This window comes from Trichosurus vulpecula, chromosome 9 (genome assembly GCF_011100635.1).
Source record: "Trichosurus vulpecula isolate mTriVul1 chromosome 9, mTriVul1.pri, whole genome shotgun sequence".
NCBI classification, from domain to species: Eukaryota; Metazoa; Chordata; class Mammalia; order Diprotodontia; family Phalangeridae; genus Trichosurus; species Trichosurus vulpecula.
In genome coordinates this window covers 122,774,600-122,916,312 of record NC_050581.1, presented here as the reverse complement: position 1 = coordinate 122,916,312, position 141,713 = coordinate 122,774,600, and the positions used below count along the sequence as shown (strand labels likewise).

The following is a 141,713-nucleotide window of genomic DNA, read 5'->3' as shown; positions in this document are numbered from 1 at the left end:
ATGGATTGGAGAGAATAAGAGAGGAAATAGAAGCAGGGAGATGAATAATTAGGAATTTGAAGCAATTGCTGTACAGGTCATCTGGGTCCCCTTGTAATGAGAACAGCTTCTCTTTAAAGAAAAGAATTGTTTTTTAAAGGTCTATACCCAGGATAAAATCATATACTTTTCCTTAGTGTGGGTGGGAAGCAGTATGATGTCATCTGCTTCTTCTAGGAAGATCCCAAACTATTGTACTACTTTTTTGTAGGGTTCACAGATAAACCATCCTGCTGCCTTATTTCTGTAACCGAAATGATTCACCATCATCCCACGTCTTTTTTTCTCTTAGTTCAAGCACTTCAGCTTTGCAAAGTAAAATAAATGACTCATTTCCATTGCTTATGGCTTTAAGCAATTATGACTTTCTTGGCCTTAATAGTGAAATTTTAATAGCTAAAGGGAAAGTTAAGCATATCCAACAAACATTTATCTATTAAGTGTCCAATAGATGCAAGATGATTGCACGTTTTACCTCAATAATTTTCAAACCAGGAATTTCAGTTATTTCTCTCTCATCAGTTCTTAACTTTGTTTCTTAGTGTTCAGCTTTCCCTCTTTCCCTTTTGAAACAGACCTTTAAAATATATCCTTTATATTACACTCAGTAAGATAAAGGTACCAGAATTATTACGAACCTCTCCTGGTTCTCCTCTTTTCTCTTTGGCTACTCCTCTATTTCCTTCACTGGTTCACTGTCCTCCTCCAACCTACTAAGTGTGGGTATTCACCGAGACTTCAATTAAAGCCCTCTTTATTATTAATTATTATCTCTATGCAGATAACTCTTAAATATATGCTTTTAGCCATAAGCTCTTATAGCCCTGGTCTTGTAGATCTAATTGCCCAAAGGACATTTCCACCTGAACCTTAAATTCAAAAAGTCCCAAACTGAAATCAACCTTCCTCCCTAAACCTATTCATTTTCCAAGCTTCCCTATTTCTCTTAATGGTGCCACTATCCTGCTATTCACCCAGACTCAAAACATTGAATTAATCTTCAACCCTTCCTTCCCCCTTGGCTCCCACATCCAGTCACCAGTCTATCAATTCTACCCCTGCAGTACTTCTTTTATCCAGACCCTTTCTCTTAATTTCCATTGCCACTTAGGTTGATAATCTTGGAGTCATCTCTACTCTGTACTCTCATACCTCATCTCTAATCAGTTCCCAAATCTCATTCATTCTTCCTTTTACATCCATCCTTTCCTGTCCACTCACATGAACAACACCCTAATACAGATCCTCATCACCTCTCATTTGGATTTTGCAATAGCTTTATACATGATTTCCCTGTCTCCAATCCCTCCCCCTCTCCAATGTGTCCTCCACGGAGGAATTTATTCCCAAATTTTTATTCTTAAAGTACAGGTCTGACCATACTGAAGAGATTAAGGAAAAAATAATGATTATGGTAGGGAACCATATGTTTCTAGGGGTGCTGGAGACCCCAAAATACCTACATGCCAGGTCCTGCCGAAAGAATTCAACTCAAGCCTTCTCAGCCAAGGAAAAAGGCAAAGTTTATTAGGGATTCACCATAATGGCTTGTCTTAAGAAATCCCACCCTTTGTGATGCTTGTTTTCACAAGCAGGCCAGATTCAATCTTCTGAGCTAGATTGAATCCGAGCACCTTCATGGTGGCAAGATGTAACTTATATACACAAAGATTGTGGGAGGGATTGAGGGGTGGTCTGGGGTGACTAGAGGAGGGGTTTAAGGAGGGTCTTGAGGAGGAGTCTGATGGGACCAGGATGAGGTCAGTCTCCAGGGACTAGGATGAGGTCAGACTCCAGGAACCAAGAGAATGGGATTAAGGGTGGGAAGTAGCTGAAGGCATGGATATTGATAGTATCAAGGGTAGGAAGTAGCTGGACAATAAAGGGCAAGGCCAGATCAAGTGGGAAGATTCAAGAAGAGTTCAATGGGGTTCCCAGACACTGTACTCCAGGTTCAAGGGGGTTCCCAGAGATTGTGCCCTCATCAACACCATTCCCTTACTCAGGAAGCTTTTGGTTGGCTCTCTATTGCCTCTAGGATAAAATATACACTCCTCTTTCTGGCATTTAAAATCCCTTAGAGAATGGCTGGATTCAAAGGGTAGTCATTAATGGTTTGATATCAATGTGGAAGGAAGTCTCCAGGAGAGCACTTGTGTTGGTAAGCAAAAATGGGCTCCTTGGCACTTAGTTCAACAAGTGCCCTTGAATAGTTTGGCTTTTGTTCCCTTTGAGTAATTCATTGAGCCTTACTAGGTGCTAAGCCCTAGGCCCAAACCCCTATTAGGTGTAAAACCTTAGTGGGTGTGGATTGGCAACTAAGGTGGGGCCCAAGGTGGGGCTAACTCCAGGGAGGGCCTAGTTTACATGTCTGGGAGAGCAGAGGCTTTTAGACCACGTGGGTTTCAGTCCGCCTCTTTGTGATGATTCTAGGTCACGCGGGTGAGTCGCATGTGTGACTCACCCCTGACGCTGAAAAAGATATAAAAACCAGGGATTGGCTGTCTGATCTTTGGAGCTCTTTGCTGAAGCAGTGGTGGTGCACGACTCTGGGCCAGTCCTTGTTCTGAGCTCCTGGGCTGAACCTAGATATTGGTAACTATGAATTGTATTGGGTCTGTCTGTTGATATTTGTAATTTATTTGTATTTTGTTTCAAAGTTCAGGGTGCTGGTTTTTTCCCCTGAACTAAGTGAATGTTGTCTGTATGCTGGATTAAAGTAAACTTGTCAACCCCTTCACCTTCCTTTCCTTAGTTAAGCAGATCAAAAGAACCTGTGCTGTTGGCAGCTTTCCGGGTGCTGGCTGTGGATGGATCTTACACTCCCACAGAAGCTGCTAGCCAGATTGATGAAACAGCACTCCAGGGATTTGTGTTTGATTTTGGGTCATTTAACATTTAGAGCATAACTTGAATTAAGGCATAAATGATATGCTTATCAAACTTGCACATGGACACAAAATTGACCAAACAGAAAAAAACTCTCATCCTTTTTCCATATGAAAGTGCTTCAAATACTTGAAGACAGGTATTACCCTACCATACCCCCAGTCTTCTCTTCTCCAGGTTAGACAATCCCTTCAACCAAAATTTCTATGGCATGCTCTCCTGTTCCTTCATCATCTGGATTGCCCTCCTCTGAAAGAGTTTCAGCTTGTCAGTGTCTCTCCTAAAATGTCATGCCCACAACTGAAGAGTGTAATCCAGCAGTCCAGATTTGGTTAGATAGGAAGAATAAGTGGGACTATTATTAACCCCCTCTCTCTGAAAGCTGTATCTCTCTTAATGCAGCCTAGCATAGCATTAACTATTAACTATAGGACTGAGATTGAATTCCAGTTCTGCCAACTACTACACAGGTGACCTTGGATAAATCCCTATGCCTCAGTTTCCTCATCTGTAAAATAAGGGAACTGGGCTATATTACTTCGAATATCCCTTCCAGCTTTAAGCTACAATCCTATGAAAATGAACTTTGTACTTGTCCTTGTTAAATTCAATTTTTATCTGTTTGGTCCATTGTTGTAAACAGTTGAGATCACTCTGGATATCTATTATGTCATTGAATGATAGGTTTGAATCATTCGGCAAGTCTTATCTTTGAATTGATAACAATGTTAAACAGAATAGGACCAAGGACTAGTCTCTGCTGGCACACTACTATAAATCTTCCTCCAGGGTGACCTTGACCTATTAATGATTCAATGTGTGAGTCTTTGTCAAATGCTTTGCTGAAGTTGAAGTAAAGAGCACAGGACTTCTATAGGTAAGAGATTTAGTCTTAATCAACAAGAGATAGAGGAAATTACAAAAGATAAGACAGATAACTGATTACTTGAAACTGAAAAGCTTCTGAAAAAACAACATTAATGCATGGAGGATAAAGAAGGGAAGTGGTCCAATGGGGGAGAAAAATCTTTGTACCAAATTTCTCTGATAAGGGTTTGGTATCGAAGATATCTAAGCAATTAATAAATATACATTAGACTACAAGCTATTTCCCAATAGATAAATAGTCATAGGATATGAACAAACAGTTCTCAAAAGAACTGCAAAATATTTACAACCACATGAAAATGTTTCAAATCACTGAATAATAAGAGAAATGCATATCAAAACAACCCTGAGGTTTCACCTCCCACTCTACAAATAGGCAAAAATGATAGAAAAGCCGTGGGATGTCAGGCACACTAACACATTGTTGGCAGAGCTGTGAAATGGAACAAGCATTTTGGAAAGCAATTTGGAATTATGCAAATTAAGTGACTAAAATATCCATGCCCTTTGAGCCAGAAACTCCATTACTGAGATTATACTCCAAGGGCACCATCAACCATCAATAAGAAAAAAAGCCCCCATGTACTCCAAAGTATTTATAATAGTGCTTTTTGTGATAGTTAAGAATTGGAAACAAAGTAGATGACCATCAATTAGAGAATGGCTTGAAAAAAACTGGTGTATGAATGCAATAGAATATTACTGTACTGTAAGAAAATTTGAGTGCAATGAATATAGAGAAGCACGAAATGATCTATACAAACTGAAGCAGAATGGAGCCAAGAAAACAATATACAGAGTAACTACAATAATATAAATGAAAAGATTACTACATCAAAAAATAAAAAATAAATGTAACAGAATTATAAAGAGCAAGTGGGACATATGAGAAGACACCTCCAACCTACCCCTTGATGGAGGTGGGAGATCCACAGGTGTTACTATTGTACCAGAAGCGAGTGAGACACACCACAGAGTATAAGTTTTAAGTGGAGAATTTATTAGCCGGCAGCCATTGGGGTACGGTACCACAAATCAATGGCAAATGTGTTGGGGTGATGGCTTGGCTTATATAGGATATGTGTGGGGTACAGAATGGAGGGGACAGGAACAAAGGTCCTGGCTGATCAAAAGATTCAGTCAGGTTATCGTACTAGTGGGATAATCTCATTTACATTCCTTGGTGGAGTCACGGAGTCCCAGGGATATCTCCCAGGAAGGGTCTGTCAAGTTATCTCTCAGTGGGATGGTCCTATCTATTGACATTCCAAGGAGGAGCCACGGAGTCCCAGGGGGTTTGCTAAATACCAAAGATATCTGAGTCCATTCTTTCTGGGGGTGCTTGTCAGTAGCTAGGGGTTACTCAGGGGTTCCTAATTTTCCTTGTATTACATTACATGCTACACTTTTTTTTTAGACTTTTTCAATGTATTGATCAGTTGTGCTGACTTTCTCCACCCACCCACCCCCACCATGTTAAAAATACTATTTGTCATATGGGATGGCTCTTTGGGAGGGGAAAAGGTATGGGGTATTATGGTGATGTAAGAAAGAGAAAATATCAATAAAAACTTCATAACTCAACAAATAAAATCTGTTCTGCTTCTATTGAAATGTTTAAAAAAAGACTTAACGAGCTAGAGGACCTGGATTCAAATGTGAATTCTGTCACTTACTACTTAAGTGAACTGGCTTCCTTCTGTTGTGAAGAGAATAAGAGCGAGCCCCGAGACCTGGGTTCAAGGTAAATTTAGGTGTGGATTTATTGATTAAGCTTGAGACTACCTGGAGTATACACTCAAAGCAGGCAGTCCCTAATCGAGATACTTACAAGGCTTATAAAGGCAAAAACCACGAAACCACAGTTAGGGAAGGTGGCTAGCAGAAGCAATGGTGCACAGAAGCAAAGAACAGCCATCGGTCAGATCCATAGCTCAGAGCTAATTTGGGAATATGGCGCAAGGGGGTCCCTCCCAGGTCGTGGTCAGCTTCCCAGAACAGGGTGGAGGGCACAGGGTGGAGGGACATGAGGCAAAGGGCAGTGGAATTCCCCAGAACAGGCTGGGGTCATGTGCTGGGTGAAGGGTGGGGGACCTCTGTACCCCTTGCTTGGTCAGCTATGTTCTGGGTGGAGGGTCCTAGCTTGGTCAGCAGAACAGTTTCACCATAACCCAGGGTGTGGGGACCCTATTTGGTAACAGGGTGGTCTCTCCTTAAGATGAATTTGTACCTTTACCCTGGGACTGATCCTTGTACATAATGCTGATGTAAAGGAGAATATACTGAATGCCGATTCAGGAGAAAGGGGGGTCAATCTACCCAGAACTACGCATTAAGCTGTTTCAAGCCATTACAGGGTGTAGGACAGAGACAAAGACAAAAATATAAAGGGGATTAATGGTGGGCTTCAAATTTGGGCACAACATTTCAAATCTAGCTAAAAATCCCACTTTCTATAAGAAGCTTTTCCAGATCGCCCTTAAATCTAATGCCTTCCTTCCATTGATTATCTCCAGTTTATCCTGTATTTTGTTTGTATATGATTGTCTTCAATTTCCACCCCTTTCCTCCATTAGACTGTAAGATCCTTGAGGGCAGGGACTGTCACGCAGCTGGTGCTTAATACTCAGCCAACTAACCTTGGTCAAGTCACTTCACAGTCTAGACTTCAGCTCCCTTATCTCTAAGATGTGTGGGTGGGTCTTAATGTACAGAAGAATTATCCAGGTCCTCCCTGTTTTCTTGCTTAATGGAGGTCTTTACCCCTACCAGTTTAGGGCATCAGCCGGCATAGCCACCAAAGGGCACCATAGTGGGTCAACAAGCACTCAGAGCTAAAGTATTCTTTTGCGCCGGATGGAGGGAATGACAGATACATGAAAGCAGTGCAAAGTTAGGAGGTGAACAGGGGCAGTATCAAGTTGGATCCAGGTTGTGGTTGGAGAGACGTAACACATTAACGGGACAATTTGTTCCACAAGCGGAGGAGCAGGTGCTTTTTTCATTGTTCTGCTAGGAGAAGGCAATTTCCCATAGTTCTCCAGGGCAGCAATAAATAACCCTCCCAGGGCCCTTTGCAGGAATGCCAAGCTCTAGATCTGGATAGGAAATCCTAGAAAACTGATTTCACAGATGTCCAAGGGGCCCTTTATAGAGCGGGGGGAGGGGCAGGTGGCCTGAGCTGGAACTTGGCCTCGGGCTCTCCCTGGGGAGGCTCAGACCAGCTGGCGGAGGAAGCTCAGCCCCACACCGCCCGGGCCCCATCCCTTCACTAGGCACCCAGGGCTGGGAAGAGGAGTCCCGATAAGAGCATCTCCTCCCCTTCTCTCCCCTCCCCCGCGGCGCTAGGGGGCAGGCCTACTGGAGACAAGCCCCACGGAAGTCTCCTCCCGGGGTGGTGACGTCACCACCCCGCCCCCGCCTTTCGACGATCCCATCAGGCGCCGCGGTGCATCGGTTCCCACCTTTTCCCACCGCCGCCCCCCGCGCCCCCTCCCCCCGCCCGCGCAAGCCCCCCCCCCTTCCTGATTCCTTTCCCACAGTGCACTACGCTGGCGGCGGTGGTTCCGCGCCCCCGCGCCCCCTGCTTCTGCCTCTCGCCCCAAAATGGCGGACACAATGAGCCGGAGCCGCGCCGGCTTTCCCTGAGGAGCTCGTGAGAAGAAGCCTCGCGGCCCAGGCCGAGGGACGACGACGACGACGAGGAAGGAGAAGAGGAGGGGGACAGCGAGCCAGCCGCCTCGACTCTCCTCGGACGTCGCCTCGCCTCCTCCGGGGGCCCCGCCCCGGCCTCCCCCAGCCCTCGCGGCCACCCTCCCTCCTTCCCGCCGCCGCCGCCGCCGCTTCCTCCGGCTCCCCGCCCCCGCCCCCTCCGCGGCCTCCTCGTCGCCCGGCTCGGCCCCGGCGCCATGAAGCTGACGGACATCGTGCTGCGGAGCTTCCGCGTGGCCAAGGTGTTCCGGGAGAACTCGGACAAGATCAACTGCTTCGACTTCAGCCCCAATGGCGAGACGGTCATCTCGAGCAGCGACGACGACTCCATCGTCCTGTACGACTGTCAGGAGGGCAAGTGAGTGAGCCGCCCCCGCGCGCCCCCGGCCCTCCCCGCCGGCCCCGAAGCCGCGTGGCAGCGGGCGTTGATCCCCCGGGACGCTTCCGGGAAACTGAGGCTCGGAGCGGGCCGCGGCGCGACCCGAGCCCCCACCGTGCCCGGCCTTTCCCCCCCGCGCCTCCCCTTCCCACCTTCCAGTAACAGCAGCCCGACGCGTGTGGTGCATCCACGCGTGTCTCGTCCCGTCCGCGCCGGGCTTCCCGGGGATTGCCCCTTTCAGGAATAAGCGGCCCTTTGGCGTGTCGGAGACCCCTTCCCGCAGTAACATCTTTAAGCGCATCAAATAAAACGCCTGCGATTACAAAAGAAGCCGGTTATACCGAAATAAGCACGAGTTTCCCCTTCCACGCGAGTCCCGCCCGGGGGGAGTGACTCGTCCAAGGTCACACGTCGCATGCCCAAAGCTTCGCCCTTCGCACTCCATCCGAGGAAGAAGCAGCTTTTCGCTTTCTTCTCGGATCGGAATCCGACCTTACTGACCACCACCCTGGACGCGGACTCGGAGCTTTCCCCCCTTGTGCCCCGTGAAACGTTGGCCCCTTCCCGGCGCTTTCAAACTGTTATCCTTTAGGTGCCTTTTCCCACACACTCCACCTGGGCATCCTAAACGCCCTGGTCACTTTTTAGCGGTCACCGAGCAAATGGTCTTTTTTGCATTTTGGTTGCTGTTAAAAAAAAAAAAAAAGGTTTAGCGAGCTGTGGCACGAAGATTGGAAAAACATGTTGATTTTCTTTAAACAATGTAAGCTTTTGGTCACATCCCGAGTGACCTCAGTTCAACTTCTGGCAGTGTTTTATAACCTCGGCCCACTCAACTTCCTCACTCAGTTCTTACCGAATCAGCACATTCTTAATAATTCCAGTTTATAATGAAGGGTATTATTTTTTCGGATCTTTCGTGAAGTATAATAGTGTCGTTTATGGAGAACTCTTTATACCACTTTAAACTTGTCCTTTAATGTTTGGTATTTTGTTTTCTGGGTGTGCTGGTATGAATGGTTTGGGGGTTCTTTTGTTTTTGGGCTGCTTACACAAGGGACTTGACTGCTCAGTCTTAATTTTTAATATAAATGCCTCGTTTCTTAGACTTAATACTCCTACCAGGCTTCCACAACTCTAGTGCCAGGTACTGTGATAATGAACTTTATTGCTTCCTCCATGTACAACCCTGGTGAGATGCATTCGTGTCTTTCCTAAATCTTTTGACCAGGACTGGTAATACTCTTACTTGTTTTCATCCTGGGTCCAAACTTTCCCCTGTTTACTTTTAAATCTTTGATAGATTTTTTTCCTCTGTGTTTCTTCCAGACTTTTATTTATGTTCAGTTTCTGTTGTTTCAAACTGTATGTTTTTAGGAACAAGACCTTTTTGTGATTTTTGTAGACAGCTTTTGGATAGTCTGGTATGTATTTAATTTATATGGGGTGTATTTTTTCCCCTACTCCAGACTTCAGTTTTTTAGCACTTTGTTTACAGCTCTTTTAGAAAAGACTTTGGCAATAAGTTTGAAGAGTGTACTAATGGGCTAGTAATGTCAAATGGTGTGGAGAAACACATTAAATTTGTTGTATGGAGGAGCCTTTGATAGTAGGCTCTTTAGAGGGAATGGGTAGACCAGATTTTTAATGACTGATCAAAAGTTAATGGAGGGACTACTAGTAGGCAACCCTTTGCCCTTGTCTGTGTCCTTGAATGAACTTTGGGTCAGTGAAGCTGCTTGAGATATGCAGACAAGTTTGAATGAAGGGATTTAGTAGGTTTTCTGTGCTTGGATTGTCTTTCTCCGTTGCAAGTAGAACAAAAAGGTCACCTTTTGGGCTGTTGGAAGTCATCAAATAGACTTTATAATGGTCTTTTGAATGCTTGTCATTGAGTGGCTCAGCAGCTGATGTGCCGTGAATTTCTTTACCTGTTAATTCTTTCCTTTTTCCCCTTAATCACTTGTGACTTTGGGAAAGTATGGGATTGAAAAGAGCTGCACTCTTATGTCTGCTCTGCTGCCTATTTGTAACCTTGCGCAGAAGCTACTTAAACTTCCTGGGTCTAGGTCTCTGACCTAAAATCAGAAAACTGGAATAGACCATCTTGAAAACGTCTCTTCTAAATCTTAGTATGAGCCCAAGTTGCTAAAGCTTGAGAAAGATTAGTTTTTCCCCATGTATATCAGGAGGATAAAAAGTTTCTTCTAACATCCATATACTTTACCATTCCTCTAAGCTGTCAGGACTTAATTTAGGAATAGAAAAATGATTGGAAGTACCAGTTGCTAAGCATTTACCTGTTTATCATGAACTTAAATTTTCCTCATGGATTTTTCATCTTTTAGCAGTTGTGTTTTATTAGGGCACTTATTTTTTGGAAAGCGGGAGTTCGGAACCTTTTTCGTGTCAGTTTTGGCAGTATCTGATGAAGAAGCCTGTGGACTCCTCAGAATCATGTTTTTAAATGCATAAAGTAAAACACCAAGGACTACAGAGGAAACAATTGTATTGAAATATAGTTATCAAGATAGATTAAAAAAGTTCACAGAATCCAAGTTGAGAAACTCTAGTGTAGAGCACTGTGCTATCCTCTGGTGACTTGAAGTTTAGATAAGAGACAATCTCTTCTCTCTTCATGTTTTGTCTAACGAGGAAACAAAATACATTCGAAATTCTTCAGAGAGATTTAAAAACAGTATCTAAGTCACCGAATGATTTCACCTTCAAAGAACTTTTGTTCTTGTGGGTGATGCTCATTGTTGATGCAGAATCACCTTATATTAATTAGAGTAGGGGAAACCTTAAAGGTCATTTAGTCCAGTCCTCTCATTTTATAGATTGAGGAAAATGAGTCCCAGAGAGGTTAAACAATTCTGCTCCACTGTTTTCTTGGAGCTCTCACATCTCCCTTCCAACTTAACACTTCCTATATATTTTAACAAGAAGATATAATTAAATGCATACCTAACCTTCTCCTCTCCAAACCTTATTATTACAATATTTTCTTAATTCATAATTTGAAAATATTATAAAGTCTGTATTGTGGCATTCCAAAGTGAGTATCATAAATACCACCTACAACTGATGTAACTAGAAACCAGTCTTGTAGGGGTACTGTCACAGGGTGCTGCATAGAATGTCAAAAGAGTTGCTTATAATTATAGTTAGACATTTAGTTATAAGGGAAGGTAGGTTGGGATATATGTGGAAAAATGACTGGTGTGTAAAAACAATCAATAAAACTTTTAAAGAAAAAACTAATCTTTTCTTTAGACTAGGTATATATAGCATATTAAATCTGGAAATGTTTCTTTGCCCTGCCATCTCTACCCTCCACCCTCAACAAGGACAGGAATGTAAAATGTGTATATAAATGTAAATAACCTATTTTCAGCTGTTGCTTCATTTCCCTAGTAGCTTTCTTGGTAAACATGAGAAAGTCTACTATGTCTGGGCATGGAAACTGAAAGTTTTAGTTACATAATTCCATTTCACATAGATGTTAAACTGCTTATATTCTCACTACTATATAGACTAAGTGAAGATAAAGCTGCCCATTGCTTAAGCCATAACTAAGTTTGCCTGCTATTCCTAAGATGAATTTTTGTCTTCTTCCCCCAAAAAGCTTTGTGGTTCAGTTGAGTTCAACTCTTTGTGACCTCATTTGTGGTTGTCTTGGCAAATATACTGGAGTGATTTGCCATTTCCTTCTCCAATTCATTTTACAGATGAACTGTTGCAAACAGGGTTAAGTGACTTGCCCAGAGTCACACAGCTAGTAAGTGCCTGAGAGCACTGGGCCACCTAGCTGCCCTCCAAAAAGCTACTTGCTCCCTGAATAAGGGCCAACTTAATCAGATTGATAAGTAGTTAACAACTCATTCATATTTTATATGATTTGGAGTATATTTTGGGTACCCAGTGAGCATCTGTATTGGTGATGTCACATTTGAAGACTGTGGCAAAAATTGTCCTGCTTTTTGCTATATAGCATCATATTACTAGCATACTTTACTCATTTCTGTGGTCTTTTAAGTGTTTCATAAAGTTGGGTGTCTTGGCCTTATGCTAATCTGTCAGCTCAACCTCCAGACATTTTTATAAATGAGAAAAATATTGCCATCTTCCTCCTCCCCTCTTTCTTGCTCAGTAGGATCATAAATTTAGAGATGGAGGAGAATTTAGAGGTCATCTAGTCCAACCTCTTCATTTTGCAGATGAGGAAAGAGGCCCAGAGAGTTACATGGCTTGCAATGTCAAATGATGACAGAACTAAGATTTTAACCTAGGTCATTCCGTTCCAAATCCAGTGTTCTAGCTATACTAATATAGGACTCGCCTGCAAACTGAAGCTAAAACATTTCCATTCATTCAACGGACTTTTTTTTTTAATTAAACTGTTTTTATGTGCAAGATAACAGGTTATAGGACCAGTTTTCAGACAGCTTATGATCTTGATCTTGTAGGGGAGTGCTAGATGGATAAAAATGAATAATACAAGTTCAGAGGTGATCCAGTTCTTTCAGCTGTTGGAGAGGGGTAGAGGCAGATAGGAAAAGGTATGGAGAAAAATTTAGTGTAGATACAGTTTTGTGTGGGGTGACTTACTCTGGTGGGGTTGGAGGGTTGTGAAAGGAGTAGAACAGTTAATTCATCTATAGGGTCCATAGAAGGATAGTGCAGAATTTCTTGTCTCATTGAAACTTGGATAACAAAATCTTATCAGACTGTAGTGTCATATATTCTTTAGCCTCTAACTTTAGAAGTGTTTTTTAGAGTGCTTTTCAGTGAAATGAGATTGTTACCAAATTCAGCTATAGCCTGGTCTGCAGAAGCTATATGGGAAGTTTAATAACCAACTTCAGCAGTCGATTGTACCTTTCTACTATGTTAAAGGGACATTATTCTTACATTGTGTAGTTGGAAAATCAAGTAAAAAGTGACTTTAAACTGCTACAGAAATCAGTTTTTGGAGAGCCTAAAAAAAGGCTGATTTAAAAAAAAAAAACAACTATATTGTAAGTGTAGGACAGCTACATAGTTCACTATTAAAGGCAGATTCCATCAGGAAATGCTAACAATGGTTACAAACAAAGCTCTGCTTCTAATTCCAGTTTTTAAAGACCCCTGCCCTGCTCTTGACAGGAAAGTGCCTCTTGATTCCTGTGTATCTGAACCAGGGCATTATTTTTTAATCTCTTTTTTCCCCCCACTAAAAAAAGGTAGTTTTAAGAAATAACTGGGAATCTTTCAATTCTATTCACTTCCTCAGTGTTTAGGGAAATTCTTTGTATCTGGTTGTTGTTTTTTTTCCTTTGTCCCGAACCGGTCAAATTCTTAAAGCAACTTTGGGTTTTTTTTCTTCCCAGGAATTAAAGATAGAATCCATCAAATTATTTTTTAATTAACCTGTCACTTGACACATTAAACTGTGATGAAAGGCTTGTTTTTGAACCCAGTGGAGGGTATATTTCCCTTTTTTTCCCAACTTATATAAGGTTGTAACTTATCTATTCCACAAAGAACCAGCTAAATGCATGGTGCTGCTCTATAATGTTGTGAGTTGGTTTGTTTAGTGATAGAACTTGTATAATGTTCCCTTTCTGGGATTTCTTTATTTTTATTTTCCCAGACCAAAGAGAACACTGTACAGTAAGAAGTATGGAGTGGACCTAATCAGATACACACATGCAGCAAACACTGTAGTGTATAGTTCTAACAAAATAGATGGTAAGTAAACTTTCCCTTTTTTTTTTTTTTTAAAGAGATGTTTATGAGCACTGCCTACTTCTCCCCCACCCCCCACTGCATCCCTTGTAAAACAATGCCTAGAATTTACATTTTCATAAGAATATGTTGAAAATTTTACTTGTATAAAAATCCCTCGGACTAAATACATTCTGATAGAACTTGTTACTCCAGCCACGTAAACTGTAAGGAAACTAGAAACAGGTGGCAGCTTTTACTTCAGAAATTCCTTGAACACAAAGGTTGATAAATATGTCGTAACTTGAAATGGGGATGGGTTAGAGAAACCAGGAGGAATAGCCTCAAGAGATAGAAGTTATTTTTAAATCGTAGGGTTAGCATACAGATAAGGAACTACTTTACATACAGTACAGGAAGAAAATGATTCAAGAAGGATTTAGTTGATTTACATTGATAATGGCATTTTGGTGTGTTTGTAACTATATCCTTAACATTTTGAAATTGCTCTCATGAAGAGTACTGATCCTTTCTCGACACTGTTTCATTCTTCTTAGGTGAACTTAAATTTTACCTGAATTTAATTCTTTTTGATAAGCTACAGGCTGTAGTCATCTAGGATTGGATAGGTTGTCTTAACTGATAACCAAACTTCTGAGTTTTTTTCCTGTAATAGGCAGGCTGGGTCTCAGTTAAACTTTCTCACTTAGTGTAGGTTTTCCCTATTAGAAGGAGTGACTAGTATTTGGTTGTCATAGGTATTTCTGCCTTCCTAGCTGGTCTACTTGTTAGCTTAGGCAATGTGCTTCAGTGCATCACTGAATAAGTTGTTTAAATTGTTATCTTAGTTATACCTATAAATCTGCTTTATTTTGAGGGAAGGTGGGTGGGAGTGTCATTTTTAGGAGACTTTCCCGTATATAAATAGATTTAGTGAGTATCTTTGTTTCTAAGCTTGCCGACTTCTATTTATAGGTAGTCTTCTAAGTAAATAGTGTGGCCAGTGCAGTTGAGCTAAGAAGGAACAATTAGGATTCACTTCGCAGGAAATATGTTTAATTGCAAACTAAAAGAATTGGAAGTTTTTCCTCTTGGGCTTTTTTTTTTTTCCTGATTTGAAAATCCTCCTTATATGCAATGAGGAGACATGTATATAAAACTATTTATCTAGGCTCCAAGTTAAAGAAGATACCTTGCTGGTTTTGTACTTTAAGGATGCTGCCTTTCTTGTAACCCTAATTCCCCCTTGTTCTTCATGAAGAGCTCCGGCCTCGACCCCGTTTCCTTCTGCCTGATTCCAGGCTGAGGTAGTAGTTTGTACAGTTTGAGGGTCTATGATACCACCCGGTACAGGAGATAACTGTACAGGCCACTGCCTTGCCAGGGACAGAGCGCTGCCACCAACAATGGTTTGTAGCAGAGCATGGGGACGGTCTTCCTGCCTTCCTCTGTGAAACCAGGTAACTCTTTTTCTAACAGAAAAAGGATCTAATGATTCTTTGTGGGTAGGTAAAAGTACTGAAAGTATTACTAGTTCTTAAATTCATTGCACTTAGTAAACCAAGATTATGATATAGATCCTAGGCCTAGCTGTTTGTCGTATAAGCGATAAGTAGATAGCATGATCAAGCAGTTGTTGAAATATTTAGAAACATAAGGACATTATAATGAAAAAATTCTTTAAAGATGTCACTTTTCACTCATAGTTGGTCAAGAGATTAAAATGATCTTACGTTCCATTACACTGGGTACCTTTTTCTAGCATCTTTCCTCTTGTTTGTATCTTTTCCAGACTGTCTTTTCCTATAGACTTTTTTACCAGTTGTCTCTCATTACTGCTGTTTACCTAAATGACTCTTATGACTCATCAATCTTCTTTCCAGTGGTTTACTCCTTGTTTGTTTTTCAAACGAAGGGTTATTGTTATATCAAAGGATATGCTTATTTTCCCACAAACGTTTTTAGGTGTTTGGTGTTTGTCACAGCCTGATAATTGCTGAAATGTTTAATATTTAGTTCCCTTTGAGAAAGTAAGAACAGTCTGGAGTTGGTCAACAGGCATTCAAGTCATTTTTGTATTGGGAAGCTTACATAGTCTTAAAACCTAGTAGAGGTGAAAATTTGTACTTTGTTAGATTTACTTTTGAGGAAGCATAGTTTTAATTTATGCGTCTTAAAAAGACAGAGTCACTCACGCGAGCTTAGCTTTAACAGCCTGTCTGGGAACAAATTAAGAAAAACTATAAGTCGGTCTACTTATTAGGTGGCATTGGAGAAAGACTACTGAGAGCCTGATTGGTTCTAATTCCAATTCTGCCACAGACTTGGGTAGGTGACTTTGAGTCTTTTTCTATCGTTTTAATCTAAGAAAGTTCAGCTTAACTTTCCAGAAGCAAAGACTGGGAAATAAATTATTTTTTTGAACTCTATACCAAATGCTATCAACAGTTTTATTTGCCAAGGATTTTTTAAATGAGAAATTTGGTCAAGCTGCTTTTCTTGCCCACCATAACCTAGCATTTCAGAGGTTTTACTTGACGTTTTCATGTTCTTAAGAGTCTTCTGATCAAGATGGGCAAATGTTGCTCCCTCACTTTTTTGCACCTGTGGGTGCAGACCATGCATTTGTGGTCAGTCTGGGTGGATATTTTGGCTAGTTTGGCTGGCCTAATTTTCTCCCGTTTTATACTAAAAGGGGCAACCTTTTGGGGGAGGTAATGTTTATGGATGAAGATGTGGAAACAAGATGCCAATTTTTTAAAAGGATTTAGGTCTTCTGACCATGAATTAGTTTTGCGTCTTTTTCAAATTGCAAAGAAGGGGCCCGATAACTTCTCAGCTGATGGAGGATATTGCTTTGGTACTTTGTGTGCTTTCAGATACAATCCGCTACCTGTCCTTGCATGATAACAAATACATCCGGTATTTCCCTGGACACAACAAGAGGTAAGACCCAGAAGAAGTGGGCGGGATTCTTGCAGAACTCTTAGGCTAGTGAAGTAAGTAGGGAAAGAGTTGTTCTTTAGTTTGAAAAAAACATCATTTTATGTGTGCTTTCTGCTTCTTCACCACTCTTCTGCATTTACCAGTGTCTTCTGGAGCACTGAGGATACGTAACATAATAAGTGTATATCCGATGCCTGAGCTGGAGAAGAAGCACTTCTTATCTAGTGGGTTTTTTTTTTTAATCTTTGTGTGCATGTACACCTGTTTATTTTAAAACCTCAAAGCAGGTGAGACTTTCTTTGATTGGCAGAACTTAGGTATCGCTCCAGGTATCACTAATACAGACAGAGACAGATCTTTTGAACCTTAATAACAGCCTTGTGAGGTAGTTGCTATTGTCATCTCCCTTTTACAGATGAGGACACTGAGGCTGAGAGGTTAAATGACAAGTTTAGGTGTTTATGACCATGTATATTCCTAAATTACATGGCATTGCTTTTTAAAAATTAACATCCCACGGCTTTCCTTGTCTCTGCCCAAAGTAGAAGATAGTCTTAATAATACTAATAAGAGCTAGCATTTATGTAACACTTTAAGGTTTGCAAATGCTGACTATTATTGTTGTCACTCATCACTGTTCTTTGCTCTATTTTGAGTGGGTTTGTAAGGTCTTGGAGAAGGATGGTAGATTTACTCTGACAATGATTTGGAGCTTGTTTACATTTACTTCTCCCTTTTTTTTCATGATTTGCATTTGTCTTGGACATATTTCAGGGTGGTAGCCTTGTCCATGTCACCAATTGATGACACTTTTATCTCTGGGTCGCTGGATAAAACCATCCGACTCTGGGATCTTCGGTCTCCTAACTGCCAGGTAAGCCATAAGAATTGACAGATCCCAGGAGTCTGTTGTTAATCAGAACTTTGATGAAACTGTAGGTTTTAATACATTTTTAAGTGTAATTTGCTTTGGAACTCGACTTTGAGTTAAAAGACTTTACAGAATTGTTTCTCTTAAGTTTCAGTTTTTTTAAATGTTAAGCAAAATTTATATTTCCTGGTATATTCGTTGATGGGAGAAATATCTCTTCTCTGAGTTAATGTGGGTAACTGCTACCAAATTTATATTTAGCACAATCCAGAAATTATAAAGGTAACAAGCCTAGGTTTTATTTTTATACTCAAGCATAGGTTCAGACTCAAAGAATAGGATTCTAACCAGGCTTCTTACAGGCAAAATTTTATCAGAGTGATAAATAGTACTTTTACCTATTGCAATCTTGTATATTCCTCTTAGACCAAAAAAGTTAAAAAAACAAAAAAGAAGATAGAGCCACAGTCCCCTACCTCTTCATTGTCATAGAAGTTGAGCAAACGTAAACAGAGTCATAATCTCATATCTCCCCTAAGGAAGCAACTTCATCCAAGACAGTCTATGGATAAACTAAGTCAGGTTACAGATCAAACTACATTTAGAGGGCTCAGGCTGATGGAGGAGGAGGACTTCATGTTGCCAAGGAGTCAGGATAGTTGAGATTTTTCCTCTGACTTCTTACCTAAGGAATTTTGAAGGCTCTAAGTAAACTTTTACATCCCATGAGGTTGGTTTCAGTCAGTGAGGTTATCTGAAGGCAGACTTTAAGTTAGCCAAAATTTACAGGAGAAATGGCCCCAAGTCCTAAGAAAATCAAATTGATTCTGATTCCATTTTGTAATTGGTTCTATTCTGTATCACTCCCAGTATGTTAGGATTGCCTAAGCCACTGCCTAAGTCTCTGAGTTCAGAAGTTGAGCTTTCCTCTCTGACAAAGCTGTCCTATAAATCACCTTAATTCAAAGAAATATAGTCTCTACACATCATAACCCCGTACAATTAAGAGAGATCTGTTATCTCACTAACAAACCTTGAAAGATGCAGGTGGGTTCTAGGAAGTCTGTTATTCCTGCAAAGCTGGCTGTCCTTCAAGAAAGTCTGGCCTGTTAGCCATGCAGGTGGACATCACCAATGAGCTTTCCATAGCAACAAGACAGAAGGAGGGGGCTGTCACTATTTCTGCATTCCTGACTTCCATCTAATCATGTTGTTTTCCATCATCTATCAGATTTCAGACTTTTTAACCAATCATATTGTTTTATGCTTCCTATTCTTTGTTCTTTTGTACTTCACAAAATTATATAAAGGTTAGTAAGCCCTATCTCGTGGTCTTTTGACTGACTGAGAAGTCGAGAGACCCCTTTTATTGTTGATTGCTAGCTTTACCAATAACTTGAATATGCTCAGAACTTTGTGCTCTAGTTTACTTTAGTTTCAATTGCAACAGATGCAATGATAAATGAAAATTTTAAAAATTTTCATAACAATGGCAGCCTCATTTTGAGATTCCTGGATGATGATTATGATTAGAACTGGTGACAAGGAAGAGAATTCTAATCCCATTAAGTGTTGCACAGAATGCTATGTCCCATCAATGCATGTTTTCTTAATTGGGATTTGCTAGGACCTTGGATCAGTATCCTGATTGTGGTCAATTCTAGCTGTATTTGGTAGCCTACCTAAAGTCTGAGTTCTTATGCATGTTCTTCATTCTATAAAAGAGAATGAATGCCAAATCTTGAAGGTGTAGCTCCTCTCTATGTACCTCCCCCCAAATCTCAGGTTATTAAGAGGTAAATGTTATCCAGGGTGACTATTGTGTGTCCCGTGGTCTGTGACCTTCATTAATTTAAGCAAAATAATCTCCTGTAGATTCTTAAAATGTCTGTCTTCTCATAGGGCCTAATGCATCTTCAGGGAAAACCTGTTTGTTCTTTTGACCCAGAAGGGTTAATTTTTGCTGCTGGCGTCAACTCTGAAATGGTTAAGCTTTATGATCTTCGCTCCTTTGATAAGGTAATGTGTTGATATTTTTCATTCTATCCCAACATTTCCTGTGTTTAGAGTGAGGTTTGGAGGTAGTAGAGGAGGATAGCAGGATTTAGTTGTGAAAAATGATATTTTAAAGTAGTGAATGCTAACTCATTTTAATATATGCCCCTTCCTTTGTGACTGTGATTCAGTTTCTCTTGTTTTGGGCCACCATCAAGTAGCTGCTATCTGGAACTTAACATAACTTTCCAAAATTTGGATTTTAACTTTTGTCTAGGTTATCTTGTATATGTTGGGCAAGAGGACATATAAGATATACTCTTTTTTTTGGCCCTTAAAAAGCATTTTGGTCCATTGGAAAGACCATTGTGCTTTTAATACAAACCCAGGTTTTTGGTGTGTATTTCTGCCCACCCTGTGACAATTGGCTTATCTCATAGTATTTGTGTAAGATGGGGCTCATGTTTATATTCTCTAGCTCCCAGAGGAAAGTGCTTTGTGAATTGTAAAGAACTATGTAAATGTGAGTTACTGTTTTTGTCCAGAAAGGAATTCAAGTGGCCAAAGGTTCATTATCGAAAGTAATTTTGCTGTTCCCATGCTGCCTTATGAATCTGCCTTTCTTTTTCCATTTGAAGGGGCCATTTGCTACCTTCAAAATGCAGTATGATAGGAACTGTGAGTGGACGGGCTTAAAGTTCAGCAATGATGGCAAACTCATCCTTATATCTACCAATGGCAGTTTCATCCGCCTGATTGATGCATTTAAGGGAGCGGTAATGCACACATTTGGGGTAAGTTTAAGGTCTTGAAATTGCAAACTGTTTTCCCTCCAGGCTGTATTCTTATTGAGAGGTGAGTTGGATGCCTTCTGTTAGTTGGATTGTGGAGAATAAAACTAACCCTTCGCCTCATACCCATAGAACATGGAATTTAAAGGACTGAGAAGAAGCAGGTGGTGAGGGTGGAGGTCAAGAGAAAGAAGTTGTTCGACTTTCTTTGATGGTGGTTATGGTTAGAGCTGGCTGCTGTTGGTGGGTTTTTTGGTTTGTTTTAAATCTATTACAAAAAAGTTTATTTTGTCCTTATGTTTTAGGGATATAACAACAGCAAAGCTGTCACATTGGAAGCCTCCTTCACGCCAGATTCTCAGTTTATTATGATTGGTAAGATATTTACTCGTTTTCTTTGGCTTTTATAACTTTGACTTAGAAATTTTCAGCATTTAATTCCTCTAGTAGCCTGGCATTAATTATTAAAATGATATTAATGATCACTTATGTACTGATCAGATCACATCCGAAGTATGATCAGATCTGGGCACGCATCGAATTTTAGCAAGGACAATGATAAAGTTTCAGATGTTTAGTCAAGAAAAGACTTGTGTGGGTGGGGGGAACATGATAATTATCTCCAGGTCTCTTTAAGAACTGTCTTGTAAATGGGGATTTATATTTGTTTTATATCAGAGGGCAGAATGAAGATTGATGGGTGCAAAGAGATAAATTTTATTTAAACTTACTGTAAGGAAGAATGTCCTAACAGTTGTCCAGAAGCGAATGGACTGCCCAGAGGTCTTGGAGAAAAACCTGGATGGTTGTTTTTCAGATAGATTTATTTTAGAGAGGATTCTTACTTAGGTGTGGATTGTAGTAAAGCAGGGGAGCCTAACATGCCACCTGTAAAATTATTTTTAATATTATGATAACCATATTTCAGTATAATTGGTTTCCCTTCTAATTTGATGTATTTTGTTTTATGCATTTAAAAACATTATTTGAAGAAGGGCTCCAATGACTTTACCAGACTGCTGAAAGGACCATAGCACAAAAATGGTTTTTAGAACCCTGGTCTGTGGAAACTGTAGGGTTATAAACCTACGTGACTAGAAGAGTGTATAGTGCCTTCAGAAAAGTAGAGAGGTTTAGGAGAGATTAAGTTGTAGGGTAATGGTGGAGGAAGTCATTACTTTCTTGGAATTGTTTCCAGCACTTTTGGGATATCCAGGTGGAGGTGACATGCATTTGACAAAGTGGGTCTAGAACTCTCAAGAAAAGTTAACCCTCCCTCCCAAGACCCACATTTGGGATGTCAGTCTTGTTCTTGTATAGAAGATTTTTTAACAAAAATTTGATCTTTGCCAAAGTTAGTGCCAGTGTTTCACCTGCAAGTACCGTGAATTTTTGGAAAAGTATTAACTTACTACTTGGTCTCAACCATTTGCCTGACGTTAATGAGAATTAGCTAGGATGTTCATATAGAATATAGAGCCAAAATATAGTATGTCCCCAAAGTCTTAGTGCCATTTTAAGCTATCAACTACTGTAAGACTTTGGAGACACCCTGAAGTATCATACTCCTCCATTTTGCTACAGCTGCATAGAGGTAAATTGCAGTGCAGTTTAGTCTGTTAAGCCTAATTTCCCAGCTGGGTAGAAGTGTGATAACAGATCTTAGGGATAGTACTGATTTGTATACCTCAGTAACATCTTCAAGCAAGGTAAAGTAAGTATTTAGCATAAAAAGGGGTATCATTTCAATCAGTGAAGTAAGAAAGGTAACAGATACTATGCTTCCTTTCAGATGGGATTTTTTAGTTGTTTCTAGCAATCGAATATCCCACCTTCATAGAGACTGAACATACCAAGAAACCTGATGAAGCACTCTTCCTTGATTGCCTTTTCTGCATTTTCTCCAGGGAATTACTCTTAGAATGAGGCTTCTGAGTAGGATTTCTGAAGACTTTGTTCTGTGTGTTTTTCCCCTGCTATGCATCTTGAATTTAATGCAGTTTTTAAAAAAATTCCTCATCTCTAGGCTCTGATGATGGTAAGATTCACGTCTGGAATGGAGAAAGTGGCATAAAAGTGGCTGTGTTGGATGGGAAACACACTGGTCCCATAACCTGTTTGCAATTCAATCCCAAGTTCATGACCTTTGCCAGCGCATGTTCTAACATGGTAAGTATGTCAAAGTGCACAGCTTCAAGTAAATCCTAAGAGTATGTCTCCCCAAGAGAATGCTGCCCCTGGGATTGGGATTTATTGCTTTACTTTCTTTTATTTCCTATGGTACCCTTCTTCCCAAGTATCCCTTGCTTTACAGCTCATGTACACATGTTATTTTCTCTATGTGTATAATGCATACTTTCACATTAAGCCATTTCAAGCTGTCAAGGAGATGGGTAAAGTGCTACTCAGTCTCTTCCTGGCTTCCTTGTATTACCTCCCCAAGGGTAGAAAGGCTCCTGAAACCTTATCTTTTTGAGTCGTTCTGCTTTCTTGCTTAGTTCAGCCATATATCCCCAGCCCAAGATTGAGTTCTTTCTCTCTGCTGTCTTGATCATCCTTATAAGCTTCCAACCACTAGTAGACTTTAGTAGACTTCAAGGAAAATCCTTTTTCTAACTATGTTAGAATAGAATAGTACCCCGCAGTTTAGTTCTTCTAGCCCCATGTAAGACAGATGAACACAGCACACCGGATGGCTGCTAGCACAGGTTCACTTGATCTTGTCAGCAGAAAAGACAACTTCAGAGGGATTAATAATCTCACTTTAGTCTAGTCTTCTCAGGAGAGGGTTTCTGATAACGAAGCACAATTCCTACAGCATTCCCTAATCACCTGTCCCAAAGGCCCCAGCAAGAAGGGTGGGGCAACTACCCCTATGTCTCAGTGGGGTCAATCGAGACAGCTCATGAATTCCCCTAAATCCCTTCAAGCCTTGTTGGGGGCCAATCAAGGCACACACAGCATTCCAGCTTGTGCATTCAACTGTAAAGGCTCCCCATTCACTGACCAGTGCCCACCTGCTTTATAGGGCAACAGACAAGGCATATTGCCAGCAATAGCTTCACAAGTTTAGATCACTTGATCGCTATATTTTACTGCACAGTCACAGTGGATGTTTATAGTTTCAGCACACATGTTTATATTATTTATCATTATATAATGCTGCACAAGCGTGGTAATGTTTTGAACCATGATCATGAGTACTCTTATGTAATAACCAGGGAACAAGAGATTATGACTGGCTCCTGGGAACCTGAACTTTAAGAAATAATGACGAAAATCCATTTTACACACACTAAAATCCACCTTATTTATACCCCATACTTCACTTATTCCCACATTTACCTATAAACTGGATTGGGGGAAGACGAGAAATAGAGCATGGACTTTTACTACAGAATTTACCCCATGATGTATATTGTCCCTTTTTCCTTGCCAGAATTCCTACCATGTCAGTACTGTTGGGACGGACCTCTTCTAGTCTAACCCTTTCCTTTTACAAAAGAGGAAGCAGAGGTTGGCTTACTTAGAGTTTAGTGATAGAGGGAGGATTAGACCTCTGGTCTCCTGACTTCCAGTTCAGTACATTCTACTATACCACAGTTCCAAGTTTGTAACCTTAACATTAAAATCCTTACCTTCCCTCACCCCACAAATCCAGTCAGTTGGCAGATCCTGACATTTCTACCATCATAGCATCCCCTAAATGGTGGGGAACCTGTGCAGCCTCTTGACTGAGTCCAAGTTCTACAGAACAAATCCTTTTATTAAGGGGATTTGTTCTGTGAAGTTTGGATTCAGTCACAGGGCAGCACTTGAGGACCTAGAAGGCCACAAGTTCTCCACCCCTGCTCTAGTATATCCTTCCCTTCAAACAGCACCTTAGTTCAGGCCCTCATCACCTCTCACCTAGATTATTGCAACAGCCCCCTGATTTTTCTCTTCTTGCCACAAGTCTTTACTACTTCAGCCTCCCTCCTGCTGCTAAAGTGTTTTTCCTTGGATAGAGGTTGGACCATGTCCCTCCAGTGCTTTCCTCCAGTGACTTCCTATTGCCTCTAGGATCAAATATCAACTTCTCTGTTGAGCTTTTAAAATTTGAACCCCAACCTGTCTTTTTGGACTTGGTAAATATTATTTGCTTGATGGAACCAAAACTGCCTTTCCCTCTTTTCCTCACAGAGCTCCTGGTTTTTGTGTGAAACTTCCCCTGTTCCTCTCCTCTCTCCCTCCCGTAGGTGCCCTGCCATTCAGTCTGCCACTGCTTTGTACTTTTTGTGGTCCTAATTAGAATGTAAGCAAACTGCTTGTGAAGGGTGATTGTTTCATTATTTGGGTTTGTATTTCCCAGTATAGCACAGTTCTTGGCACATAGTAGGTGCTTAATAAATACTGATGATGATGAGTGAAGACAGGATGACAGAGTCAATATGTTCCACACCTATTCCCACCTCTCCCCCTGCCCAAATACCGGATTTTGAATCCTGCTTCTTTTCACAAGAACCTTTCCCTCCTTGGGCCTAGTTTCCTTAAATGTAGAATGAAGAAGTTGGAGGACCTCCTATATAGAGGCCCTTAACTTGTATTGCAAATATAATTCGTCTTTTCCTTACCAAAAAGATGCTAGAGTGTCAGTATTGTTGGGGACCTCATGTAGTCCACTCTTCTTATTTTATAAAGGAAAACAAGTTGCTGAAGATTCAGATTGGCTCATTTCCCTTGTGCTTTGCAGAAGCCTTTGGTTCTAAACACAGAAAACTTATACTATCCATCCTCCTTTGCTCAGAACTGAAATAATTTTCTTTTCCTTCCAGGCATTCTGGCTGCCTACCATTGATGACTGATCATTTGTCAGCAGTGTCCGCACATTGAAGGGCAGCCAATAAGAGAAGGAAAGGGACTGAGTATTGGGATTATGTTGTTCTCCTGACCGGAAGCATCCTTCTACTTAGTCCTCATGGACATCACTATACATCCTTTAAAAAAAACAAACAAAAAAAAAACTCCTTTGCTGCATTCCTTCAAAAGGACTCTCGGTGCTGCAGACCTGAAGTTGGATCCAGATTTTCTAGTTGTGGCCTGTATCAAGCTCCTCCTGAGGGGTGAGCTGTGTCAGGCTCATGGGCATCAGTGCGGACCCTTGGCATAGCCTCCTCTTTTGAATGTATAGGGAGCCTGTAAAATCTTGACTCCACATATCTTCTTTCCTGCACCCTGTCCCCATAAATGCATGGAAATCTAGTTCTGGTTTTGAGGTACTAGTGCAGTTTCCCCTTTTCCCTCTGCATGTGTCATGATTGAATTTTCCCAGTATTGTCGTGGCTTTATTCCATAGCCATCATGTTTCTTCTGTGCCAAAAGTTTAAAAATAATCAGTTCAGATGTCCTAGGTACAGAGGGAAGGACAGAGCTATGTAAGGTCTTGGTTTGCAAGGAACTGGAGGAACTCTGCAGACTGTTAGGGTGAGGGTGCCAGGTATGGACTTAGTTGTGTGGCTAACTCAAACCTGGTTCAGTCTGTTTCTTACTGACACGGCAAGCATAGAGAGGCCAGAGAGATGTGAAGAGGTGACAGATCAAGTGCCTCCAGTAGTCAAGGAGGCTTAACCTCCTTAGCAGACAGGGGGCCAGCCCTGTGTAAGCAAATGGCAGCTGAGCTGGGATGCAGTTGGGTTGTCTCTGTCCGATGATCTTTTGTGTACATATTTATGAGGGGGTGGGGGGTGGGAGCCTATTTTTTTACTTTAGAAATCAATAACTATTTCACGTGGGCCAGTATTGTGGAATGAGTCCAAATTGTTTACACTGATGCTTTCTTTCCTCTACCCTTCTTTTCCCCCCCCAACCCCCCCCCCCAAAAAAAATCCTGTAAATAATCTGCAGATAGTCCTACCCCCTTGTCCAGCCACCTAAACCCACAAAGCTGATTCTGGGCTTGTATTTTTGTTAGTGTCTAGCCTTTTTATATGACTTTTTTCTTATTTTACATTTCAGCTGTGTGTGCACCTTCGTTTTAAAACAAAAACCTACACATCGTAACATCAGGCTTTAGTACAATAGTCTTGTTCTCACCTGATTCTTGGTATTGTCAGTTCTTTAGCTGGGCCACAGGAGAAATGCTCTCACCTTTGAGTTGAGGAACAGCCTGATTTTTCTACCAGAGAGTGTTGCCACAAGTGTTAAAAAGTTTTTCCTCTTTACCTTTCTCTGTTTCTTGGAGAACAAGCACGGTTACTGCCTAGCCTGGAGACCATTGATTGGCTCCCTCAGGTGATCGCTGGCAAGCTCACAAGAGCAACTACTTTGTATTTTCCAAGTCTTTATAGTGGAAACCTCTCCAGTATTAGTCCCTGTTGTACTTTAGCCCATTCTGTCTTTGCGCATGTGGTGTGAACAAAAGTCACTCTGCATGATAATGTCTCAGAAATTGTGATTTCCCAAACCAGTGGTTTCAGTTTGTAAATAGCCAATGTGCTAATTATATTGTGCACACTTATGCTTGTATCTGTGTTCTTTGCATTCCTTTAGGGGTAAATAAGAAGAGAAATTTATGTTCCTCCTGTGTTGAGGGGAGTGTTTTTTTAAAGGGTAGAAGTCGGTATGTGGTGGAACGCCTGCCCTACTACTTCTTTAGAGCTAGATTGGAGGGGGCGCATTTCAGCTGAGACATACATAAGCCATATGTGTGTACTACAGCAGGCAGTGTGGGTTGGCTTTTTAAAAAGCAAATGCACTGGACTCTTACTGTCCTTGAGTCACCAGGTCTGGAGTGATTATGTACTGCCTTCATTGCTTGATGTACCTTCAGCAAGAGATGTGATTCTTTCCCCTTGCTTCAAATGGTTTGATGAAAGGTACAGTACAGAGATAACTGTTTGGGTCATGATGGTGGTGTCTATTTGCTTTGGGGATGGAGAGGACCACAATTCATGCCATAGGTGTTTGGGAGGAACTAAATAGCAGTAGAATTAGAGCTTTAGGGGAAATCACTGGATGCTTATGGGATGAGGTGTATAGGCCAGGAAAAGTTGAGGGGTTGTGAGTTACGTGGCTTGTTTTGAAAGAAGTCAGGGGGTGGGCATGGGAGGTGGAGTTAAAAGGATTCTCACCACCTCTTGGTGAGAATTAGGCCTACCAACCAAATAAACATCCTTTTTTTGGTAAAGGTCAACTCTTCCCCACTGAGAAGTATTTATTAATACTGTTGGGGATATATTTTTGTGGTCACTAAGGCTCAGCCTAGTGTACCCACCAGTACATCCATTAGTTGCCTCAACCATCCCACTGCATCCCCCAATTTTTCTCATGTTCAGAGCTCTTACGAGCCCAAAAATACGGCCTCTGGCCCAATCCTAATTAGTACTGCTGTCCACATAACCTAAATTTACCCTCTCTTATGCAGCTGGTAGATGAGCCCTTAGGCATAATAACTCACTCAGTCTGGGGGAATTTAGGACATAGTTGCAAGGAAGTGGCTTCTAGTAATTTGCATTTCTCTGGCATTTTGATCTTTGACACTTTTTGTGATGCTGGGAAGGGTAGGAGGCCAAAGCTAAGTGAAGGGACAAGATAGGCAAAGGCAGACTACTCTAGACTTTGGGTGTCCAGGAGTATGGATGGTCTACGGGAAGGTGGCCACAGTGATAGTTAATTGGAACTCATCATTGCTGGCTACCTAGGCACCTAAAATGCACTGGTAAAGGAAGTGACTTGGGAAGTTAGGCACAGATAAGAATACAGATAGGAATTTTTCTTCTGTTGAGTTAAACATCTTAATTTTACCTTTGCTAAAAAGTTTTTTTAAAAAATGCAAAAGAAGAAAGTTTAGCAAAACCAGCCAACATTTCATCTGACAGAATATGCAAGTACTCTATGTCCGTAAGTCTTTTTGTGATGTCTTGGAGAGAGGTGCATTTTTTTCTTACTTTTCACTGGGGCCTAGCTGGGTCCATGTATTTAACATTTAATGGAAATATTTAAAATTATGACACCTCTCTCCCCCTTTTCAAGTCAAGCTCTGGTTCGGGGATGGGGGGTGAGGGCACTGGATTGGGAGAGGGAGGTCTCCTTATCTGTAAAATGGAGTTAAACAGTTATCTGGAAGGAATTCTTCCATTTCAACAATACCTGTGAGGTTTCTAGATAAGCATTGTGGTACATATTACCAGGTAAGAAGGCATCTAGGTTAAGCATCCACCTCTGTCTCTATAGCAACTCTGACAAGGCTAGAAGACTTTACAAAGACAAAAAAACAAATTAGCTGGTGCCACCAGTTTGCATTTTCAGTCCTGGCTCTAATGTATATGATGATTTAAGTAGCATAGAGAAACCATTCTGGAGCCTTATCCACCCACAAAATGCTTAGAATCAGAGGACCAGGTATCCTGGAAGCATAAAGAAACATCTTAGCCAGGATCATGTGGCTTCTTCTAATCCTTCCTCAGCAGAAGCATGATGTTCCCTTAGGGCAAAGGTAACTTTCCATCTTCCCCAAAGTTAGGTTGGACAAAACAGGGAAGAAACTTTCTGGAGACAAAGAATGGGAGGAGGAACGACCCATCCCTTGCCCTTAGGTAGGGGCTTTAATTGGCAGGAATCATTCTACCCTCTCAGGGTAAGCCAGATCTTTTTTTTCATTTAGGACATGTCTTTCTGGTTAGTCTTGAGCCTGCTGTGAGTAAATGAGGCACATGTGAAACCCAAGACATGTTTGGGTCATCCTCGTCAACTCCTTTTGAGGTTCCCTTAGTTTGGCCCTTCCCGGGTTTCAAGAAGAGGTGGGGCTTGGCTAGTAGTGGAAGGCCTCAGGAATCTCTACTACTTTGTTTTTTATGGTGCAAAGGAATCACAAACACTGAGATATCATCGTAGGACACCAGCTCGTTCCCTGCTGAGCTGTGTTCCCAGGTGCCATCCTCTCTTCCCTGTGTCCTGTGGATCAACAGTTTGGCCAGCTCTGAGAACCTGAGGAAGGGAGAACACTGGTGAATGAGTCTCCTTGACTGAAGGGAGCTGGAAATGAGACACTATCCCATCATCCTAAGGGAGCAACTGACTTCTCTAGTGCTTTCCTCAAGACAATCCATATGGAGAAAAGGAGACTTAGCCAAGATTGGCCTGCATACTGCCCCATAGCCAGTTGTTTTGGAGCTGAAATCTGAATGTGTCTGCTGTTTTTGTCCATCCTCTTCACTATATATCTGCAACATTCTGCCATAATTCCTTGCCCTCTGAAGTCTTGAATTGGTGGCGATAGTATTGAAATGTTGGTCACGTATGTTCCCACAAAAAAAATTTTCATATCTCACACATGCTTTAAAGGTCATGAAATACTCATTATGGCTGTGAGGTAAATAGTAAGCAGTTCATGCGGCTAGTGTCAGAATTAGAGTTTGGACTTAAATCTTCAGATCCCAAGTGCCACCCTCTTGAAGTACAGGTGGTCAGGGTTGAGCAGCCTGGTTTCAGGTCCCAAGCCCTTCACCCCCAGTATTCTCTCCACTATATTCTGCTGCCTGTCCCACATTAGAATTACCTGTTATGGTCATGTCTGTTGTCCTGGAGAAAGGTGCGTGTTAGCTGGGCTACTTGTTCATTAGACAGGACATCCCAGAGTCCATCAGTGGCCATGATGATCACATCATCCTCCTGAGTCTCCTGTTCTAAATCTATTACAGTTACCTGTGGTCAGAACCAAGAGATCTTTAATGTCCTCTTCCCAAACCACCAGGGCTGCACCTGCAGCCAGACCCAGCTACCTGGTTCTTCAGGATGGGAAGGTCAGTTAGAATCAGCTTCAGAATGGCAAAGGACAAGCCAGACCATGGAACCCAACATCCTGCTTTTTAAAGAGGAAGAAATGAATGCTCGAAAATGGAGGAAGGAAGAAGTGTCCAAGGTCATACAAGGAATCAGGTCTCCTGCTTCCTTGCCCAGTGTTCTTTCACCTAGGGAGGTGGCATGTTAGAACAAAAGTATCCTAGCTCTAAAGTCAAAGGAGTTCAAAGCTTGCCTCTAACATATCAGCCGTGTGAACTTAGGCAAACTAAAGCTCTGTGTCTCAGGTTCTTCAACTGTAAAATGAAGGCATTTGAATTTTGAACTGGATGGCCCTGAATCCCCTTTCAGCCCAAGATCTATGAACCTATGGCACACCGAGGCCCCTAGGAAAGGAAGGGGTTAGAAGGCGGAGTAGGTGGGTAGTGTCCAGTGAGACTAGTCAGTATTTCACTACTTCAGGGATCTATAATTGTGTTCCAGCAGATGGCTATCCACCTGAAAATTTTCTCTGGCTGAAAAACTTCACTGCCACCAACCAGGTGATAAAAGCTCCCTTCAAACTCGATGGGTTTTGGATACTCAAAACATCTGGAGCCTGGAAAGGTTGTATCAGAGCTCGGTGTCCCCAAACAAGGTCACTCCCACCATTAAGATGGGGGGGGGTCCCGGCTGTAGTTGAGATGTGCAGTTTACGTTGTAAATATGCAATTGCCTCACATTTCAGAGGCTAGGCCTGGGCTTCAGGCCATGATCAGTCCTTTCCTTACCTCGGGGATGGAGAGAAGAAAGGGCTTGATGTCAATATCTGAGTCCAGGACCTTCAGCTGATGGTCTCCCAGTCCTCTGGACACAGCCAGAGTACCTAGTAAACGAGCCTGGTGGGGGACAGAAGACAGACATGGGGACACATAAGATGCTTAGGCATCTAGTGACCATCTAGTGTCTTGGTCAGTGGTAACCCTCCCCCACAGGAAGGGTAACTAGGCAGCTAGAAAGACTGGGAAGCAGCAGGCGTATCCTGTAAGAGTACTAAGGCAGGGCCCTGTATTAGGTTGCTTTAGCAGTGAGGAGGAGGGAGGCTGGCCCTGATCTAGTGATGGAAACATGGTCCCTGCTCTTCACAAGTTACCATTCCAAGAGAAGGGACTACCTACACAGTAGGCCTCTTTTCCTCCTGGCCCATCCACCAACCAAGGTCATAAATGCCTATTAGACATTGAATAAAGGCATCAAACACAGGGTTAACCAAAGAAAACTTGGGCAGGTGGGAACATGAGAATCACTGACCTGCTTCCCCTGCCCATGAATCAGTGGGTATTTGAGGTCTGATTTCTCCACTTGTTTATAGCCCCTGAAAGAGAGAGAGGGTTGTAACTCCTCCAAGAACCCCAGGTTAGGGTTCTGAGCAGGGCCTTGGTTGGAGCGAGAGTGGAAAGAAACTTCCTTCCTGTACCCACTCACCAGCCATTCATGTTATAGTCTCGAAAGAGAACCTTCTGTCCCAAGTCTTCACTTTTCAGGCGCCGGGGAAACTCCAACCTGGTAAACTCATTAGCCAGAAGCCTGGGATGAATAAAGGCCTAAAGGGCGAGAACAAGTTCAAGGTGTGGAACCCTTGTTTCCTAGCTTCTCAGGCCCCTCCTGTCCCTCTCCCAGAAATGCCCCAGCCTTTTGCCTGGTAGGCTTAGGAGTTCAAGTCCTTCTGGCTACTACGATCACCCTGACCACCAAGCACCACCTCCTAGTGGCTCACCAAGTGCTGAATTCGCTGTCTCTCTGTCTCAGGGGTAAACTCGGAGCTCAGAGCTCTCATGCCCTCTCTCTGCACAAGAATGGCTCTGGGAAAGAAATTCAGAGTGTGTCAGTAAGCATGGTCCAAATCCTGGAGTCTGAGCCTTCTACACCTTTGGCTGGCTTTTTTGGACAGCTTCCCAATGGATCACCAGTTTCCAGTGATTGTGCATCCATCTATAAGGATGTGTCTAAAGCTCAATTCTGCCCTGATCTTCCACTCTTGCCTGTGTGACCCTGGACAAATTACTTAGCCTCTCTAGCCCTCAGTTTCCTCATCTAAAATTGATGTCCTTAATTTGTCCAATATCGCACAGCAAGTCATAAGCCAAGATTCAGGACTAGAACCCAGACATCTGGACTACCAGACCCAGGACTTTTTCAACTATACCTCAACACCTAAACCATCCATAGGGTGACCTGAAAGTGAAGAGGTAGAGGGAAGGTATAGAAGGTAAGTCCTTAAGCCTGCCTTTGGGAGTTCCCAGTCTAGGCAATGCAGATAAGACACAGGCTCAGCCCTGCCACAAAAAGGAACATGTTAAGTGTATAAAGGACGGACGTGTACAAAGTGGGAGGTCAGGAGGGGGAGATCCCTACTTCATCTTACAGCTGGTGGTCTACCATCTCTACTAGAACCCAAATGTCCTGAATTAGGAGTCCCTGGCTCTACCATGTTGTTGTTTACAATAATTTATTGACAAGTATTTAATAGCATTAATAATATATTAACAATATTTCCTATCCAATAGTATTATGATTTAACATTATACATGAAGTTCTTTGTTAATAACACTTTGCTGTAGTACTGTCAGTTTTACAAAGAAAGCACTTTTCTCACAACAGTGATATTCAGTAGGGAGTTAGGAGAATTAGTTATTTTATAGAAGTAATTGAGGTGTAAAGACATTAGTACTAGGATTTGAACTCAGGTCTGGCACCAAGGGTTCTTTCTACTATTACGTTGCTTTTCAAAGCCCAGCTCAAATGCTCCCAGGCCACAGTTCATTCTGTGCACGTCTCTCCTATATTTACCGGGTTCTCTTTTGAACCAGAGCTGTATCTATGACTTATTTGCCCTAACTAGATTGGGAATGCCATGCTGTCTCCCTGATTAGTGAATCCCAAAGGTCATTTAGTCTAACCCTCTTACAGAGAAGGGAACTGACACTCAGGAAGGGAAGGGACCCAGATAGTTCTTGGTGTTCACCTGCTATCCCCAGCATTGGCAACATACAGCTTCGCCTCCAGGTAGAGGATGGCCAGAGCTGTGCAGCCCCCAGACTGGCCAGTGGCTGTCATCTCCTGCCCAATCATTGTGTCCTGTTGACATAAACCCGACCTCCCCACCCCCAGATTCCATCAGGCAGCTGCCCCAGGAGAGGAGACCCAGCAGCCAATGGCAAACCTTAAGAGCAGGGACCGCCCCCCTTGTCCTTGCCTCCAGTCCCATAGCTTCTTTCCCCAGTCCCCCAACTTTCCATTATCCACCTAAGGAGGCATCTTTATGGAGGATCCACTCTCCCTGAGAGCACACAAAAGTACCTCTCCAGCACCAATGGGTGTGCTCAGAAACAGGGATTCATTCTGTCCCCTCCCATGGGTCTCCAAGCCCATCCCTGCCTTCCACTCTGGATGCCCCAACCCAAGGTTCCTCCCAGCTCTGGTCCAAGACTCACACATTCTTGGAAAGCCTTCTCTATGGCTCCAATCACCAGATCTTGTGCCTGGATTCCTTTTTCCTCCACAAACATGGGATCATTGGGGCAGATGCAGCATCCACTGAGGTGCATAGGGGGCTGGGGAGCTAGGATGCCTTCCACTACATCCTCCAGCTTTCCCCGCAAGCAGCTATGGAAGATATTGGATGCAATGACTGCAGCAGCGGGACCCCCGTGACCATCAAACAGCGCCCAGTAACAGCCAGTAACATACTGTGCCAGGAAGGTGAATGTGAAGTTATGGCAGTGCAGTCATTTGCCTAAAGCCTAGGTCCTTCCCCAACTTCATACATGTGGGCAAGGACCTAGCCTTCCAAGAACAGGCCTGCCCAGTCCCAGACCCCAGCCTGGCTCCTCACCTCCTCCTGGCACAGGATCATCCACTCCTGGTCATCGTCCCCTAATTCCCTATGCTTGATGGACAGCTGACCGCATGCTGCCTGGTCTTCATTGAACTCAGACTTCTCTGCATTAATAACCCTGTAGACACAATTGGCTTCACACCTCACTCCAAGAATTATCCTGCAAAGAGGCTACAGGCCCAGATAAGGGTGGGGTAGCTGGAGTTGGGGTCCCCTTCCCCATCCTGAGTACACAAGCTCTTCTCTGGACAAAGGGCTCCATCAGCTGAACCAACCCTATTTTCTTCTCACTCAGCCCCACACAGACAAAAAGAATAGGTCACCAAGAATATAATGGTATCATGAATCAGTCATTATTAATCCCAGTTGCTATAGCACTTTAAAGTTTACAAAAGCACCTTCCTCACAATATCCTGTGAAATAGGTAATGGCAGTCTCATTTATTCCCATTTTACAGATGAAAAAATAAGTTCAGATGGGTGAATCCCTACTTGACTACCTTGGTGTTAATGTTCATGCTTCCCTCTCCCTCACATGCTGTATGGATGATGTAATATCCAAGTTACCAGGTCAAATCAAGTCCATCTTCTCAACATCTCTTCCATCAATCCTCTCTCCTCCTCAATAGTCTTACCATCCACTGCCCTAGTACAGGCCCTCATTACCCTCTCCCAAACTTAGATTATTGTAATTTACAGGTCTTCCTATTTACTCTCCCTCCTCTAATTCATCTTTCATTCCCAATGCTAGAATAATTTTTCCCCCTATAGACCTGGTTATGTTACTCCTCTGCCCCAGAATCTTCAGGCCTTTATCCATTACTGGACATACCCAAGGAGGTCAAAGTCAGAAACAAAGGCCCAATATATTCCTGAATTTTTAGAGTGACACTCTTGGTGGCAGAAAAACACCAAGCCAAAAACCTAGAAACAAAATGGGTGCCCATCAATTAAAGTGGTTGAAAATGGTATGTGAATGTTGTTGTTCAATGGTGTCTGACTCTTCAGGACCCCATCTGAGGTTTTCTTAGCAAAGGTACTTATGTGGTTTGCCATTTTCTTCTCCAGCTCATTTTACAGATGAGGAAACTGAGGCAAACAGGGTTGAGTGATTTGCCCAGGGTTACATGGCTAGTAAGTGACTGAGGCCAAATTTGAATTCAGGTCTTCGTGACTCCAGATGTGCCACCTAACTGGGTAGTAAGAAATGACAAATATAAGGATTTCAGAGAAACTTGGGAAGATCTAGAAGAAGAGATAAAGTGAAATCAGTAGAACCCAGAGAATGATACACAGAATGACTATAACAATGTAAACAACAACAAAAAAAAAAACACTAAAAAAAGAGGCCAACTTCTGAGTACTGGAAGGTCCCCAGATGCCAGATGATAAAACATACTCCCTAACCTTCACCATAGCAGGGAGGCAAGGATCTACTAGCACAGAGCCTGCACACAGGTCAGATCTACCTTTTTGCTTAATTGTTTTTTGTCACAAGGGAGGTTCAATCTGAAGGGGTGGGGGGTATGGGTTAAATGGTAAGAATATAAAGACAAAATGTACCAATAAAAAATATTTTTAAAAATGTTTCAGTGGGCTCCCTACTCCTCCGTCTGGCATTCAAGGTCCTCAATGGATGTTCTTTGTCTCGTAATAGCCTCCTATAAGTAATTTAGGCTCTCACCAAATTAGAAAAATCTCTGCTCCAAACATGCCCAGGGCTTTCTGGCCTCCTTGTCTTAGTGGTTCAGGCTGTTCTGAAATGCCTTCCTTCCAAGCTTTACATTTCTATATATTCTTCAAAACCCAACTCAAAGGCCACCACTTCCAAGAAGTCTTCTTAGATCCTCCTTTCTACAAAAGACCTTCCATTTTGTTTGTAAATCTCTGATCTAATATCGTTTTACAATTACATATGTTGACATCTTGGCCGACTTCTGAATTACAAGCTACACAAGGGCAAGATCTTTTCTGTCTGAGCTCTCTATGTTTGGGGTAGCCTTCAAGAAATGTCTGTTGATTTATCGTCTGCTTACTAGCTGTGTGACCTCTGGCAAGTAACCTAACTTATCTGGCTCTCAGTGTCCTCACCTCTAGAGACTAGATTGTCTCTGAGATCCCTTGCAGCTCAAAATTCCTATTACCCTCTCAACTGACTTGACTGAGGTGAGTCAGTTCTGATGGTCACCCTCCCCTGATTTCAGGGCTTTTCCTACACACTAATAACTTAAATCAGAGTCACCAACATAGATTCAAAGACGTTCTCCCGGTTTACCTACTCTGTGAACCCACTGAAAGAGGAACTGTTATGCTTGGGAGAGTTCAGGGTCACACTTACACCCACACCTTCCCCAGCAAAACACAATCAAATCGACACCTGAGAACTAGGCTGAGCCCCTTCCCCTTCCTCCACATGCCAAACGCTTCTTCCTCTTCTGTAGAGTCTTTTCCTCTTTCTCCTAGCCCCCTTTTCAACACCAGTCCCAGGTATCTGGGTAGCCTGTTGTCTCTAGAACAATTCCCGACCCCATCTCACAAAAGAGGTGAGGTCTATAAAGGGGAGGGGTGGGTAAGGTGGTCCCAGAGGTAGATTTCCCTCTGATTGTTTACCAAGACCTGCTCTCTCCCCAAAGTAGTGGGGTCAGAATTTCCTATTCCCTAGATTTACACACAAACACACGTCCCTTTATCCCAAGTCAGCCCCTCACCCCTGCTTCCACGCTCATCCCTCGGGCCCGAGCTGCACAAGGAAGCTGAAGTTCCAGAAAAGGAGGAAGGAAAGAGGGCAGAGGGATTTCGAGTTTGGAGAGAAGAGAGGCTAGGATGGGAGAGAGCCCAGAGCTGGAGAAAGGCTGGAGGGGGCGGTTGCTCACTCACTCCGCATAGCCCGTGTTCCAAGGCAGGGACCGGTCCGGGGCCGGACAGTACACCGGCCTGGGACGGATCTGAGGGTCTAGGTAAGTGTCAGGCCGGGGAGTCGCGCCGACACCTCGCAGGAACTTGGGCCGCCGGTAGGGGAGCGGACTAGCCGACTCGGCTCTGCCACAGGCTTGGGGTCCCCGGCTACCGACAGTGTCCCCGAGGCAGGTTGCCCATCCCCTCCCCTTGGATTGGTCTCGACCCCAGGAGGGGACCCGGTGCAGGAAGCGGCGTCGGAGCCATTGCGTGGACATGGGCGCGGAGGCACGGGACAGCCCACGCGGGGCCCTCATCCACGGCCTCGTCGGAACTCTGACAGACTGCGTCCCTAGAGTGGGCGAGTCCTGCCCGGCGCTAGGCCCGCAGGGATCTCGGACACTCTGCTGGCGGAGAAGTTGCGAAGCTGCACCCTCCTCCTCCTTGGACTGGGCACACAGACCTCGGAGCCCAGAGCAGGGAGTTGGGGCGCAGGAAAGGGCGGGGCGAGGCAGGAGGAGGGACCAGAGTGGGGCTGGCAGGACGGCGGCAGGAGGAACCCACGCTGGAGCTCGGTCTCCTTCCTGGAGGGCGGGTCTGTCTAGCTGCGGGACCCGAAACTTGGTATACTGTACTACAAGAAACCTTAGGGTATGGAGCCACAGTAGTGGGTTCGAGTCCCCGCTAGGCAGCTTACGAGCTGTATGTAATCTGGGAAAAATCACTAGCAGTTCTTCATCTATCAAGTAAGTCTGCAGTTCTCCAAGTGTGGTCTGGGGCTCCCTGTTTTCATAGGACGGAGACGTTTTCATTTCTATTACAGTAAGTGTAGGCAGGTAGAACCCTCGCAAACTAAAGCTCTTGGGTGGGGGATCCTCACTAATTTTTAAGAGTTTAAGGGGTCTTGACTGATAAAGCGAAATTTGAGATTCGCTGGCCTAGAAAGGTTTCTAGACTTGTAAATCAGGGGAATGCTGAAGAGATACTATTTTCCCAGCATTTGTCAATTTTCAGGAAAGGAGAGACAGGTGAGGCCGTGAATAAAGCGCTATAGGTGATATTAGGGAAATCCTGAGTTCAAATCCTGGCTCAGACACTTAATGGCTGTGTGACCCTCTATAACATTGGAGTAATAATAACACCTGCCTTCCCAGAGTTTGGGGGGGGGGGGTGCAGGATCTAAAGTGTTATCGTTATGGACAGCACTCTGCCAAACTTAAAGGCTGCTTGTCATCGTCATCATCACCATCACCATCATCATCGTCACCATCATCGTCACCATCATCATCGTCATCCCCCTCCTCCTCCTCATTACCACCACCATCACCACCATGTGGGCTGTATTTGGAAGGTTTGTCTGGTAGAGAAGGAATTAACCTTGTTCTCTTCATTTTCCACTCATTTTGGACTGCCTTGGCTTCTCCACCATGGCCGGACTCTGGATACCTTCTCTTTCCACCCCCCTTTTCAGCTTTCTTTTATGCTTTATGTCTTCCCCCATTAGATAGTAAGCTTCTTAAAGGCAAAGACCATCTTTCTTTTTGTATTTGTATCTCCAGAACAGTGCCCAGCATGTATTAGGCGCTTAATAAATGTTTACTGAGTGTTGACTATGCACTCCAGAAGGCAGAACAAGAGACAAGGCTTTATGAAAATTACAAAGAGGTGATTTTAGGCTTGATGTTAGAGAAAACTTGTAACCATTAGAGTGATCTAAAAATGAAACAGGTGCTCAGGAAGGTTGTGGTTTTCTTTTTCTGAGTTCAATTAATAATAGTCAATAAACATTTATTAAGCAGCTACTGTGTGCCAGGCAGGTGGTACCAGTGGATAGAGCTCTGGGCTTGGAATCAGGAAGAGCTGAGTTTAAATTTGGCCTCAGATGCTTACTAGTTGTGTTGTGCGACTGTGGGCAAGTCACTTAACCCCTATTTGCCTCAGTTTCTTCACCTGTAAAATGAGCTGGAGAAGGAAATGGCTAACCACTCCAGTAGCTTTGCCAAGAAAACTCCATGGACAAGAGTCCATGGGGTCATGTAGAGTCAGACACTACTGAACAACAACATGTGCCAGACACAGTTTAATGGGGGAAGACAGTATACAACAGAAAGCTGAAGGTGGGGGTGAAATGAAAGGGGTGGAGAATGGTAGAGAAGTCAAAGACTGAAACGAGAGATGCTAGGTGGGAAATTTCTGTCCTGTGCACCCTCCTTAAATGGAGGTTTTAAATGGAGGAATTTATGACTCCACTCTCCACTCACAGCTGGGAAGGGTACTGATTATGAGTTAGCATTAAGGCTGATCCTTTCAAGATTCTGCAAGATCTTACATGATGGTGGGATTTCCTAGTGAAAAAGTATGGGGGGAGGGGAGGAGGCAAAGGCACAGGGAGGTGGAAAAACAAACAAAAAAAGTCTAAAATGAATGCAATCGGATGGGAAATGAGGAAACTTCAATTAGATAAGGTCTTCCATTAAAGCCCATACAATCCCTGGCAAGACATATATCATAGGGGAGATTTTTGTTCAGTTATAAGTTGGACTAATTCTGAGGCCTCCTGAGACTGAAATTCTGGGATGCTGGGAAGGCCTGGATCCAAGTCCTATGATCTGTGTGTGGGCATGGGCATACGTATGTTTATCTCTCTTTGTATTGGCCCCTGAGTTTGTGTGCCCTGTGCCATTCATTCAAATTAGCATGTGCACAGCATGTGGGGGCACTGGGGGAAGACCCAAAGCTACGCAAAGCTACGACAGGATCCCTGCTTTCATGGAGTCTACAATATGGCAGGAGAATGTGAAACAATACAGATACCCCAAAGAAGGCATTCTGGGGTGGCTCCCTGGAGGAGCTGGCATTTGAGATGGAGCTGGAAAAGAATAGGCTGGAATTCAATAGATCAAGATTGGGAAAGAGAAAATTCCACACACTGGAAATAATGAGCAGAGGCATGGAGTGTGTGAGTACCTGCCTGAGTGTGAGGCAGCCTCCTTTCTCTCCTCAGTAATTATACAATTTCTTTCTGTTTATAATCTCAAAGCACCTCTCCAGAGAAGGGATCTTTGGACCTAAGGGGGAAAAAGTCCCAGGGAAGGAGATCTGCATGGGTGGAGGGTAGGGAGTGGCTGGAAGGGCCACTTCTTTGGAATCATCTGATTCTTCCAGCTGTGCAATTACATCTTCGGAGTCAGGAAGTCCTTCCTGTTGTCTCAACCAAGTCCTTCTATGTCCATTTCCTTTTCTTTTGGCCTTGGTAGAGACCTAACTGCTCCTCTTCTCTGTAGTGGCATTTGGGTATCTTCTGCACCCTGAAGTGGAGGGGTCCATGGTGTGTCTTCAGTGGGCCTGGGACAATTTAGGGGAGTTAAATGCTAGTCCAATCCTACATTTCATTCTCTCTGTACATCAGGATGGGTGCTCACAGCCAAGGTTAGTAACTTCTTCATAAAAAGGGGAAGATGTAGGGGAAACCTTCGGAAAGGGTGTCCCCCTTGACGTCCTTACCCTCCTTAAAGGTTGTGCAAGGGCCTCACAGAACAGGGAGTACTCTGAGCTCATCACCTCTTCCTACCTACATTCTTCTAACCAATGGCAAGGAAGTAATACTTGTCTGTAACATAACCCCCTGTTCTGCTTCCCCTAGTAGAAAGTAAGCTCCTTGAAGGCAGGGACTGGGGTTTTGTTTGGTCTTGCATCTCCAGTGCCTAGCACGGTGCCTTGTACACAGGAGGTCCTCAAAGTTTGTCGAACTTATCGATTCCTGTCTGTTCCCCCTTCCACTCCCACACTGCCATCTAAGATAGTGGTCTGGTATTAATTGGTCTATAATGTCTTTCTCTTATAGACTGGTTATGATATCCCTTCAGCATGGCAGGGTCTGGAGTCTGCAATGTTTCTGTAGGGCAGCTCATCTGTACCATCTCTCCCACCTGTCTTCCTTGCTTCTAGAGACTGAGGTCCAGCTGAGGTGAACTGGCCTGTCAAGTCACACCTCAGGGATAGTCACCACACAGAAGAGCTCCCTTCCCAGTCCTTAACCCCCTAGGCTTGACAGTGACCCCCAAGCATCAGAGTTCTCCTTCCTGGCTGAGCTCTATTAGCTTTTCTGTAGTAAGTCTTGGCCCCTAGCTCTCCTAGGATCATTTACATTTTAAAGGAAGTAGTTCTTCAGTCATGGCTGACTCTCCATGTCCCTATTTGGGATTTTCTTGGCAAGGGCATGAGCGGTTTGCCATTTCCTCCTCCAGCTCATTTTACAAATGAGGAGACTGAAGCAAACAGGGTTAAGTGACTTACCCAGGGTCACACAGCTAGTAACTGTCTGAGGCTGGATTGGAGCAAGGTCCTTCTGACTCTAGGCCCCATGCTCTATCCACTTTGCCACCCAGCTGCCCTTTAAAGGAAGCACCAAAGAGTTTCTAATATTAGATTTCAGATAAGAGGATGGAGGAGGGAGGGACTAGGGATTCAGGTGGAGTGGGTGACAGGAGTGTAAGAAATCATTAAACAGTCCAGTCTCACTATGCCCCAGAGTGGAGTTACCTACAAATATAGTGACAAAGCCACTTAAGTGAGTCCCTTCAATGACTCTCAAACATTTTAGTCCCAGGAGCCTTATGCAATATCAAAAATTATTGAGCACCCCGCCCCCCACCCTCAAAGAATTTATCAAGCCCCTTACTTCCATTTTGTCATGGGATCCTCATAATGGCTCTGGGAGGGAAAGAGGACAGGGAAGAAATTATTATTAACTGTGCTTTAAAGAGCAGAAACTGAGCCTCAGGGAATTTGAGGTATAGGACTGAGAATCCTGGTCAGGTGGTCAGAAGACTTAGGTTCAAATCCCAGCCATCTCTGACTTGCTGGGTGGCCTTGGAAAAGTTGCTGCTCCTTTCTGGGCTTCAGTGTAGCCCTTTGTAAAAGAAAGGAATTGGAAATAATACAAAGGGAAGACAGTAGAGCCAGAAGGACAGTATTCACAATGACCGCAGAAAAGGAAAAGGACAATGTGAAAGGGTAAGAGAGAAATACCAACATAAGTCAAGTGCTGGGCCAGTGGAGAGGGCAGCAAGGAGCTGGGGGTGGGGGGAGAGTCGTAGATGTAAGTTTAATTGTTTGTACTGTTTAAAGCCAAATTTACAGTGAGTCATGAGGTCCAGTGGGAAAATCACTGGATTTGGAATTAGGAGGTCTGAGTTCAAATTTCCACTATATCGCTTGTGTGACCTTGTTAAGTCTCTTAATTTTTCTGGCCTCCAGTTTCCTCTCTGTAAAATAACAGGGTTGAACTGGATGACTCCTGTGGCCCCTTCCAGCGTTCTCTTTTTCTGTCTGTGTCTCTGTCTCTCTCTGTCTCCCTCTCTCTTTCTCTCTCTCTATATACACTACATATATATTTATGTACACACTATATATATACACATGTATATACATACATACACACACCCATGGCATCTAGGTGGCTCAGTGGATAAAACACGGGGCCTGGAGTCAGGAAGACGAGTTCAAATGTAGCCTCAGATACTCACTAGCTGTGTGACCCTGGGTAAGTCACTTAACCCTGTTTGCCTCAGTTTCCCCAAATATAAAATGGGGGATAATAATAGCACCCACCTCCTAGGGTTCTTGTGAGGATCAAATGAGCTAATATTTGTAAAGCACTTAGCTAGTGTTTGGCACATAGTAGGTGCCATAAAGATGCTAGCTATTATTACTTTTATTATATGAGCTCGTGATCGAAGATTCCTTCCTGAAAATATGAAGGAAATGATGAGATATACACTACGTATACACTAAGTTCCTTGCAGGCACATGCTCTGCGTGCTGCTGAATCACCAGCACGTCGTCTGACAGTAGCAGGTGGCAAAGCTACTTCCTGTTCTTGGGTTCCTTCTAGAAGAGGCTGCCCAAAGGGCCCTAGAGCCCCTGGCTGACTTCCCCCTGGGTTCTGTGTTAGCAGGTTGTACTTTGGCACCTGCCAGCCACTCACTAGAAGGGAGGAGGAAGGGGAGACAGGGAGGCTGACTGTACCTCCCAGGGGAGGAGCAGGAGAAGGAGGAAGAAAACCAGATAGCATTAGTGGGACAGTGGAAAGACCCTGGTGTTGGAGCTGTGGGACCTTAACCAAAGTCTCCTTACCTCAATGAGGCTGTTTTCTCTTTGGTAAAAACAGGGTTTAAGGCCAAGATGACCTTTAGGTCTAAATCAGCCCTGAGTTTATGATCCCTCCCTGTCAGAGTACCTTGGACTACACAGTACTTTGTATAATACATATAGATAGACAAGGGCAGCTAGATGGCCCCGTGGATAGAGTGCTGGGCCCGGAGTCAGGAAGATTCCTCTTCCTGAGACCAAATCTGGCCTCAGACACTAGCTGGGTGATCCTGGATGAGTCACTTAACTCTATTTTCCTGTTTCCTCATCTGTAAAATAAGCTGGAGAAGAAGTGGCAAAGCATTGTAGTATCTTTGGCAAGAAAATCCCAAATGGGGTCACAAAGACTTGGACGTGACCGAAAACAACTGAATAACAACTAAATATATATATATATGTGTGTGTATATGTGTGTATATATATATATATATATATATATATATATATATATATACTTAATAACTTTACATAAAAGTATATGCTTTTATTTGTACTTGTTGTCAAACCCCATTAGAATATAAATTCCTTTTGAGTTGGGATTGGTTCATTTCTTTGTTCTTGTGTCTCAGACACCTAGCACCGTACCCAGCACACAGTAGGTACATAATAGATACATGTTGAATTTAACCTAAATTTGGCTATGAAGGGAAGAGAAGATATCATAACAAAAGAGGAAGAACGTAACAGGATGAGAAAGAGACACGGTATCCATACTGAGTGAGGCAATGAAGGGCCTACATTGTGTCCTGCTCAGACCCCATCAGAAATATTGTGTCTAGTTTTTCTCAGCACATTTTGAAGACTTTGCTAAGCTGGAGAGTGTCCAGAGAAGGGTGGACAGGCTGGTAAAGGACCTTGATCTACATTTTCGACTTCTGCTTTTCATCTCTCAATTACACTCAAACACTTGGAATCCTTCTTCTCAAATACCCCCACCCCCCACCCTACTACAACTGCTTCCTCTAAGATCATCAGTGACCTTCTACTTACCAAATCCAAAGGGCTTTTCTCGGGCCTGATCCTTCTCTGCAGCTTTTGATAAGTGTGAATGAATATTTTCCCCACCACTGGCTTCAGAGAGATTGTTCTCCTCCCAACTCTTAGGTATGAATTTTCCTAAATGCCTTGTCACAAGTGCTATGGTTGTGGTTTGTCCTTTGTTCTCAAAGAGGACAAAGACATCAAGAAGATGATGTCACGACTTGCAAGTGAATTAGATTTAAGTGAGGGAGGGCTGGGCAAAGTCACCAGCCTCACTTTCTCCTCCAGAGCCATCTGGGTCCAGTGGCAAGATACAGATCAGGACGACTGGAGATGGCCCAGCTCCCAAGTGCTTCATTATCTGTGTGACCCTGGAAGAGGCCCTTCTCTACAACTTAGTTTCCTTATCTTTCAATAGGATTTGTATTTCATATCTTAATGATCTTATTGTGGGGAGACTACTTTATTAGTAGTCTAGTGCTATGATGAGAGTATGTGAGAGAGATTGAGGTGGGGGGGAAGGGTTGAGGAGACCTGCTGGTCAGGAGTCAGGAGCCTTTGATCCCATGGATTTGTGTGTCCCATTTTTGCATTTTATTTTTTTAGTCGAGTGTGAGCATTGATGGGTGCTCAAGAAAGGGTCATTTTTTTTCTTTTTTTTAAAAATAAAAGTATTTGTTTGTAGATTACATTCTCATTTTTAACAGAACTAGATTCAAATCCTTTTTTACAAAAGTAAGAGGGATGTGGTTTCTTCCAACTACTGTGTTAGGCTTAATAAACAGCAGTAAATCCAAAAAGGATTTATCATTTCTATCACAAATATTCAGAAGGTTTCATTGGGGTTCAGTTAAACTATAGTAAAGCATCTTGCTCAGTAACCAAGGCCTTCATGAAATCAAACTATAAACATAAATAAAATCTCTTTTCTCTATGCGTACTTTCTAGATGAAGAAATCCCAAGAAGAATTCCAGGAAAGGGTAATGAAGGTGGAATGGTAGCTATACTCACTACATTTGGAGTCCAAGGATTTGGGTTTTAACCCTGTCCCTAGTACTTGCTACCTGTTTTATGAACTTGGGAAATTCACCTCCTCATCTGTAAAATTCTCTCGATCCTCCCTAGGGACTAAGATTTCTTCTATCTACTGCCCCTGGGGCTGAACTGGCCCAATTGTGTCAAAGATTTAGGTCTGGAAAGGCCCCCCAGGAAGCCATCAGTCTAACCACCTCCTTTAAAGCCCAGAGTGGTTCAGCAGATTACCCAGGTATACACAGCTAATCTGGGTTTAAAGTAGAATTTGAACCCAGGTTTTTGGGACTCCCAAGTACTAGTGTTTGGCACTATGTGGGTAGATAGTACTCTATCCACACTACCTCTTTGTTTGGTGGGTGGATTAATGAGTGTAATGTCACTTAGCTCACCATATCTAGCCAGTCTCACATAAAACCAAATTTCGAATCCCATCCAGCTGTCCACCAAGGTCATCCCGTCATCAGCTTTGTCACTAGATGCATGCATCTCTTCTGTTCCCTCCCTCCGTTTCCTGCTCTGGGCATACGCAGTAATCAAATCAATACTACCATTGCTCCTGGGAAGGGGAATGGAATGTCAGTCAACTCCCCAGCATCCCAGTGACTCTCTAGACACCCCTCCCCTAGTGTCAGCTTCTCTCCTTCCAGAGTAAACTCCTGGAGGGCAGAGACTAACTTATTTGGCACAGAGCACTTAATAAATGCTTTTCATTCATTCATTCATTCATTCATTCGTCCTTCCATCCAGTTATGGAGTCATTCATTCCAGCTGTAAGTTTTACGATACTCTGGACCCCTGGGGCTGGCACGGAGGCAGGATTGATGGACAGTAAGGGGGTGCAGGGAGTACAGTCACCACGGCAGGTTTGTAAGCTCGACCTCTGCCCAAGTTGTGAAAGAAATCACAGAGCTGGTAACACCAGGGTAGGCTCTTAGCAGGGTAAGATGGAAGCTCTCGGTTTTCTCTCTCTGCCAAGCTACGGTGCCCATAGCGTCTGCCTCCGCTGGGTGGACTCCCTGCCCTTTGAGGGGCGTGGGGAGGATAAAGTATAAGCCCGGGAGCAGCCCCTCCCCCGCCCCGATGTGCATCTTCCAGGTGCAAGCCTCCACCTTCATCTCCACGTCCTCACCCGCATCCTCCTCTCTGGAGCACGCCCACCCGCGCCTGTCTGAGCCCCAGCGAGGGAAGGGTCTCGGGGGTAGGGGGTTCTGGAGCTCCACCCCGGGCCGGCCCCCCGAGGGGCAGGATGGGGCGGGGCCTGGAGGGGGAGGGGGCGGGAGTTACTGCGGCACCGCCCGGGAAGCTTCGAGTGCCACATCCTCCCGCTGCTGCCGCTGCTCGCGCTGCCGCTGGTCCTGCTGCTGCTGCTGCCGCTGCTCCCGCTGCTGCTGAGAAGCCTGGCGGAGCTGGGCCGGCCCGCGGCCATGGCCCATCAGACCGGCATTCACGGTGAGCGAGCGCACTGGGGCCCAGCGGGGATGGTCCAGATGGTGCCCCCCACCCCCACCCCAACCCAGGGGGCGGCAGGAGCGTCCTCCTTGGCCAGCTGCAGCCGGGGCTCCCTTCTCCCGCCGGCGACCCCACCCCCACGTCCCTGGTCCGCCTTCCATCTTCCCTTCTAACGCTCATCTTCCCCCACCCGGCGCTTCCTTCCCAGCCGCCGGGGCCCACGCCCCGGAAGCCTTGGTTGCACCAGTCGGGCTCTGGGATATATTGCACATGCATCTGTTTACATGTATGTGCATGCACCCGTACATGTGTGCGTGCATGTGTACGCAGCGTATGTCTCACATATTGTCTGCTCTGAATGCATCCTGTAATAATAACTGCCCGTTTCCGTACCTGCCTTGAGGCATACAAAGGGTTTCCCTCACACCAACCCCTTGAGGTTTGTGTTCATATGTGTAATTGTATGTGTGTATGCTCTCTGCGTCACCGGGGGCATTCGCACATATCTGTGTGTTGGTCTGTGGGTGTACAGTGATGTCTGGATACATTGTGATCACACACAGCCTGTACTTTATTTGTGCACGTGGGTGTACCCAGTATTTTGTGCTGCCCCTATCTAGTCCTCCTCCCTGCTCCTTTTCCTCGACCCACCCTTATCTGAGGACTGGAGACTTTTGTCCAGTCTGGGAAACTGATGGACCCATGGACTCTAGAGCCTGACCCTTGGAGATATTACCCAAACTGAGCCTCTCCTTGAGAGAAGAAGGAAGAAAGAACCCAAAGCCATTTTGGAGCCTCTCTAGGGCTGTTTCTTCCTCTAAAGTGGCTGCATCTGGTCTGGGGAGGGGCAGTTGTGCCCAGTAGTCCAAATCAAATTAGTCCGTATGGAAGGGAGGTAGGAGCGGGAGCCGGGTGATCTTAGAGCCCTAGAGATGATAGGGGCCGAGAGATCAGAGGATCAGGGGCTCAAAGCTTGAAGGACCTACCTAGTCCAACTTCATCAATTTACAAGTGGGAAAACAGACTCCAATTGGTGTACAGGCTTGCCCACATTGGGAGAGAGAGACAGGGCCAGGGCTCCTTCACTCTCACATCTGAGGGATGGGAGCCACTTTGCTTTTCTTGATCCCAGTTCTTCCTTTAATAAAGCCAGGGGGTTAAGCTAGATTAGGGTTTCTTAATTTAGGGGTCTATGATTTCAGGGGGGGGTCCCCTTGGATTGGGGAAAAAAATAGGAGATCTTTACTTCAATATCATTGGTTTCTATTATGATCCTATATATATTTTATGCATTTATATGCATTATTTTGAGAAGGGGTCCATTGGCTTCATTAGACTGCCAAAGGCTTTCACAACACAAGAAAAGGTTAAGAGTCTAAGAGTCTTGACTAGATAAAACTCTTCACCAGTGTGGTATAATGAAAAGTAAGTACCCTTTGGATTTTGGTTTAGAGGCCTTGATCTGAAACCCCAGTTCTGCTTCTGAGGGCCTCTGTGACCCATGCTCCCAGGTCCTTCTTTTCCCTGGGTCTTCTTTTCCATCTGTAAAATGAGAGCATCACAGTAGATCACCTCTGGAGGGTCCTTCCAGCTCTTAATCTAGAAGTTTGTGATACTTCTCAGGCTCCTTCCCTGTCAAATGAAGGAGCTGGACCAGAGGGTCTCCAAGATGGTCCTGTACAGCTCCCTTGTTGTAGTTTTTTCTTCTGGTCTGTATGCCCTTGGTACCATCCAGATTGAGACCCAAAGCTCGTTGTGAGAGTCATGGGGCAGGGCTTCAGCTCAGTGGCAAATGAGCTGAGAGATGGCTAGGTCAGTGGAAGCTTCTTCGTGTACTGACCGCTTCCGCCGTCCTACTAGTTGACTGGGATCTTTAGTATTGTAAAGGAAGTCCTGATGGTGGGAGTCTCTGGGAGGTAGCTGAAGGCTAGGAGCCCAAATAATGTTTAACAATGCCTCGTTCAGTTACCTGACTTCAAAATCTAGGTCAGATCATGCCTGTCTGGCTGGGCTTCCTGTAGGGGTTCCCATCATTGACCCCCTGTGCCGGGTCGTCAAACTGTATTAGGTTCATGTCACATGTTACATTAGGTTGAGTCACTTGGGCCCAACCTTCCTGGCTCCTGTGGGCAGCATGCTTGGGGTCTCTGGGAGAAAGAGGGAGGTAGAGTGGGACTGGCCCAAGTTCATCTGGAAGGGGTGGCCATCTTCATACCTTCTATAAGTAGAGGTACCTTTTGCCCTCTGGGTCCCTAGGCTGACTGCTCAGCCCTCTGACCATACAGTTTAGGCCTCATGACCCTCTCTGCCCACCCCACCTTGGAAGCTCCAAGACCAGAGAGTGTGACAGGCTTCCCAGGCAAACCTTAGTCTCCTAAACCCAGCTGTCCCCAGCTGAGGCTGACTCAGGCCCCCCTGCATGAGATCCCGGGTCCCCCGCTGAAGCTCTGAGGGTTGGGGCTGCAGCTTTGCTGGGGAATGTCTCTGACAACCCTCCCTCTCTCCTTCTCCGTGGCTCAGAACCGAGGGAGGTGGGAGCAACCCTCACAGTCTGTTCTCTTCTAGCTTCAAGCTGGGGAAAGGGGGTGGGTGATTCAGGCTTTTGGAGCTGCTATCGTCTCTAGACAGGACCAGGGAGGCAGGGATGTGGAGAAGTGCCCATATCCCAGCAGTCTCAGGGGCATCCCTTCCTCCTCCCCCTCTTGCCATTTCTTCTTTCTTCAGAAAGTTGGCCTTCCCTGCTGTGGCACAGTCTGCTCTTTCCCTACTTGCCTCCTGACTCAAATCTTGGACCCTCCTCTCTTTCTCTCCTCTCTTCCTTTTCCTATCCTCACCCCCACCCTCATTCCTTCACAAACACATCAGCAACTGAGAGAGTATCTGTCCATCCCTGAGCTAGAGCTCTCTGGGGAATGGGCAGGCTTGGGCATCCTAGTCTAGGGTCTTAGCTCCCAGACTTATCCTTATCAAGGAGAAAATCATAGATGCCATAGAATATCAGCGCTTGGAAAGGAACAAACCATCCAATCCAACTCCGCCCCCCCCCCCCTCCCCCCGCCATCTTACGTGGAAGGAAATTGAAGTCTAGAGAGGGGAAGGTACATAGTGAGTTAGTATCAGGGACAAACCTGGGACCTGGCTCTCCTGGGCCAGGGCTTTCCCCAATACAATAAACTTCCTCGTCTAGGGACTTCAGAGAGAGGAAATACCCTGGGTTGTGGGGATGAGGAAATCATGTTACCTTGGCTATTTCTTGGTGTCCTTCCCTTGCCTCCCCTTACCCCAATTCTGGGCTTCTCTTCCCCTCTTCCCAACTCTTTGCCTACTCCCCCTCCCCCAACTACTCTTTAATATTTCTCTCCCTTTCCGTGCTCCAGCCCCTTCCTCCATCATTCCCCCCTGATTAGGCCCACCAGCCTCTGAACTGCCTTCAGGCTGATCCCTTGTGGGTCTAGCTCCCTGTGGAGGGAGTTGAGCCTGTAACCCAAGGAAGCTGTGCTGGGGCCTGGGGAGGGGCCCCATGAAACATTTATGGGGAAGGTTTAGCTCAGCTCAGCTTTGCTCAGCTCCGGTGTCCTAGGCTGGACCTGGATTATTGATGGGGACTGACTGACTGGTGGGACAGGCCAGTAGGGGGAAGGGACTGAGATCAGTAGTCTAGGAATGGGGTAGGCTTAGGGAGGCCAAGAGAAAAGCTGATGCTGAGAAAGCAGTGGGTTGGAAATTGGTCAATAAGTCTATTAACAAGTATTTATTAAAATGCTTATGTACTAGGCACTGAGCCAGGCTCCAGTGGGATAGGAATTAGGGATGCAGAGATAGTGGTGGAAAGGACTGGGGAGGCAACAGGTTAGGGATGGAAGGGCATGGGGACCAGAGAAAAGGGCAGTGGGTATCAGTGGAATAAGGATTGAAGAAGTGGGAAAACCAGTAGAAGGGGGATTTCATGGGGATAGAGATTGGGAAGTCTGTGAGATTGAGGCAAGGTGGGGTATGGGAGGCTCAGAGGTCAGAAGATTGGGGATCAGTGATCTAGGGGCTAGGGAGGCTAGGAGTCTTGCGGAATGAATTTGGAGTCTGGGAGAAGGTAGGGTCTATAAATTTGAGATGGGTTGCTGGGGAGGCCAGGAGAGGGGGAGGGCCTGTGGACCAGGGATGGGGACAGAACCAGGAAGACCTTGCGAATCAGCGACTGAGCTAATGAGCAGGGTCAGCAGGGTGAGGATCAGGGAGGCCAGTGTAATAAAAGTTGGAAGGTTGGGAAAGCCAAAAGGAAGGGAAGTTGGCAGGACATCAATTCTTGTTCTGAGTGACAGGGACTTTTCCCCTAGCTCTTCTGGCGTAGAGCTGAGGGGCTGCTTTCTCCTCCCTGGGGAAGAGGAGGGTACTTTTTCCCCCTCAGCCTCTTACTATTCCCTCTTCCCCCAAAGTTATCTGTTCAGTTACGATTATGATGATGGAGCATGGCTTATCCTAGGGGTCGTCTAGTCCAATTCACTCATTTTATGGATGGGGAGACTGAGGCCCAGAGAGGAAAAGTGAGATGGGGATTGGAACCCAGATCCTCTGACTACAAATTCTGTACTCTTTCCATAAGTTGGTAGGAGCAACCTTCCATTGCCCTGTGGAAGGGAAGAGCTGGAAGCCATTCCCCAGCTTTGTTCTGTAGCACCAGAGAAGCTCCAGACAGAATATGGATGATGGGGTTGGCCAGGACCCTTTACGGGTGGGGTTACTAGAAACCACTCTGGTGGAGCTCCAGTGCCCTGCCCTCCCCCCACTTTGGAATGGGATTGGGGGTCAGGGACCCGGGGGTGTGACCCTGCTTGTTTATACCACAGAGGGCTGGCTCCTTGACTAAGTATAAAAATACCTATTGACCTCAGTCCAAAAATGTGTGTACGGGATCACACAGCCTGTTAGGTTCCCATTCCATGCCAAGGATCCAAGGTCAAGGACTTGAGGAAGCACGAACCTCTCTGGTATTCTTTAGAGAGGTCATTCGGGTTATCTTATTTATCCCCTTCCCTCCATCCCCTTCTGTCCTCTGCCTCCCCGCTTCATGCCCCCTACTCACCATTTTTCCAGGATGAGAAGTCCTTCCTCAGTTTACCTGATTCTTCCCACTATGCTCCCTCATGGTCTTCCCACTGCTGGTTCTCCGCTGTCAAGGGCCTGGCATCAGCCAGGTTCTGTCCTCAGTGTCTTCCTGAAGCTGGAAGCCCATGGAAGGAAGGCCTCCCCTGTGCCCTCCTCTCAGCTCCCCAGACTGCCTGCCTTCTCTAGCACAGCTTCTGGAGTGCTCCCCTCTTCCATGCAGCCAGCCCTGACTACCTGGAGGGAGGAAACATCTCTCTCTCCCCTGTCAGACACTGGAGCTCCTTTGGGGCTGGGCCATTTCTCTGAGCCTCTGGCTTGGTGTGTGCAGCATTCGACATCCTGGCTGTGCCCAGAGGGCAGGCACCTTGGCCAGCAGGCTCTGTGTGCCGCCAGCTTCATGGATGTACTCCTTTGGCAGTGAGGCTGGACAGGCTGGAAGGGCTGTGAGCATGCAACTGTATGTGAGTGCATTGGAATGTACCTCAACATGTTGTTACAGTGGGTGTCTGTGCAGATAGGTAGCTGTATGCCTGCATATTCATGCCTGTCCTCTATTGCACATGTGATATCATGCATGCATAATGAACACATGAGTACACGTGCATGTGGACCCACTAGTGCAGCAGTCCATACAAACGAGGGCATAAGCATGTATACGTACATGTATACACACTGTGTGTACATTTGTGTGAATGGATGTGTCTGCCCTAGAGTGTGTTCTTGGACCATAGAATGACTAACCTCCTTTCCCTCGTCTAGGAAGTGCTTATTGGGAAGGAGGCTACAGGGATGAGAAGATGGCGGGCTATGGGTCTGGGTGTGAACAGGAGGCACGTTCTATTGTTCAGGGGGCCAGGGAGTCATGTGTCAACCCTGGGGAGCCTAGATTATATGTAGGCAGGTGGAGGGGGGCAGTAGCTCCCAGACTCTCAAAGGGGGCTGACTGGGGCCACAGGCCACTTCTTTGGGAGGGTCAGAGAAATTGTAGTGGTGGCCTGGAGGTAGACAAAAGACCCAAGATGCAGGACTGTGGGCAACTGGTCTCAGATATAGTGGGGCTTGTGAGCTGGAATCATCTCGCCCTGGCCTCTTTTTCTTGAAGCTGTGATTGTTGTGGTGGGTAGAGGTGATCAGGGTGCAGTGGGGGGGAGGGTAATCCCTCCCCTCCCCCCACTGGGCTCCTTGTCACCCGAGCTGGCCCCCAGCCGTGCCCGCGACACCATCAGCTAAATTTGGGAGATTATGTTCAACTGGCCCCAGGATCAGGTTGCCTGAGTCACATGGTGGGGCTCTATTTAACTCGAGGCCTCCAGGCCCCCCCCCCCCAACTCTGTTATGCCCTGTACCGGCCGACTCTTCCTCAGGACTTGAGCCTGTGACTACGTGCCCCTTCCCCCTGGTCCTCACCTGACCAGTGCCTCTGACCATCATGTTTTTGGTCCTTGTAGCCACACCTGAGTTGAAGGATTTCTTTGCCAAGGCTCGGAATGGATCTGTTAGGTTGATCAAAGTCGTCATTGAGGATGGTGAGTATCTCCATGGGGTGTGGGGGGGGGCAGGTCATAGGTTGTTGTCACTCGGAGAGTTGGAGGGTAGCTTGGAGGGGGTTCCGCTCCCCCTCCCCTCCTTGATGGTTTTAAAGATGAGGAAACCAAAGCCCAGAGAGGGGAAGGTGCTGGCCCAGAATTACACTGTTGGTCAATGGAAGAGCTAGGATTCAAATCCAAGCCCCCTTGAACCCCAAGCCACACTCCTTCTTCCATGACTTCTTGTAGGATTGATAGTTTGGAGTGAGGGGGAAGCAGGCTTCTCTTTCTGGCCATTTTGTTTACATTTTGGGGAATGGGGGCTTGGGAGGCAGAGTGAAAATATGGGTGTCTTAGGATTAAGGGAATTTTTAAGGTGGGGTGAAGTCAGAAGGTCAGAATTTTACATTCAAGACCAGGGTTAGGGTTGTTGATGGGGGAAAAGGAGAGAGGAGGCAGTTCTGATTCTTGTTTCCCAGTCTCTGGTGTGTGTGTGTGGGGGGGGCAGTGTATGGGGGGTGTGTGTGTGTGTGTGTGTGTGTGTGTGTGTGTGTGTGTGTGTGTAGGGGCTGGGGGAGAAGGGGCTGCCATGGATCTGGAAAGGTCTAGGGAGGCCCATGTGCCTTCAACCTGTTCCTAGGCTGGTGAATTTGGATTCTATAGTGTCTGTGTAGTGGTCCCAGCTTGGGCACAGAAGCAGCAGAGATTCAATGGCTCTTAAGAACGTCAAAGGCTGAGCCACAGAGAAGACCAGATCTGGGCCCTGCTCTCAGGGAGCTGGCCATCTGGGAGACAACTAGGGGGAAGTAAAAGGGGTAGCATCTAGCCCTAGAGCCTCTACCTACAGGAGAAACTATAGTCTAAGGATAGTCAGGGAAGGCTTTCTGGAGGAGATGGGGTTTGGTCTGGGCCCTAAAGGTTGGGTCTGCTTTAGAGATGCAGAAAGATTGGGGCATTTTGGAGTGATCCCAGTATGGGTATGATAGGAGTCTATGAGTCTAGAGATGAAGCTTACAGAGGACAGCTGGGATCACATCAAGACCTGTTTTAAATGTCAGGCTGAGGGTTTGGGACTTAATCTGGTAGGTATTAGGGAGCCATTGAAGGTTCTTCAGCAGGGGAGTGATTGGATCAAAGCCAGACTTTGGGAAAGTTCCTACATGTTGCCCAAGGTCCTTAGGTTCTGGTGGAACCCCTTCCCTCCCCTTCCTACCCTGAGGTAGGGGTGTTCTCTGGTGTTGGGCTAGAGATGCAGGGGCCAAGGGAGGGGATATTTAGCTATCCCTCACTTTGCACACTGATCCCTGTTTTTGAAAGGTCTCCTGTGAATATAGCATCCATCAGACCCTCTTTTCCATACTGGACTAAGTCAGATCTGGCTGCTTATAGACTAGATCCCACAGGACAGAGCCCTCCGTCTTTCCTTTGTCTTTGTTATAAATGGTGACCTTAGTGCCTGGATTCACTTGTATCATTGGCTTAAATAGGGACCTTCTCAGACCCCAAAGAGCTGGTACGAGTTCTAGATTTGGCCCCAAAAGCTGGCTGAGCCTCCTCTGTGGGTCCCACCTGCATTCTTTGGGGGACAGGACTCGCGGGGTTAAGGGGCTCAGCGATGAAGGATTGTGGAACGCCCTTTAATGGCAGGAGATCTCCAGGGCTGTCAGTTCCTCCCGCTGTGCCTGCCCATTAGCTGTTTAGGGACCCCACTGGGCTGGGCTGTGGGCCCAGTAGGTCGTTGGCATGGGTCCCGAGGATGTTGGTGAGGCTGCTTGGCTAGCGGTGTTCTCAGATCTCATTTGGCCCCTATTAGGGGGAGGGGGCAGGCTCCCTCTGGCTGCTCAGCATCTGATTTCAACACTACTCCCCAACAGGGACCCACCGGAGCCTGTCTGGGTATTTCTGACTTACTGTCTGCCGAGGGCAGGGGGTGAGAGGGAAGCTAGAGAGCAGCCAGAATATCTCAGGGGCTTGTTACAAAAAGGTAAATGTCACATCAATCCAAAGACGAACCTCTAATGTCCAGAGCTGTCCGACAGTCTAACTGGCTGTGTAAATATGAGTTATGATGACTACTACTGAATTCCTCATTCCTGGAGGCATCCAAGCAGATGTCTCTGAAGTCTCTCCTATTCCTTGGTCCTCTCACTCCCCACTCAAATCCTTCCTGCACTCAGATGCCAGGGTGATTTTTCTGAAGCATAGTAGGTCTGACCGTGTCACTCCCTGCTCAGAGGGAGTAATAGGGAGCTCCTTTGGCTCCCTATTACCCCCAGGACCAAACGTTAAGTCCTTCACAACATGACTGCTCCCCACCTTTCCCATCTTCCCCCCTCCATGAACTCTACGATTCAGAGGCATGGGCCCAGTTGCCATTCCTTATTCCTCCATCTCCTGTCTCTGCAGTGACCACTCACTCCCCAGGCCTGGCCTTGTCTTCCCCCTCACCTCCACCTGTTTGGTTTCTCTGGCTTCCTTCAAAATTCAGCTTAAGTCTCTTGCTTTCCTGCCCTCCCCAGGTACTCGTGCCCTTCCCTCTGGAAGATTTCTTAACATTACTTTCTGGCTTCTCTATACCTAGTCTTTGCCGTGTCACCCCCTTTGGACTATGGGTTCCTAAAGGCAGGGACCATGTTTTTGCTTTGTTTATCTCTCCAGGGCTTGGCACATAAAAATGTTTTGAATTGAATCTAATTTCAATGTAACCGGTCAACAAGTAACTAGATTGCCATTCTCTGACCTTCCCTGGGCTGCCCGTGGATCCCCCTGTCCAGGGACAGGCTGTCCAGGGTGCTCTTTCTTATCTGGTGTTCTCTCCCCCTTTTCATTTCACCTCCTCTGGGGGCTCATTCCTCCCCCTGCATTTCCTCTTCTTAACCTTCAACACTCAGCCCTCACCCTGCGCTATCTCTGCCTGTCTTTGTGAATAAGGCTATCTGTATCCTGTGTCTGTGTCAGTGGTAGTGTTGAGAGCTGTGGACTCGGGAGTCAGGAAGACTCTGGGTTGGAATCCTGTGTCGAGGACGCTTACTAGCTGTGTGACCGTGGACGAGTTACTCGACCTCTCTGGGCCTCAGTCCTCCTGTCTGTAAAATGGGGATAATGATACGGGCAATGTTCGTGTCTCAGGGTTGTCGTGAGGCTTTTGTGAGCTGATGGCCGTAAAAAACCTTAAATTGCTGTAGAAATGTCAGTTACTGTTTTTTCGGTAATTATAATCACGATAACGTTATTAATATTATATACAATATTATAATAAATGTAATAATTATAATGCCCGCTTTCTTCTCCCGGGTGGATTGACCAGAGAAAGGTGGAAGTGAGTGTGGGCCTTACAAAGTCCCACCTTGCTGGGGACCGGGTGGGCTTGGCAGGAGGGAAGTCAGGAGACCTGGCTGTCATTTTTTCCACTCAGTTCAGCAAGGACTAATTAATTAAGCACCTACTACGCAGAGGCTTGGGTACGTCTTGCTGGGCTGTGGACAGGCGGGAAGACAAGCTCACTATATTCTCTGCCCTCAGAGCTTATATTCTGCCGGGGGGACGGGAAATGTGACATTAAGTGAGTATAGCTAGCATCTATATACTATGTGCCAGGCACTCTACTTTGCCAATATTATCTCATTTATCCTCATAACAACCCTGGAAGGCAGGCACTGTTGGTATTCCCACTTTAGAGTTGAGGAAACTGAGGCAAACAGAAGTTAAGTGACTTGTCCAGGGTCACACAGCTAGTAAATGTCTGAGGCTGGATTTGAACTCAGGTTTTCCTGACTACAGGCCTAGCCGCCTCTGTGTTAGTACAAGATAGAAAAGTGACGGAGGCCAAGGAAAGTTTCAAAAAATTTGGAGAATATCTGAGGACGAGGTCCCTTTCAGCTGGGGGTTGGGTCAGGGAATCCGGGAAGGCCGAATGGAGGAGGTGGCATCTGAGCCGAACCTTGCTTGCATGAGGGATGTGGGAGGCAGAGGTCACCGGGGAGTGCAGCCCAGGCGTGAGAGACAGCTGGTCGGACTGGGGAACAGCTGGTTTACCAGGTTGGGTGGAGCATAGAGTGCATGAAGGGGAATCAGGAATGCAGGGGCCGGGAGGGACAGGGCCTTCGATGTCAGATGGAGAAGTTTGGATTTTTTCCTCATGGCAGTAAGGAGACTCTGAAACAGAGGAACGATGTGGTTATTCCCAAGACGCAGGTCTTGGGAAGGTTGTTTTGGCAGTAGCAAGAGATAAACAGATAAGTGGAGGATAGAGCATTTATTAAGCACTTACTGTGTACTGGGTGCTATGCTGGGGAATATAGAGAAAAAGCCAGTGACACAGTACTTGTCTTCACATTCCAGTGGGGAAGGTGGTACATAAAAGGCTACTGAGAGAGGTTTGAGATAGAGGATAGAGCATTTATTAAGCACTTACTGTGTACTGGGTGCTATGCTGGGGAATATAGAGAAAAAGCCAGTGACACAGTACTTGTCTTCACATTCCAGTGGGGAAGGTGGTACATAAAAGGCTACTGAGAGAGGTTTGAGATAGAGGATAGAGCATTTATTAAGCACTCACTGTGTACTGGGTGCTATGCTGGGGAATATAGAGAAAAAGCCAGTGACACAGGCCTGGTCTTCACATTCCAGTGGGGAAGATGGTACAAAAAGGGTTACCGAGAGGGGTTTGAGTAGGTCTGGGGAAATGAAAGCCTGGGTCTAGGCAACGTAAGTAAGGTAAACACTTGCCTATCAGAGCCCTGGAAGATTCCAGAGTCAGAGTTCAGGTTTCTGATGGGGAGGAGATGGGCATGAAGGTCAGAGTGGTGGAGAAAGAGCCAGTCTTGAAACCAGTAAGACCCGGGTTCAAGTCCCACCTCAGACACATGCTGGCTGGGTGACCCTGGCTGCCCCTCTCCAAGGCTAGGAGTTGCGAGGGAAAATGCTAACTTGCATTGGGAGATGGAGTTTTCTCACTGTCCCAAAGGAGATCCCAGATCTAGTCCCTAGTCCCATGAAGGATGGGTTGGAGGAAGGAGAAACTCGGGAAGGGACACCGGTTGGAGGGATGTCAGGATAGCCTTTAAGTTCCTTTCAGCTCTGACACTGTGGGATTCTGTCCCCTTCGGAGGCTGGCTTGGGTCCAGCCTGACATTTTGGGGAGGAGGGTGTGGGGCTGGGGGGTGGGGAAAGACCACCCAGCTTTTAGCTCCTAGATTCATTATCATGTGAGCTCCACGGTGAGGTCCGGAGTGGGGGGAGTGGCTGCCATCCTGCTCAAGGGGCTGACCCCTCCCTGCACCCCCAGAACAGCTCGTGCTGGGTGCCTTCAGGGAGCCGGCCCAGGGATGGGAACAGGACTACGATGCTGCTGTCTTGCCTCTGTTGGATGAGGGCCAGCCCTGCTACATCCTGTACCGGCTAGACTCCCACAATGCCCAGGGCTTCCAGTGGATCTTCATCGCCTGGTCCCCAGACAGCTCTCCGGTGAGCCCCTTTCTTCCTGCCCCACCCATCAGACTTCCCCAGGGCAAGATTGGGGCCTGGGACTTTGTGGGCTGAGAGGTTGGCAGTGTCTTCCTCCTGACCCTGAGTGGGGAGCCAAGGGGGAAGCCTGGATCCTGCCTTCAGAGAGCTTAAGTCTGAGTAGGGAGGAATATGTCCTGCCCTCGGGGGTTCTCTCATACAAGGACAAGATTCGGTCCAGCCCTTAGATCCAAGGAGGCTGAGACAAGTCTGAATGCAAGGAGTCTCTAGTTGGAGGGAGGAGACATTGCCAGCTCCTTGGTCATGGCTAAGACAGATGCTCCCTCCTGCAGGTTCGACTGAAGATGCTTTATGCAGCCACCAGAGCAACAGTGAAGAAGGAGTTTGGTGGGGGCCACATCAAGGATGAACTCTTTGGGACAGTGAAGGTATGGTTGGTCTTTCTATTTCCCCTCCCCCCAAGGCATCCTATGGTATCAGGTAGAAGGGATCTGTGGGTGTGTGGAGCTGGGCACTGCCCTGGTCCCTGACTCTATCACATCCTTAGGTACTGGGCCAATCTCCTGTCCCGCTACCCTTGGTGCTAATAGGACGTGCTCCAGGCTGGGAGTCTATTCAGTTCCTGGCCTTTCCCTACTCTGGGCCTCAGTTTCTTCATCTGTAACTTGTAGGAGTTTTTACTAGATGACCCTAAAGGTCTGTTCTGGCTCAGATATCCCTTAGATCTGTGGTCTAGCAGAAAGGGCTCTGGACTTGGAAGTCAGGAGAGCTGGCTTCAAATCCTGACACTTGGTAGCTACGGAACTCTGTCACTCAATATCTCAGTACCTGTTTTTTATCTGTAAAATAGAGATAATTATATGTGTGCTGCCCATCTCACAGGGGCGTTGTGAGTAAAGCATTTGCTATAGAAATGTGGATTATTATCTAAGCTTCTACTGTGCTCCAGGCACTAGTCTAGGTGCTCAGGATACAAGTACAAAGCTGAGACAACTTCTTTCAGGGATATTACACTCTCTGAGAAGATGGCAGGTTGGTGGTTACTGTGCCCCTTTGACAGATAAGAAAGTTGAGGCCCAGAAAGGGACAGAGACCCAGAATCTCAAGAGTTGGAAGGGGTCTCAGTGGCCATCTGGTTCCACTCTTCTACCCAACAAGCTGTTCTAAAGCCTTTGCTCAAAGACCTCTAGTGAAGAGGAAGCCCCTAGGTGCCAAGATAGCTTTGAGATAGACTTCATTGTTAGGAAATTTTTCTTGTTGAGAAGCTTAAATTTACCTCTCTACAACTTCCAATTTCAATTTAATTCAATTCAGTAAAATTTATTAAGCACCTACTATGTGTCAGGCACCTTGCTACATGATGGGGATGCAAATAAGAAAAAGAAAGATAGGCCCGGCCCTCAAGGAGCTTATGATCAAATGAGCATACACAACACCCAAAGGAGACTGGAAAGCTAGAAAGCAGGGGAGTGAGACGGGGAATATCAGGGGCACCTAGTATGACTCATAAAAAGTTCGAGAGATGTTGCAGATAATACATAAAAGGGGTCAGTGGCACTTTTGAATGCTAGAGACCCTTCGTGGAACTGGCTCAACGCTTATGTGCCCTTGGAAGAATGGGTGTTTTTGAGGGTGGCAACAGACTGGTTAACAAGTAATGAGAGAGAATGAATATTATAATGAGAGGTGGTATGAGAAACTGGGGGACATGACTGATTATGTCACTCATGGACAAAGAGAGACTATCTCAAGCCCGACCACCCCCAGCCTTGGGCAGTCTAGCCTGCTTGAGAGGAACACGATGGGCCAGATTTCATCTTCGATTAAATTCTTTGCGATTTTCTCCTGTTGGGTGGGGCAACAGCTCCAAAATTTCATCTCATTGTTTACCCTGCCTGCCCTTCAGAGAACTAAATTTTGACCTAATCTCCCAGTGAAGGGAAAAAATCTTGGATCTCCCCAGTATTGGGTTGTTTAATAATCATTTCTCTCACCAGCAATTGTTTCTAGTCTTGTCTTCCAGGGCCAAGCAGAGCAGGTTGAATCCCACTTTCCCGTAACTGCTCTCTGGGTCTCTGAATGTAGCCATCACATCCCTCTTCCTCACAGAGTCTTCTTTTTGCCAGAAAATACCCCCAGTTCCTTTGGCTAGACCCTCAAGGTCCTTCATCATCCTGGTTACCCTTCGCTGGTTCCACTCCAGCCCTTCCTCAAATGTATGGCCCAGAACTGAGCCTAGTACTCCGGGTGTTCCGTGGCCAGACCTGAGGACGCAGGGTTCTCTTTTCTCTGGCCGTAGATGCTCTGCCTGCCTCTCTTGGAGCAGCCCCTTCATTTCTTGTGCTTGGGCAGAGAAGGGTGCTGTCAGCCCCCGGAGCTTGCAGGCCCCTAAACCCTCTGGGTCTGGCCTTTTAGTGACCGTGGTCCGGCCCCTGCTTGGGCATGGGAAGCTGACTTATTTGACCCCAAGTGTGATGCTTGACATTTTTTCTGTAATTAACTTCGTCTTCCCAAGTTCAGCCCAGCTTCTAAGTCCGTGGAGCTCTTCTGGATGGTTGATACTAAATATTAAATGCTTGTGGATTGATCGATCACACAGAAAGTTCTTGGCATTCAGACGAGAACCTGGATCTCCCAACTTCCAGCCCAGGTTTTTTTCCATCTTGTAGAAAACCAACACTTAGAAATGAGGAAGAAGGAAGAGAGGAAAAAGCCTGAGGGCAGGACTAGGCACCTTATGTGGAACATGCTGGGAGGCAGGTGATCAGAGCTCTAAACAGAGTGGGATGGGATGCCTTGGTGGGTAGTGAGTTCTTTGGCCCTGGAGATCTTTCATCAGAGGCCAGATGATGTCCTAGCTGAAGGCTGGCTGGGCTTTCTTCTAGAATCCCCATGCATGAAGTAGTTCTGGGGCAGGGCTCAGTGTGAGCCACGAGGGGGCGGCATAAGCCCATGTACTCTCACCCGAGTTGCTGACCAGGCTGGAGGCTTCTCTCTGTGCAGCACCCAGCCTGGCACTTCCTGCACAAAGAAGCCTGTGCTAGGCTTTCCCGCTTCCTTCTTCACCGCTCCCGGCCCCAGCCTGCACTATGCATTCTGGACAGGAAACATACAGCTCAGAGCTGAGGTGCATCTCAGAGACCCTATGGGGAAACTGAGGCACATTGAGGGAATTATACTAACTCTAGTGTGGTACAGTGGAGAGAATGGATTTCAGATGACCTGGGTTCAAATCCTGGCTTTGTCACTTACTAGCTGTGGCTGCCAATCAGTAAGCATTTATTAAGCACCCACTGTGTGCCAAGCATAGAACAAACAGTCCCTGCTCTCGGTCTAGAATCTACATTGTGCTCACTCTGTCCTCCCAATGACCCTGGGTGGGAGGCGTTGTTATTATCCCCATTTTTAATAGACTGAGGCACAGCGAGCTTAAGCGATATGCTTGGAGTCACATGGCTAGTGTCCGCAGCTGGATTTGAACTCACATCTTCCTGACTCCAAGGTTGATGCTCTCTCCCCTGTGCCACCGAGATCCCCATTTCTCGAGCACTTTAAGTTTTTACAGAGCACCTGCCTCATGACATTTCTGTGAGGTATAGTGCAAATATTTATTGTTCCCATTCCAAGGAGGCGGAGACTGAGGGGAGAAGGAAAGGGAGATGCCCCCTGCCAGCATCTGTGTGGGCATGTTGTGATTCCTTTGAGGCAGCCAGCTCTCAGCCTGTCTCCCCCTTCCCTGCTGACGATACTCTCTTCTCCCCCCCAGGATGACCTCTCCTTCAGCGGCTACCAGAAACACGTGTCGTCCTGCGCTGCCCCAGCCCCCCTGACCATGGCAGAGAGGGAGCTCCAGCAGATCCGGATCAATGAGGTGCGGCCCTCAGACGGGGGAGAAGAGAAGGTCCCTGCCAAGCCTCAGAGTTTCCACAGGTCTCCTCAAAACCCTTGTCGGAGCCTCCCTGGCCCTGCTGTGGGCGAGCCTAGACAGGAGACTTCTCACTTTATAGAGAAGGAGACTGAGGCATGAGAAACTGGGATTCGTTCCAGCTCATATTAGGGAACTGGTGAAAGTAGGACCTCTCATTCTGTCTCAGCAGGCCCCAAGGAGGTCACAAAAGTCTCCTGTCTGCAGCCAGTCTGCCCCCCAGGAAAGCTTAATTACTGGCTTTGACTACAGAGGAGCAGGCTTGATTCTGAGGGTGGCACCCTGAGGGTCTGAGTCTAGACCCCAAGGATCCTAACCCCCAGCCCAGAAGAGGGGCCCTGTGATGGCTGGGGAGGGCTTAGGGAATAATGGCAAACCCTTCCTGGTATGACATGAGCTCTTTAGTGGGGGCTTGTTCTAGTTAATGAAACCATCCAAGCTTCTCTTGGGACAGGCCAAGCAGCAGGGGTGATTGTGTGTGTGTGTGTGTATGTGTGTGTATGTTTATATGTGTGTGTGAATGACTGTGTACGTATGAGTGTGTATGTATGTGTGTGAATGAGTGTATATGTATGTATATGTTTATGTATATGTGCATGTGTATAAGTGAGTGTGTGAATGTGTGAGTGTATGTATATGAGTGAGTATGTATATGTGAGTGTGCATAAGCGTGAGTGTGAGTTGTGTGTATGTATGTAAATGTGTGGGGGTGCATGTATAAGTGTGAGTGTGAATGTGTGAGTCTGCATGTGTGTTGGGGAGTACAGCTGGCTCCTCTCAAGGGTTTCTTGGCCTTCAGCCCATGGTTGAGGGGTGCAGGGTAGATCTGATTGCAATTGTGCAAACCCCCAAACAGTACTTCTCAGGGGATGTCAGTAAGGGGATTCCTGATCAGGCCCAGGTTGGACTAGATTTCTTTTTAAAGTCCCCCCTAGCTTGGAGATTCTGTGATTGTTTCAGTACCATCAGCTCTGGCTTCTCCTGGGATGGAGGAAGAAGCTAGGGTTCTAAGCCCCAGATAATCTCAGACTTCTCCCATTTTGCCTCTGTACTATGGACCTCCTCTCCCTCTTCTCTGTCCTGCCCCACCTTCACTGGCTCAGCCCCTTCATCTTCCTCCTCATATCTGATTTGGAGCATATTCTGAGAGCATCTCCCAGTGTGCTGATCTTGGGGTGGGCCCAGACCCACAGCTAGGGGAGGGAGCCACTCCAAAAGGATGGGGCTGGTCTGGAATTTGGTCTTTTCTCTGGTTAATAGGATTCCGTGGGTGGTGAGTGGGTAGGGTGAGTGCTTAGGCCAAAGCTCAGGGCTTCCTGGGCAGTGCCCTGGTGGGGATGGGGGGTAGGGAGTGGAGGTGGGGCACTAGGCTCACCCCCTCCCCTCCTGACCCTGTGGCCTAGGTGAAGACAGAGATCAGCGTGGAGAGCAAGCACCAGACCCTGCAAGGCCTTGCCTTCCCCCTGCAGCCAGAGGCCCAGCAGGCCATTCTGCTGCTAAAACAGAAGAAAATCAACTACATCCAGCTGGTGAGGCCCCTCCCTCCCCATTCCTCCAGGCTTCTGGACCCCTGCACAGCTAGGGCCCTGCAACCTTTCCCCCAGGAGAGTCCCTTCTGTGTTCCCCCTTCCCTCCCAAGACGGTCCGTGGTACAGGCCTTTCCCCTGTAGGGGACCTTTCCTCGAAGAGACGTCCCCCAGGGTAGAGATTCCCCCACACAAGAATTTCTCTGAGTAAGGTGTTGCCCTTACAGCCTGATTTCTCTGAAAACAGAACTTCCCCTTTAAAGGCAATCCCCTTATTGAGGGGAGGAGAGGGGGGCCCTTGTAAAAGAGTTTATGGAGGAATTTCTGCCTAGAGGAGCGCCCCTTATTGTAGGAGCCTCGGCCACCATTTTGTCTGGCGCTCTCGGGTTGATAAAGCCCTTGCGCTTAGAATTTCATTTTGAGGCTAATATAACTGTAAGATAGGTACTATGGGAGTTGTCCTCATTTTTACAGATGAGGAAACTGAGGCTCGCAGAGACACGAGCTGCCCAGGGTCACACACTGGTTCTCAGAAGGTGTGTGCCCCATCGTGCTGCGGGTTATGATGGCTACGCAGCCAGTTCTACCTGGCATTGGGGGCCCGTGTGAGGGCTTCAGTATCAATCGGGTCATAGTGGGCAGTGAGCAGAAGACACCTTTGCAGTGTCAAAGGTTGGCCTTGAGCCCAGGTGTCTCCTGACTCTGAGTCTAAAGCCCTTTCTGCTCTCCCACCCTGCCCTCACTGCCATCATCACCGTCACTGTTACAGCGGCTGTCATTCCTTTATAGATCCGTTTCCCCTATAGCAGGATTGCTCTTACAGAGACGTATGTCCCCGTTAAGGACTTGGCCTTATGGAGACATTTTTTGTATAGTAGGATTTTCCTAATAAAGGAGATGTCTTTGAAGGGATCTTTCCCTAGTAGGTTGAGCCTTGGTCCAAGGGCATCAAACGGGGACCTTCAGGTTTTCCCTTGGAGAGGAGCGGCCCCTGTGTGGTGCAGTGGTTTCCATGAAGGTCTGGGGAGGGTGGTGCTGGCTGGGAGCCTGGGACACCAGGGGCCAGCCCTGCCTTGACAGGGGTTGCTGCCCCCAGAAACTGGACCTGGAGCGGGAAACCATCGAGCTGGTCCACACGAACCCCACAGAGGTGGCGGATCTGCCCAAGAGAGTGCCCCAGGATTCTGCCCGCTACCACTTCTTCCTCTACAAACACTCCCATGAGGGTGACTACCTGGAATCTGTGGGTGAGTAGGAGCTTAGCACCGAGGGCAAGGTACAGGGCTGCCAGGACTATGGGAGGGCACCTAGGACCTCCGAGGTGAGATGGAGCAGGGGAGGAAGGGGAGAGAGGGTGGTGTGGGTGCAGGTGGAACCCTGGGGCCCCGGGGTCTGAGAGCTCCCGGAGGGAGGCTGTGTGCTCGGCCCTGACCCCTGCATTCTTCCGTTGGCCCATCACCCACTCGCAGTGTTCATCTACTCCATGCCGGGATACAAGTGCAGTATTAAAGAGCGGATGCTGTACTCCAGCTGTAAGAGCCGGCTCCTGGACTCCGTGGAACAGGATTTCCAGCTGGAGATCACCAAGAAGGTGTGTGGGGGGCGCGGACCTCGATGGAGGTTCCTAGGCTCCTCCTTACCCTGATGCTCCTTCATTCCCATCCATCTTCTGAATCCTCTTAGCTCTGGGAAAACTCAGAGACTTGGATTGTAATTCCAGCTCTGCCTTGATAATGTGACCTCAGGCACATTAATTCCCCTGCCAGGGCCTCAGGCTGCCTATCTGTGCAATGGGAAAGTGGGACTAGTGTGACCTGGCTCTGATATCCTAGGATGTATCCCATCAAACCTGATGATGGCCCTGTGAAGGAGGTGGGGCAAAGATATTAACCCTGTTTTACACGTCCCAGGGAGACTAAGGAACTTGCCCAGAGTCAGTATGTTAGTGGAACAGTCAGGATTCGAACCTGGAGGTCCTGGGTCACAGCCCAGGGCTCGTTCCGTACTCTGCTGTGAAGGAGGCAGGGCAGCTGATTTCGTAGAAGGGAAAACAGGTGCAGAGGGCCTGAGTGGCCCTGCATGTTTGTGTCAGGGTTGGTACTAGTACCCAGATGCACACCCTGATTCATCACTCCAGCCTATCCCTGCCCCAGTGCCCATTCCTTACCTGGGTCAGGGACGCATGCTCCAAGGGTTCTGGGGATACTGCTTCATGGGTATGATAATATAGGGGAACTGTAGGCGTTGGAAACTCTTCAGGGTCAGCGTAGGGGCTTGAGGGGTGAGAGGGCCCTAAGTCCAAGTGGATCCAGCTTGGGGGTCTGAGAGACAGGAGCTGCCCCTGAGCAGACTCTCTTCAGTCCACAGACTTAGTCCTCAGAGTTCTCAGTGGGGTGGCATGGGGGCAGGAGGGCCTGCCCAGTCTAAAGCACCCTCTCCACTCCCTGCAGATGGAGATCGACGACGGGGCAGAGCTGACAGCACAGTTCCTGTATGATGAAGTCCACCCCAAACAACACGCCTTCAAGCAGGCCTTTGCCAAGCCCAAGGGCCCGGTGGGCAAGAGGGGCCAGAAGCGGCTTATCCGGGGCCCTGGCGAGAACGGAGATGAGAGCTAGGCAAGGGCCCAGCCCTCCCGTACCTGTCATCTGCCTCAGGCTGAGCCAGAGTGGGCTGAGAACTGTGTGGTGTCCTGGGTCACAGTGACCTGGGCTCAGGGCCACTCTAGTACCTGGAGAGGCCCCTTCCCTCCCCCCAGGAGTTACTGTGTGTTTGCTCTTTCTTTTTCTTTCTCTCTCTCTTCCTCTTTTTCTCTCTCTTCCCCCTCCTTTGCTGTCAACCCTGAGGGAGATGTGTGAATTCTTGTCGCTCAGCTTCGCTGTCCTATCTGTCTCCTCACCCAGTTAACCCAGAGCTCATTTCCATCTCAGTCACCGTAAAGTCCACCACTCTTCATCTCTGTGTCCTCAGTCCCTCTCCCCCAAGCACTGTCTGTTGAATTGAGTTGCACAGAAGCTTTTATGTCCTTCAGGCCCCCGTTTTTGTTACCCCAGCTCCCAACATTCTTGTCCCTCCTCCACACACACCATCTCCATCTTTATCCATCCCTGTCCATAGTCTCTCCTGCCAAGGTCTGGAGGATAGGGCCAGGCTTTTTTTTTTTTTTTGAGGTGGGGACAACATACCTGGAGGGCCCTCCAAGGTTTAAGGAGGAGATGGGCGGAGGGATATTTGCTAAGGCTGGGAAGTGGAAATGGGTTGCAGCAGGGTGAGTAGGAGAGGACGCCAGGCTCGACCTTCTGAGACGCCCCCCAGGATAGTAAGTGAGCTCTGGGTGTGACAGTGGGAGTTCAACCCCCTGGAGGTTCAGGGCTTAGCTGGGCAAGCTGGGATGGGGGAAGGGGGACTGAGGGTACAGGACTTACTGGACTGAATGCTGTATTTTCTAAGGAATAAAGTATTTTTAAATCAACGCCTCCATTGGTTCTTGTGAGGGCAGCTTTCCTGGCAGGGGTGGGGCACCGCCCCTTCCTTTAAAGGGGTGCCAACCACGTCTTGATGTGTTCATGTATGTCTCCCATGCAAATATGTGTCTGCAAATAGAATCACAGAGTGATTGGGAGGCACCTCAGAGACCACTCATTTTATGTGTTGGAAAAGTGACACCCAAGAGGGAAAAGGGCTTGCCTGACATCACCCACCCCTCTCCTCCACACCTCCAGACCGCATAAGAAGCAGCTTTTTGCATCCGAAAACACTTTATTGGAGGTTTCTAAGAGGACTCCCCAGTGGCCTGTGGGGGTGGGGATGGGTTTGGTACTGATGGAGCTCAGCCTGAAGCCTTCCCCCAACCCAAATTTCTAAAGCTACCCCCTCCCCTGGGGATCACTAGCACCATTGATCACAAAGATGGGCCAGACACAGGACAATAGAGGACACACAAACAGATTGGTACAGAGTCCTCACCAGCAATGACCCTGGCATGGTGTGGACCTGCCCCTGGGTCATTCCACAAAGGGAAGGCCTCTTATGGTCAGGAGGCCTTGAGGGTGGGCAGGGAGTGTAAGGGGAGGAGAGCCACTGGTGGGGGTGGTAGGGTGGGCCTATGGTCCTGTATGGTTTGAAAGGCTTTGGCCTCACCCTTGGCCTCCTGGGGTCATAGGACCATGGGATTTTAGAGTTTGAATGGACCTTAGCCTGGGCTAAGTGATACAAGCTCTTGGCCCCTGTGACTTCATCTGTAACAGTGCTGAACTGGGAGTCGCTAAGGGACCTTTGAGGCCTAAGACCATGATCTTATCTAATAGTAAAAACCAGAGACAATGATATACCCAAGGTCACAGCATCATAGATGGAGGTTGGATAGGGCCTGAGAGGCCATCTTGTCCAACCTCCTTCCTTGGGGAGGTAAGTGACCTGTCCGTGGTCACACGTGGTCACCATCAGAGGCAGAGTTTGAACCACCTCTTAAATTTAGCTTTAGAGACCTTATTTTAGAGGGTGGGAGGGAATTGCTTTCTCTCCCTACTTTCCAAGGTAACCATGGAGGGGTCACAGAGTCCATGCCCAGAGCCTCCCAAGGCTGGCAGCTAGAAGCAGCAGGGACAAGGAAGGTGCTTCCCGAGTCTGGCTGCTTTCCTGGCACCTGTCCCCCTGCCAGCCCTGGTAGCAGTGACAGATAAAGTCCCTGCCCAGGGCCTCCCGCTGCCTGGGGCCCAGTCGGCCTCGAATGGAAGCCTGGGTTTGGTTGGCTGCCGTGGCCACGTGGATCTGGAAGGTGCCTGGCTCCAGGTGCAGGTAGGTGGGCGAGTCGGGGATCCGACGGCGGCAGCGTCCGTGTCCGTTGCATTGGGTCCGGCTGCAGAGGGTGGCTGCTGTGGTTACATTTAGCACGTAAGGGCCCAGTCTGCTCAGCAGATAATGGTGCATCTTTAAGCAGGTGCTCTGTGGTGGGAGAACAGGGCGAAATGGGGAAAAGGGGTAGTGACCCTCTGGATCACCCACTTTTGGAGGTGAAGAAACCTAGAACCATGGCAGCGTCTGAGCCAGAAGGGTATTTGAGAGACCATTTTATCCAAACCTTTCATTTCACAGACAGGGAAACTGAGGCCCAGAAAAGTTAAAAAAAAAAAAAACTTACCCAAGGTACCACAGTAAGTTAGAAGCAGAGCCAGAACTTCAATCCAGATTCCAAATTCCTAGTCCAGGGCTATTTCCACTAAACTATTACATACTTCCTGTACTTGAGACCATCAAGCAAAGGGGCCTCCCTTAGTCACCCACAGGTTTGATTTAGTATGATCTCTATGTCCTTCTATGAGAAGCATCAAGGGTCACCCATCTAGGAAGGAAGACTCAGCCTCTCTGTCCTCTAGGCACTTTTTCCTGGGGGACCAGGAATGGAGAAAACCATGGGAGCTGCTCCAGGGCGAAGGGTCCCTATTTTGCAAGGCATCTCTTGCTATATTTCAGCTTATGACTGTCTCTGACTCCTGCTTCTCCCTCCTGACTCTCCTAATTCTGTCCAGGGGGCTTTGTACCAGCTGCCATCTGCCCCCTGGCACCCTGAGCTGGGCCTGCTCTTTGGGAGCAGGATCTGGAGTGGCTAGTGGCCCTGTCCTGCTTTCCCCTCCACCAGGCACCAGCCCTGAGCCTCCCTGGTCCTTCTGCTTACCTGGTTCCTGGCGTAGTCTGCCTCCCCCCAGAGCACCACTCCCTGGGCTCCCATGGCAGCTGCTTGACCAATGGTGTGCTCCAGGTCAACCTGGGGGTAGGGGAAGAAGGGAAAACACACTTCTCAGCCCTAGTCCAAGCTCTCTTGTCCCCAGCTCAGGCCTTCTGGCCTGGCTCCTGCCTCATTTCTTACTTCTGTGTCAGTCTCAGCCTTTGACTCAGCCCCAGCCCCTGCTTCTTGGTGCTGAGGTCAGGGTGGAGCCACTGCTGTGTCTAGAAAGGCTGAGAGAGCCCTTTTGGGTCTCTTTCCTTTGGGGGATGTGGATGGGGAGTTTCTAAGGGTGGGAAGGTAAGGATCTAGGCTAGTTGAAACTCCCTGGGAATGTCCCGGATCTAGAAATACCCTCTGGGAGGGAGAATAGTAGTAGGAGAACTGAGAATAATGCCTTGGGTGTAGTCACAGGGTCGGGGGATGGCTTCCCCTTTACACAACAAGGCAGGTCAAATCAGTTCGCGATTGAGTCCAGTGAATACAGCAGTCTCCCTCATCCATCCACACCTAGTTCCAATCGCCAGGGTCACAGCTTCATTTCTGTACCCCTGATCTAGTGCACGAGTCCCTGCTCATAGGAGGTGCTGAATAAAAGCTTGTGAGATTGAACCTAATTCATAGGAATCAGAGCTGGAAGGACCTGAAAGACCATCTCACCCAGACTTCCCTGCAGATGAGCAAACTTGGACAGAGAGGGAGAAAGGAAGGAAGAAGGGGGGGGGAAGGAAAGAGGGAAGGAGGGAAGGTTGGGGGGGAGGGAGGAAGGAAGGAAGGAGAGAAGGCTGGGAAGGAGGGAAGAAGGAGGGAGGAAGGGAAGAAGAAAGGAAGAAGGAGGGAGGGAGGGAAAGAAGGAAGGAGTGAAGGAAGGAAAAAAGGAAGGAGGGAAGGAAGGAAACAAGCATTTACTAGACACCTACTGTGTGCCAGGCACTATGCTAAGTGTTTTACAAATATTGTCTTATTTGATCCTCACAACAACCCTGGGAGTTAGGGGCTATTATCCTCATTTTAGTTGAGGAAACTGAGTCAGATAGAGGTCAAGTGACTTGCCCAGGATCACACAGCTAGAAAATGTCTGAGGCCAAATTTGAACTCAGGACTTTCCCATGCCACCTAGCTGCCTGAGGGAAGCCCAGATTCACATAGCTAGTAAGCAACAGAAGAAGAATTTGAACCCGGGTGCTGCGGCTCTTTCTTCAATACCAGACTGGCTCAGCTACCCCAGCCCCCCCCCCCCCCCCCCCGCCCCACCTTGCTCTCACTTGCCCAGCATCCAGCTCTCCTAGATGTTCAGTTACAGCCACACCCACAGTCACTCTGGGTCCTGGGACAGTCCCAGGCCCTTTGAGGGGCCAGGTTCTAGTCTAGCTCCCCACCTGTGCCAGCTCCTTCAGGGTATAGGAGTAGAAGGGTCGGGCATAGACAAAGACTGGCAGTGAGTAGCTGGCAGAGGGGGGCAGCTCGGCTACCCTCAGGGCCTCCCACACTTTGGCCCTCACAAAGCGCTCTCCCTGGGCCGAGCCTCGCAGCACCTCCTCCAGGTAGATGGAGGGGTACAGAGCCCGGCTCTGCTCCCACAGCCAGAGCAGGGCATTGTTGCGCTGTCGTTCGATGCCCGGGCAGTGCCCTGTGAAGTTTTCAAAGTCCACCCAGTAGTGGTAGTTGTAGCAGTCAGGGAAGAGGTAGTAGCCCCACCAACCCCCCGGCCTCCGTGCCCTTGCCAGACGCAGAGTCTCTGACATGAAGCGGGCAGCTGCTGTCTCGAACTCCCATTGGGCTTGGAGTTCCACCCGACCCTGGGGCCAGGTGGGGTAGCGCTGGCGCACCAGATGAGCGGACATGGTGCGATAGACCCCCTTCTTGTCCCAATTCCGGACCCAGAGCGGACGCCAGGTCTCCCAGTCAATGACAGAAAGGCCAGAGAAGGCCCGGGAGGGGATGGCTGCCTCCAGGTCGCGTTCCATGGCATCCAGGTGGGCACGGAGGCTGGCATTCTGTGGGCAGCCACCATGCACTGGCAGAGGCACTGGTGCTGGGGCTGCCTGGTAGTGTGGGTATAGCCCTAGTTGATGCTGGTAGAAGATGGTGATGTTGCCACCAGCAAAGACCTCCTGGTCGTTGGCTACCACCCCAAAGGGCTCAAGGGGCAGGGGCAGACCGAAGGCCGTACGGCAGCGGGAGGTGGGAGCATTCCACACCACCAGAAAGGGCCGGTTTTGTAGCACTGGGGACAGTGACGGCTTCAGGCTACGGGGGTCCATGGGTCTGGCTGAAAGTAGCAGCAGCAGCAGGAAAAGATGGAGGCGGAGGCTCAGGGGCCCAGGCTGACCTTGGAAGTCAAGTGCTGAGGACCTGGAAAGGGAGAGAATATCGCCATGAGACAAAATCCCTATTGGATTCCTTCTCTACCCCTAGGCTCTCATCCTGACCCTCATGACTGGGGTTACGGTTAAGTGGGCAATTCCTGTTAGGGCAGTTTGGGGAGCTCCATTCCCGGGATACAAATGTTGATCCAAACCTACCTAGTCTCTCTTGCCTGGGTTCTAAGGGCACTGGCAAGAGGGTCTTGGCCCCAGAACCACTCTGGTCTTTTGCCACTCAGGACTCTTGGCTGGGAGAGAGTGGGGAAGACTCCATCTTTCGGAGGAAAAGATGGTAACAGAAGCAGTGGGGACCCCGAACCTTTCTCATCAGTCCTGCTAGACACCTCCCAACCCCCTGAGTCTGATTCCATGGCTAAGGGTTACCATTCTGCCTGGCTCTCCCCGCACATTCCCATCTCCTTGGCCTCAGGGCATCTGGTCCCTTTGCAACCAATCAGCTGTCCTTTCTACAGCTATCACTCCTCTCTCCCTTATCTTCTTTCCCCCATCACCTCATTTTCCAGGAAAACACCACCAGCCCCCTCTGATCCTGGACCTCCGGGGTGGGCATCAGTTAGAGAGGGTAACCATGGCAACCACTGTCTTCCCAAAGCCCCTAACACCCCACACCCTTCCCACCCCCGCAACCTGTGTAGGAATGTAGGTCATGTTGAGAGCGGAAGGGGCGGGTGCCTGTGCATCTGATAGGGTCATCCCTGCACTGTACCCCGTAATTCTATGCTCCCCTGCTCTGGGCAATGGAGTAGCCTGTTCTCCACTTCCCTTTCCACCATCTCTGTGAGTGTGAGAAGCAGGAAACCTGAGAGTTTGGGGGAGTCACAGCTGAGTGAGGGGGCTGGAGACAGAAGCCATGGCCACCATCCCACACAGGGGGAGCTCAGTAACTAGGGCTCCAAATTTCCCTAAGACAGAAGGTGGGAGAATACCCTCCTGCGATATCTCACGCCCAGACTAATTTCTCAGTCCTTTATTTCTCCAAGGAACCCTTTTCCTGGAAAGAGAGGTGACAGTCTGCCTCCCCCTACATGGTGAACCCTTTCTATTCCAGGGAGAACAGGCAGCTCAACCCTCCCTTGCCCTGTCTCTACCTTAGAAGCTCCAGGTAGAGAATGGGAACAGAGGAAAAAAGGGAGAGATCAGTCCATCAGTCAACTAACAAGTACTTATTAAACTCCTATTGCGTGCCAGTATGTGAGCCTCAGCTGGTGCAAAGACAGAAATGAAATGGTCCCTGCCCTCAAGGAACTTACAGACAGCTAGATGGCACAGAGTATGGAGCGCTGAGCCTGGAGTCAGGAAGACTTGAATTCAAATCCAGTCATACACACTTAACTGTGTGCCTTTGGGTAAGTCATTTAACTTTTGTTTGCCTGAAAAATGGGGACAATAAAAGCAGCTGCATCCTAGGGTCATTGTGAGGATCTAATGAGATGGTATTTGTAAAAGCACTTAGCTCAGCTCCGGGGACACAGCGGGCATTATAGAAATGCTAGCTATTATTTGGAGGAGGAGACAAGACATCTATAAAACATATGCAAAATAAAGTGATTTGGTGGGGGAGGGCACCAGTAGCTGGGGGGTGTGTGTCAAGAAAAGGTGTCTTGGGAGGGAGGGGGAGAAAAAAACTTGTGGAACTGAGTGTTGTCAACTAAAAATAAAAAATAAGTTTAATAAGTAAATGAATAAAAAGAAAAAGTGGTTTGTGAGTTGAGTTTTGAAGAAAATTAAGGATTCTAAGAGTTGGCGTTTAGGGGAGTCTGCATTCAAGGCATGGGGGTGATGGAGAGTAAGTGAACAGTGGAAAGGGGAGAAACAGTTCTATGTGTGAAGAATAGTAAAAAAAAGACCAATCTGGGTGGACCTCAAAGTTTGGGAAGGGGAATAATGTATCACCGAGCTGGAAAGAGAGGTTGAGGCCAGGTTCCAAACAGGGTTTTCTATTTCATCCCAAAGGCAATATGGAGATACCAGAGTTACTGCGAGTGTGTCCGGTCTTTAGGTAAATTACTCTGTGGAGGATGGAGTTGAATGGAAAGAGAGTTGGGGCACTTAGACCAGTTAGGAGGTGGTCGCCATAATAGGTGAGAGGGGTGATGGCTGGTGACTTGGAGAGAAGGGGTTGGATTTGAGAGATGTTGAGGTAAGATGGGCAAGACGTGGTAACACTAGGAGGAGTCAGGAAGAACTTCTCTCCATCTCAGTTTCCTCCTATGCAAAATGGGGACAGTGACCCCACCTACTTTATGGAGTTGTTGTCAGGATCAAATACGACAATATGTAAAATACTTTTCAAACTTCCTAGGGCTGTGCAAGTGTTTGCTTCTGCTGCTACTGCTACTACTGCTGTACATGGACATGGTAAATGAGGAGGAGTAGTCAGGAAGGACATCTGGGCTTCAGATATATTTCCCTGAAAGGGTGGTGGTAGCCTTGACAGAAATAAGGAAGTTCCGAAGGAGGAAATATCACGAATTCTGTTCTGGACATGTTGAGTGTAAATGCTTATGGGACATTCGTTTGGAAGGTCCAGGAGGCAGTTGGGGATAGGGCTCTGGAGCTCAGGAATGAGCCTGGGGCTGGCTGTATCTGGGAATCTTTGGCAGGGAGAAGATAGTAAATCTAATGGAAGAGAAGGAAAATAATAAGCTCTCTAGGTGGAGAGTAGAGAGAGAGGAGGGTCTCAGGGAGAGCCTTGGAGCACATCCACAAGTAGAAGTCATGATATGAATGCTAAACCAGCAGAGGAAACTGAGGACAGTCACATAGGTGATGGTGTTATTTGGTTGTTTCAGACTTCTCTTGACCCCATTTTGGGGGTTTCTTGGCAAAGATACTGGAGTGGTTTGCCATTTCCTTCTCCAGCTTATTTGATGGATGGGGAAACTGAGGCAAACAGGGCTAAGTGACTTGCCCAGGGTCACATGGTAAGTGTCCGAGACCGGTTTTGAACTCATGAAGATGAGTCTTCCTGACTCCAGGCCTGGTGCTCCGTGCACTACGGCGCCACCTAGCTGTCCCATCAGATAGGCAGGAGGAGAATTAAGAGGGAGTTGCTAGCATCATAAAAACCCAGAGAGGAGAGACTATCCAAAAGAAAGGGTGTTAAGAAAGAGTGTCCAAAAGGATAAATATATTTTTTCAGGGTAATTTAATCCTTTTATTAATAAGGCCAGTACGTAATTAATAAAAGCAGAGTCATTTGTCTATCTCTCTGAACAAAGACCCCTCATGGTGGCAGGGTCACAATTTATATGCTCTTCGAAGAGGAGGTGTTCAGCTCAGATTGGTTAACACAGAGACAGGTGTGGGTTTCACACAGTGAAGGTATTGGGGCACGTGCCTTGGGTCACTCAAATCTTGGTCAAAGATAATAGTCTTGATAATAGAGTCAACCTTTCCCCTGGCCTGAGCAAACACAATGAGCAGGAATACACCCATACTTGGAATTTATTTTACCATCTGATTAGATTTTGGCCTGGGTAAATATCTAAGAGAAACTTCCCACATGGGTTGGTTTCTGGATGAAGAAGTAGCAAAGGAGAAAAATGGTCCTAATACAGTAATTATTTATTAAATATAAGAGAGAAATATTCATGTCTCACATTTCCCCATTTGATTCCAACTGAGAGAGGAAGGCTCGTCAATGAGTCACTAACTGATACTACAAACACTTCATTAAGGGTTCTTAACCATGAGGCTTATGATGGGTCACAATGTGAGGGGGGAAAAGGAGAGAAATTGATCAACACATTGACAAAAATAAGGGGGCAGTCCACCCGCTTCAGTAGGTAAACCTTACAGATCAAGAGACACAAAGGGGAAAAGTAAACAGTGAAAAGAAAATGTCCATTCAAGGCTCAGAAGTCTCATCTCATACAGCAGTCTGATTCTCTGGCACCATCTGATGCAGCACTCTGGTCAGGGTGTCAAAAGGATAAATATTGAGATAAGGCTATCAGATTGGAAAAGGTGGTCAGCAGAAAGATAGAGAAGAATGAGGACTAAGATGGGCAAAACCTGGTGAGCGAGAGATCACTGGGAGCTTTGGAGGGGGTGGTTTCAGCCGAGCCGCAAGGGTGGAAGCTAAATTGCGAAGGGCTGAAAAATGACTGAGAGAAGTGGAGGAAATGACTAGAAACATATTTTTCCTACTATTTTGTCTGTGAAAGGCAGGAGAGATGATAGCTTGAGGGGATAGGAGGGTCTAGTGAGGAGTTTTTGGTTTTGTTTTTTTTTTAAGGATCTGGGAGATGTGAATATTTGCAGACAGTAGGAAAGAACAGTAGATAGGAGAAATTGAAAATTATAGGGGGGGGATCTTGTTGGGGGTAATTAGCCAGAGAAGATGAGGGGAGAGGGAATCCAGGGCTTATGTGGAGGGGTTGTCCTTGATGGGGAGGAAGGCAACCTCTTCATCAGAGAATGGAGTTAGGGAGGAGAGAATTGGGGTGATGATCTCAATGGGGTTGGGGTTGAGGTTGAGATGCAGATAAGGGAATAAAGCCAGTGGTCTCTATTTTCTCAATAAAGCATGAAAGGAGATTCTCAGATAAGTGGGGGAAGTGGGTGATACAGAAGGTTTGAAGAGAATCTAGGTTTGGAACAGCCTCTTTGGGCAATGGGATAGAGAATCTATTAGAGCGAAGCAAAAGGATTGCCTTGTCCTGGTGAAGGTCCAGTTGAGATCAGATAACATAACTTTGTAATGGGCACAGTTAACTTGGTGTCATGACTTCTAGCTTTGTTCACATGAGTAGGAGCAGAGGAAGCAATGGTAAGAATGATCCAGGGTTGGGGTTCAGCCATATGTGATGCTTGACAGGAAAAGGGAGCATGGGATTGGAGAGTATAGGACCATGGAGGGATGAACTGGTTGACTATCCAGTTGGGATTGGGAAGGAAGGAAAATGAAGTTTGAGCAGGGATGGTGGCCTGGGAGAATACGGCGGAAGGAGGGACAAGTCCTGGTAAGGATGAAAAAGAGAGGAGGGTTGAGGCACAGGGTGGAGAAGGGATGAGGTGGAAGAGAAGGGTGGGACAAGAAAGGAGAAAGGGAGGAACTTCCTTACCCAAAAGACCATGTGGCCACCTCAAGCTTTCTCTAGGGGAGGGGCCTTAAGTCTCTAAAGATTCCATGAACTCCAGGCAATGTCCAGTTTTCTGGCCCTGACTTTGTTCCTTGACCCTGACTCATGCCTTAGGACAAAGAGAGAGCGCGCGCGCGCGCACACACACACACACACACACACACACACACACACACAAACACACAGGATCCCTAGCACTTAATGTAGGTTGTAGACTACAAGACCTAGAGTTGGAAGAGTTCTCTGAAGCTATTTAGTCCATTCCTCCTCTTTACCGACGAAGGCTCAGGAAGGTTGTGACTTGCCCAAGGTCATAGAGACAGTATGAAATGTGAGATCTGAACTAAATTCCTCTGAATCCAGAGATCCTGCCTTCTTTCCAATGTACAGTGATGCTTACTATCAGTATCTGTTTAACTAAATAAAATTGAGATGACAGACAATCCTAGGCACACCCATCCCCAAAGATCCACATCTACACACAGAACTCCATAGGCACAATATTGTCCACTCATGCTCCTTCTCCCATCCTCATCCCCACCCCACACCTTCCTCCTTCCATATCCTCCTGCTGGTCTGGCTCATCTTGCTCTTTAGTACTGTTCCCTTATCTCATCCAAGGTGCAACTCTCCTCTTCCTCCACCTCCACCCTTCATCTCTCAGTATAACCGTTTCACTCCAGCCCTTGCCATTAGGAAGCCCAAACTGTTGTCCCAGAACCTCTCCTCCTCCAAAAAAAAAATATTCTGAGTTCCAGGGCTGCTGACCATGCAGGAGCTTCTCTCCTTTGCCTTCTTCTTCCAGGAACTCTGAACCACTCCCTCTATCCCTCCAGGCTTCCCATCCCCACAGGTGGTTCCCACCCCATAGATTCCCCTTCCCCATAGTGGAATGTGTTCCCATCCATCACTATAGGCATTCCCAATCCTCAGCGCTGTCCCTAATCCCTGAAGGTGTCCCCCCTCCCCACGGGTTCGTTCCACAACCCCAGCTGCCCCCATGCTTCTAGGTTTCTCCATTCCCACAGGTAAATCCCATCCCTACAGGTGTCCCTCCTGCCCACGAGCGAGCGTTCTTTATGCCGCAAGTGTTCACTCTGGCCACAGGTCTTCCCATCCCCACAGGTGTTTTCATCTCTAGAGAGAGGGTGCCTCTGTCTCCACAGGTGTCCCTTATACCCACAGGTATCCCCGATTCTGATAGGTGTTCCCATCGTCACAGGTATCCCCAATCCCCATATATGTCCATTATATCCACAGGTCTCCCCGCCCCGCTTCTGACAGGTGTCCCCCCCCATCCCCACAAGGGCGGGATTGGGGGATGAGGAAGGTGGGCAAGGCTGCACCTACCGGAGCTGTCCCGAGGCCATGGCCTGCCTGGCCCCCACCGCCACCTGCTGCCTCAGCTCCACTCCCACCGTCTCGCCCAAGCCAGAGCTGGCTCTGAATCTCCTGCCCTTCTTTCCCCCGCCAGCGCGCCCCCCTCCCCACCATGCTGAGCCCCGCTCCGCCCCGCCCCCGCACTCCTTCGTCCCCAGTCGGTGGTTGGATGGTTGTGGCGGGGTCCCGGGGGTCTCTCTGGAGCCTCCCCTGCCTTTCGCTTTATCTGGTTCAGTCCTATTGGTGAGGTCTACACTCCCTTGGTTCTTGCAGAGCGCTCCGCCCTCCAGCCCCTGCCTCAGCCCCCTCCACCTCCTCCACCCCTAGCCCCCCGCCCAGGTCCCAGCCCCAGCTGGGTGTTTGCCGAATGAATGAGTGACTGACTATGCCCGAGTGTGTCTAAGGAGCTGACTGCTTCTGGGCTGTGTCTGGGTACGGGCAGACGTAGAATGTCAAACCTGGGGGGACGTGAGAGATCGCTTCGTCCAGTCCCTTCGTTTTACAGATGAGGAAACTGAGGCTCAAAGTTGTTACAGGACTTGCCGAAGATCCTATAGCTCATGAGTGGCGTAACTGGGACTCGAACCCAGATCTGAGTGTGCTGGCTTTGGAGCCAAAAGACCTGAACTTCACCTTGGCTATTTCCAGCCTACCTGAGGCTGTGCACTTCCCTTGACCTTGCTCGGGCTCCCTTTCCCCATCGATAAAAGGAGGAAGCCGCCCTGTGTGTAGCACAGCATTTGTCTCTGCAGATCTCTGGGTCTGTCTAGGTACGTGTAGCACATAGGGCTCACCTTCCCCTCTCATCTCCTTCCATGCCCATCCCCCCCCCAACCTTGCTCAGCTCTCTCTCACTAGACTACTTGTCTTTCCCCTCCCCTTGTACTCCCCGCCCCCCCTCCCCCCATCTGCCGACTCTAGCTTTGGAGCCACTAGGGCAAGAAGGAGGGGAAGGGAGAGGGGGATCTTTCAGCTAGAACGTGCAATGGACAGAGCACTGGACCTAGAGTGAGAAAACCCTGAGTTCGAATCAGACCTCAGACATTAGCTGTGCTGCCCTGGGCAAGTCACTTAACCTCTTTGTGCCTCAGTTTCCTTATCTGTAATAATGGGGAAAATAATAGTACTTACCTCCCAGGAGTGTTAGGAGGACAAAATGAGGTATCTATAAAGCACTTTGCAAAACTCAAAGCACTATGTGAATTTTAGCTGATTATCCTTGCTTATGTACGTGTATATATGTATGTAAGTGGGTTCAACTATACACTCTTCCTCAAGGAAGTTTCAGGGACTCGTGTTCATGTTTTGTTCAACTATAGGAGGCCTTGGGGGTACAGAAAGCAGAGGGAGAGGAGACAGAAAAACCAGACTCATAAAGGGTACCTCAGAGTTGGGAGAGAACTCCTCTTCCTCCCAGATTTTTCCTCTTTCTTCCATGGCCAGTGCCTGGGATTCCTGCCTCCTTGGCCCAGGGAGAACTGTCTGATTATCTTTTTCCTCCTCAGGTCTGAGCTGAACAGACAGGTCATAGTCTCCTATCCCCCATATTCCACTCCTTCCTCGGCCCCCCCTCCTCTTTAATGCCAAAATGAGATCTGGCACAGAAAGAGACACATTTCCCAGCTCCTCTCCACCAATCCCCTGCTCTCCTGATGGGAGAAAGCAGACACTGCCACCACCCCCTGCTGCCACTACCAGAACCTCTGTCTGGGCTGGGGCAGGAGGGAGGGGGCAGCTGGGGGCTCCTGGGGAGTCTGGCATGAGTGAGATGAACAACTTAGAACAGGGGTTCTTAACTTTTTTTGTGTTGGCAATCTGGGGAAGGCTACGGATCTCTTTTCAGAATAATGCTTTGAAATAAAATAAAATATTTCAGATTACAAAGGAAAACTATAAAATTGAAATAAGGTTACTAACATTTTAAAAAAAGGTAATGGACCCCAGGTGAAGACCACCTTCCTTAAAATAATGTGGTTTTAAAACTTTAGGATGATAGACTCTTAGTATAATAGTATCTTAGAATCCTAGAGTCTCAGGTAAAGACAGACTGGTGCTGGCCCAGAGGATCAGGGGGTAGTTCTCTCATACCAAGGGCCCCCATCTCTGGGCTACCATCGACCAGGTTCAGTGTTGGGCAACCTGACCTCTAACGAGAGAGGTCAGACTCTCTCATTGTCTTTGGCTCTTCATGCCCCTAACCCAGAGAAAATCACTTAAAACTTAAGTTGGACTCACATCCTCAAAAGGGACTCAATATGCAATGCAGGTCAGATCCTTAGGACGGCCATTTATTTATTCTACACGAAAGCAATGTTCAAAATATAAAAAAAATGGATGAGCATGTACTGCCTTAAATCAACAAACAGTTACCTATAATTCAGGCATTCACCATGAGCCCCCTCTCCTCTTTCCCTCAACACCCTTTAATATCATTCCTTACTCCCTCCTCCTTTCAACCAGTCTCTAATAATGAGGTTGTTGTTCATTTGTTTCGGTCGTGTCTGACTCTTTTTGACCCTATTTAGGGTTTTCTCGACAGAGATTCTGGAGTGATTTGCCATTTCCTTCTCCAGGTCATTTTGCAGATGGGGAAACTGAGGCCAACATGGTTAAGGGACTTACTCTGGGTCACATAGCTAGTAAGTGTCTAAGGCCATATTTGAACTCTGGAAGATGAATCTTCCTGACTGTAGGCCTGGCACTCTAACCAGTGAGTCACCTAGACGCCCCCAATAATGAGGCAGTCAAGACCAACCCTTCATATGTGCCCATGATCCCAACCCCTTTTCTGTTCTCCAGCAGATTACTTCCTCAGTCTTTGCCCTACTCTCTAATCTTCAATTTTCCCCTATCTACTGGTTCCTTCCCTACTGCCTTAAAACATGCTCAACTTTCCCACCCTAAAAAACCTTTTTTTAACTAGACAACACTTTCAAGGTATCATCCCATCTATCTTCTCTTTCTTCAGTCAAAACCTCCAGAAAAAGCCATCTATACCCATTGACTTCCCTTTCCTCTCAACTCCTAGTCCCTTGTCATCTAGCTTCCAATCTTATCACTCAGCTGAAAGTGCCCCCTCCAAAGCCAGCCATGAGCTTTTTTTTTTTTTTTTTTTTTACTGAATCAATTTTAGTCCTCATTCTTTATTGACCCCTCAGTTGCATTTGATACCACTGACCATCTTTTCCTCCTGGATGTTCTCTCCAGTCTGAGTTTTTTTTTTATGTTACCTTCCCCTGCTTCTCCTCTGTCAACAAATGACCCCCAGGCCCATAAAAGGACCTGAATTGAAACAGAGTCCAGTACACCAGTACATTAAATGCATTTATTGTCTGAGAAAAGGCTTGTAGGGGACAGAAGATCCTACAAGGGAGCACAGAGGGAGAGTTCTCATCTGCTCAAAGGGGAGAGAAAAGGGATGAGATAATAGAGTTTTTGGAGGCTTTCAGAGGAGGAGAGGAGGTGTTAAAGGAGAAGACATCTGTAGAGTCCATAAGCCAGGGAGAAAGGTGTTCAGAAAGTCCGGTATCTGCAGCTGCTGCTCAAGGCCGCCCTTGAGCCTTTCAAGGCTGGTCAGGCCTCTGCAACCATCTTCATGCTTATCTAGAGTTCTCTTCGCAAAGGATCACTGGTATGTCAAGCAGCTCTGAGCCTCAGACATCCTTCTCATTGGCTAGTTGTCATGTAGTTCCATTGTCCTGCTCCCCTGTAAAGAAGGGAACTCTTAACATATAGTATAGTCTGAGGGTGGGGATCCTGGGGGTCATGGCCACATGTGGCACTCTAGGTCCTCAAGTGTGGCCCTTTGAATGAGTCCAAATTTCACAGAACAAATCCCCTTAATAAAAGGATTTGTTGTGTAAAACCTGGACTCAGTCAAAAGGCCGCACCCAAGGACCTAAAAGGCCACATGTAGCCTGGAGACTGCAGGTTCTCCTACCCTGGTATAGTCATTACAGAGCTCATGTTCATACCTCCCACCTGTCTGAACATTCCTCAGTCTCCTTTGCTGGGATCAGCATCCATCTCACATACCCCTAACAGTGCGTCTTGTCCTGGGATCTTTCTCTTGGTGGCCTCCTTGGTTCCCATAGGTTTAATAACTATCTCCCTGAAGATGATGACCAGATCTACATATTCAGCCCCAATCTCTCTCCTGAGCTCTAATCCCCCATGATCTATTGGTGGTACCAATTAGAGGCAGCTAGGTGGCTCAATGGATAGAGTTCTGGGACTGAAGTCAGGAAGACCCGAGTTCAGATCTGACCTTAGACACTTACTAGTTTTGTGACCCTAGCAAGTCACTTAACCCTGTTTGCCTTGGTTTCCTCAACTGTAAAATGGGGATCATAATAGCATCTATCTCCAGGGTCGTTGTGAAGATGAAATGAGATAATATTTGTAAAGCACCTGGCAGTGTATGGCACATCGTAGGTACTTAATAAACACTTGTTCCCTTTCCTCACTGGACATTTCAAACTGGTGTCCCTTAAACATTTTAAACTCCACAGGTCTGAAGCAGAACTTATTATCTCCATCCCACCCCCCCCAACTCTTCCCTCTTCCAAATTTTCCCATTTTTCTTGAAGACACTACAATTTTTCCATTATCCTTCACTCCTCACTCACCCTCACTCCATATATGTAATCAGTTGTTAAGTCTTGCCATTTCTACCTTGACTCTATTTTGGGGGCTAAGCCCTTCTCTCTGCTCACACAGCTGCTACCTTTTAACACATCATTCTTCTGCACACACTCTTTGGACCAGCCATAATGACGTACTTGTTATTCCTAACACATGGTTTGATCTCCTATCAAAAGCATGAGGCATAAGAACTGCCCTCCCTCTCCCCCATGCCCAGAATGCTCTCCCTCCTCACACTGCCCTCCCCAATATCCTTGGGTTTCTTTAAGACCTAATTTAACTGCTTCTTCCTCCAGGGGGCCTTTCCCTTGAAGGCTACCTTCCACTGTAAGGGGGCAGCATTGTTCTGCTCTATTTTTGCCAATTACAGTGTGGCGTATCTTCCAAGACAATACTGAGATACCAAACAAAGAGGGGCTCATACCAGCTTGGTTATTAATAGGTTTTATTAGGATTAATTAGGTTAATTAGGGGAGTTTACTCACAAGAGGCCAGTCATCCTGGCTGGGTGGCAAGAGAACAGAATGGTGGATCCCCACATCAACCCCAGATTAGGCCAGGTCTTATATATAGAAACAGAACAAAGAAGGCATAATGCCAAGGGTGGCCCAGAGTCAAAGTGCAAGCTTTCCCATGTGATAGTCAGAGCTTCTTTTGCTGTTTACACTTACTCAAAGTAGTTTACATTCTCTGTAAATCTTGAGGTCATGTCCTAGGCTCTGGCTACCACTGTCCACTTTACCCCTTTTGACCTGCTTATACAATCTTTCTGATTAGATCTTCTGCAAAATTTCCTAAGTGGTACACGAATGGTTTCATTAACATGGAGGAAGCAGAGGAGCCTACCAATGAATTACATCAGAAGCACAATCCACAATAACAATACAAACACAGGTAGGGAAACAACACGGCCAATAAGAAAATGACCACAACTATTATAATTTTATTCCATCCCGCCCCTAGGGAGGCAAAGAAGAATTGATGGCATTTGGTGATTAGTGGGAGAATTGGATGTCTAAACTTAACTTATGACAAGCTAGCTGGATTTCTGAACTAAGTTCAGAGATAAAGAAACATGGCTCGGGCAATTTTACAACATATAGGGGGTGATAACAGAAAGGTTTAAATTATAAAATGGGGTCAGAGTCACATGATTTTCTCAATTCCCCTTTTGGTGAATGGGAGACTTTTCCCTGACAAGTTAATGTAAGAGTAACAAGATTGACCCAACCAAGTCCAAGCTATAGTAAGAATGTTCAAAACCATGGACTAATTTTACATGACCACAAGATAACTGAGAGATCTCAGTCTGCAGACACAGTGAAACAGAAAGCCAAAGTAATATAATAATGACCATCGACATCAACTAATATCAAGGCTCTTTGTATTTTAGTAACCCACTCCCAACATCCATTTAATCAACACATTTTATCTTGGATCTCACATGCCTTATGTAGTTGTCTGGTCTCTGAAAACATCTTTTCTTGGACATTCTGGGATAGGTCTCCTCTTTAGGAGATTTTCTTCTCTGGTTCCAAGTTACTAATAGAGACCTCTTAGATGTTCCTGTTGAAATCTTTTACAAAACAGAGCTCAATACAAATTGGTATAGCCTCTCAAATTTTACTTCTCCAATAACTGGATCATGTGGTGAAAACCAGCTGGAACTTTATGGTTCTGATCTTATCAACAATAGAAACTCTAAGGGGAACATCAAATTAGGAATTCATAGCTCACTTGAAACTTCAGAGAATTTAGCTGTTTATGTGCACCATTAAAATCATTTACATTTGACATACAGGAGCAGATCTTGTTTTCTCAAAACTTTTTCATTCCAATTAATTCCAATTCCTTTAGGAGAAGCAGATGCTAGTAAAGATCTAACCCCATACCTGAAAATATAGGTAACAACTTGGATACTTTCCACCCCTAGGCTCAATGACACAAATGAATTCATTTACAAGGGGTTGACTTTACTCTAATTATAACAAAAGACTTGGGATGGGATGTGTAGACACACTTATATAACTAATTCCCAATCTTATACAAAGAACAGTGTACATCAAATAGGTTGCCTGTAGTAAAACATGTTGAATTGTTAACTATATTCAAATGGAATAGATATTACACAAACATTACTCTCTACTAAGATGACTGATTGCAATGAAATTCTATTCCTTTAAATAAAACAGAAGAGGTTTCTGACTTTAACCTCACAAGTTAATAGATTCATAATTTTCTTTCACAAGCTTTTTTACCTTTGGCCATTATCACCATAGCATTCTGAAAGAACAAGCTATTTCAGGGACTTAATCTTATACGTGATTACATAAGTATTAGCAGGCAGATGGCAAGCCAAAGTACTAATTCATTTAGTTGTTTGGGATATGGAATGACTACACATGTATGGTAGGATAAAGCATCCATACCTCTGACTTCAGGTAAGAGTCATAGTTGACTACCAACAATGCAGTAACAATCCCACTTCACAGTCAGACTCAGGAATAGTCAGGTGGGAAACATTCCTGTTCAAAATGAAGTAACACAATGGAAAAACTGAGCCAAAAGGATCCTATCTTTGATGGTGCTTGTTCTTCTCAGCTTTTTCTCAGATATAGACCTCCACCTGTAACAATTCAAGATCATTTTCCCTCTGAGTAGCTTGTGGCATATCTCTCAAATGGTGGACTACTGCCTTAATGATCCATCAGACAACTATACCTGAATTCAAAACTCAAAAACAAATCGGTCACAGTCCCAAGAGCTTTTACCTCAAATGGCAAGTTTTGCTAATCACAGCTTAGGGCTAGATACAATTATTTTTACTCTCATGGAGTTGCAATAAGCAATAAAAGTTTACCAGGTCCCACACACATGTAAGAGATTTCACTTAACATCCTTCACTTGTTTTTTTCTTCATCTTCTTGAGTTTAAACTCATCCTGGTATAAAGATCAATCATTAGAACTCACTTCTACATTATAAACAAATTTGTAAATCCTCAGTAACCCAATTTCATTGTTTAGGAATTCTATAACCCATAATAAGTTCTTTTCCCAGAGATATATGACCTTGCCCAAACAGATCATTTTAGAAACCTGGCAAGTTTACAAATTAGGGGAGTCTATGAAGTCTTTCCTCGTATCTTATCCCCAATTTTCCATAATTTTTCCAGTCCTTATCAAGTCTTACCATTCAGTAATGAAACTAAATGGAAAGATTTTTCCCAACCTATTGCAGCTCATCTACCTGGGAGTTCTCAAGAGGGTTTGGGGCTTGTCCCTCTTGTCCACTTAAATAAATTTCTCTTTTTGTAGGGAGGAAGCAAGACAGTTCTTAAAATTCATATTGAACATAATCTATTACAAAAATGGGTAATTTTGGGGTAATAATTTACAGCCAAAATTTCCAATTTCAAGACACACAGAAATTTTAGAAGTTATTTTAAAATTTATCAGTACTCTAGTTTGTAAGACTCACTAAATATGTAATTAGATTTTCCAATCAAACTCAATTATTTTTTGTTGTTTCCTGGTTCACAAACCTTTTCTCCTTTCATGAGCCAGGAAAGAGTTAATAATAATATAGGCAGGCAGTTTCTAAGTATCAAGTCTATTTTTTCCCCTCTGAAACCTCACTGGCACTGCCCCCAAACCTGTCTTGCTATAATCAGTGAGATGACCTCTCACTGTAAAATAATAAATCTGTCATTCTAGGTGTGGAGAGTAAGGTGGGAAATGCTCTTAATTCCCTTAAAACAAATTCTAAAGAATATTAATCCAATTACTTGCTAGCATTTATTTAAAAATTTATAAGAACATTCAAACCACAATTTAGGTCTGAGAGGAAAAGATTTCTTCTCTTTTTTTCCCCTCATCCATCCTTCTATGCTCCAGAACCTGACCACAGTTCAGGGCTGTAAAGAGAGAGAAAGAATCTTTCTGAAAACCTAGAGAGATTCACATTAGTTAACAAGACACACAGAGGTAGATTTGCTCATAAAGATTTTCCTTCTAAACTCTGGGATTAAAACTTGATTATAATAATAAGTTGCTACAAATAAAATAAAACATAAAAATAAAAATGAGTAAGCAAAGGAAAAAGAACCTGACCATAGATAGCTACTTTGGTACAAAAGATCTACATTCCTGTTCAGAGGAAGATAGGTTTAAAAAAAAACCCATTATACTTAAAGCAGTTCAGCCTCAATTTGATTCAACTCAGTTCAATCTAATAAATATTTATTAAGCTGATTACTATTGCAAGGTCCTCTGCTAGGTTGTAAGGATGCAGAGATAAAAATCCGAACAGTCTCCCCTCAAGGAGCTTACATTCTATGGAGGAGGAGGATGCAATATGGATACAAACATAGGAATCTACAGGAGAATTCCCCTCTCTACTCTCTAGTGTTGAGACCGTCTGAGAAACTGGGGCTTTGAGAGGGCAAACAGTGAAAGGAAGTCACAGTTCTGTGAGACTGAACATGACCCTCAATTTCCCTCCTCCATGTCTTTGCTTACATTATTTCTTAAGTTTGGAAAGACCTCTCTTCCCCTGGAGTTCCTGCTCCGCCTTTAAAATCTAGTTTAAATTTCAACTCCAGGAAGCCTTTCCTTGTTCCTCCTGCTAAAAAAAACTTTCTCAGACATGATGCACTTCTCTTAATGTACCTACCATGTCATAGTATAGTTATTTGTCCTTGTGCCTTAAAAGCAACTAAATAACTAAACCCCTAGAAAGACAGATTTATTGTTTTACAGTGAGAGACAGGTTTGGGGGCAGTACCAGTGAGGCACTTATATAACTTATATAACACTTAAGGTGTTACATAAATGCTATCCAGTAACTATTATTGGTATATTCTCTCTACTGTGAGCCCCACGCGGATGAGGGTAGAAACCAATTTTCTAAACTTTTTTGTTCTGCCAAGCACATAGGCACTTAATAGATGTTTCTTCATTTGAATGGAATAATTTGAAAAAGGGTTCAGTGAATTGAATGTATTCTACAACCTTCCTCCCCTGACCCCAACCCCTAACTCCTTGCTTCAATAATTTATCTGGATGTTTCTTTTTTTCTCTTTAAAAATAATTTTATATTGATGTCTTTTGTTTTTTAATATCATCCTAGTTTTCCCCTCCCAATAAGCCATCCCATATAACAGAGAGCATTTTTTAGAGACCAAAAATAGAGAGAGGAGAAGGGGGGAATCAACATAGCTAATCAACAAGTTGAAAAAGTCTGAAAGAATGTACAAAGTGCAATATTTGTGAACCTTTAGTCTCTGCAAAGGAGTGGGGTAGGACCATCTCATATCTCTTCTTTTGAGCCATGTTTTTTTTTTTTTTAAGTAAGTTTGCAACATTCACCTTTCATTTGTGTGTGTGGCTGTTCTTTCCATTTACACTGTTGTAGTCATTGGGTATATTGTTCTCTTGGTTCTGCTCACTCCACTCTGCATCAGTTCATGTAGATCTTTTGATGCTTCTCAGTATTCATCACATCCATTATTTCTTACAGCACAATACTATTCTATTATAGTCATATATCACAATATTTTTAGCCATTCCTGAATCGATGGACAGTTGTAAAAGAAGAAGTAGACCAAAAGGAAAAAAACCACCAAAAACAAAGTAAGTGAAAATAGTATGCTTTGATATTAATTCAGAGTCCATCAGTTCTTTATCTGAATGTGGATAGCATTTTCCATCATGAGTCCTTTGTAATTGTCTTGGATCATTGTATTGCTGAGAAGAGCTAAGTCAGGCATAGTTAATCATTGCACAATGGTTACTATTACTGTGTACAATGTTCTCCTGGTTCTGCTCATTTCACATTGCATCAGTTCATGTAAGTCTTTCCAGGTTTTTCTGAAATCCTCCTGCTCATCATTTCTTATTGCACAATAGCATTCCATTGCCATTCATGGAGAAGGGTATCTTAAGTGTAGTGGTATTCAGTCTGGGTGGGGGACAGTCCAAGGGAAGATAGTCTGGGCAAGGTTTCTTCTCCCACATCTCAGATTCCTCAACTAATGTGAATTCCATGAGGGCAGTAATTACATCTTAATTTTTTTTTTGTCTCTCCTCAGCACTTAGTACAGTGAGGACTCTGCATAAAGAAAGTACTTAATGTTTGCTGAATTTGAATCTGTAACATGAAGACATTGGACTAGAAAAAATCTCTAGCCTCACATAACAAACTCTGACATCCTAATTCTAATTTTCGGTTCTATAGTGTAAGGTCCCTCCCGGCTCTGGTATCCTTTGTTCAAAGTTCTAAGTTTTTCTGAATTCTGACATTTTATATTCTATGGCCAAATGTCCATCTCAGCTCTGACTCCTCTTTATTCTATGTTCTAAGGGCCCTCCCAGCTCTGACATTCCCACCTGGCTGCTCTGACATTCCCACCTGGCTGCTCTGACATTCTACGTTCCAAGGGTTTTTCTGGCTGCGTAGTACACATTCTGGGCTAACTCTAGGAGGCAGAATATATAGAATGCAGAGCCTTGAGTCAGAAAGACTGTATGACCCTGGGCGAGTCACTTAACTTCCATTTGCCTCAGTTTCCTCATCTGTAAAAGGTAAAGTCAGCGCTGGGAGGGGGTTGCTCCCATTATGCCCATTTACAGATGAAGAAACTGAGGCAAATGGAAGTTAAATGTCTGAGGTCAAATTTGAAGTCAGGTGTTCCTGACTCCAGGTGCAGGGCTCTTTCCATTGTACCACCTACTCTGGGTGCTATTCTGGGGATGCTTCCAGGAGAATGATGGGAATCCTCAAATCCTCAGAATCCTTAATAATAACACCTAACTCCCAGCGTTGTTAGGAGAATCAAATGAGCTAATAGTTGTAAAATTATGAAATTGTAAAGTTTTTAGCAAAGTCCCTGGCACACAGCAAGCACTATATAAATGCTAGTTATTATTAAAAGTATTATTATTTTCCCATCCTACCACTCACACCAACAAGTTGGGTCCTCAGAGCAAGGCTGCTACATTTGCTGTTAGGGTTTGAGGGAGTAGCCCTGAGGAACAGGAGCTGGTTTTGTTAATGTTATAAGCTCACAAGTCTCAGCTGGTGTGCTCTCCTCCATGATTATCGGTTACCAATTAGTCATCTAGATTTAATTAGCTTTTAGGACAGGTATTTACTACAGTGGTATAATTGGCACGAAAGAGCCCCCCAAAAGTCACACCCTCTTCAACAAGTATATATAGAGTCAAGGGGAAGTCAGGCTCAAATTCAGGGCACATGTGGCAAAGGGGCTAACTTATCGCCACTGGAAGTCCTTTTACTGGAATCTCCAAGGTATCATCTTTAGATGTGGTAGAGCTTTTCTGCTGAGCTCCTTACGGAGCATTGAATCTGCCTTTGCTCACTGTATCTAGTCTGTCCTTGCCTCCTGAAGTGAACTCTGGGGAAAGGAAAGGGAGTAAGAATGAGTAAAGTGCTTACTATGTGTCATGCACTACACTAAATGCTTTTTACAAATATTTTCTCATTTGATCCTCACAATAGTCCTGGGAGGGGGTTGCCATCATTATCCCCATTTACAGAGGAGGAAACTGAGGCAAACAGAAATTAAATGACTTGCCACACACTGCTAGTAAGTGTCTGAGGTAAAATTTGAACTCGGGTGTTCCTGACTCCATGCCCAAGCCATTCTGGGGATGCTTCTGGGAGAATGACGTGAATTCTCAAATCGTTAGAATACTTAAAAAAAATCACAAGGTCCTGCTCCATTAAAGTGGAGGCGTTAAGGCTGAGACTGAGGCTCTTCTCTGCCAGCACTTCAGGAGAAGACTCCCACCACTCAAGTTGCCAGACCCTTGAAATCTTGGGTTCTGAACTGGTCTGCTATTTTAGAGATGTTCCATAGGACAGTGACCAAGTTTCTTCAGCCAGTCTGAACACACTCCCTATGCAACGTCGCTCCAGTTCATCCAACAACTTTCAAAGACATCTTAACTGGTCAAGCACTTTTTGCCAAACCTCCTCTCAAACCTAGGATTGAATGATTCCATAAAGAAGTGTTCTTACCTGGTTAAGGTATCTTGTCAGTTACTTTAAGCGGGATGGAGTGATTGACTCAATCAATCTCTGCCCTTGACAGGGTCTCCTGATAGTGATGTTGTATGTTCAAGGGCCCTCCCAGCTCCGACATTTGGTATTCTGTGGTTTAAGGTCCCTTTCGTTTCTCTGATGCTCTATGCCTTTCCTTCCTCAAATTTTCTTAGCCCACTTTTTTATTTCTTATTTTTTTTATTTCTTTTACATTATACCTACCTACTTCTTCCCAGAGCATGGGGTAGGCCAGGGATGGGGAACCTGAAGTATTGAGGCTATATGTGGGCCTCTAAGTCCTCAAGTGTGGCCCTTTGATGGAATCCAAAGTCAAAGGGCCACACTTGAGGATCTAGGGGAACTCATGTGGTCTCAAGGCCACATGGTCCCCACTCCTGGGGTAAGCAGTATCTGTCCTGCCTTTCTAAGCTGGGAGGGTGCTTGACTTCTAGATGGAGAGTGTTTGGGGAAGGAGACACTAAGTGCCTTTTATAAATATTATCTAATTTTGAGCCCCTCAACAACCTCAGGAAGGGGTTATTATTATCCTTATTTATTATTATCCCCATTTTACAGATGAGAAAGCTGAGGTAAATAAGTGACTTGCCCAGGGCCATATGCCTTGATTTGAACTCAAGTCTTCCTGACTGCAAGCCTAGGGCTCTAAGCCACTGAACCACCAGCTGCCTCTAGTCTGGAGCTCTGATTCATTTCTTCTTGGCTAGCAGTTCCGGGTCCTGAACTTAACCTTGCAGAAATTAGACTCATTTTAGGCATTTCTCATAGCCTGACTTTGCCACTCTCCTACTCTATTGTCCATAACATATTTACTCCCATGTCATAGTAGTCCCCTGTCCACCCCTCCTCCCATTAGATTATGAACTCCAAGGTCTGTGGCAATTTCTATCGTTGAACCTCCTGTACTGTAGAAAGAGCCTTGTAGGTAGGAGAGAGTCAATAAATGTTGAGAAGGGAATGAAATTGTACTCAGTTAAGCCTCAGACCCTGTTCTTAAAGCCTAGTTGAGCCAGAGCCTGGAAGGTATAAAACAGAGAAAGGAAGTGAAGAGAAAGGGGATATTCCAAGCAACTGCTGCTATAAAATACATGCAAATTTACCCCACTCTTCATTTTCTACATCCTGGGAACCAAATGAGCGGCCCCAACATCTCCAAAAGAGACCCAGGCTGGGTGAGAGACTCCTGATGGCCCCAATAGAGCCTGGAGCCTGGGATTAGGGCAAGAGAGCTCCCCAGACCACCTAAGGTCCTGGTTTAGGGAGAGAGGGGGTTTGGGGGCAGACACTGGTAGAACTTCAAAGAGCTGAGCCAAGTTTTTCACTTCCTCTTGCCCTTTGAGTGAATCAGACACGCACCCCTCTCAGGAGCTCGGAGCATGCTATCTTATGCCCTTGGCTACCAGCTTTGCTTCTTGGACTTGAAATTTTGCTGCGATCAGATCAAATTTTCCTCAGCTTCAGAGAGCCATGGTAAGATTTCAGATTTCAGCCACTAGACTGGTGGTGCCTTGGCCACTGGTTCTTGGGATATGGGGGAAAGGTTTGGGATACACAGGAGAGTTTGTTTCAGGAGGTTTGAAGGGGGAAAGGGAAACTAGATAAGATAGCTGATGGATCTTCTGGGAGTTCTGGAAGATGGTTGTACTTTGGGGAGACTCTGTTCTCTTCCTGTTGCTTGTACCCTTTGACTCAAATCTAGTTTTCTTTTTACTGTATCAAGGTGATCCCAAATGGTTCAGAGTGGAAGGATCCTTGGTGTGTGTGTGTGTGTGTGTGTGTGTGTGTGTGTGTGTGAGCGAGAGCGGGAGCGAGAGCAAGAGAGAGAGAGAGAGAGAGCGCGAGAGACTATGAGCTAGGGACAGTTTTCCCTTACACAGTAACTCTAGTTCATCCAAAGGGCTCCTGGGGGCTGAAGGTGTTAGCTAGCTGCCTGGGACCCTGACTATGAGATGGAGTAGTTCAAAGGTGGGGGACCTGTGGCCTTGAGGCCCATGTGGCCTTCTAGGTCCTCAAGTGTGGCCCTTTGACTGACGCTAAGCTTCACAGAACAAATCCCTATAATAAAAGGATTTGTTCTGAAAAACTTGGACTCAATCAAAATACCACACCCGTGGACCTAGAAGGCCACATGTGACTTTGAGTCAGCAGGTTCCCTGCTCCTGGAGTGGTTACTCCATGGGCAAGCATCTCATGGGCAGGATGCCCCTTCCCAGAGAGAGCTGGGTCCACCAATAGAATCCTCAGCTTCTCCTGTCCTGTTTGTATTTCAGAGTAAGGGACTGGGAGGGGGGCCCACAGAAGAGGTAAAAACTCAAAGGATGAGAAATAAGTTAACTCTTTGACCACAGGGAAACAGAAAGCATCAGACCTTAGATGGGAAAAGAGAAGTGGGGGACAAGAAGGAACCTTTCCTCTACCCCGACCCCATATGTGAGAAGCATACTTTAAAAATGGGAAGGAAAGAGTCCTCATTCTGAGCAGCTCAGTAATGGAAACTCTCAAGTCAGAAGCCCGTGTGGTTTTTTGAGGCTCTTCCACATGGTTCAGGCAGCTGCTATTTCTCCTTCTGCCTGGCTTCAGGGAGGCCTCTCTGGTTAAGCAGGGCTGCCTCCAAACCTGAGAGGTCAAACCCAAGCAGAAGCACAGATTGAAGAAAGTTGAGGCTTCAGGGACAATGGCCCTGTCCCACTGTTTTGTTTTTCTTAAACCAGTCTGGTCAGTGAGGAATACTTCCCTGCTCTCTATTAAGATTGTGGGTAAAGATACTGTTTGTGGTTGTTCAGTCCTGTCCGATTCTTTGTGACCCCATGGACCATAGCACACCAGTGGGGTTTTCTTGGTAAAGATATTGGAGTGGTTTAACAATTTCTTCTTCAGTAGATTAAGGCAAACAGGGTTAAATGACTTGCCCAGGGTCACAGAGCTAGTAAGTCTCTGAGACTGGATTTGAACTGAGGTCTTCCTGATTCCAGGCCCAGCACTTTATCCCTTAAGCCATCTAGTTGCCTCTAAACATACTGTTAGGGCCCTTCAAGTCCCAAGTCCAGTGCCTTCTAGCTCTAAGAGTTAGGGCTTCATTTCTTTTCTCTTTTTTAAAATTAATTAATTTTTAGTTTTCAACCTTCACTTCGATAATCTTTTGAGTTTTAAATTTTCTGTCTCCCTTCCTTCTTCCCTCTCCTCCCCAAGACGGCATGCAATCTGATATATGTTCTACTTATACATTCATATCAAATGTATTTTCACATTAGTCATGTTGTAAAGAAGAATTAGAACCAATGGGAGGAACCACAAGAAAGAAGAAACAAAACAAAATAAAAAAAGAGACCAAATAGTATGCTTCGATCTGCATTCAGACTCCGTCGTTCTTTCTCTAGATAGCCTTTTCCATCATGAGCCTTTGGGAGCTGTCTTAGATCCTTGCATTGCTGAGAAGAGCCAAGTCTATCAGTTAGTCATTGCACGGTGTGGCTGTTATTGTGTACAATGTTTTCCTGGTTCTGCTCCCCTCATCAGCATCAGTTCATGTCAGTCTTTCCAGGTTTTTCTGAAGTCTGCCTGCTCATCATTTCTTATAGTACAATAGTATTCCATTACATTCATACGCCACAACTTGTTCAGCCATTCCCCAGTTGATGGGCATCCCCTCGATTTCCATTTCTTGGCTAGGTCTTCGTTTCTATTCACTTCAACATTTACTGACTGTCTGCTGTGGGCAATGCTCAGGAAAGTTGTTAATAATAAGAATAAACAATAAAAGCACATATGTAGTACTTCACATACATTATTTCTCTTGATCCTTGCAATCACACTGTGACGTGGATGCTTTTATTATCCTCATTTCGTTGATGCAGAAACTGAGGCTGAGAGAGACGAACTTGCCCGGAGTCACAGCTGGTAGGTCTGGAGCAGGATTCGAGCAAGGTCTTCTTCAAGTGCAGCACTATATATACGGTGCCCCTCCTTGCCTAATTCTCTTCTTGAGTTCCTTATTTGAATTCAGCCTTCTCTCTCCAGTGTCCACAGAAGGAAGCAGTTAGTCGTGATCTCCATTATGGTAACTGTGGGCTTACAGGGCAAGGAGGCCCTGGAACCTGGACATCCTAGCCTGGGTGCTGCCAATGATCAGCTAGGTGTTCCTGAACAAGACACTCTGTTTGTCTTGGCCTCAGGTCCCTGCTGTATAAAATGAGGGTGTTGGATTGGATGTTTCTCTAAGGTGGAAAATTCTGTAGGGATGGGGCTGAGACCCAGGGGAGGCTGGGTGTGGGGATGGGGCTATAGGACTTTCAGAAAGGGAGGAAAGTTTAAGGACTCCGAGGAAGGGGACCAGGATTGGCCCGAGCTACTTCTTAACCTCTTACCTCTTTCATTCCTGATTTGCCTCCTCTGCAGGGCTCTAGATGTGATTTCTCAGGCTTGAGGTTTTGCCTGATTCCTCTCCTGGTCCTAGCGTTGGCTCTGGCTGACACCAACTTCCCCCAGTTTCTGCCTTGCGAACTTCAGCCTTTTGGCATGGTGGACTGCGATCGACGGAGTCTAGGCTGCGTGCCCTCCTTTGCTGGGGCAACTCCGACAGCCTTGGCCAACGTCACAACCCTTCTGCTCCGGCACAACCACATCAGCCACCTCCAACCGGCTCATTTTACACATTTGCGTAACCTGCGGCAGCTCTTGCTCAGATGGAACTGTGCACCCACCAACCTCACAGCTCTCCGCCTGCCCTGCCGGATGGTCATAGAGCCAGGCACCTTCCTAGAGTTACCTAAGCTGGAGCACCTCGACCTGTCAGGGAACAGCATCACGTCGATACCTGACCTGCCACCTTCTCTGACCAGCTTGGTCATCAGCTACACGATGATCCTTGCACTGGACTCAGCCACCTTCTCGGGACTCCGTGGCCTGCGCTCCCTCTATATGGATGGCAACTGTTATTACAAGAACCCCTGTGGGCGGGAGGTGGATGTACCGCCGGGGGCACTGGCCAACCTGTACCACCTCACCAACCTGTCCCTCAAATACGACAACCTGACGTCAGTACCTAGGGGGCTCCCTGCCAGCCTGCAGATGCTGCTGATCTCTTCCAATCACATTGTAAGCTTTTCTCCCCAAGACTTTGCTGGATTTCCAGCCTTGCGAGTGCTGGATGTGAGTAGGAATTGTCGGCGTTGTGACCATGCTTACAACCCATGTAAGGAATGCCCGGAGGGGTACCCCAAGGTGGACCCAGATACTTTTAGCCATCTAAGAGCATTAGAAGGACTGGTACTGAGTGACAACTCTTTGAGTCAGCTTGACCCCCGTTGGTTTCAGAACCTGGACAATCTCACCGTGTTAGACCTGAGCGAGAACTTCCTCTCTGAGGACATCACCAACACCACCGCCTTTCAAAGCCTGGCCAAGCTGAAAAAGCTGAACCTGGCCTTCAACTACCACAAGAAGGTGTCCTATGCCCGGCTCCACCTGGCCCCCTCCTTCCAGAATCTGACATCCCTGGAGGTGTTGGATATGACAGGTATCTTTTTCCGATCCCTCACAAGGGCTACCATCCAGCCCCTGCTAGGGCTCCCCTCCTTCCGGAAGCTGCTCCTGCCCATGAATTTCATCAGCAAAGCTGAGCTGTCTGTCTTTGGCCACTTCCGCTCCCTGAAGTATGTGGACTTGTCTGAAAACAAGGTGACAAGTGTAAGCAAAGTGACAAGTATGAACAGAGAGTCAGCAGCCAGCACAGAGCTCCTTCTGGGGTTGGAGAGAACCTCCCAGGACCATCCTCCTATTTCTGAGGACTTTATGCCCCGCTGTGATTCATCCAATTTTATCCTAGACCTCTCCCAGAACAACCTGGTGACCATCCAGCCAGAGATGTTTAATCAGCTCTCTGCTGTTGAATGCCTGAGGCTGTCCAGCAACAGCATCAACCAGGCTGTCAATGGCTCCCAGTTCGGCCCACTGACCAGCTTGTGGCTGCTGGACTTGTCTCAAAACAAGCTGGACTTGTATCATAGCAGATCATTCACTGAACTGCCCCACCTCAAGGCTCTGGACCTCAGCTTCAACAGCCAGTCCTTCCGAGCCCATGGCATCGGCCACAATCTGAGCTTTGTAAGTCACCTCCCTAACCTGCGCTATCTCAGCCTGGCTCACAATCAGATCTACACCAGGGTCTCCCAGAAGCTCTTTAGCAACTCCTTAGAAGCCCTCGACTTTAGTGGTAACCGGCTGAGTAGCATGTGGGCTGAGGGTGACCTCTACCAATACTTCTTTCATGGTCTCAGCAGGCTGTCCCGGTTGGACCTGTCCCAGAACAAACTTCGCACTCTCCCCAACCAAGCCCTGGACCGTCTGCCCAAGAGCCTTCGCCTGCTCTGGGCCAAGGACAACCACATTACCTTCTTTAACTGGAGCAGCTTGCACTTCCTGCCTTCCCTGGAGGTGCTCGATCTATCTGGGAATCTGCTGGGCCGCCTGGCCACGGGTCACATCCCCAGCAGCACCCAGCTTCACACCTTAAACCTCAGCAGGAATGGCATTAACTTCATTGCCCATGGCTTCTTTACCCCAGCCAGCAAACTGCGGGCTCTCAACCTGTATGGCAATGCTCTGAAGACCTTGGACCGAGGCTGGTTTGGGAGTCTGGCACTATCTCTGCAGGAGTTGGACATCGGGGCTAACCCACTGCATTGTGAGTGTGATGCCACTTTCTTAGATTTCCTTTTGGAGATTCAGGCAGCCGTGCCTGGCCTCACCAACAAGGTGGTATGTGGGAGCCCCTTCCCACTCAATGGCAAAAGTGTCTTTATGCAAGACCTGCGTTTGTGCCTCGATGTGAGGCTGGCCTGCAGCTGCTTTGCTTTCTCCCTGCTGGGCACACTACTGACCTTAGCCATGCCCACCCTACAGCATCTGTTTGGCTGGGACCTCTGGTATATCTTCCATCTCGGCCTAGCCTGGCTGCCGTGGCGAGTGTGGCAGAAGCGGAAGGCCTCTGCTCAGTCCTATGACTATGATGCTTTTGTGGTGTTTGACAAGGCCCAGGAAGCTGTGGCCGACTGGGTGTACAATGAGCTGAGGGTACGCATGGAGGAAGGGAAGGGCAGGGGGAAGGGGCGGCTTCGGTTCCGTCTGTGTCTGGAAGACCGGGACTGGCTGCCTGGGAAGAGCCTCATTGAGAACCTTTGGGATTCTGTGTATAGAAGCCGCAAGACTGTCTTCGTGCTATCTTCTCGTGGTCCAGCAGTCAGTCAGCCAGTCAGTGGCCTGCTTCGTGCTACTTTCTACTTGGCCCAGCAGAGGCTGTTGGATGACAAGCAAGACGTAGTGGTGCTGGTCATCCTGAACCGTGCAGCCCGCAAATCCCGCTATGTTAGGCTCCGCCAACGCCTCTGCCGCCAGACTGTCCTTTTCTGGCCTCACCAACCCAGTGGCCAGGACAGCTTCTGGGCCCAGCTCTGCACTGCCCTGGCCACAAACAACAGGAGCTTCTATAACCAAAATTTTTGCCGGGGACCCTGAGATTTCCCTGGGAGGGTGGGTGGGGACAAATGCAAGATTCCCTCACCCCGGGGGAAGCCCTTCTGGGTTAAATAATCAACAAGCATTTATTAAGTGCCTACCATGTGCCTGTCACTGGGGATACAACCAAAGGGAAACGGTTCCTGTCCAGTGCTTAAGACAGTGCCTGGTACAGAGTCGGTGCTTAATCAATGCTTATTGACTGACTGCCCACAAGGAGTTTACATTGTATTGGGGGGAGAGGACTGTACATAGATAAATACAAAATCTATTCTAGGGGATAGGAAGGGGGAAGGGGCTAGCAGGTGGGCAGATCAGGAAAAGGTTAATGCAGAAGGCAGTGAATGAGCTGCGTCTTAAAGGGAACTAAGGATCCTAAGAGTCAAAGGTGGCGGGGGGGGGGGGGATGGGGACGGGGTGCATTTCATGGGGCTTGCTTGGAATGAGAGGAATAGAAGGGACATGGCTTGAGGATCATTTCTCCTGGGGAAATAGGAAATGGGGATGGTTTGTAGTAGAATTTCTGGGAAGAGCCAGAAAAGGGAGATGGTTTGGGGTTAATAAGGGAAAGAGAATTCATTGCTCTTAATTCATTGTTTGTATTCATGAGGGTCCATGAACTTGCATGGGGAAAAAAATTAACTATATTTTTCATTAAGCTCTAATTAAAATTTAGCACTACCTTCAATTATTTACGGACTTTATTGTGAGAAGGGGCTCATAGACATCACCAGGGCCCGTGACCCCCAAAAAGATTAAAAACCTCTGATCAAGTGATAACTTGCAATTGAGAAATAGGGAAGGAACGGGGTATGGGGACAAATTTCATTTGAGAGGGAAGGAGGATTATGTGCAGATCACTTTTATTGGAGAAAGAGAAAAGTGGAACAGTTTGTGGATAATTACTTTCTTTTTTAGAGGGGGGTTCATTTCCATTGACAAATAGAGAAGGAAGATGATGGCTTATGGCTTATTTCATTTGGAGAACTGAGACAGGGTTTTATTCATAGGGCAGCCCTTTGGGACAAGTACACTTAAAAAGGCAGCAGGATGGCTTGGGGACCTCCTGGAAGGCACTGTAATGGACAGCCAAATGACACCTACTAAGCAGTAACTGTGTGTCGAGCACCGTACTCTTCTTGGAGCTCTGAGATGTTTAGGAATCAAAGTCTGACTGTGTGTGTGTGTGTGTGTGTGTGTGTGTGTGTGTGTGTGTATTTTGGGAAGGGGAGTCAGTCCCTAGGTCCATAGTATGAGTAAGTGGGTTACTTTGTTGGGACTGGAGACGGAGGATGTCAGGAGGCCCGTGGCTGGATGCCTGGGAAGGGAGGGAGGAAGGAATCAGAAACAGAGCTCTAAGGACAATCTTCTGGTGTCATAGTTTCACCAGTAAGGGGCCTTGGGTGAAAATTGTATCCAGGTCTAGGGAAGTATTAACTCACCTCTGGAAGGGGGAGGGGGTGGAAAGAATCCTGGTTGTTGGAGCATCGGGTTTAAGAACGAGAAAAGGCCCTAGAGCATGGCCTTCTCATTTTATGGACAGGGAAACTGAAGTCCAGAGAAAAGAGTCCAGGCAACAAGTGGCAGGAAGACGTCTGGGAATGTGACTCCGATGCCAGCTTTAACGTTAGCTCCAAGGGACTTTGTCACACAGACTCACCCTCCATTCCTACCCTGTCCAGGCCTCAGTTTCATCATCTGTACAGCAGGTAAATAACTTTTGCCCTGCCTGTTTCAGGCTGTTGTGAAGTTCCATGAAGAGAGCTGACAGGACAGGGTTTTGCAATCTAGATGTCAACATAGGAGAGTGTTCTGATCCTGTCCTTTGGTGACCTGCCCCTGCCATGCTCCCAAGACATGTGGGGACAGAAGGGAGAGGATAAAGGACTCTGAATTCGAGTAGGAGGCTGAAACTGAAGAAACACAATGACACTAATTATAATGCTAAGAAGCTCTGGATCTGTGGTCAGGAGAGCTGGGTTTGAATCCCACCTCTGACCCTACCCCTCTGATCTGGAGCAAGTCACTTTACACTTTGGGTCTCAGTTTCCACATCTGAAAAATGGGAGGGGTTGGGCTCACCATTGCCTAAGGTCTCTCCCAGCTCTGGAGAGGATGATCCAATTAGGATTCACTTTAGATGGCCCTCTGTGATTTATAAAGTGCTTCCCCTGGTTGATCTCATTTGATTCTCCTGGCGTCTCTGGGGTCTCTCAGAGAGGGGAATGGGATTTGGCTACATTACAAGCTGGTAATTGAGAAAGTTAGGACCGGAATACTCCAAGTCCAGAGCTTAACTTAAACTGCCTTTTAAGGCAATTTCCCCCCAGCCCCAGGCCTCTGGAGAGTCCTGGAATCCAGGAGGAGAAGAGGAAAGCGTGGCTTTTTAAGAATCTGTGTCTTGCCTGGCTGCATTCCTGGGAGGGGGACACATAGCACAATCACTAGTCTTCAGGCCATAGGCCCATCTATCTTTCCCTTCTAAGGCCTTATAGACATTTGTCACGAGAGTCATATATGTGTCGCCAGAGACAGGCCTCAAAGCTCCCATGCAGTTGACCAGCACCAGGAAGGACAGCACTGAGTTTTGTAACATGTTCATATAAAAATACTGTCATGGATTAGTGGTCCGCTCCTTCTGGGTATCACCACCCTTCCTCGTTATCATCCCTCAGTGACAAGCCATAACTAGGTTCAGGAAGCCGGGCTCTGGTCAGCATCTTCGTAAGGAAGAGGGGGGACAGTATAAGGGGGGTGGCTCAGAGCTGGGGTGCCAGAACTGAATGGGGCTGTGGGCCTCCTCAGTGATGAGGGGGATCCCAGGACCTGGGAGCATGAGGGGCGATAGGTCCAGCACGTGAGGACATGCTTCTCAAATTCAGAAGCAAGACTACAGGGGCTTACAGCCCCAATCACAGCTTCCCCTTAACCCTCTGGTCTTTCCAGCCCTTGGGAAGAGTGCTGGATGCCTCTTTAGACCCTTAGTGTATCCAGCATCTTTCTTAGAACCCCTGTGTCCTCAGATTTGTGCTTGCCTAAGACAGGGGTGGGGAACCTGTGGCCTCGAAGCCACCTCGAGGCTGCAGGTTCCCCACTCCTGGCTAAGAGAAGAAACAGACCTGGATTTTGCCCTTGGGAAGACAGAGGAGAAGGTGAGTGCCCTGATCTTGATAAGTTGAGAGAAGAAGAAGGGATCAGGGTCCCACCCTCATCGAGCTCACAAACTTAGGGGACACCAGACTCCTATCTAGGAAGTGGAACAATACAGGACAGGAGAGAATGGAGAACTAGAGTGTGTTGGGAGCCTCCTGTGAGGGTTCAAGTTATGCTCATATTGCTGTGGCTGCTTCGGCTTTCATAAGCCTTTCTCTTTTCCATGATTTCCCCATTGGCAGAGATGAGCTCCCCCTGTCTCTGGTGTCCCCAGGAGGCCCTTTACCCACTGGGACTGCTAATGAAGTCTCTTCCTAATCCTAGAGGAGGGCTGTGTAATGAGTTATATAACCTACCACCATTGCCAACAGGGCAGCTCACTCCCCAGCTCCGATTTCAGGGACATGATCCTGCCCCAGTCTCTGGGCTCATTTCTGAGTGTCACTGGCCTTTCTTCTCCCCCTCCTCTATACTTCATCCTAAAGTACCACCCTATCTCTGGCCAATGGGTCATCAGTCTCCTTTCTCCTGAAGGAATAATGGGTGACCTCCCCTGTGTAGCCTCTGGGACAGTTACCTTTTCTCCTGACCTTGGCACGGAAAGATATGAAGAGCTTGGCACATGAAAGATGTTTGTCCACCATAGAATCTCAGGACATCAGAGCTGGGAGGAACCATAGGGACCAATTAGTCCAATCTGCTCATTTTATAGATAAAGTGACTGAGGCCAAAAGAGGTATTTGGGGCAGAGCAGGTTCTCCTTCCCAGTCCAGGGAACTTTCTCACATACTGGACTCATGTGCTGTGAGACCTGTCAGCTGTCCATCCCACCGGCATAAAAGACAGAAGGTTACTTCTATTTCGTCAGGTCTTTTCTGATTGTACCAGTGCCTCTGTAGGAAGAAGCCCCAGGCAAGAAGAGCCGGGTTCTTGGTTATGGGTGAATGGTACTAAAAATATTTCTCTGGCCTTGCTCACTGACTTCCTTGGCTACAGAATGTTGGTGGTGGAAGAACATTGTGAAGCCAGAACTCTCCCTTTCTTGTGGTTTTGAGGAAGACTGGAGAAATTACCCAGCTAGGCAATCCTCCATGAAATCTCTTGGGGATGGTCAGAGAGATGGAAGGAGAAAGGAAAAGGGGGCCAATTCTTTGGGACTCTCACATTTTCCTACATGCCACAAACACAAACAGGAAATGAGAAAGTATTTGCATCAAGTTCACATAGAGAAGATTACAACTGGCCTGTAACTGCAGTGGAATTTTCCCTAGGGCAATGTCCTGATGGAAAATTTTGGGATCGGTCCTTTTGCATGTTATCATTTCTTTAGGATGATAGAATTTAGAAAAGGAAGGGTCCCTGGAGATCATCTACCCCAACCCCTTTATTTTTACAGGTGAAAACTGAGGCACAGAGATGTTAAAGTGACTCCATCCAAGGTCCTATAGGTATTAAGTAGAAGAGCTGGGATTTGAACCCAGGTCCTCCGATTTCATACTTGGTCACTCTTCTTACTGTATCAGGTTTAATTCCTTTTCTCTTCTGTTGCTTTTCAACTAGACACAGGCAGTGGCCCCAATCCCCAAAGCCCAAGAGTGAGGCAATCTGTCTCTTTAAGCAGAAAGAGGTAGAACATTTTCAGAGAGGCAGTGGAGCTGTACGGCATTTTAGAAAATCCTTTGGGCTCTAGTTTGGAGAATCACTCAGTTATTTTGGAAAACTGGCTGCAACATGCATAGAATAGTGGTTTTTATACCATTGACTCCTGGGGGTGGGAGGGCAGAAAAAGGCCCACACATCCAGTCATATATTTTCCCAATCAACAGATGATAACAATATGACTGTTATTTATTATCCTGAAGTGTTTTCAATATTTAAAAGGGGACAAATGTTGGAGCGGCTGTGGAAAAACAGGCACCCCAATCAATGTACTGTGGGTGGAACCAATCCAGGAAGCAATTTGGAACCACAGCCAAAATGTCACTAAATCGGCCATATTCTTTGACCCAGCCATACCACTACTAGGCCAAAACCTCAAAGAGATCAAAGGAAAAGGAAAAGGACCTAGGACCTCTATGCACAAAAATATTTAGAGCAGCTCATTTTTTGTAATAGCCTCGATCTATAAACTAAGGAGAATTCTTGCTGGGAATGGCTAAATAAATCATGGTATCTTTTAATGCAATGGAATGTAAATTGTATCATAAGAAATGATGAAAAGAATAGTTTCAGAGGAAACTGAGAAGGCTTCTATGAACTGATGAGCAGAACTAGGAAAATGATTTACACAATGATAACAATATTATGAAGGAAAACAACTTGAGAAATTTTAGAATTCTGATTAATGCAATGCCAAATCACGATGCTGGAGGACCAAAGATAAAGCTTGCCACTTATCTCCTGCCAGTGGTGATGAAAGTAAAACACAGAATGAGAAATACACTTTGGGGCATGGGCAATGTGGGACTTTTTCTTGCTGGACTGTATATATTTGTCATAAGGGTTGTATTTTTATTGTTGTTCCTATTCAATTGGGGGGAGGGGAGGCGGGCGTGACAAATAATAAATGTGTGCACAATAAATATAATAATTGCACGAATTAATCATTGACTGAGCAGTTAAATAAATAAATGGGTCCCCCATTTAAAATCAATCAATAAACATTTATTAGGTGTCTGCTTTGTGACAGGCACTGTGCTAAGTGCTGGGGATACAAAAAGAGGCAAAAAAAAAACAATCGCCATCTTAAAGGAACTTGCAAATTAATGAGGAAGACAACTTGCAAACAAACAGATACAAAGTAAGATATATACAGGATAAACAGGAAATAATTGATTAAGGGAAGGCATTGGAAGAAGTTGTAAAAGACTTCCTATAAAAGATGAGATTTTAGTTGGGGCTTAAAGGAAGCCAGAAAAGTCAGTAGGTGAAGTTGAAGAGGGACAGCCAGAGAAAATGCCTAGAGCTGAGAGATGGAGTGTCTTATTTCTGGCTCATCCAGGAGGCCACTGGATGGAAGAGTACGTGTTGGGGAGTAAGGTGTAAGAAGATTGGAAAGGTAGGAGGGGGCTAAGCTATGAAGGACTTTGAGTGCCAAAGAGAGCATTTTGTATCTGATCCTGGAGGACATAGGGAATCACTGGTGTTGACTGAGCAGGGGACTGAAATGGTCAGATTTTAGGAAAAGCACTTTGGTGGTCAAATGGGGGATGGACCGGAGTGGAGAGAGACTTTAGGCAGGCAGACCCACCAGTAGCTATCACAATAGTCCAGACTGGAGGTGATGAGGGTCTGTACTAGAATGGTGGCAGTGTCGGAGGAGAGAAGGTGACAGAGAGATGTTGCAAAGGTGAAATCTGTAGGTCTTGTCAACAGCTTGGACGTGAGGGGTGAGAGATAGTGGGGAGCCAAGGATGACTCCCAAGTTCCCAGCCTGAGGGACTGGGAGGATGGTGTTGACCTGTACAGTAACAGGGAAAGCAGGAGAGATGGAAGCATTAGGGGAAAGACAATGAGATCTGTTTAGGACATACTGAGTTTCAGATGTCTGCTGGACATCCAGTATGAGATGTCTAAAAGGTAGTCTGAGATTCGAGATTGGAAGTCAGCAGAGAATTAGAAGATTAAAATTTGGAAGTCACAAGACTTAGACTCAGCTGATCCAGACCACAACTAGTTCTACCCCCTAATGCTCTGTGTGACCTTTGGTAAGACTTTTTTTGTCATTGTTGTTCAGTCCTTTCAGTCACGTGATCCCATTTGGGATTTTCTTGGCAAAGATATACACATTTCTCTCTCTCTCTGATCCTCAGTTTTCTCTTCTGTGAAATGGGAGATTTGGTCTCTAAGTGCCTGTTGAACTATAATGTTCTATGAGTCTCCCTGTGGAAGAAGGGGTACACGGTGCTTCTCAACTTCCTTGCACCAATTATTAAATTTAAAAAAAATTATTTTTATTGATGCATTTATTTTCTCCCATCACAATCCTCCTCCCAACTCTTACTCACCAAGCCTCTCCTTGTCACAAAGATTAAAAAGGAAAAAAGTAATTCATCAAGACCAACTGACATGACGTGCATCTGACTGCCTATGCAACATTTCATGCCCATGGCTTTGCTCTTTTGCAATAAAAACACATTTTCTCCACTCGTCTCTGGTACCAAACTGAGTCATTGGAATGCTACGCCTTTCCTTTTGTCTGATTGTTCTTTCTGGGGACATTGTTGTAGTCATCGCGCAGGTTGTTTCTCAGGTTCTATTTCATGACACGTCAGTTCCTTTGTCTTCTTATGCTTTTAAAAATTCCCTGTATTTGTTCTTTCTTGGGGAAGGAGGGGAGTGTTTCCATACATTCATGTGCCGTCATTTGTTTTATTGTTGTGAAGTTGATTTTCACTTTGTGATCCCATTTGGTGTTTTCTTGGCAAAGATACCCGAGTGGTTTGCCATTTTCTTCTCCAGCTCATTTTACAGATGAGGAAACTGAGACAAACAGGGTGAAGTGATTTGCCCAGGGTCACATAGCTAATAAGGGTCTGAGGTGGGATTTGAACTCATAAAGATGAATCTTTCCTGACTCCAGGCACAGGGCTCTTTCCACTGCTTCACCTAGCTGTCCCATCATTTGTTTAGCCCTCCTTCAGTGCTCGGCACCAGTTTTTGTGTCTAGTTCTTTACCATCACAAGAAATACTGCCATGCATATTTTGGTACCTGCATTAACATCTTTTCTCCATCTAATCCTTCATTGGATTAGATGCCTAATGGTGGGATCAATGAGTTCAAGGAGATGGTCCATTTGAATCACTTTCTTAAATCCAGATTGTTTTCCAAAGTTGGTTGGACCAGTTCACAGCTCCACGAAGGAGGTATGGGTATGGTTGACTTCCTGTAGTTTCTCCAACATTGATGATTTCTATCTTTTGCCACCTTTTGCCAATTCTCACTGTGGGAGGTGAAACCTCAGGGTTGTTTCGACTTTTCATTTCTCTTATTGGTGGTTTAGAACAATCTTTCACTTGTCTGTCAATTGTTTGCCGTTCTTTTGAGAATTGTTTGTTTGCATCTTTGGTCACTTAGATGTTGGGCAATCTCCCTTGCATTTAATTTCAGATGCGTAACTTCTGTTATGTTCTCAAGGTCCGAGGGATCATAAGATTTGGAACTAGAAATGACCTTAGAGACCATGTAGGCCAACTCCTCCATTTTACAGATGAGGAAACTGAGGGAAGTAACTTAGCCAAGGTAAAAAAGTGAGTCAGTAGCAAAGCCAGATTTCAAGGCCATTTTTCTGAATCTAAATCCCATGCTCTTTCTACTAGACCACAGTTTAATAAAAGGGAAGGGACATGGAGTGTAGAAAGTAGTGGCATAGTGGGTAGGTAGGGTGCCAGGCCTGGAGTCAGGAAGACCTGAGTTCAAATCCAGCCTCAGACATTTGCTAGCTATGTGACCCTGGGCAAGTCACTTAATTTGCCTGCCTCAGTTTCCTCATCTGTAAAAAGGAGATAATGATAGCATCCACATCCTAGGATTATTGGGAGGCTTGAATAATTATTAAGATAATAATTGTAAAGTGTGTAGCTCAGTATCTGGCACATAGTAGGTGCCATATAGATTTTAATTATTGTTATTATTAATAATTATCATCATCATCTTCTTCAGTTCTAAGTCCTTCATGCAGCTTCCTCTGATCATTATCAGCACCAGGCATTTCTGGCTTCCATTTCAGGATTCCTACAGGCAACTTTGACGCTTCTTTGCAACTGCCTTGTACCATCATTAAACTTTTTGGTTCTGCCTTACGTTCCCCCACTAGACTTCAGTTGAGGGCAGGAAATGGCAGGAGAGGAGGGGAGGGATCGGGTCTTATTCCTCATCATCTCTTCCCAGCATAGCTAAGCGTAAGACCCTGTCCATTGAATGGTGGATGTTCCTGGATAATATGTGGAATGGGGAGCTGCCTTTTCTGGAAAAGGAAGCCTTTGGAAATGGTATGTTCTCTCCCACAATCATCCCTGTATTTGAATCTCACTTTCTTCCTTCCCAGACCATGTAGGACTTGGTGGATGTAGGTTCAGCATTCTCTAAGGAGCAATTCCTTCTCATGGGGGGAAAAGTAACCCCTGGCTGTAACTCAATTCTATTTTCAGTCTGTTATGCACATGCCCAGAGGAGAATGGGATGGCGTTCTCTGCTCGTGAGCACAAATGAAGATGTAAAACTTGATACAGGAGAGTAAGAATATAGGCTAAGTTTTTCCTACAACTCATCCTTTTGCCCTAGGGATCCATTAAATGATCCAAGTCCTCAGCTATTCTTGGAAAACTCCAACAGTCTGTCAATTTTTAAAAATAGATTTGCTTGTTAAAGCTAGGATTCTCATTTTTATCCAAATAAGATATTATTTCTTTTCTTTCTTTTTTCTCTGGAAGATAATCCTAGGCCACACTCCTCTCTCTCTCTCTCCCCACCCCGCTCTCTCTCTGCTTATTTTCTTTGTTTTTTAAAATAATTTATTTATTTTCAGTTTTCAACATTCACTTCCATAAGTTTTAAATTTTTTCTCCCTCCTTCCCCACTCCCTCCCCAAGATGGCCACAATCTGATATGGGCTCTACACATACATTCCTATTAAACACATTTTCACATTAGTCATGTTGCATAGAAGAATGGAGAAACCATGAGAAACAAAACAAAACAAAAGAGATAAGAGTCTGCTTCATTTGTCATTCTGAATCCATAGTTCTTTCTCTGGATGTGGATGGCATTTTCCATCATGAGTCCTTTGGAAAAGTTTTAGGTCCTTGCATTGCTGAGAAGGGTTAGGTCTATCAAAATCAGCCCTGTGGCTGATTACTGTGTACAGTGTTCTCCTGGTTCTGCTCACTTCACTCAGCATCAGCATCATATAAGACTTTCCAGGTTTTCCCGAAGTCTGCCTGCTTATCATTTCTTATAGCACAATAGTATTCTATTACGTTCATATGCCACAGTTTGTTCAGCCATTCCCCAATTGATGGGCATCCTCTTGATTTGCAATTCTTGGCCACCACAAAAAGAGCTGCTATAAATATTTTTGTGCATGTGGGTCCTTTTCTCATTTTTATGATCTCTTTGGGATACAGCCCTAGAAGTGATATTGCTGGGTCAAAGCGTATGCACATTTTTATAGCGCTTTGGGCATAGTTCCAAATTGCTCTCCAGAATGGTTGGATCAGCTCACAACTCCACCAACAACGAATTAATGTTCCAACTTTCCCACATCTTCTCCAACATTTATCGTTTTCCTGTTTTGTCATGTTAGCCAATCTGACAGGTATGATGTTACTCTCTTCTCTTCCTTAAAATACATAGCATGGTGTACCACAGGGCTGTCCAAAATGCAGCTGCAGTACGATTTATGGGGCCCACCTACAAGCATAGAAATTTACATAAATGCTTTCTTAAATGAAGCTGAGCTACTGCAGAGCTCTCACTAAAATGGCAAATCAAAACATATTGTCTATTGTTTCAATAAAAACCTAAGGTTGGACAGCCCTGGTGTACCATAAGGAGTACTGAACTGGAAATTGAGAGACCTTGTGACTAATCGTACTATCAATTTATGCTACCTAATTTCCTAATTTCCACTGGGCCATTACTGTTTCATGCCAATCCTTTAACTCTTCCCTGTTGTACTTTCTTATTTCATATTACAAACTCTTCTTTTCTCAAGCAATTTATGCTATTCTCTATCCTTCCCTCAAAGTATAGGACCTACCTAGCCTTATACTTTACCAAGAAATTGAGGTCATGTGTCACAAGCTCCTTCTCTTCAATTCTATACTTAAATTATCCTTAACATCCTCCCTGTTGTCTCCTCTCTAAGGAATGGGTGGCCCTCTTCCTTGCCATGGTCAATCCTTCTCTTTGTGCTCTTAAAAATCTTATCCTTTCTTTGTCCTCTGGAAGCCTTCCTCATTGATCATCCCTCCTCCTTTGTAATAGACACTCTCTTTATTACGTAGCTCCTTCCTTGCTAATTACAAACATGTCCAGATTTCCTCCATTGAAAAAAAAAATTAGGTTTCAATGAACAAAAATGTGTTTTCCCTCCCTCCTGAATTCTAATTTCTATTAAAATAATAATAATTACTACCACCCCCTGTAACAACTATGCCTAGTCAAGCAAAACTAATTCCCCTACTGGCCAAGTCCAAATATTTATGTCTCAATTTACACCTTGAGTCTGTTTCTTTTCTGTCACAAGATGGGTAGCATGTTTCATCATATGTCCTATGAAATGGTGCAACACATTCATTGGAACTAAGTCTTTCAAAATGTTTTGTCTCTGTGTTATTGTTATTGTATAAAATGTTCTCCTGGTTCTATTCGCTCTGCATCAGTTCATATAAATCTTTCCAGGTTTCTCTGAAACTGCCTCCCTTCATCATTTCTTACAACACAATAGTTTTCTATTAATATATCATATTAATCACATTACCTATTAACATATCAAATGGTATTCATTAATGTAATTTGTTCAGTCATTCCCAAGTTGATGGGTACCCCATTCATTTCTAGTTCTTTTCCCTTTTTTCTGGGTAATCATTTTGTTAAGCATGCTAACAATAGTTAATAAAAGGTCAGTGACACTCTGGAATGCCAAAGACCTCCTTTTTTTTTGGAGGGAGGAAGGCAAGGCAATTGGAGTTAAGTGACTTGCCCAAGGTCACACAGCTAGCAAATGTTTGTCCGAGGTCAGATTTTCACTGCACCACCTAGCTGCCCCCTCCTTCTTTAAAAAAAAACACCCCAAAACTTTTCACTTGCCTCTACCATCCTCTATAATTCTGTCTGTCTCACAAATTTGTTTTCTCCCCTTCATTTCCCCATTCCTTTCTTGTTCCCTTGCAAGCTGTCTTCTAACCTTACATTTGACTGGGACTGCCTTCCTAATTGCTAAATACAGTGGCCACTTCTCAGTTCTCATCCTTCTTGACCTTTGTGACTTTTGACACTCTCAACCATTCCTTCTTCCCAATACTTTGTACTCCCTTGATTTTTTGGACCCTGTTTTTTCCTGGTTCTTCCTTTTGACTATTGCTTCTTAGTCTCCTTTGCTGGATTTTAATCCTTGTCCCATCTCCAATATGTGAGAATACTCAGAGTTCTGTCCTGGAGCCATCTTCTCTCTGTGATTCCATCAGTTTCCATTCATCTGATAATTATTTCTCTTCACGTGATTTCCGAATTTGCATCTCCAAACTTGACCCCTCTGAACTTTATTTCCACATCATCACTTGTTTGTTAGCTATCTCCGTCTCACTTAACCTGTCCCAAAGAGAACTCATCTTTTCCTCTAAAACATACACCTTTGCCTAACTTCCTTATTCCTGGTGATGGAGCTACCATCCTGCTAGTCACTCACGGTCCCAGTCTTGGAACCATCCTTTATTCTTTCCTCTCCTTCACCCCCATATCTAATCAGTCACCAAGCTTGGTGGATTCTACCTTCACAACACTCCTCACATCCATCTCCTCCTTCCCACTTGCAGTCACCACCCTAGTTCAGGCCCACTTTACCTCACCTAGATGGTTGCAACAGCCTTTTCATTACCTTCCCATCTCTCCTAATCATCCAGTCATCCTCTATGGATGGGCCAAGATTACAGGTCTGACCAGGTCACTTCCCTGCTCAGAAAGCTCCCTATTACTTCTGGGGCAAATCAGACTCTTCTATTTGGCATTTAAATCTCATCATGATCTGGCTCCAAATTGTTTCAATAAATCAGTCTAGCCTTTATTAAGTACCTTCTATGTGCCTTGCACTGTGCCAATACAAGAAAGGGAGAGAATAAACATATATAGTACCTACTATGTGCCAGGCACTAGGATACAAAGGGGGAAGGAGGGCATAAGCATTTATATAGTACCTACTGTGTGCCAGGCACTAGGATACAAGGTGGGGAGAGAATAAGCGTACACACACACACACACACACACACACACACACACAATATATATATATATATATATATATATATATATATATATATATATATATATATATATATATATAGTACCTACTATGTGCCAGGCACTAGGATACAAAGGGGGAAGGAGGGCATAAGCATTTATATAGTACCTACTGTGTGCCAGGCACTAGGATACAAGGGAGAAGGAAGGAATCAGCATATGTGCCAGACACTGTGCTAAATGCTCCATAAATAATCTCATTTGATCAAAGAACGAAATAATGCTACCGTAAGATGCTTTTATTCCAATGGGGCAGACAACAGGTACGTATAGAAAAGTCCATGCACAGAATAACTATAAAGTGAATAAACACAAATAAATGCAAAGTACTTTGGGAGACAGGGCTCAGGAAAGGATTCCTCCACACTTTGATGCCTGAGCTGCATCTTGAGTCAGGGATGAGGAGGGACTGGGATCTGGCCAGGGGGGATGGCTGGTACAAAGGCACACAGATGGAGTACTGTGAGGAATGATGGGTTAATTTGACTGGCTTGCACAGTGCAGGAGGGAGAGTAATGCCCAATGCAGCTGGAAGGGTGGGTTGCAACCAAGTTTTGAAGGGTTTTAAAAGCTAAACAGGGGAGTTGAATTTTGATTCTACGTGCAATAGAGAGCCACCAGGGTTCATTGAGCCCGATCTGCATGTAAAGATCACTTTGGCCAGTGTGTAGGATGGACTTTTGGCAGGGGGGCCAACCAGAAAGCTATTGCAAAAATCTAGCTGAGAGGTGATAAGGACCTGAGCTAAGGTAGTAGCTGTTTTGAAATAAGAGATAGGACTATGCTGTGCAGGTAGAAATGGTAAACTATTTGGCAAACGACTGGATACATGGAGCGAAGGAGAGAGTGAAATTATTATTTCCTATTATCCTCCCTCAGGAACTCCATGTACCAGCCCAAGTGACCCACTTGCTGATCTCCATACATATTTCTTCTCCCACACCTTTGCACTGGCTCTCCTACAAAGCTCAGCCCTGTGTTGCAAGCCCTAGCTCCATTTAAGGCTCACCTGGTATCCCCCCCAAACCTATGATTTGTACTGACTTAATCCATATATTTGTTTTCCCTCCCCAGTAGAACTTAAGCTCCTTCAGAGCAGGAACTTCTCACTTAGGTTATTTGTATTGTATTCCCAGGAGCCAGCACACATTTCCCAGCTTGTTGCCTTCTCTGTGGTCACAGAGTTGAATTAGATCAAGGGTTATTGTTTTTGTGTCATGGACCCCTTGGTGAGTGGATGGAGGCCTTCTCAGAATAAGGCTTTTAAATGCATAAAACACAAATATAGGATTAAGAAAGAAACCAATTACATTGGAAACACTATACCTGAGGAACTGGGAGGTTGGTGTTTGCTCTCTACAGTAACAGGGTATCAGCTATATTGATACCTATTGAAATTGGTATCCAAATAATGATTAAAAAAACCCAAGTTCACAGACCCTAGGTGAAGAACCCTATGGACTAGATCAGGGCTGTCCAAAACGTGGCCTGCCTACAAGCATAGAAATTTACAGAAATGTCTTAGTAAACCAAGCCAAGCTACTGCAGGGTTCTCACTAAAATGGCAAATCAAAATATACTATTGTTTCAGTATAAACCTAAGGTTGGACAGCCCTGGACTAGATTTCTAAGCTTCTATCTAGGACTAACTCTTTTAGCTTTCTCCCCAGACAGTAAAGGGCTGAAGGTTTTTAAGACCTTGCCAGCAACTGCTTGTGTTTGTCCTTTGTTCTCAAAGAGGACCATAACATCAGGGAAATGATGACATGACTTGCAGTTGACTTTGATTTGAGTGAGGGAGGGCTGTGCAAGGTCACCAGCCTCACTTTCTCCTCCAGGGCCATCTGGGTCCAGTGACCTGATATTCACCAGGACAACTGGAGACGGCCCAGGATGCATAGGGAAACCCTGGCCCTTTTAGGCTAAGGTCTTTTCAGGTGCTCACTGTGAGTTAACACCCATTGAGTGAATAGGCCTCTTTAAGAAGTTAATCAAGGGATGGCCCCTTTAATCAAAAACTCAAAAAAAAACCAAAAAACAATCAAACTGGGAGGGGAAGACCCTCAGGGTTCAGCCACTGCTAGGACGAGGTAGAAAAGATCATCACACAGTAGGCATTCTTTGGCTAACATAAACAGCAACAAAACATAGGAAGCAAGATTTTTGAAGGAAAAAAAAAAGCCTGAAACCTACATAATGAGAATTTCTGCAACAATGGGCTAAGCCAGAAGGTTTGCATAATGAAACAGAACTTGGGAAGGAGTATCAAGGCCTGTTTCCAGGGCAGGAGAGAGTGATACTGACTCTTAGTGTCCTTGGCTGCCAGATTATCCAGAGTTCAAAGAAGTGTTGTTAGGACAAGTAGGAACAGGGCTAAAAGACTCCTGCTTTGAAGAGCTGGGATCTCATAAGGTTTGCACCAGTAAGTGGGAAGCTCCTAGTCACCTACCTGGACACTCCCATTCTTCCCTATCTTCTAAATGTTGGTGCCTCTTTGTGGTTCTAACCACCCCCTACCTCCCAGAAACTTATGTTTGTGTTTCCTTTCATAAGTAGTCTGTCGAAGAGACAGTGTTTTAAAGGCCAGTCTAACACTCTTTAACTCATTCACCTGTTAAGGTGAATCAAAGGGAGTTAAGGAACTACTGAATTATTAAGTGACAATAGATCAGAGGCAAGTTTTAGCCTTTGGTCCCTGCCCTGACTACAAGCCTAACACAACATTCAGGAACATGCTTCAGGGGAATCTTTCAACACATTGTGAATGTGAGAGCTCTCTGTACCATTACATTTTCTTCACTGCAGCAGAAGACAATGTATTTTGAGGGGAATGGACAAAGACCTAATTATTACTAATAATCATCCATTTTCTTGATTATGTTTGAAGAAAATAGCCTTAAAGATTGTGACCAGCTTTTGTAAACAGGGCCAGAAAAAGGTTGATTTTTTATTATTAATTAGCATAATACAGATAGATGGGAAAGACAAGATCTGAGGAGAAAAAGGACTAATTGATCAGTCTGTGCTATCATACAAAACACCCTGACGTTATAGAATCAGACCGTAATGCTTTAATAGGAATTTATTTTCAGAACTATGTTTCTACTATGGGTTAAAATTTAAGATAAGTTAATTCATATATAAAGACTACAGAGACGATACAGATAGGAGACTGGGGGACAGCAGGTAGAGATAAGGAGGTCGGATTCAGGCACTGACAGAAACCAGTTTGCTCATGCCCTGGAAGTAGGCTTTCTCTCTCTCGCTCATGACTTCAAAGTGTAGGGGTCTCCTACAGAAGTTACACTCTGCCGAGGAGTGAGGCTTCAGGTCCAGCCCAACAGCTTTCCAAGTATCCAGCAGGTTCTCTGTGAAGGAGGAAACATTTGAGAGAAATGTTTAAAAGTTCTCTAAAACCAAATCCAACTCTCCTGAGTAAAGGCTAAGCCTTGAAGCTGAGATTTATGCTGAGTTAAACATATATAAGGATATAAAAATCCACCTCTACAAGATGTTTGAAATGATCATGGCAGAGGCGGCTTGCAGTTAAAGACATGAAAGTCCACACTTCAGGCTACTGACTATATGTTTAGGACCTATTCATCATTAGGTAAACGGTGCACAACCACTGCATCCGCCGAGCTTGGAACATACAAGAGGTGCTCAAAGTCAGGGACTAGGGGAAAGGAGAACAAAACAGCAGTAGAGACCTGTTGAGATCCTTTTAAAAATTCTTGGAAACACACCAGAAGTAATTTAAGTGTCCATCCGCATAAGGGAAGGGGGCCTGGACCTGAGATTTCCCTGGCTTAGGGAACGTTCTCTCTCAGTGTGGGCTGGGACCTTCTCTGCCACTTCTGGTCTTCAGAGCTGCCAAGAACAAGGGCAAGTGCTTGCCCAGGGTCACGGCCAGTGTGTGTCAGAGGCGAGCCGTCTGCCCAGAGCATTCCTGGTTCTGAGGCCAGCCTGCCATTTATTATACCACACTGCCTCTCTCAATACGTAGAGAGAGAGACCCATGTACTCACCCAGGAAATAGTTCATCATCTGTGGAGTGTGGTGCGGGGTCGGTGCGATGCGAAGCAGCTCTTCTCCCCGGGGGACTGTGGGGTAGTTGATGGCTTGGACGTAGATGTTATGTTTGCTCATGAGTTCATCACAGACCTCTGTATTTTTAGCAGCATCTGCCACCTGGATATTATGACAAGGAGTCTGAATTAAGTCTGTGCCTCATTTGGGACATATGGTCACATAAAGAACTGCCTCCAGAATGACGAGCTCCCTATCCCCATCAAAATCAGAGCTCCCTGATGTAAGTGTACATGGTGCTTAAACAGTGAGCTATAGCAGTCACAGAGCATGAGAGCTTTAAGTAAAAAAGGAAAGGAAAAAGTCTGCTCTGACTTCTCAGTTTCAAAGAATGACAATTTCCATGGAAATGTGGAAAGCATTATGTGTAGAGCCTGACACACAGTATGGCTTAATAAATGCTTGCACTCGTCCATAACCAAATTGCTTACCATCTTAGGGAGGGGGAGAGGAGGGAGGGAGAAAATTTGGAACTCAAAATTTAAAAAAAAAAAACAGTTAAAATTTGTCTTTACATGTAATTGGAAAAAATAAAATACTATTTAAAAAATGCTTGTACTGCCTGTCTCACAGGATTATTGTGAGAAGGGTTTTGTAAATCACAAAACACCACATAAATGTCAACTGTAGACTTCTGCTATCTATTGTGTAAGATTTAAGAATGGTACCACTGTTTTGGTCAATCCATTGAGTAGGTCTTAAAGTAGGTGTGTGTGTACGTCACTGGGAGGGAAGAATTGATGAATTTTTTACAATAGTGAATGCTGTTCACTGCCTTGTTGGCCAATAGACATCAGTGCAGAAAGTTCTCACAACAGCGGCATATGCTGACTGTTCTTCACATAGGGAGATTTATGTAATTGCTTACACTTGTTGCAACAGCTGACTCAAAACTAATAGGGCTGTTGTATGCACAGAACAGGACAGACCTATTGAGAAGTAAATTCAGCCCCAAACTGGCCAAGCTCAACCTTCCAGAACTCCTAAGATCCAATCATGCTCATGCTCCTAGGCATCAGCCTCTTAAGAGGATCAGTCCCTTGGGTCCAGGGCTGTTATTTTCATTGCAAAGTCATCCTTATCATACTTTTGCCAAGCAATGTGGCATAAAGTAACAGCAGCAGTGGTAAAAGCTGTCTGCTCCCTCACCCAGTAGCCAACCTAAGGATGACACTGAAGTGTCTGGCGCTAAAACACCGGCAGGTGAGGACTGTCTAGCAGGTGTACTTTCCAAAGCACACTGCTATGTGCCAAGCTGTTATTACCCGGACTGGAATGATGTGACTGGGGCAGTGAACCACAGGGAGCCCGGCATCCATCAGCATCTGTCTCATGAGTTTGACATTGCGCTGGTGCTGCCGGCGAAGGGCTCGACCTTCAGCACTCTTTAAGATGCGGACCGATTCGAGGGCGCCGGCCAGAAGCATCGGGGGGAGGGAAGTTGTGAAGATGAAGCCAGCAGCGTAGGATCGCACAGTGTCTATTAAGGAACTTGTGCTGGCGATGTAGCCCCCAACACAACCAAAGGCTTTGCCTGAAGGAAAAAGCACAAAGTGGGGTTAGCACACAAGCTCTCCAAATTCACACGTCACATTTGCTTGTCTCTTTTCATCCTCACCATCTCTCTCTGAAGTTCAGTCGATACCAAAATCAAGTCTGGGATTGCCTGACTCTCAACTGTGGGACCCAGTGTCTCAAAGCACAATTTCACTTGTCTGACCCCGAGTCAAATGGATCTGTATAAGTTTTTGCAAAGTCCTTTGTCTTGTAGCATCTATCTTGCCCTGCATCTTCACAGACACTTGGACTCAGAGATGCTTGAGTGTTCGACTCTTCCAATCTTTACCCCAACAAAAATCTCCCCTACAAAAGCTCATCTGATGTGTGCAGTAAAAACCCGGGAAAGGAGGAGCCTACCACTGTCAGGTCTAAATCTGCCTCATTGCAACTCCCACTCAATGCTCCTGGTTCTGCCTTCTGGGGCTGAGAGAACAAGTGCTGCTTCTGACAGCTTCCCTGCCTGTGATCACTGGGCATGAAGTTCTCTCTCCTGCCTGCCCAGGAAGGCAGTGGAGGCCCCAGGGAATACTTCCTGTGTTCTCTATTGTATATGCTTCTCAAAACAACTTATTTGCAACATTCCCAGAACACAAATGTCTCAATTTGAGCCAAGATGTCTGTCTTATAACCTCACTATTTCGTGACTTAAGGTGAGAGCCAGGTAAGAGCATTAACTGTTTTAGTTTGCAGAGTTTTCATTTAATACCCTCTAGAAATACAAAGCTTTGATGATTAGGGTTTGCCAGACAAATGATATATATCAATCAGAGCAGGGTCGTTAAGTCTGATTTACATCCAGACTTGTTCTTCGGTTCTCATTAAATCTCTTTGTATAACCTGTATCTCAGGTTTCAGGATTAGGTACATGCCCACTTCATCTAGCAGAGTCCTAACATCTTAACGTAATAACACTGTGTCCTGTAATTAACAGGCTCACTTAACATCTCTGCAGTTACAAAGTTGGCATTAGCTACCACAATGGAGAATTCTCACTCTGTTCAGCAGCACTCCTTCTGTACCTTCATACCAACCGAGATCAAGAAGGGGCATTCTAATCACTGGCCCAATGAGGAAAGGGAGGCAGGAAATTCTCACGGGAAAGCCCTTGTCCTCAGAACAACTACGCCATTCTTGTTTGTGAAGTATCCCAATACACTTTTATGCTCCCCACCCCAAGGATCAGCACAGTGGTCTTCCTCAATGCAATGGTAATCTGGAAACTGAGTATTTTAATCCTTTCTCTTCTCCTTGGATCTTATCAACATTCCCTGCTTCTTTTATGCTCTATTCTGTGTGCTTTTAATTCCTCTTTTTATGGTGTGTGTCCCTAGGTAAAAGGCCCAACTTCAAAAAGTTAAAATACTTCAGTATTTCATGAGCACTTGCATTTGGTTTTCTCTCCACAGCATTCTGAGTAGACTTACCAGTTCCATTCATTACTGAACTCAATTCCATTCGAATAACCATTTACTATGCATAAATAAGGCACTATGCTAGGTACGGGGGATATAGAGACAGAAACTGTCATGTCCTCTAAGAGCTTACAATAAGCTGACACTAAAATCTCCCTATAAACTGGTTAATAAACTAGTTTATTCTTTTATATTATTAAGATGATACAATTTTACCTTTGAATAGCATTCTAGAAAACACACATACATACCCAGGGTTCCGGAAATGATGTCCATTTTGTGCATGATTCCATCACGATCACCTATCCCACCTCCTCGAGCACCATATAATCCCACAGCATGGACTTCATCCACAAAGGTGATTGCCCCATATTCATGGGCCACATCACACAGTTCTTCCAATGGACATACTGCTCCTAGGCACACAGCAAGCAATGTTTTGTAGAACATAACAAAGGAAGCTCATGAAAAATAAGTCTGACACAAGGTAAATAAAACAAAGTAAATCCCAAAACACAGGCAGCTCTATGATTTCAAAATCCTAGTTAGATGCCTGGGCAGAAAACCCTAAAGGGAAACTGCAAAGTCCTGGTAGAAAGTAAGAAAGAAACCCCAAAGCTAAAGCCTCACTGTCAATAGCCTACTACTAGTTCAGTGAAGCACATGAAAGATTTCAGCATATAGTCTCTACATACAAGTACCAAAAGGACTCACCATCCATTGAGTGGACAGTTTCAAATGCAACAATCTTAGGGACCGATGGGTCTGATTTCTTTAGCAGCTCTCTGAGGTGGCTTACATCATTATGGCGAAATATATACTTTGGCACTCTGCTATTACGAATTCCTTGGATCATGGAGGCATGGTTCCCAGAATCAGAATAAATTTCACAGCCTGGTACAACAAAACATTTATTGACATGTATCGCAAATTGATTTCCTAAATGGTAAGTGAAACTAATTGTGCAATGAAAATACTCTCTACATTACTTGATATGAAACTGAACATCTGACAGGTTTTCTTGCACATATTCTTCCTTATGTGATATGTAAATACCAGTTAATACCAAAAGATGGTTTATTTTGGAGACTGTTTCCAGGTTCAAAATAACTATAGCAATTACTCTAAATTTAAACTCAATACCAAAAAAAAATCTCATTTTAAAAGTGTCTTTGACTTTCTGGAAGTTATCAAAACAGTTTTCAAAGGAAACAAGTTTGGTTTTCAGGGCATAGCCAACATAATAGGATCGTTATCAGTTTGTCTTCAATTAGATTGTTATGCTCCACTGCAAGTTCTAATACACAGCTTGAAACTTTATAACTGAGTTAGTCCCTCACAACATGGTATTTTTAAAAAGAGGAATGATTTCTGGAAGTTCCATGAAATAAAGTGCTCCCTGTATTTTAATTTCTACTATGAAACCTACCAAACGATAGGCCATCCAATAGAATAGATTTTTTACCTGGCATCATCTTGGCCAAAGTGAAGAGGGTGGAGTCATTAGCGACAAAGCAGGATGAAAACAGTAATGCTGCATCTTTGCCGTGGAGGTCAGCCAATTCTCGTTCCAGATCAACATGAAATTTACTAGTTCCAGAAATATTTCTAGTACCACCTGCTCCAGCACCGTGTTGTTTTAATGTTTCCCTGTAATATGTATATAAAAGAAGATATTCTTTTAAGAACAAATTTCCTCTAGAGTTTGCTGAAAGGAACAACAAATAATCTGTGTGCCAGATAGCAAATATGAAGTGCTAGCTTAAGGATTAACTAAAAAAATCTTTCCCAGAAGCACATTCTTTTCCAAGCATGTTCAAACCACAAACTGAAATGTAATGGGTAGAATTTGGTTTGTGGTTAAATAAAGCCCTCTGAAATTCAACCATTTGATTTTATAAGACCTCTCTCATGATAAACCATTTCATATAAGATCATAGACGTAGAGTTGGAAGGAGACTCAGAGGCCATCTAGCGCAATGTACTAATTTTGAAGATGAGGAACTGAGGCTAGAAGGGGTTGAGGGACTTTTCCTGAGTCACTGAGCTAGGAAGCACCTCAGGCATTCACCTTGACGTCAGGTAGCACACGCTGAATTAAGTTTCCCCAGTAGTGGTGATGGTTGGATTTGTGATCAAGAGATTATGTTTGCTAGACAAACCAGAGTAAAGGGTACCATTTAGTGGATAGGAAACTGTGACACTGATTCAGAGATCAGGCCCATCAACCTGGGCTCACTCTAGCATGGTGTTCAAAACAACTGAGCTGACCAGACTTTATATTTCACATGCTGCCCCACAGATTTTTGCCTATTTATGATATTTTGACCAAAAGCCCATAACTAAGAATGTTACAGCAAAATGGTTAATTTTTACTACAGATACTCTGCACAACAAAAGTCCAAGAATAAATACTTCCTATTATATTTTGTTAAAATACAGAGCTTAGTTAAAAATTAAATCAAATTTTTGCAACTGTACAGGCCTCTATAATGGCAAATTATGCTGCCTGCAATAGCTTATAGATTGTAATCTTTATTTACAATGCAATAGCTATATATATGTGAGTGTATGGGCAAACAGATTTTTTAAATGTACTTATGACTAGGCACCAAATATACCACCAAGTTATTGGCTCGGAATACATTTCACATGTTTTAAATAAAAGATCAAATCTCAAATGCCCAACATCTCTCTAACAGGCACTGGCACAAATGGCCCTTCCGCGGTCTACTTACATGACTGCCCCACACACCCGAGGATGACGACTCATTCCTAGGTAGTCGTTGCTACACCAGACAGACACTTGCTTTTTAGTAACAAGAGAATCCGTGTAGTCATCTGCCATTGGGAATATGTGTGCCTTCCGGTTCACGGTTTTAAACACTCGGTAAGTATGATCACTTTTTTTCTCGTCAATTTTTTTCTCAAAGAAACGATCATACTGAAAAGTGGAAACAGCTAAAAATGGAAAGAGAAAGCTGTTTTATTCCTAAATTACTCAGTGATTAAGAGGACCTGTTTATATAAGCAACGTTGGACTTTGAAGTCTTAACAGGCTGCAAATTCTGAGCTTTGATTTGTGACTTATTTAGGAGACAATTTAGGATCCAGACAAACTACAAAACTGCAAAAGTAAAGCTTTACAAAAACATTTTAAAAAGGGTTTTGGGGGTGTTTTTTTTTTTTTTCAAAACTCACATTTTGGCAAGTTGTCCTGAAGGAGATGGGATACCCTTTCTGGTCTTTGCTTTTGCATGAGATCCTGAAAATTCTTTAGCAAACCATTCGGGTCTTCTCTACCAGTCTTGAGATTAATCACAGCAGGATTAATTGGAGTTTGAGCAACTTCTTCACAAGAAGGAAAATGACAAAATAAAGCAAGTTTAATGTAAAATCCTTTTTTTATACTGCCTCTGAAATACGATAACTTTCTAGTAATGGAAAAATGCCAAGCAAAGTTAGATAACTACAGCTATTTTTAAGATTCTTACTCCTTTTACTTTCTTATCTTCCCACAGTAATCTTTCCCAAAGCTGAAATCACAAGGTACCAGGAATTTTCTTTTCACACAGAACAGCTCCAATTTTCTTCATACAAAATTCAGGTCAGATGTCAACTACCTATTTAACTAAGGTTTTCTGATGGTCTCTAAGTGTTCATCCAGCCCTGTGACCACAATCAAGTAGAGGTCATACAGCTGTTCAGTGCAGCAAACTTGGTTGACTTATGCCAATAATTTGACAGTACCACCATCAATTTCATCTGTCCCACTAAAATGGCTGAGGACAAAAACTAAGGCCTGTTGGTAGCTATTCTTAATTGCAAAATACTGTAATTTGCTGTAAAAGTCAACAATTCCTCAAAGCTCCTATATTTGTTAATGGAATCCACTGACTGTAAAGTCGTGATACCCTTCCTTCTAGCCTTCCAAAAGAGGCCTCTGAAACATATTTATCAAGCTAATAAAGTCTTAAGGACAAAAGAAAAAGTTACAAGAAAAATTAATTCTAAACGGTTTACTTACCTTTCCTCACAGCCTGCATTTCCTGTACATCCTCTTGAAGTTCTAAACTGGCCTTCCGGAAGACGTTGCTGGTTCCTTGGTTCATCTGAGCTGCTAGGAAGGGGCATTTACTGGCAGTTCCCTGACTCATAACAGAGGCTGGATGGCCAGCGGGAAGCTGGGATCCACCAGTGGTCTGCTGAGAATCATCAGCATGCTGGACCACAGTTTTGGAAGTTTTGTCCTCTGGGGAAAGATGGAGAAAGTGAAGTGATAAACTAACTAAATGAGCAAATTTTTTTTGTCTCAGTGCTTCATGACGCTAATCTGTACTATGACACAGATAGTGCTAAAATTTTGTACTATCAGTGACTAACTAAAGACATCTAGTCAGCCAGCTAGAAAATGGCTAACCAAAGTGGGGTATGTAAAAAATATAATGGAATATTACTGTGCCATAAATAACAACAAATATGAAGCAAACAGTGACTACGAAGAGGTATGGGAATACTTATATGAACTGCTGCAAAGTGGAATAAACAGAACCGGGAAAACAATACATGAAGTGATTACGACATTGTAGATAGTGTCACTTATTATGATGACTAATCTTAGCTCCATATACAGTATGAGAAGATGCATTTCCCCATCTCATCTTTGCAGATGAGGAACACTAAGGGTACAAACACTGAACAAATATATCAAACCTGCCCAATGTGTTGGTTAGTTTTGCTGGACTACCTTCCCTTCTCCACCCCAGCCCTCCTTTTATTTATTTACTTAATTATTTTTTAAACAGGGGATGATCCTCTAGGAAGTAAGGGGAGAGGGATATATTTGGAAATGAAGATGTAAAAATACAGTCAAAATATGTGTTTACCTAAGAGAATAACATAATAAGCTTTTTTTGGTTTTTAGTTCTGTTAAACAAAATGTTTCATAAAATTAAACTTAATACTTCCATTTGAATATCTCACTTAAATTTCCTAATGTAAGAAAAGGCAACCACAGGTGGGTATGAACATAGCAAAAACATAAAACAGAATATCTACTTTACTATGACCTCCTAAAACAGTTCATAATTTTCTCCACTGTATTGATTTAAAAAATTGATGACATCTATCTATTACAGTTCAAAGTAATCTCTGGTTAAACGTTATCTCCACTTTATGTACGTAAATTAGATACTGGTGAACATAAGTTTTAAAACAACTTAGAGGCATCATGAACTGTTTGTTAAGCAGTCAAGTAATATGTTATACTACAAAAATACAGGAGGAAATTAAAAATTTCTTATTTGTAAGTTTCTGCTGATGACCACTTATCAGAAATCACAATTATCAGAAGTCCACATCAATCCTCCAATCTACAGGTTTGAGTGTGTCTAAGTTAAACTGCCTAAAGGAAGAGGGTACTCTTTGTGATGGGATGAAAAAATAGAAACATCAATCTTATATGCCTCAATTGCATAAAATTTCATTTTAAGAAAGGCAATAACTATTTTGTAATTTATTTAAAACCTGTTCTGATTTGAAGTGTTTGATCCAAAAGTGTACGAAGCATTATTGCTGGAACATTTGAAGAAAGTTAAAAAAAAAAAAAAGATGGTAGTGAGTCAGAATCACTCACCCTCATCTACTAGTAATAAGCTAATAATTTATGAGAATACACTCTTATCAAGGGTTAAAAATTCCTTTGAACTTCTTCATGAACTGATTAAGTGATATATTCCAATTGCTTTTTGCATTCATTTCATTCTTGACTATAAATCCAAAGTAATTAGTCTTAGGCAATCAAGAGTTTGTGACCTGGATTATTTCCAATCTTGATCTTATCCAAAAATGTTCAACAGATTTCACTTGGGGGCAAACCCATTTAAATAATTAAAACTTTTAAAAGTTTCCTTCCTGTTGATACAAGAAATCATCACCTTATAACCTGATCTGGACAAACAGACCTGTGGTCCCTCTGAAAGGATACACTGTTTCACAGAAACAACAAAAGAGACAGAACAAAAAAAGATCTTAAGATTTTTACTAAATGAAGTTCAAATGAAGTTCACGTTCAGGAAATTTTATTTATAAAAAAGTTTTATAATTCGTATCCACTACCTACATTCTTATTTCAGTGCTCCAAAGGAACACACTCCCTTAAAACAGTTGGCTGGTAACTGTGTTTCTAATATGAATGACCTCCCTTTCCCCTTGAGCAAATCAGATCACCTTTCCTTCTGGAAATGTTCTTCCTCATTGATGCTGGAACACCCCAATGAGTCACTGCCTCGCCTTTCCTACAGTCTGTGGAAAGTGTTTCACTATTGTTTCTCTTTCTCAACTTCATGGTAGGAAGGAATTTTCAAGTTTATATCAGCACAGATGATTACAGTAACTGATGACAGGTTAAAAAAAAAGCAACAGTCTACAAACATTATCACATTTTCCTCCTAAATGATTCCATGTAAAAGTCCTCATTTTGGGTATACAACTAGGAAAACCCTGTAATGTAAAGACTTTATGGGACTAAAAGTGGACCTGAAAAGGTCTTTATTCTCAACCTCTCCTAACAATAGTTAGGCCAATATAAAAATTATAGTTCCTTTCTTTTTTTCAGAAATACAATGAAGGTGGATGAGATGGCGAAGACAAATAAAAATCATCACAGAAACGTAACATTCAGAACCGCAATTTAAAAAGCTAAATGACGACAAACTCGGTAAATGTAAAAAAAAGTTGTAATCGAAGGTTAAAACTTAGCATTTACATAAATTCTAAACACGAAGTGGCCCATGATAACGAAGCTTCTTCTAAGACAAAATGCCCAAAGATTATAAATACAAAGCACAGCATGTAACAAGTGAAATATTAAAATTGCTTTGGGTTTAGTCAAAGATGGGGACATGGGAATAGTTCAATGATGATAAACAAACTAATACTTACTCTCATTGGCTGGAGGGGTTTCTTCTACTTGTTGGAAGTGAGTTGGTGAAGTGGTCATAGCCCGAGAAGCAGGTTTGGATCCAATCTCCATCATTTTGGGGCAATTCTGCGCGTAGAAGAGCAGAGATTTGCCAGCCTTCTGGAGGAAGGTTTGGGGTACTCTTGACAAGAATGGGCAGCGTCGAACAATAGTCTCCATTTTGAGGAAAAGGTCAGGATCCTGTAAAATGATTGGCTGTAAATACCACCACCATGACGTATCAATAAGCTTGGAATAATGTTAGACCATCACCTAGGACCAGGTCAAAAGGACCACGTATCCACTGCAATTTAGAACTGAGGAATACCGACACATAAAGAGAAACTGTCTTGCTCAAAAGTGTTCAAATATAACAAGTCTGGGGCTAAGTACATTAGGTAGATAGAGCTCCACTTTGGCAATGGTCTAGCAAGGCATGACAATTAGCAGTGATGGGGAAAATCAAGTATAAATTAAGAAAGTGCAAAGTCAGATATTTTCAGAGAATGGCTGGGGGAAAAAAAGTCCAAAGACTGATAGTTAATTTGAACAAAATATTGGGTATGCTTTGAGGTGATTCTATTCCTGCTTGAGAAGGTACTTTCCTGACCTCACAGTCCTTTCAAGGTGTCCCCCCCTTCCCCTAAGGGAAGAACTCAGGCCAGAGTCCTTGGGGAATGGGGCTTTCCTGAGGCCTCCTAGCCTGCTCCTCATTGGGAAAACTAGGCCAATCTTGTTGCTTACAGTCCTCCTAAAGGGACTGGCATTGCCTCTCAGTGGCATACATCCTAAAAAATGTCTGAGGAGTTGGGGGAGTATCAGTTTGGGTTCCCTAGGTGAAATCCATGAAAGACAGTAAATGGGAGTCTTGGGAATGGGATGGGAAATAAATGGGTCATCTATGAGGGGGCAATGGTCTGGAGATGAGAGTAAATAGGGGTGAGGGTGGGGGTTGGGACAGGGATAAGTAGGAGTCCTAGAGAGGTAGGATGAAGGGTTCTGAGGAAAGAGAGCCTACTGGGAATGGATGAGAGCCCCGAGCTGGGGAAGAAAATAAAGGGGGAACAGGGCTAATGGAGTGTTGCTCTGGAGAAAATGAAATGGGAGGAAGTCCTGAGAAGGAGAATAAAGGAACTCCAGCAGGAAAAGAGTAAGAGGGGTTCTGGGGAAGAACGGTGAAGTCTGACAGAGGGGAAAGAGGAATAAAGGCGGTCCTGGAGGAAAGACAGAATCCCAGGTGACAGTCCAATGCTATTCCAAGGGAGGGAGGGGACTGACAGGAAATCCCAGGGGAGGGCAGAATCCAGGAGGGGGAGGATCAATAGGGAGGAAGGGTCCTGAGCAGCAGAGGAGGCTTTAAGGAGGGGGGTGCGGGACAGGGATAAAGAAGAAGAAAGAACCAAAGAGAGATATCTCCTCTTAGGGAGGAGGAATCAATGAGAGCTCTGAGGCCAGGCAGGGTTCCAGGGGCAGCAGACAGATAACGGGAGTTCTGGGAGGGGTGTGAAGGGGAAACTGTGGGGGAGAATAAAAGGTGGTGCTGGGGGAGATCTCACAGGAAAGGAGATGATGGGGGAAAAAGAGGGTCCTGGGCAGGATCTGGGGGGAGGATAGGCAGTGGAACACGGATAATCGAGGGTCCTGGGGAAGGGCAGGGTTTGGGGGCGGCAGTGGAACACGGATAATGGGAGGTCCTGGGGAAGGGCGGCAGTGGAACACGGATAATCGGGCGTCCGGAGCAGGGTCTGAAGGAGGGAGGTTCGGGGGGGCAGATCTGCGATGTAGCAGGGTCCGAGGGGAGGCCGCTCCGGCCCTCACCTGAACAGTGTCGAGGAGGCGGCGGCGACGGCGGGGCCGGGACCTGGGGGCCGGAGGGACTAAGGTCACCACTCTAGTTTCTGGCTGGAGAAGGCGCTTAAGGCCGCCCAAGCCTCTCGATTTATAGACAGAGAAGACCCAGTGCGCAGGCGCGGCTCTGCTTTTTTTTTTTTTCTTTCAGTCTCACTACTCGGCCTCCTCCTTACGCACTCCTTCCGGCGCAGACGCAATCAAGCCTCCGCCGCTCGTGGCGTCAGAACCTGCCCCCGCCTGCACTCGCCCTCCCCCCTCTGCAGAACGCGCTCCTCTCGCCCAGGGAGGCCGGGTGGGAACGAGGCTGGAGGATTTAACTCTTCTGGTCCCAAACCATGGTTCCCGGCAGAGCCCCCTAGGGGCCTCGAGTCCCCTTACAGCCTATTTCACCTCTCGCTTGACTCCCCCTTTCCCTCTGCCTGCCCTCAAATGAATTCAAAGCACCGTGTCCACCCTTTGCTTATTCTTGCTGCCAGCCCTCCGTGGATCTTTGGAGAGTCGCAAGCCCGGGCTCAAATGCTGGGTCAAAAGACCATGGAGAATGCCCGCTGAATTGAACAACTGAATTGAATTTTACAGATGGGTTCAGAGAAGAGAAACATATGGGGAGGATAATCGGATGAGCAGAGAGGTGCTGGCATAGACACGCGTCTCTCCAATCAATCAATTAATAAACTTTTATTAAATGCCTGTTAGGGCCAGTCACTTTGCTAAGTGCTAGGAATACAAAAAGAGGCAAAAGATAGTGCCTGTCCTCAAGGAGCTTACAGTCTAACGGGAGAGACAAGATGCAAACAAATATATATGCTGCGGTAATATACAGGATAACTAGGAAATAATTAACAGAGGAAAGGCATTAGAATTAAGAGAGATATAGAGAGTTACATATTAAAAAGTTATGAGAAAAGATAAGGTGACATAGCCGTTGACTTTTAACCTTCATTATTCAGCATATATTTATTAAGCACCAGCCATGTCCAAAACACTCTAGAGAGAGTAGAGTGGGAATCAGGAACCTTGTTTGTTGCTCTTTTTCAGTTGTGTCCATCTATTTGTGATCCCATTTGGAGTTTTCTTGGTAAAGATACTGGAGTAGTTTGCCATTTTCTTCTCTAGCTCATTATACAGATGAGGAAACTGAGGCAAACAGAGTTGAGTGACTTGCCCAGAGTCACATAGCTAGTAAGTGTCTGAGGCCAGATTTGAACTCAGGAAGATGAGTCTTCCTGACTTCAGGCCAGGCACTCTATTCACTGCAGGAAACTTGAGTCTGAGGCTAAACAATGGCATTTAGCTGACTACCTATGGCCCTGGGAAAGTCACTGCCTCTCTGAACCAGACTTTCTTTTTCTGTGAAGTAGGACTAATAATAATTGCATGATCTACCTCACAGGGCTTTCTAGAGCACTATAGAAATGGGAGTTATTATTTGAAAGACAGTCAAGAGATCTTGAGAAATCCCCAGAACGTCGAGTGGATCCTCTTGTGGAGGATTAATAGGAAGCCATGGACAAAGACTGTGCAACCTTTGGAGATGTTGAAATCTGTAGTATTGTAGGGTGTACCCACACCAAGAACATGAAAGATCCAATTCCGTGGAGGGCAGCATGTAAAAATTCCTGAGCTAGGAATTAAGAGACTGAGGTTCTAGTTTCAGCTCTGTTGCAGCGTAACCTTGAGGAAATTTGGACCTCAGTTTCCCCATTTGTAAGATAAGGGATGATCTCTAAGTCTTTTCCAGTTCTGACATTCTATGTCCTAAGGTTCCTTCCAGTTCTAACATTTTATGCTCTGTATTATAAAGTCCTTTCCACTTTGTCATTTTACACAATTACATGATGCTAAGACATCTTGGATAGGATGAGAGCTTCTTAAATGAAATCCTGATGATATAAATCCAATGATTCTAATGCCTAAAGAGGCAAATGTAACTTGCATCCATAGAGCTGAGGATTTTAAAGGACGCGGAAAAAAGGATGGAAAGTAGGGTATACAACAGTGAGGACAAATACAGAAGAGAGAGATGGTCCAGTAAGAATGGTGTCACAAAGGCAAAAGCCTAAGATGAGCCCAGGCTTACCAAAAATATTAAGGGCAGAGGGGAGGACTTTTCAAAAGTAGTCCTGCAGGCAAGAAGAGGAAGAAGCAGGAGATAAGTAGGCTATTCTGGGACAGATGGAGCAATAATAACAGATTCAAAAAAAGCAGAAGTGTACACAACACCTCATCATTTCTCTTTCTGTTTTCTCAATCATAGAGACCATTCTTCAAACCAGGACAAGGGGAACTGTCCTATTACTAGAAAACTGAAGCCCAAGAGGGGGAAAAGGAGATAGTTAGGAAGCAGCCAGCTACTTTAAATAGGTACAAGTCACCATGTGAGACACCAAATATCATCCTACTGTTTCAGTAGATCTTGCAGAAATGACCTGGGTACAGGGGACGGACACAGATAAGACCAAGAGCCTTTCCCCAGTTGATAAGTGGTCAAAGGAAGTTTTCAAAAGAATTGCAAATTATAAAGACCCAATGAAACATGCTTCAAATTACTGATAGAGAAATGCAAATTCAAATAACTCTGAGGTTTCACCTTACACCATGCAAATTGGCAAAGATGACCAAAAAATCCAGTCAATATCAGAAATTGCATGGTAAGACATGCTTGTAGATGAATTTCTGGTGGAGCAGAGTAGTCTAACCATGTAATTTTGCAGTAAAAGTAACTAAATGGTCCATGCTCTTTGACCTAGTGATTCCACTACTGGCCATATGTCCCAAGGATGCCAAAGACAAAAGGATAAAGGTCCAATATATACCAAAATATTTATAGTAGGACTTTTTTGTAGTAGCAAAGAACTGGAAACAAAGTATACATCCATTTATTGGGGAATGAATAAAAAATGTGGCCTATGAATGTAATGGAATTTATCATGCAATTAGAAATGACACATATGGAATCTAGAGAAACAGGGAAGATTTGTATAAATTAATATCAAGTGAAATAAACAAAACCAAGAAAATATATATAATGACCATAATAATGTAAATGAAAAGATCACTAAAAGAAAAATGAACTCTGAATAATGGAAAAATCAGTGGTCTTACAGAACAGATAATGAAACATATTTCTTCCTTTTAAAAAAATTTATTTTTAGTTTTCAACATTCATTTTCACAAGATTTTGAGTTACAAATTTTCTCCCCATCTCTACCCTCCCCCCACCCCAAGATGGCATGTATTCTGATTGCCCCTTTACTCACTCTGCCCTCCCTTCTATCACCCTACTCCCCCCCACTCCTGCTTATCTCCTTTCCCCTTACTTTCTTGTAAGACAAGATAGATTTCTGTACACCATTGCCTGTATATCTTATATCCCAGTTGCATGTAAAAAACAATTTTTTTAAACATTTGTTTTCAGAACTTTTAGTTCCAAATTCTTCCCTCCCCACCCACCCTCCTTGAGCAAAAAAGCAATTCGATGTAGGTTATACATGTATCGTTATGCAAAACGCTTCCATAGTAGTCATGTTGTGTAAGACTAACTATATTTCTCTCCATCCTATCTTGTCCCCCTTTATTCAGTTTTCTCCTTTCGCCCTGTCCCTTTTCTTTTTCTTTCTCTTTTTTTGACCCTGTCCCTTTTCAAAAGTGTTTGCTTTTGACTACATCCTCCCCCAATTTGCCCTCCCTTCTATAATCCTCCCTCTCTTATCCCCTTCTCCCCTACTTTCCTGTGGGGTAAGATACCCAATAGAGTGTGTATGTTATTCCCTGCTTAAACCAAATCCCATGAGAGCAAGATTTACTCATTCCCTTTCACCTACCCCCTCTTCCCTTCCATTACAACAGCTTTTTCTTGCCACTTTTATGTGAGATAATTTACCCCATTCTATCTCTCCCTTTCTCCTTCTCCCAATATGTTCCTCTCTCACCCCTTAATTTTATTTTTTAAGATATCATCCCTTCATATTCAACTTACCCTGTACCCTCTGTCTCTCTATATATGTATATTCCCTTCAACTACCCTAATACTGAGAAAGGTCTCATGAGTTACAAATACCATCTTTCCATGTAGGAATGTAAACAAAACAGTTCAACTTTAGTAAGTCCCTTATGATTTCTCTTTCCTGTTTACTTTTTCATGCTTCTGTTGATTCTTGCATTTGAAAGTCAAATTTTCTATTCAGCTCTGGTCTTTTTCATCAAGAATGCTTGAAAATCCTCCATTTCATTGAAACATATCTCCTCCTTTAATGTAGAGAGTGTTGGGAGCAGATAATGATACTGCTAGGATATACTATTGTATATATTGTCAAATATGATGCCTATATTGGATTTTTTATTTATTAGATGTTTTTATTTGGTTTTTCTTTGCCACTAGAGAGGTTTAACATTTTATACAGATAAAAAGCATCAAAACACACCTATATGTGTGTGTATACACATACATATACATATGCATATAGATATGTTTTATATACATGCACACATATAAATATATATATTTATAATGTATAACTGGCCAATAAGAGGCCCAGTCCTTCAAGCATGCAGAGTATGCTCTGCCTGTGGCAAACCCACACTAGGGCCTAGTGAGACTTTTTTCAAGTATGCATGATGGATGGCCCTGCTTGTCTCTTCAGAGAATGTGCAGATATTCTATGACTATTTCTTTGTCTTACTTCATGATGATAAAAATCCTTTTAATTAGCTACTGAGCCAAAACTGATTTTTGCTTCAAAGATCTCCAATAGATAAAGAGGACCTCTCTCCCTGGCAGTTTCAAAGGAGGAGGGAAAAAAAATGCTGTAAGTCCCTGGGTGGAAGAGTCCTTCCTGTACCTGGTCACCACGTGTCCTCAAACATATAGTACTTTTGTTTCATCTATCACTGTTGTGTTTATTCTCCACTAATCCTAGGTGAATGATTAGCTGAGATACAACGATTCTGTAAACTTTGAAAGGTCAAGAGAGAAACCAGAGATTCGGGGGTGGGATTTCACAGAATGACATAGTCACAGCAGCCAAGTTCAGTGAGTCAGCACGGACCTGAGGCGTTACCTTCTTGACCCAGGCCAGCAAGGGATCGACTGACCTGGTAACTGAAAGCCAGCATGCCCCAGTGTGACACTCAGAAGCGGACTCAGTGGGAAGAAAGTTCTGTAGCTATCTTTGAACCCATTTTACCTTTGAACCCACTCTCCCAGAGACTGAGGTAGTAGAAGAGAGGGTTGTCCAGTTCAGGGGGAATATTTTATAGCCACTATTTTAACAGTTTGATACCACTCTACCCAGGAACCAAGATGTAGAGAGGAGAAACTGACCTGACAGTCTAAGTATGGGCTGGGAGGAGAGGAAGCCCAGAACATATATTTGCAAAGCCTGAGCCTAGGTTTTTGCTTTCTTTTCCCATATCATTGAGAACATTTCTCAGCTAATTGGGTTCAGTCCTGAGGAGCCTGCCTCTAATAAGTGGGAACTCCCTTTTCCCATGGTGTCTCACAAGTCTAGAGGTTCCCAAAAGGGGAAAGAACAATGGTACTCAATTTACAATCTGAAGTGGGAATGGGGTGGGTCAGGGGTTGGGAATTTATTTCTACATGTATAAAAATGTGAAACAGACATGTACACGCACACGCACGTGTATGTACATATATACATGTATGTACGCACATATGTGTACATACATATAACACACATTAACAGAGTAAGATTTTGTTGTTCAGTTGTGTCCGACTCTTCATGACCCATTTTGGGGTTTTCTTGGCAAAGATATTGGATGGGGTTTGCCATTTTCCTTCTCCAGCTCGTTTTACGGATGAGGGACTGAGGCAAATAGGGTTAAGTGACTTATCTAGGGTCACTCAGCTAGTGAGTGTCTGAGGCTGGATTTGAACTTAGGAAAATGAGTCTTCCTGATTCTAAGCCCAGTATGCTATGCATTGTACCACCTAGCTGCCCTGAGTAAGATCTGTTACTGTTACAATCTGTTGAAAGAATGATACAATGTACAAAGTGTTTTTTGCAACATTGTGTTTGACCTTGACTGTCCTATCATTCTAGGACAATCCCTAGCCTCCTCCGGACTTCATGCTCAGCCACTTCTACAGCCCCCTGGCACAACCAAGCAGTCCAAGAGTACAGCCCCTGCCATAATGGCAGACTTTTGCACCTTTTGAACTCTCAAGGTCAACACTTGGATACATCCATCTGGAGACTGCTGCTCCATCATCGTCTCCTGCTCAGAACGGGTAGACAGAGCCTAAGCCTGAGCCTGGGGGCAGGACACGGAGGACTCTGCAGGCAGGCCGAGGTGATGTTGTTTTCAAAAAGTAGGTGGGAGGAAGAGACTCAGCAGTCAAACTGGTTAGAAGTAAAGCTCGTCCATCAACAGTTTAGAGTCAGGCTTCGTGATATACTTGGTTCTGCCCCTTATAACTGTCGTGGTGTCAGGTACATCCCTCCCTCTCTTTTGATAGACAGTTCCCTCTTCTGTAAAATGCGGGCGTCGGGCAGTTTGTCTCTGTGTCTGTTAACATTGCCTCATCCTAACTGGGTGAGTGGCTTACTTGTCCTTCCTTCTTTTCCTCCCCACAAAGCTCTTACGAGACCTTTGTCCTCCTAACTCTGACAGCCTGTGATTACAGAATAAAGCCTTTAGGATCCAACTCAAGTGTCACCTTTGACACCACCCAGAAAGCCAATATACCAGTTTATAAGGGGGAGGGGTAGTTGATGTTGGTGGTTTGGGGACAGCCCCAAAGCTCAGTCTATTCAGGATACTTCTTCCTGGTGGGCAAGTCCTCTCAGCCTCAGGCTCCTTATCTGTAAAGTGGAGATAGGAAGAGCAGCTATTTACCAGGTTTGTTGTGAGGATTACGGTAAATGAGGCTAACATAGCACCTGGTTATAAGGACCTGACACATAGTAGGTGTTTAATAAATGCTAATTGACATATATATATATATATACATATATATATAAATTCACAAACCTTAAGTATATATGATATACTATAGAATATATAATATAATATATAATGATATATGATGCATACTCTATAAATGATAGCTATTAGCTAATATAATGAACTCTAGGGATCTCTTTGTCTAAAGAACTGACACTGGTGGTCTAAAATTGAAGCACTCCATCCCCCAGGCAGTGCACAATAATAATGATAACAAGAAGTGATGTTTATGTAGTGTTTTAAAGTTTGCAAAGTGCTTTATAAATCTAATCTCAGTTGAACCTCATTGATAACAATGCTATCAGGATAGTTATTACAGTTATTATTGTCCCCTTGAGGAAACCGAGGCTCAGAGAGGGTGAGTGATTTGCCCATGGTCACACAGCTAGTAAGGAAGGGTCAGAAGTCAGATTCCAACTGAAGGGAAGTCAACAGGTATTTATTAAGCACTGAGGATACAAAGAAAGGCAAAACACAGTCTGATGGAGGAGAAAACATGCAAACAACTAGATCCAAACAAGACATAAACAGGATAAAATTTAAGTGATCAACAGAAACAAGGTAGTAGTATTAAGGGTGATGGGGAAAGGCTTCTTGCAGAAGGTGGGGTTTTAGCTGGAACTCAAGGGAAGCCAGGAGGTGGAGATAAGGAGGGAGAGCATTCCAGACATAGGGGACAGCCAGAGAAAAAGCCTGGAGCGGGAAGAGTAGTGTCTAGTAAAAGGAGCAGCAAGGAGCTCAGAGCACATGGGGGTGAGGGGGAGAGTCAGGTGTAAGAAAGTCTTCCAGACTCTAAGTCTAGACACTATATCACATTGACTTTTCACTATCTAGTTCCCTTTTTTTGGACAAGACCGAAAGCAAAATGATGTCATGTAAGACACGCAGCCTTACAGTAGTATCGGTTCCCAAGCCCTTTTTTTAGACATTCTAAACTTAGTAACTATGGAAAAAAAAATCCCAAACCAAACAAACCTCTATTCAAATACATAAACAAGAATGATAAACAATCATGCACGAAATTGTGAACTTTGGTTATTTATAGTTTGATGAAATACTTGCACTAGTCTATGACAAAAAATGACAAAAATAACTTATTTCTATGGCACTTTAAGGCTTGCAATGCACTTTCCCTATATTGTATAAGTGCTAAAAAACATTATTATTCCTATTTTATATATGGAAAAAGTCAGTTTAAACAGGCTGAGACTTGTCCATAGTCATGCAACCAGTAAAACAAAAAGCTTCTTTTTGTAGCAACATCCTTTTTGGAATTCTTTCTCTGTGAGTTTCCTGACTTTGTTCTTGTTGAGGAACCTAGTCAGGATTAGTGATACTAAAGGATGAGGCCTTAGTCCTGCCTTTGAAGATGTTAGCTCGTGGGAAGGGTGGCTGTCTCCATGAAGACATCTCCCTGATGAGGTCTGGGGAGTACACTTGGCCTGAGTTCTCCATGAACTCTTTGGTACTTCATTATGGAGGAGTGAGTGATGATTCATCTGAGCTGAACTGATGCCTCACTCACCCCTTGACTCAGACCTGTATTGGAGAGCTAGCTTAGATCTGCCGGGGATCAGGATCAGAGTGAGTGGAGCTTGGATAGAGACCAGAGACCAGAAACAGTTTAGTGAAATGGAAAGATTGCTGCATTTGGAATCCTGGTCCTGCCACTTATAACCTTGCAAAATGAGGAGGCTGGAACTAGCTGACCTCTAAGATCTTTTCCTACTCTAAGCCTAAGACATGGGATTAGAGCAGTCTTGTGACCCTTTGCAGAGCCTGCCAGGGAATCCATCAGCTCTAGGAACGGCAGGCCTGAAGAGGCCAGGGAGTTCTCAGAGTAGGAACCACACAGCCCCAAAAGAAGGGAACCACACAAGCTGACATATGGGAACAGCAGAAAGCAAGCCAGCATTCCTGGACTTAGTCTTCCACAGACAGGGTTGAGGGGATTTGTCAAGTCAAGCCAACAAATATTTATTAAGCTCTTACTATATCCCAGGCACTGGGCAAAGAGATGGGAATACAAATACAAGCAGAAATAAAAATGATACCTGCTCTCAAGGAGCTTAGATTCTTTTTTAAAAAATTAGTAATATTTTATTTTTCCCCAATTACATGTAAAAGCAAATTTTAGCATTCTTTTTTTAAGTTTTGAGTTCCAAATTCTATCCCTCCTTCCCTCCCCTCCCAGCTCCCTTAGATGGTAAGTAGTCTGATATAGGTTATACATTTGCAATCATGTCAAACATATTTCCATATTAGTCATTTTGTGGAAGAAAACTCAAAAAGAAGAAAGAAAGAAAAATAGTATGCTTCACTCTGTATTGAGATGCCATCAGTTCTTTCTCTGGAGGCAGATAGCATTTTTCATCATGAGTCGTTTGGGATCATCTTGGATTGTTGTATTGCTGAGAATAGCTAAGTCATTCACTGTTGTTCATCATAGGATGTTGCTGTTACTGTGTACAATGTTTTCTGGTTCTGCTCACTTCACTTCGCATCAGTTCATGTAAGTCTTTTTAGGTTTTCCTGAAACCATCCTAATGGGAGAAGCTGAAGCACCAAAGGAAGCAAAAAAGCAGGGGGGGGGCAGGGAAAGAGATGAAGGAGATGAAGGTACCCAGCACAGGGCCACAGTGGGGAAAGTTCAGAGAATCAAGAGCATAGCCTGGTGAGGAACGAAGACATGGCTGGCCTGAGCATTTTCCTTAAATGTAGCTTCTGGAATGAATCAGCCAAACAAAGGGAAAGGCCACTGGGGTGGAGGGTACTTCAAGTATGTGAAGCCCAGGGGTGGAGTGAACTTCCAGGGTGAAGAGTTTTCTATAACAAGACAGAGAGAGTCAGAAGTGCAGCCTGGAAAGGAATGAAGTCTGCATTCCTGGAGAGGAATTTATTCTGGACATCACCGAGTTCCTATCTCTAGCCATCTGGGGAGGAGAGAAGCAAGTATGTGGCTCCAGAGCTGGAGAAATAGGAAGGGATTTAAATAAGAAACTGAAGAACCAACCTAGAACTTGCCCTTCACTGCTCCTGTATTGCCCTCCAATGTCATCTTATACTTTGAAATCTTCATATTTCTCGTTTGTTAGAGCACAACAATATTCCATTATATTCACATACCAAAATCTGTTTGATCATTCATTTCCCACTTTTCTTTACAATTTATTTTTACAGTAGTTGTTTTTATGTCTTCCTGAGAAGATTTTGGGATTCCTCAGATGCTGGGGATTATTACATACTGGTAGCACAATTTGTTCTGATTGAAGAAATTACTGATCACGTAGATTCCTATCAGTCCTCTGACACATAGAGCCTTTTGCTCTTTCCGTGACATTATGCTGTCTCAGGAAAGGATTATTCTAGTAAGTGGCACCCAAGCTGAGATTGGAGGAAAGCTAAGGATTCAGAAGTTAGGAGGGAATGAATGCATTCCAGGTATGGGGGAATGGACTGTTGGAAAGTGTAGGGGTGGAAGACGGAACACTGAGTTTGGTGAATTTGGATTGCATGAAAGGGAATAATATGATGGTTAAGTCCAAAGGGTAGCAAACAAACCCTGGAAAGATTAAATGGCAGGATAAGATTAAAGTAAGAGTTCAAAGTAACAGCCAGAGAATTTAGAACTCAAAATTTAAAAATGAAGGCTAAAAAATAAAATACCCCCTCCCCTCCCCCCAAAAAAAACAAAGCAACAGCCAGAGAGACATCCTAAGCAAGGATGCCCCATATCTAAGCAGTTGGCAAGTTTCATCAGTTCTACATCCAACTCTCTCCTATGTATTCCCTTTCTCCATTCTGGGCTCAGAACAGACTACTTTCTGCCTCTTTGTAGGTGGGCTTCTAGAGGCCTCTAGGTTACACCACTACCAGGATCTGAGCTGAAGGCTTGTGCTGAGGACTCAAGGCCACTCAGATTCTTCTAATCACCTCTTCATCAGTGGATTTCTCCCCATCCACAGATGTCTGGACTGAACTCATTCCCCTGTGGTCAGCATTCCCCAGACTCCTTTTTTCCATTTTAGTGACACTGAATCCCCTACCTCTTGAATACCAAATGAATGTCAGTTATTAACTAGTTCGTTTTGCTGTTGTTTTATTAGTCATGTCCGACTCTTCGTGACTCCATTGGGGTTTTCTTGGTGGAGATACTGAGATGGTTTGCCATTTCATTCTCCAGCTCATTTTATAGATGAGAAAACTGAGGCAAACAGGTTTAAGAAACTTGCCCAGGGTTACACAGCTAGTAAGTGCCAGATTTGAACTCAGGAAGATGAGTTTTCCTGACTCCAGGCCAGGTGTGCTACCTAGCAAGCCCATTTTTCAGATAGGAAGTAACTTATCTAAGGTAATGTCCAAGGTTCAAACCTAGGTATGCTGTACCAGGAACATTCTTTGCTTGCTGTATTATACAGGGATATGGTTCTGTTTTCTTGTTTTCATCAGCTCCTTTTTTGGTTCAGTGCCAACACCTCAGCCTAACTTCTAGGGTTCATCCCCAAGCAGATTTGGTGTTTTTCTGTGGCTCCTGATAGAGAAAAAACATCCATCCTAATGGATCAACCTGCTGCTAGCAATTTTTCCTTATCAATTAGTCTTGGAGGGAGGCAGTAGAGAGGAAGGGACTGGGGGATGGGTGGAGCATGAGAAGAAGAGAATCTGTCTGGGGAGAGAGAACAGTGAGGCCACTGGCAAGGTCAGATATCCATTTCTAGAGATAATGTTTATTCACCTTGGCCTCCACAGGCCCCGGTGCATGCATTGGTCTGCGTCAGCACATTCCAGGGTCAAATCCCTTAGAGAGGGAGCATAGGGGTGGGCAGTACATTCTGAGTGGTTCAAGGGAAAAGTACCCTCCACTTGGACTCCTTCTTGATGTCACCCCCTCCCTAATTCTCCTGTCACTTACCTCTACCTTCTATGCCAGTAAAGAACAGAAACGTAGCTATTTGTGCTTTCCTGGGGGGCTCTGATTATGAAGGAATAGGAAAGGGCTCAAGAATTCTTTAGTGCTGGGGGGCAAAAATAGAGTAAGTAGGCTTAATCTTAGAGGGACTGGCACTAGCAATGGGGGGACCATCATATTCTCACTTGGCTCCCAGGTCCCGGAGGCATGAGTGTGGCTTATTATGTTCTACACATTGGGCTTGCCACGTACTTCCATGATGATCTGGAGAATTTAAAATCTGCTGAGGCCTAGAGAGCTCTCTGCATATCCCCCAAGTTTAGACTCATGCTCGGGCTCTTCCCAACCTGTTGGCCAGCTTCCCTGGAGCTTATGTGGGTAGGGCATAGCCTGGAAAACAGGTTTGGCTACCTCCCATAATGCAAATTTCAAGGGTGAAGAGTTTCCTTTGGCATGTGAGATGAGAATATCCAGCTTCAGTTGGCTGAGGCTGGAGGTGGGGGAAAGACCCAGGGAGTCAGAAGGATGGTTAGGAAAGTCTGGTGTATCTCTAGAAGGCAGAACCTAGGAATAAGGAAGACAATGCTGAGGCATAAGGTGCCCAAGGGTAGGGTTCCTCTCTGCTTCTCTTGTCTCTCTCTCAGACAGCACCAGAGAGCCTAAGGCAGGCACCAAGATGATGGTGGTGGGAAGGGGGAGAATTAGGATGGGGAAAAGAATATTCCGGAGAGACTAATCTGTCCATTGTCCACTCAAGCCTCTCCGCTCCAGTGGAAAGTCCTGGTGCACAAAACCCAGAGTTATTGAATCCTTAGAACGACAGAGCTAAAAGGAACTTTAGAGGTCACTGCATCTAACTTCCTTATTTTAGAGAGGTAAAAACTAATGCCTGGAAAAGGGACTAGATTTGTCTAAGGTCATTCAGGTAGGAAGTAGCAGAGCCAAGATTTGTACCTACTCCCTCCCCTTCTCTATTTTGGCAAATATCATTGTCAAGGAAGAAATAGAAGCATAGATCCATAGAATTTCAGAAGAGTAAAGGCCTTTACGTATTTTTAAAGGAGGCAATTAGGGTTAAGTGACTTGCCCAGGGTCATACAGCTAGTAAGTGTCTGAAGCCAGGTTTGACCTCAGGTCCTCCTGACCCCCAGCTCTATCCATTGTACCACCTAGGGGCTCTGAGGAATGGGCTTTAGAGATCATCTAGTCCAATCCCCTCATTTTACATAATAGGAAAATGATAACCAGAGTAGGTTAAGTGATTTCCCCAAGGTTACAGCATCATTTAGTTACAAATTCATTAACTTTATTTTGTGGACTTTGCTTTTCTAGAAGCGTGTGTGTGTGTGTGTGTGTGTGTGTGTGTGTGTGTGTGTGCATATGTGGTTAACTAAGGCCTGTTGAATTCAGTTTAAGTCAACTCAACTTTGCTCAGATCTACGACAGCCTATTGAACATCTCTACTTGGCCATCCCACCAGCATCTCAAATTCAATTTATTATCTCTGTAGCCAATCAAGATTCTAGGAACCCTTATCTCAACTTCCACTTCCACAGGCAAGTCTAGGCCCTAGAGTGTCATAGCTGGCTCCATCTCCCCTTTAGGATTCTAGGGGTACCCCTTGGGGGCTGGCAGTATCTTCTAACCTTATTAGCTGGAGTCTCCTTTCAGGTGCATTCTCCCCTGTATCAGTCATCAGGTATGGTTGATATCTCCTCTATATCATTAATCGGCTCACTGATGAGTGACCCACTATCATTTTAATGAGTTAACATTAATTAGCTCTTATAAAGGGATGTTTACCAAGAAGTTATAGCAAAAACAGAAGTTACGAAGCATTTTCCCATCAGGAGCACACTACCCTCTACCACTTCAGTACTATTAGTGCGAATGGGCTCAGATTTGAAGCTGTTGCTATGAAGCATTTGCCTCCACCGAGTTCAGTTCTAAATGTGATGTGTCCAATGGATGACGTCACTCTCTTCGCTTGCATAAAATAGGTTGATTCACTGTGAGGCCAGATCCTACAGGTCCTTCTTGGCTGACATT

General features: G+C 45.0%; 6 protein-coding genes across 6 annotated transcripts; 3 read left to right on the top strand and 3 right to left on the bottom strand.

Moving 5' to 3' along the window:
- The first annotated feature begins 7,229 nt into the window (after positions 1–7,229).
- WDR82 (WD repeat domain 82) lies at positions 7,230–26,774 on the top strand. The gene is made up of 9 exons (XM_036738712.1): positions 7,230–7,885; positions 13,542–13,639; positions 16,495–16,561; positions 17,336–17,435; positions 19,335–19,451; positions 20,066–20,221; positions 20,524–20,593; positions 22,245–22,387; positions 25,033–26,774. Exons 1-9 carry the CDS (start codon positions 7,725–7,727, stop codon positions 25,060–25,062), a joined length of 942 nt encoding a protein of 313 aa, XP_036594607.1. The 5' UTR covers positions 7,230–7,724; the 3' UTR covers positions 25,063–26,774.
- Positions 26,775–28,738: 1,964 nt separating this feature from the next.
- On the bottom strand, positions 28,739–37,220 carry PPM1M (protein phosphatase, Mg2+/Mn2+ dependent 1M). Its single transcript, XM_036739090.1, has 10 exons — positions 36,749–37,220; positions 33,870–33,990; positions 33,469–33,723; positions 33,000–33,112; positions 31,752–31,836; positions 31,460–31,578; positions 31,286–31,349; positions 30,766–30,873; positions 29,754–29,899; positions 28,739–29,182 (listed from the first exon to the last, which is right to left on the bottom strand). The coding sequence occupies exons 1-10, from the start codon at positions 37,081–37,083 to the stop codon at positions 29,023–29,025; spliced, it is 1,506 nt and encodes a 501-aa protein (XP_036594985.1). The 5' UTR covers positions 37,084–37,220; the 3' UTR covers positions 28,739–29,022.
- Positions 37,221–46,224: 9,004 nt separating this feature from the next.
- TWF2 (twinfilin actin binding protein 2) lies at positions 46,225–67,400 on the top strand. Its single transcript, XM_036739489.1, has 9 exons — positions 46,225–46,385; positions 52,934–53,011; positions 58,299–58,477; positions 58,810–58,905; positions 62,244–62,348; positions 63,806–63,931; positions 65,025–65,175; positions 65,398–65,519; positions 66,379–67,400. The coding sequence occupies exons 1-9, from the start codon at positions 46,361–46,363 to the stop codon at positions 66,544–66,546; spliced, it is 1,050 nt and encodes a 349-aa protein (XP_036595384.1). The 5' UTR covers positions 46,225–46,360; the 3' UTR covers positions 66,547–67,400.
- Positions 67,401–68,479: 1,079 nt separating this feature from the next.
- Positions 68,480–78,494, bottom strand: LOC118832234 (hyaluronidase-like). Its single transcript, XM_036739633.1, has 4 exons — positions 78,475–78,494; positions 71,030–72,005; positions 69,603–69,692; positions 68,480–68,872 (listed from the first exon to the last, which is right to left on the bottom strand). Exons 1-4 carry the CDS (start codon positions 78,492–78,494, stop codon positions 68,480–68,482), a joined length of 1,479 nt encoding a protein of 492 aa, XP_036595528.1.
- Positions 78,495–92,410: 13,916 nt separating this feature from the next.
- Positions 92,411–98,778, top strand: TLR9 (toll like receptor 9). Its single transcript, XM_036737441.1, has 2 exons — positions 92,411–92,702; positions 95,628–98,778. Exons 1-2 carry the CDS (start codon positions 92,700–92,702, stop codon positions 98,742–98,744), a joined length of 3,120 nt encoding a protein of 1,039 aa, XP_036593336.1. The 5' UTR covers positions 92,411–92,699; the 3' UTR covers positions 98,745–98,778.
- A 16,052-nt stretch (positions 98,779–114,830) lies between these two features.
- ALAS1 (5'-aminolevulinate synthase 1) lies at positions 114,831–128,048 on the bottom strand. The gene is made up of 11 exons (XM_036737848.1): positions 127,757–128,048; positions 125,920–126,139; positions 123,005–123,229; positions 122,179–122,328; positions 121,716–121,938; positions 120,443–120,627; positions 119,692–119,871; positions 119,229–119,393; positions 117,271–117,539; positions 115,945–116,107; positions 114,831–115,284 (listed from the first exon to the last, which is right to left on the bottom strand). Exons 2-11 carry the CDS (start codon positions 126,116–126,118, stop codon positions 115,124–115,126), a joined length of 1,920 nt encoding a protein of 639 aa, XP_036593743.1. The 5' UTR covers positions 126,119–126,139; positions 127,757–128,048; the 3' UTR covers positions 114,831–115,123.
- Between the last annotated feature and the right edge of the window lie 13,665 nt (positions 128,049–141,713).

What these genes read in the sequence shown, in the direction of transcription:
- TWF2 (XM_036739489.1), top strand. Translation starts at nt 46,361, where the DNA reads ATGGCCCATCAGACCGGCATTCACG. An exon ending in CCATCAGACCGGCATTCACG is followed by an intron (nt 46,386 to 52,933) that starts GTGAGCGAGCGC and finishes TGGTCCTTGTAG; the next exon opens with CCACACCTGAGTTGAAGGAT. An exon ending in AGCAGATCCGGATCAATGAG is followed by an intron (nt 62,349 to 63,805) that starts GTGCGGCCCTCA and finishes CCTGTGGCCTAG; the next exon opens with GTGAAGACAGAGATCAGCGT.
- ALAS1 (XM_036737848.1), bottom strand. Translation starts at nt 126,118, where the DNA reads ATGGAGACTATTGTTCGACGCTGCCCATTCTTGTCAAGAGTACCCCAA. An exon ending in AACCCCTCCAGCCAATGAGA is followed by an intron (nt 123,230 to 125,919) that starts GTAAGTATTAGT and finishes ATCTTTCCCCAG; the next exon opens with AGGACAAAACTTCCAAAACT. An exon ending in AACTGTCCACTCAATGGATG is followed by an intron (nt 119,394 to 119,691) that starts GTGAGTCCTTTT and finishes CTGTGTGCCTAG; the next exon opens with GAGCAGTATGTCCATTGGAA.
- LOC118832234 (XM_036739633.1), bottom strand. Translation starts at nt 78,494, where the DNA reads ATGGCCTCGGGACAGCTCCG. An exon ending in CCCTGAAGGAGCTGGCACAG is followed by an intron (nt 69,693 to 71,029) that starts GTGGGGAGCTAG and finishes CCCTACCCCCAG; the next exon opens with GTTGACCTGGAGCACACCAT. An exon ending in CAGACTACGCCAGGAACCAG is followed by an intron (nt 68,873 to 69,602) that starts GTAAGCAGAAGG and finishes CTCCCACCACAG; the next exon opens with AGCACCTGCTTAAAGATGCA.
- PPM1M (XM_036739090.1), bottom strand. Translation starts at nt 37,083, where the DNA reads ATGAGGGCCCCGCGTGGGCTGTCCCGTGCCTCCGCGCCCATGTCCACG. An exon ending in TGATCCTGTGCCAGGAGGAG is followed by an intron (nt 33,724 to 33,869) that starts GTGAGGAGCCAG and finishes TTCCTGGCACAG; the next exon opens with TATGTTACTGGCTGTTACTG. An exon ending in AGAAGGCTTTCCAAGAATGT is followed by an intron (nt 33,113 to 33,468) that starts GTGAGTCTTGGA and finishes TTATGTCAACAG; the next exon opens with GACACAATGATTGGGCAGGA.
- WDR82 (XM_036738712.1), top strand. Translation starts at nt 7,725, where the DNA reads ATGAAGCTGACGGACATCGTGCTGCGGAGCTTCCGCGTGGCCAAGGTG. An exon ending in TAGTTCTAACAAAATAGATG is followed by an intron (nt 13,640 to 16,494) that starts GTAAGTAAACTT and finishes GTGTGCTTTCAG; the next exon opens with ATACAATCCGCTACCTGTCC. An exon ending in TTCCCTGGACACAACAAGAG is followed by an intron (nt 16,562 to 17,335) that starts GTAAGACCCAGA and finishes GACATATTTCAG; the next exon opens with GGTGGTAGCCTTGTCCATGT.